Here is a 144,179-nt window from a genome sequence, read left to right as displayed (position 1 = left end):
AATCTGCTACCTGGGCGACTGCCCCAAATACAGACCAGTATTGATTGATTGATTGATTGATTGATTGATTGATTGATTGATCGATCGCACGGTATTGCAGAATTTCCTCGCAGGTACACATTTACCAGAAATATTGTTTGTTGTGGGTATCCACAGGGTATCTACATGGGAGACGGGCTATAAAAAACACACGCATTGACATAACAATGATTTTATCACTACACGTTTAGTACCTCACTGGCTGCAGACTTCTTTGCAGAGGGCATCAGAAAGCTGGAGTCACGATACGAAAATTGCCTAAATCGTTTTGGTGATTATGTCGAAAAATGAGTATGAAACTACTAAATTTAGTGACAAAATCAGTTTGTAATGTCAATGTGACTTTTTTATAGTCCATCGGAGGTTGAATAAACAGCTCTCGTATTTAAAATGATGATAAAATATTACATTCCTGGAACAATCATGAACTCAATTTTTGCTTCTCAGAGACTATACATCTGTTTTCGTACCTTTGTTCGATCTTCTATTTAGTTTAGGGCTAGATACGTTGGTAAATATAAAACATTTATATTACACAATCTTTCAGTGTTGGATGGGAAGATTTCACCTTGGAGGAGTGGAAGGTAAAGGCTTCCACTACCCATTTCTTCAGTCCTGATTGGGATCGGGTGGTCAGCTCCATGTCCAGCCTCTTTTTATGCCCCCAGAAATTATCCTCGTACACAATGGTTGTAGGCTGAGCGAATCTCATGGCCATGTGCCACTCCAGAATTGGAAATTTCGTTTCTTAAAATTTTCGACCTGTTAGCATCAAAGCTATTTTAAATATTATAGATTCCGATTCAGCGGCGGCTCGTGTGCAAGAGCACAAGTGCATGTGAACACACATAATCTGGAACTGGGACCCCTGTTACCCTTTAATTACTTGGCATTTAACAGATAAATTAGAATTTTAATCTGCCGCATTTTAGATTTGCCACGTGCTACGCTTAAACTTCCAGCATTGCATGTATGTAAACAGTCTTGTGCTCCTTTTGTGGCAGGTGCCGCGCATGCGTGAGTGATGGTTACATCATGCCTTACGGAGCTGTTACTGTATGGTAAGTGCACACTTCCAAATGCGTTACTGTACCCAAACCTTACTGGATGGTGCTGCCATATCTACGGATTTTGTTAAAACAGATACTTCTTTATTTTGGACTTTGGTAACCCGGGAAGTATTATCTTCCGATGTTTAAAACGGTTTCCGAAAATACGAAATTATGAGGAAATCTTCCGAATTAAGCTATCCTCCGTCTTCATTTTATAGACAGAAATAACCAGGTAGATACATCATCCATTGCAATTTAATTCTACACATAAATTTAATTTTCCTTCAGCTGCTATCGATTTTAAGAGAAGCTGGGATCCAGATAACATATTGCATGAAAAGAGGTTTTAATGTGCCAGTGGTACGAGTCCCTCACATGTTGGGAGTCGTAAGCAGTGTTGCCAACTTAGCGGATTTTGCGCTAAATTTGGCGGAATTAGAAGACTGTCGGCGGAGAAATATATCATTTAGCAGACAGCGGATTTTTTGGCGGAATTCTAGATTTATTATAGCGGAATTTAGCGTTTTATCTATTTTACGTTTAAAAAAAATTGTACTCCAGTCTGTCTCCGTGGTATTCCGTATTTCTTGTCAGGAGCTAGCAATCACATGAGGAAAACATGTTATATGGATTTGATGTTATGAGATCATGGTATTATAAATTTGTAATGCGTGGGGAAAGGGTATTATCTCTTAGTTGACGAATGACGACAGATAATGAAACTGTGAGAGAGTAGCATTTATATTTATGCTATGAAGGAAGACCGTTTAATGAACTGGCCTGTTCTGTATGTGGCCCCTGAGGTAGAGGCTTCACCTAGTTTGCACCCAGCAGTAAAACGCCTACAAGTTTTATCTCGCCGGCTCGCAGGCCGAGGGTTAATCCCTGTGAAACACACAGATCGGATGAGTGCAGACATTTACTATTATTATTATTATTATTATTATTATTATTATTATTATTATTATTATTATTATTATTATTATTTCCGGCTCCATGCCTAAATGGTTAGCGTGCTGGCCTTTGGTCACAGTGGTCCTGGGTTCAATTCCCGGTATGGTCGGGAATTTTAACCATCATTGGTTAATTTCGCTGACACGGGGGCTGGGTGTATGTGTCGTCTTCATCATCATTTCAGGTCGCCTACGGGGTCAAATCAAAAAACCTGCCCCTGGCTAGCCGAACATTTCCTGGAACGCTCCCGGCATTAAACGCCATACGCCATTTCATTATTATTATTATTATTATTATTATTATTATTATTATTATTATTATTATTATTATTATTATTATTATTATGATTATTATTATTATTATTATTATTATTATTATTTGAGATCGGATTTCTTGGCGGAATTTTAGCGGATTTTTTGTAGTATTTAGCGGATCTTGAAAATATAAGTTGGCAACACTGGTCGTAAATGCCAGCTTTTAATCACGTCATTCCAAACTTGGGAGCAGAATTTCATCTTCTGATAATGACATCTATAAAGGCGGGGAGGAAAAGAAGGAAGCATAGATAAAGACCGAAAATTATGAAAGTCTGTCTTTTAATGTTGATTGTAGGTCTATTTAATTTTAAAATTAACCTTTATATTTCTAGTATATAGAACGCAAATAAAATATAATAAACCACTCAAATTTAGATTTTGGAATTACGAAGAAATTTGTGATTTCTTTTGTATGGAGTGTGCTATTTTATGGCTGTGAATCCTGGAAAATCAGAGATCAGGATTGCAAACGACTGGAAGCGTTTGAGATGTGGATCTGGAGATGAATGATAAGGATTAAATGGATTGATAAGAGAACGAACAAAAGCTTTCTGCAAGAAATACAAGGGAAGAGAAAACTGATGTTAACTATCCAGAGAAATGAAAACCTACAACCTATTTTCCAGTCGATCAACGGGTCAGGGATGGAATAAATGAAGCCCCCATTTTGCGGCGAGGATAGGAATTGTGCCGGCTACCGAAGCCTGTCGCACTCCTCTGGGGCAATGATTAATGACTGACAGATGAAATGAAATGATAGTGGTGAGTGTCGCTGGAATGAAAGGTGACAGGAAAAACCGGAGTACCCGGAGAGAAAACTGTCCCGCCTCCGCTTTGTCCAACACAAATCTCACATGGAGTAACCGGGATTTGAACCACAGAACCTAGCGGTGAGAGGCCGAAACGCAGCCGCCTGAGCCACGGAGACTGTTAACGATCCAGAGAAGAAGATCTAAATTCACTGGCCACATCTTGGGACATAATATCTTTCTTACCAATCTGCTGGAAGGGAAAATCACGGGGAGGAATGGCCTAGGACCACCGAAGAAGAAATTCCTTCAAGACTTAGCACAGAGTCTTCATTATTGTTCGTATTATGAAATTAAACGAAGACCTGAGGACAGAAAAGATTGGGTTCATAGACAAGGCATTGTCTTTAGACACTGATGAATACACCACTACAGTACAGAAGAAACATTTTTTTTTGCTAGTTGCTTTACGTCGCACCGACACAGATAGGTCTTATGGCGACGATGGGACAGGAAAGGGCTAGCACTCGGAAGGAATCGGCCGTGGCCTTAATTAAGGTACAGCCCCAGCATTTGCCTGGTGAGAAAATGGGAAACCACGGAAAAGCATTTTCAGGGCTGCCGACAGTGGGGTTCGAACCTACTATCTCCCGAATACTGGATACTGGCCGCACTTAAGCGACTGCAGCTATCGAGCTCGGTACAGAAGAAACAGTCAGATATATTTTATGTCTTGCTTCTCACGGATTGAAAAACTTGAAGTTTATATTATGTCGATACTAAAAATCATGGTTTCCGTGCTAACAAATTTAATTTTAAGTAACCTGGCATACCGTATTTATAAACATCATCCAAAATTTTCGATACCTACCTTCTAAAATATTATTCATGGATCTGGAAACACTGATTCCGCGTGCTTTGAGCGGGTGAAGACTAGTTTGAGTTGCTGTTAATGTGTAGTGTCGGTGTGTCAATTGTCTATGTACGGGCTAAGAAAATGTACAGATTAATCATGTCCGTCAGTTAAGTTTTCATACAGATTTCTTTATGTTGATATGGCAAAGCAATCATGAACTCGGTAGATTCAGTATTACATACCAACAGAGCAATTGGTTGAGTGACAAGTGGCGAAGTTAGGATACGCAGCCCTTTCGAACTCCTCACCACGTAAATTTAAACTGTTACCAATAATCATCAGTTCTGAAAAAAACAGATTTTTAATATCGTTATTATTAATATTATTGGTAAATTTCGTGAACAACGAATTTTCTATTTGACGATCCGCCACTGACGTGATTACTATCTGACAGCACACCACTTTCGTTGCGCACTAAATGAGTTTGTATGCGGACGAGTCCATGTGCTGCAGCGTGAATGAGGTGGGGGGGGGGGGGACTTTCATTTCACTAGTTGCTATCGAAGTGTCCCACATCGGCTCATGGCGACTACGTTGGTGTGACAAGGCTTCATTACACTCCCAGTAGCACAGCAGTTGAAGTTACCCCATCCACTACCATCCTTTCCCTTCTCTCCCCTCCAATCTGGTGGTTTTGCACATTATTGTGCCATAAGATAGTAACTGCACTCTACATTTATGAATAGTCCGCTTTAAAATACCATGGACGGTCAATATACAGTAAATGTAGACCTTCTGAGGTGCTTCCTTGTTTGGATCTTTGGTTGAATGGTCATTCAACCAGTCTTTCGATTCTTTGCAGGGGCGGGTATTTTAGCCACGTTTGGTTCATTCCTGTAGCTTGGGGGCTGGCTGTTTGTGATTGTCTCAATATACACCTTTATCTCCATACCACACATCACACTACGTAATAGTGAATACATCCATCCACGTAGGGTTGGTGTCAGGAATGGCATCCAGTCATAAAACTGGACTTAATCCACATTAGTGCTGACCCTGAGTAATTGAGGAAATGTCAGGAAAGAACAATGAACTTCATAGATCATTTAAAGACCAGAGAGATTTTAAATATGCCCCGTATAGCGTTGTATACACTTTTTGTATGAAGAAGTATTCTTGAGGTTTGTGACCAGAATCTACCGCCGAAATAAGGCGACTCTCTTCAGTTGGCACATATCTGTACCTAGATCCTTGCTTCGAAATACACAGTTCAAAAAAATTAGGGGAACAAGTTTTGTAACGTCTGGTATGTGAACGTTAATTTGGTAGATGGGGTTCCAATGTTCGTGCATCATACCTTGAGACCTCAGCACTTCAGGGTATGTCAAATCGAAGTTAAACTCCATCTCTAGGCGTATCCATGCATTAAACTGTCAGGTGACCCCTCAAAACAAAGTGAATTGCGGTGCGCCCCTGTGTCGTTGTGAGTTACACGGACTACTGCGGTCATTTGAGCACGTTTGACATCAACCAGCACATCCCGTGAGACATGTTAAGGAGGTTCAATTCACAAAGGCCGTCACCTTCGTCGTATTGCTATGGATCTCAGTGTCTCTCCGTCAGTTATTCACCGCTTGTGGAATCGCCACAATGAGACAGGCCAGTTCAATAGGAGTGTTGGACAAGGTCGTGGACGCATGAAAACCCCACAGGATGACCGATATCTGACCATCTGTGCGTTTCGGCTTCGTTCAGCAATTGCCAGAGAACTGCATCAAGACCTCAGGAGGATCACTGGAGCCACGGTGTCTGACCAGACAGTAAGGAACAGGTTAAGAGAAGTGTCCTTACGACCCGGACGTCCTGTTCGCTTGCCCCACTTAACGTAGCAACATCGCACATGTCGCCTTTTCTTTGCCCGTACCCACGTCAACTGGCAACTTTGCCAATGGAGACCTGTGTTGTTCACAGACGACTCCAGATTTTCCCTGACACAGCGTGATGGACGTCAAAGTGTATGGAGACGCCGTGGTGAGTAGTACATGCCAAATGTTGTCCAGAAAATCAACCGATTCGGACAAGGTTCTGTGATGGTGTGGGGTGGCATCACTATTAATTACCGTACGAATCTTGTCGTCGTCCGTGGTAATCATTCCGCTGCGGGGTACATCGAGCAGATACTGCTACAGCATGTGTTGGTTGCTGCATAAGGTGTTGGCCCTGAATTCGTACTCATGCATGACAATGCCAGGGCTCATGTAGCGCACATCACCAGAGCTGTCTTGCGAGAACTGAACATTTAAGAGATGGAATAGCCAGTAGTGAGTCCCGACCTTAATCCCATCGAGCATGTGTGGTATAGGCTTGACAGAAGTGATGGTGGGCGTCCTGTTCCACTACAGACTCTCCAAGACCTCGAACAAGCTCTCACTGAAAATGGAACCTGATACCGCAACGTGACCTCAGTCGACTTATACGGAGCATGCCATTTAGGTGCCAAGCTGTGATTAATGCTCGTGGAGGACATACACCATACTGAAGCTCTCCAACTGTGATAAAAAGAACCACCCTGGAGGACTGTTATCACTTTTTCTTGCCCCCATTGTACATTTCCGTTTGTGTTCTGAAAATGAACGCGAATCCATCGATGTTCTTTTGTAGACTTCAACGCCAAAGAATAAAGGCTTAGTTGGCAATATACTAGGGTGTGAGGTATTGTTTTGTGGAACATGGTATGCGTTCAAAAACATGTTCCCCTAATTTTTTGAACTGTGTGTAAAAACCAAAAACCGTTGTTCTTACAGCCCATTAATGTCTTGGCCTGGCAAGGAGACACTTACCCAGTCAAATGGCTTGCAGATGATCGGCTGAAGATGTTACCCCAAAGGAAAGAGCAGCGAGAGAATTGCCTACGCGGTTTGAGTCACGAAGCTGTCAGTTTTCATTTAGAAGTTGGTGGATTCGAAACCTGATGTCGGCAGCCTTGAAGAAGGTTTGCCGTTGTTTTTCATTGTCTGCGTCGGTGCAATGAAAAGCGAGTAACAAAGAAAAGAAATAAGGAAGGAGCACATTGTCATACAGGTTTTCTACTTACTTAACACACATTGCTAAGAAAAGGATGCACTTCTATCATTTTAGAAAGAGTTTACATTATAATTTTCGCTAAAAAATTGTTGTGAATGCTGTTTGCCACTTTTATAGCGTAACTGAACTATTTATTTAAGAAGGAAGCCACACTTTCCAGTGTGCACTCAGTTAAATGTACTGTAACATAACAGCTTCCCAGTCAGTCGAATACACAAGTTAAATTTAACTTGCAATACAAGTAATTGAACTACGCAAGTTTATTAGACGAAGGTTCATTTATGTAAAGGACAAGAAATATTTTATTGCGTAAGATGTTAGCTTAAGGGGTGCCTTGTCGAGGCTCGGTTCATCTGGAAGGATGTGGGTTCGATTCTCCTTCATTAAGTGCTAGTGTATCACCTGATTAGCATTACAACATCCTCAACTGAATTTATCGGCTTTCTTGACCGGATCGAAAGCCTCTCATATCAGACATCTCTTCACTTGAGCTCCCGTGGCTGAGTCAATCCCGTTTCCTCTCTCATTCCATAATAAGAGATAGGAACGCTACCACTACAGTACGGAACTCGTCAATCTGGGGTTCGGATATCTCTTAAAAGTCTATGCTAAATGAAAGGGGTTTAAGTAAGCCAGCACTATCAATCAAGCACCACTGATGTTATTTGATATGCATGCAGAAAAATCAATGAATTGATATCGTAAAGTACGGGTGCAGGGAGGTGAAAACTTCCCATCCAAAACTGAAAAAATGTGTAATATAAATTTCTTATATTTACTAACATGTCTATCCCTAAACCAAATATAAGATCGAAAAAAGCTATGAGAACAAATGCATAGCCTCAGAAAAGAAAAGATTGAGCGCATGGTTGATCCTGGAATGTAACATTTCATCATACCCAATTTTAAATATTATCAACAACAACACCTATTTAGATACGCTGTGGAGACCCACAACACAAAACAAAGGCTTATAACTGAAAACTTGAATCCAGAATTCGACAGTAAATGGTCGTAGAAAAGAGAAGAACGCTGGAGACACAATTTCTTTGAAATTCCATTTACACTCGAAACATATTCAAAAGGTCCATCAGTTGTACAGTAAAATGTAGCCCCTTTCAGAGCTGAGGAATCGATAGCTAAATGGTATCGTCAAGGCCTACTGGTTTCTCACCAGAGCGACAGAGCTTAGAAATCCGGCCTCGGCCCTGTGATTCTGATTCCTTATAAAGTGGGACGGCGCATGGCTATGATCACGATCACGTTTAACCATAAGTTTGATTTTGCCCTCTTTTAAATGTGCATTCAGTGATTCAGTGCGTTATAAGGGTAACGACCATGTGTCTGAACAGGATAAGACGGCCAGTCACAGAGACCTCACGACAAGGAAGTAATCCAAGGATTCATTCATGGGGAGAATATCGGGAAAGGATCCCTGAAATGTCCTGAATTTGCAATTCGGCGTCCCATCTCTAATGTCCTGAGAAGTTTTGCTTTTTTTTCCTAGTTGCTTTACGTCCCACTGACACAGATAGGTATTATGGCCACGACGGGATAGGAAAGGCCTAGAAATTGGAAGGAAGCGGTCGAGGCCTTAATTAAGGTACAGCCCCAGCATTTGCCTGGTGTAAAAATGGGAAACCACGGAAAACCATCTTCAGGGCTGCCGACAGTTTGATTCGAACCCACTATCTCCCGGATACAAGCTCACAGCCGCGTGCCCCTGACCGCACGGCCAACTCGACAGGTCCTTTATCCACTCCTAGTATAACCTTATAAATAAAATTCTAGGGGTCTGCTGACTGTAATGATATTTATTTCGCCAAATTTTGATATATTTATTCGTTTTAGTTCAATCCGAGATCATATCAGTAGTTTTTAGCTTTCGTGTCTGTCTGTTTGTCTGTTCATTCCATCATCACGTGTAAACGGCTGAATAGGTCTCAAGCAAACATATTTAGTCTACTCATCCAGCAACAGGTTTCAACATGCATACCATTCAAAAACCACTGAATAGACTGGGGGTTTATAGGATGATTCGAAGAGTCTTTTCAGTTTTCTCTTACACTATTGATTACATGTCGACCAAACTTCATAATTAGAGTCTACTCGTTCACAAGCATATTCCGACATGTATATCTGTTAAAAAACATTGAACGGACTGCGGGTTTATTGAAAGAACAGAAGATATTTCTTCCATTGTCTTTTATACTATTGATTATATCTCAACCGAACTTCATATTTAGAGTCTATTAATTCAGGACCAGGATTTTGATATGCATATAATTTAAAAATCACCGAACAGACTGGGGATTTACAGGAAGACCAGAAGACGTTTTTCCAATTTTCTCTAACACTATTGATTATATTTCGACCAAACGTCATATTTAGAGTCTACTTATCCAGGAGCAGGTTCCGATATGCATATTAGTTAAAAATCACTGAACAAACTGGGGGTTTATAGAAAGACCACAAGAGGTTTTTTTCAATTTCATCTTACAGTATTGATTATATTTCGACAAAACTTCATGTTTAGAGTATACTCATCCAGGAGCAGGATCTAATACATATATTGTTTCCACATCACTGAACTGCCTGCGGGTATCTCTTACACTATTGACTATACCTCTACCAAACGTCATATTTAGAGTCAAATCATCCAGGAGCAGGTTTCGATATGCATATCATTTAAAATCACGGAATAGTCTGGGGGTTTGTAGAATAAAAGTGGAATTTTTAAAATTTCTTTCACTATTGATTATATCTCGACCAAACTTTCATATTTACAGTCTTATCGTCCTGGAGCACGTTTTGATATGTAGCCTATAACATGTAAAAATCACTGAATAGACTGGGGTTTTATAGGAAGACAGGAAGAGATTTGTTTTCCATTTCCTGTTACGCTATTGATTATATGTAAAATCTGTGGACTATATGTGAAACGCCCCTTCATTTTAAGTAAGTTTTGTTACGTACATACTTTAGCTTACTCTTCGAATTACGTAGAAAAATACTATTTTTACGGGATAAATGCTGTGCAGTCAGTGATGGACACCCTCGCAAATCTACAGTGATTTGAAGGATCTATAACAGGAGAAAATCAGTGGATGCATAATATTTCTCTCACCGAGGAAACATGAGGTAGAACCTATCCTTTTGTGTCTGTCTGTTTGTATATTTCTAAAAGTGGAAAATTGGTGAACTTATTTCAAGCAAATTATTAATTTGGAAGCTTCTCACTCAGAATTGTGTTATCAGGTTCATATGATGTCATGGTAATCACATGGAGTTGGTATTTATAGGAAGATTTTTCTCAAATATTTTCGTTGACATTAGGTCTATCAAAAGACTGTATACAACAAACGTTGTGTGTTATTTCCGTTCCTTCTGCCATGTAAGTATCGTACGACGGATAATAACGCAGGTGGTTATGAAAAATTGGATTTTTAGTCCAAGGCCCGTGGGACATGTTGCGGATTTCACTCCTTGGTGGGAAACGGGAGAATTTAAGAGCCATTTTAGTCTTTTCGGTGCCGGGCTGTGTGGCTCAGACGGTTGAGGCGCTCGCCTTCTGACCCCAACTTAGCAGGTTCGATCCTGGCTCAGTCCAGTGGTATTTGAAGGTGCTCAAATACGTCAGCCTCGTGTCGGTAGATTTACGGGAACGTAAAAGAACTCCTGCGGGACTAAATTCTGGCACCTCGGCGTCTCCGAAAACCGTAAAAGAGTAGTTAGTGGGGTGTGAACAAATAACATTAATTAATCAATTAGTCTTTTTGGTAGGGCAGATATTAAGAGAGGTATCATCAAAGTCAGAGTGCAACGCAAGTGGTCATAGGTACAATATGCAACCTTGAGAACCACGGAGAATTTCGCACAATTTCGGACCAGGAACTTTACCGTACAATAAATTCGAAAATCGTCCTTATTCTCTCTCGAATTCGTTCAGCTTCCTATCATATTTTAACATGTCGCATTGGATGTGTAAATAGAGCCATGTTACTTCGCATAAAGGGCAGATGACCTTAGATGTTAGGCCCCTTTAAACAACAAACATCATCATCACTTCGCATATATTCCTGAATGAAACATGTAATCCACTAAAATTCCCGTGAGAAGAATGGGTAAAATGCTAGTAAAATATAAGCTTGAGAAGCAGATTATACGACAGGAAAAATCAGAGTTGAGTGAAAGGGCATCCGAGAAGCGATCCATTATGGCTGCTGACCGCAGGCATCTAAGATGTCTGCCGCTAGAGGGAGGCCGGTATAATGCGTTAATGGAGTCACTTTGCTGATGGCGCAAGCTGAACATCACTAGGGGCGTGGGCGTAACGTAATATTTATTTATTGCTACAAGCCGCGCTCCCTTTTTCCACCGATTGCGTCATTAATCACTACGTAGGGTGTATTAGAGTGACGTCATGAGTAAATCGTGCCGGGTGCTAATGTACCTGTAATAATAATTAAGGGTTTTATTGTGTAGCATTACAGGGTGATTTCTACAAGATTTATGATGCACGGAGAGAACAGCATGGCAGATTGCCTGTTCTCCTTGTACAAATCACCGAGAGATCTCGTGCACTCGTGAGCCTCCGCTATCCTCAACAAGAGATGAGGAAAGTTGCAAATTTGTTTAGTTGAAATTGAATGATTTGTCATTATGGACCCTGTCAGATGAGCAGTCAACAGTCACTACAACACTTTACTGAAACAGCTCAAAGTAGCACCAATAGGTCACAAATGTGATCAATTTGGGTGGTAAAATAGGTATTGGTATCCATTCATTTATGCCTTTGCTGGTCAGACCTAGTGTTTACAGTGCACTATGTCGTCTGGTATGAGCTAGAGCAATTTTGTTACTTTCATTGATCTGTCTCAGTCTTATCCTTGGCTTTGATAATATGAAAGTGACTGAGGCATGAGCGATGGCATTCCTTATACAACCAGTCCGTGCTATGCATGGTGTCGGCTGGTGCATGCATTTCAATGGGCTTGGCAGACTGATAAGTAGTAGCAAATTCTGAATCAGTGAACAAAGCAACGGGAAACTACCTCACTCCTCACTTCCTTAGTACGCCTCTTCAGTGATGCCTAGGCCATCTGTGACAGCTAATGGCGGAGCTGTTGAGGATTCAACAAGCATTTAGGCCAAGGGCTGAACAAACATACATACATATCGTCGTTGCCGGAACAAAACCTCCTATGTGATAATAATTTTGGAGGTATACTGACCCGCAGCACATACATTATGAAGAGCGAGAAGGCCTTGACAATATTCACACAATATTGCACCTTAGATGACAGAACCTTACCGGCCAAAGTTCTAAGCTGAAATATTTCACACAGGAGGTTTTGTCCCGGTAGCGACGAGATATCCATTCATTAGAAAAAGAAACGTGAGTTATTCCTTGGATTTAGCAGTAAGAAAACTCACCTTCTCAAAATTCTGCGAACGGAACTTTGTTCTACAAACTTAGCTACTCCAGTAATCACACTTCCTATAATAGCTGTCATTATGTTAACATTTTTGTTTGGAGCATCTTGTACGATTGTAAAAGGTGAACTCTTCTAGAGCAAGACAAAGAAGGTTTTGAAGAAATGGAAACGTGGATGTGGAGAAGATTAACAATTTAGATTTAAGAAAGCATAAACAAGCAAGGTAAATAGGCAGCCATGACATTCACAGAAGGAAAACAAAGTTTTTTGGGCACATTTTTATTGCTAGTGGCTTTACGTCGCACCGACACAGATAGGTCTTATGGCGACGATGGGATAGGAAAGGAGTTGGAAGGAAGCGGCCGTGGCCTTAATTAAGGTACAGCCCCAGCATTTGGCCGGTGCGAAAATGGGAAAACAAGGGAAACCATCTTCAGGTTTGCCGGCAGGGGGATTCGAACCCACTATCACCCGGATGCAAGCTTAAAGCCGCGCACCTCTAACCACAGGGCCATCTCGCCCGGTATATTACACTGACTGACAGAGCAAATGCAACACCAAGAAGGAGTGGTCAGAACTTTATGCCAATTGCAGGGTAGACTGACGTCACTGAGGTATGCTCATGATGTGAAATGCGCCGCTGTGCTGCGCACGTAGCGAACGATAAATGGGACACGGCGTTGGCGAATGGCCCACTTCGTACCGTGATTTCTGATTTCTCAGCCGACAGTCATTGTAGAACGTGTTGTCGTGTGCCACAGGACACGTGTATAGCTAAGAATGCCAGGCCGCCGTCAACAGAGGCATTTCCAGCAGACAGACGACTTTACGAGGGGTATGGTGATCGGGCTGAGAAGGGCAGGTTGGTCGCTTCGTCAAATCGCAGCCGATACCCATAGGGATGTGTCCACGGTGCAGCGCCTGTGGCGAAGATGGTTGGCGCAGGGACATGTGGCACGTGCGAGGAGTCCAGGCGCAGCCCGAGTGACGTCAGCACGCGAGGATCGGCGCATCCGCCGCCAAGCGGTGGCAGCCCCACACGCCACGTCAACCGCCATTCTTCAGCATGTGCAAGACACCCTGGCTGTTCCAATATCGACCAGAACAATTCCCCGTCGATTGGTTGAAGGAGGCCTGCACTCCCGGCGTCCGCTCAGAAGACTACCATTGACTCCACAGCATAGACGTGCACGCCTGGCATGGTGCCGGGCTAGAGCGACTTGGATGAGGGAATGGCGGAACGTCGTGTTCTTCGATAAGTCACGCTTCTGTTCTGTCAGTGATAGTCACCGCAGACGAGTGTGGCGTCGGCGTGGAGAAAGGTCAAATCCGGCAGTAACTGTGGCATCATGGTTTGGGGCGCTATTGCGTATGATTCCACGTCACCTCTAGTGCGTATTCAAGGCACGTTAAATGCCCACCGCTACGTGCAGCATGTGCTGCGGCCGGTGGCACTCCCGTACCTTCAGGGGCTGCCCAATGCTCTGTTTTAGCAGGATAATGCCCGCCCACACACTGCTCGCATCTCCCAACAGGCTCTACGAGGTGTACAGATGCTTCCGTGGCCAGCGTACTCTCCGGATCTCTCACCAATCGAACACGTGTGGGATCTCATTGGACGCCGTTTGCAAACTCTGCCCCAGCCTCGTACGGACGACCAACTGTGGCAAATGGTTGACAGAGAATGGAGAACCATCCCTCAGGACACCATCCGCACTCTTATTGACTCTGTACCTAGACGTGTTTCTGCGTGCATCGCCGCTCGCCGTGGTCCTACATCCTACTGAGTCGATGCCGTGCGCATTGTGTAACCTGCATATCGGTTTGAAATAAACATCAATTATTCGTCCGTGCCGTCTCTGTTTTTTCCCCAACTTTCATCCCTTTCGAACCACTCCTCCTTGGTGTTGCATTTGCTCTGTCAGTCAGTGTATATAGTGTGTTGATGTATTTACAGATGATTGCCTCATTCTTACATGTGTATATATTTATGTGTTATATCAGTGTATGGTGATTTACAGGATACCAACGTCGTGTGTCCGCTTTGTAAAATATAAACATGAGGTATTGCCCCGGAGGGATGTGTATAGGCGATAGTGTGATGTATAATTAATGTGAAAGAGTAGATTTTATTAGCGACAAGCGACGACATGATTTTCATGATTGGGTAAGTATGCGTAACTGTGTGTCATAAAATGTCCTAATACTACGACATTGCAGGACAATATTGCTTTTCTCACGAGAATGCCATCCTTTTCATATAATTTTTGTATTTGTATACCTGCGGGTACCGAAAGTTAGATAAAGGGACAGATTCCTATTGGTTAAGAAGTGTAATGTATATGTATGCAGTGTTATTAAGTTGCTTTGGGAATGCCAGGATGAGATTCAGAAGTGATAAAAACTGACGAGAGACTTTTGTGGCATTTCCCATGTAATTGAATTTTGTGTTTAAAAATTGCCACGCAGGCAACAATATGGCATTTCTCGTGAGTCATTTCATATGACAATCAGTTATTAAAGTTATGTTTTGAATTGGGAACAATCCATCCTTATTTAGTAATATAGCGTATTCCTCCCACCATAGCACCCTCTTTCAATATATTTAGATTAAGTACCCACTTTTCTTACGAACAGTACCTTTGGCCCGTATGCTCTTGAACGTAGCCGTTGTGCCAGGTGAAAGTAGGGATGATAGGACTTCGACGCCCGGTTTTGATCTCCGAAGTTCCTCATCCAAATGATTACTATCTAAATATCTATTAGTGAAATTGCATTTTATATTCAGCACTCTGCCGACCCCGGGACAGGTGCATTACATACCGTGTGAGTTGGCCGCACGGTTATCGGTGCGCAGTTCAGAGCTTGCATTCGGAAGATATTGGGTTCTAATCCCACCGTCGGCAGACCTGAAGATGGTTTTCCGTGTTTTACTATTTTTCACACCAGGCAAATGCTTCAGCTGTAACTTATTTAAGCCGATGTCCTCTGCCTTCCCAATCCTTTCCCATCCTTCCGCCACCAATAACATTCGATGTGTTTTAGAGCGGCGTTAAACAATAAGAAAAAGAGGTCTCTTATGTTCCTCAAAATAAGAAAAAATAAGAGAAACGCATTGTTGATCTTCAGAATGCAGTTGATGAAGAGACTGGGATCCAGAAGAAGCCTAAAATGATAGCCTATTACAACGAACATGCAGGATTAGTTGACATATTACACAAAATGCTGTCTTCTTACAACGTTCAGAGAGGCACAAGAAGGTGGCCTATAGCTGTATTCTTCTCTCTACTTAACACTGCTAGAATCAATTTTCAAATTATTAATCTGGGAAGCGTAAAAACTGAAATAACATCTCGACTGTCCCTTTGACAATTGGGGTGAGAACTGATCAAAGCCCAATCGTTGAAGTGACTGCTATTCCCTCGCCTACCCTGGACGATGTCGGAAATGATTCGAGAAATGTGTTCGAGAATAAACTACCTGAGTTTTCTGGTGGCAACACTTCAAGAAACTGAGGTGAAAAAAGAAAACGTTTCAGTCCGTGCCGGAAAACCAAGAAATATAGATTGACCTGCCAATTAGCGGCCAGTATTAGTGTCTCCAACGCTGCGATTTGATTTTTACTGATGGTTGGAATTCGAGAATCTCTGAAAATGAAAGTGAAGGACAAACATGAAATCACTAAGCGAGTTCGGTGTGTGAATGAAGGAGTGAGCGAGCTATCTACTGTATATAGTATTCATTCATTCATTCATTCATTCATTCATTCGTTTCTATGGTTGCAAAGTATGCGCGTTAAAGGAAGAGCAAAGGGTTAGTCTATTATAAACGTACTCGTTTTAGCTTAGAAGTCAGGCGCCTAAGCACAATGGCTCTAGACTGATGAATGTTATGTTTTCGATGCTAACAAAATAAGTGGAAGTTAGTTAGTTATCTACAAGTAGCTTGTCTTTAGTGTCATAATCCTTGTGAGCATTGCCTCTTATCATGAGGTAGTTGTATGGAATGTTTGTTTCTCTTTCTTTCTTTCTTTCTTTCTTTCTTTCTTAATCTGTTTACCCTCCAGGGTTAGCTTTTCCCTCAGACTCAGTGAGGGACCACACCTCTACCGCCTAAAGGGCAGTGTCTTGGAGCGTGAGACACTGGGTCGGGGGATACAACTGGGGAGGATGACAGTGCCTCGTCCAGGTGGCCTCACCTGCTATGCTGGACGGGGCCTTGGAGGGGGATGGGAAGATTGGAAGGGATAGACAAGGAAGAGGGAAGGCCATAAGTTATGTACCATCCCGGCATTTGCCTGGAGAAGTGGAAAACCATAGGAAACCACTTCCAGGATGACTGAGGTGGGAATCGAACCCACCTCTACTCCTTTGACCTCCCGAGGCTGAGTGGAACCCGTTCCAGCCCTCGTACCACTTTTCAAATTTCGTGGCAGAGCCTGGAATCGAACCCGGGCCTCCGGGGGGTGGCAGCTAATCACACTAACCACTACACCACAGAGGCGGACATGTTTTTTCTCTGCTGTTATGAATAGTTCATTTGAGTGTTCAAATGTTCAAATGTTTGGGAGTATTTATTAAGTGCATAGGTGTATTCTGCCCGATGGCAGGTCCGAACCTCCACAGAGGTGTGCCTGAGCCGGAGTTTAGGTACGGTAGGGCAGCCAGTTTTTTTCCCGCTCCTCCATTCCCTTACCCCCATCAACAGCGCGTGGCAACCCATCCAAACATTGACCACGCCCAATGTTGGTTCATTTCGGAGATCTCACGGGATCCGCTGTTTCAACACGGCTACGGCCGTTGGTGTATTAAGTGTAATCTTTTAAACATGCATTTGATTTTGTTTACTACACACTTCAAAACTGACTATGTACGTGAACAGTATTCGAGATTGAATACGTATGTCTTACAGTTATGACGCGAGTAGTGGTATTATTCTAAGGGCGCGGTCAACGGAGTGTTTGCTCATGTAATACAGATTATAGGTGCATAGCTTTAAAGCCTTGTGGAGGGCATCTCATTTGGTCGCAAGGTATTTTAATTACTTTTAACTGGTTTGTTTTACAGGCAAAAGAGCAAAGCAATGTCATCTCCGTACAGGCCATAAGATGCAGGCTTCCATTTTCCGTAGACTTGGCACTGACTAGGATAGAGCGGTTAGCTCTATGCTTTTGCATCCTTCCCCAGGGAATTAACCTGGAACTCATTTTTGAAGTTGAGTGAATCTCACGACTATGTGCCTGTCCAGAAGTGGAAATTTTGTTTTTTTAAATTTTCCAATTTCCTGGAGGGGAATCAAATCCCATTCCTTCCAGATGAATCGAACACGCCTTTACCACCTTGCCTAGGCAGCCTCTGCCGAGAATATAGAGAAGTCTAATATAAAATGGAGGACACTAGGTTCTGAGAATGGCCTTTGTCGTCGTTTGAAACGTTATGAGAAACAGCAATAGTTTCCTCCCTTCTGCTGAGTGAAGGTGCTGGAGTATTTCTAGCCAATCGTTATCTCTCAGTGGGATCCACTCCCTTACGTTCGCTGGAATGTCTCCACTCAATCAATGCAAGGATTTACAGTATTTGATACTTAAAATACTCCTGGAGTAATGATTTAAAACGTGCAGGACTGCCACTAGATTGAGCCCTTCAAATACCTCTTAGCCACATCATCTTCAAAGATAACTTTTTTTAAACCGTTCCCTAATGACTTTATAATGTTTGAAGATATTGAAACGACATTTTTCATGTACGTGCATCTTGCAGATTAGAAAACGTTCTAGAATTATTCTTTATCCCTTTTTATTTAATTCTTATAAATATTTTATGCATGAAAATCCAAACAAACATTGCATTCTTGAAAGTAGCTTGTAAGAAAATGTTTACAGTATATTTCGCAGATTTAGTTATTCTAAAACAGCTTGTATCCACAGCGCCTACTGAGTACAGCGAAGTCAGGATAACTGAAAAATGTTGATATTTGTGTAAATAATCCGGGAAACGGCTAAACAACGCACATTACACAGCTGCTGTTTTGAACACCATAACTGTGGTATAAACTTAATCTTATAATTTATTATAAGATTTTGCAGCACTCTACATTGGAACATTCACGAGTGCTTCTACAGAAACTCAAGGAAAATTGTTGAAATGGAAAATGTATATTCCTGTAAATTTGTGTGTTTTTCATAATTATAAGTCAAATATTCATAAAACATATTTTAATCACAACTATTTAGCGACACTTTCGTTTACTTTTATCAGGTCACTTCTTATTAATTTTCTCTTACACTAGCACAAGATAGTTGAGGTGTGCTTGTTAGTTAAGTGACCTACTTATTCTATCATCATTGGTAAGACTTCAATTATATTTCTTTCTTTCTTAATCTGTTTACCCTCCAAGGTTGATTTTCCCTCGAACTCAGCGAGAGATCTCACCTCTACCACCCCACCTCAAGGTCAGTGTCCTGGAGCGTAGGGCATTGGGTCGGGGGATACAACTGGGGAGAATGACCAGTACCTCGCCCAGGCGGCGTCACCTGCTATGCTGAACAGGGGCCTTGTGGGGGGATAGGAAGATTGGACGGGACAGACAAGGAAGAGGGAAGGAAGTGGCCGTGGCCTTAATTTAGGTACAATCCCGGCATCCCGGCATTTGCCTGGAGGAGAAGTGGGAAACCACGGAAAACCACTTCGAGGAAGGCTGGGGTTGGAATCGAACCCACCTCTACTCAGTCGACCTCCCGAGGCTAAGTGGGCCCCGTTCCAGCCCTCGTATAACTTTTCAAATTTCGTGGTAGAGCCGGGAATCGAAAGGGCCTCTGAGGGTGGCAGATAATCACACTAATCACTAGACCACAGAGGCGGACAAGACTTAAATTATGAGTGTCGTAAACCTACTGTCAGGATTGAATTCCTGAATAATTGGACATGCCTAGAAATTTGTAAGGTTGGTAGTACTTCAACATTCAATTTCAATTTTCAGCCTCTATATTCAATAATATTCACTTCATGACGCAATTTTTACATCTTATCCGGTCTCATTAACTCAATGATGAGGAACGGTAGGTCAAAAAATATTGAAAGATTTACAGGCACAAATACCATCGTACTACTGTATTTCGTAGCTCTCTATATCATGAGGTAGAACTACCAAATTAACTAACAGCGTAATTTGCTCATAAGGATCGTCGGACTATTGAACTTATGAAAATAAACTAGTAAGTTTTGTGCAAATCTTACGTTGATATTTTATTCATGTTCAAAATTATTACATTAAACAAGTTTGAACATTTCAGTGCACATTCGTATTTTTGAAAATTACGAATCATCTCATGTGCATATAGTACAGGACGATTTTTATTGGACAATTTGTGAGATGATAAGTTCGAGCCCCAGCATTAGCACTCCTGATTTTAGTTTTGCTTGGTTTCTCACTTTTTCACCAGGTAAGTGTCCGTGTAGCGTAACGGTGAGTGATATTAGCTGCCGTCCTCGGGGGGCCGGGTCGATTCCCGGTACTGCCAGAAATTTGAGAATGGTAGGAGTACTGGTATGTGGTTGAAATGATACATGCAGCTCACCTCCATTGAGAGTGTGCCAGAAAATAGCTCATCACCTCGGGATGAGGACACGAGTTTCCTGTACTCTACGAGGTAAAAGTGTTCGGCCACAGACGCTTCCTTTCCTCTTCGACGTTTCTCATCGTCGCCAATTTCTTACATTCATAGGGCCATTAACATTAATGCAACCTCTCCAGTTCTTCCCAAATTCTTTTCATGTCTTCCTCCGTACAGTGAAGCAAATATGAAACTTCTAACACACGGGCGTGAAAATGTTTTGGTGTGCTGACGCCCGATTAGATTACCATGAGGCAGATCCTCCGTGTCATATACCAAGGGCCTTGCTGTTGCTGCTGACACTATTACAGGCTAGAGTATTGCACATTTTCAACAAGTCGACTTCGGAAAACTGTGTATGGTTCAGACCTGCGATTTACACAATCTATTCAGGTTAAAGGTCACCCTAAAGTTGTATGCTACTATACTACATCCACTAAAACACACTGATGCGACAGAGTGGGCATAAAGATAATATTTTTTCCAGTTTATGTAATATGTTTTACGCCTGGTTCATTGTCTGAATGGTCAGCGTCGAATTCTTCGCTTCAGCGGATCCCCAGTTCGATTTCCAGTGGTTATGGAGATTTTATCCACGTCTGGTTAGTTCCTCTGACTCGGGGATTGGGTGTTTGTGTTCGTCATAATATACACCTCTTCATACACACACCACATTACCAACCAAACAGAAACACGTGTTGTGAATATATATTTCTCCAGAAAGGGTTGACAACAGGCAGGACATTCGGCCATAATACAGGGTTGAGTTCACATGTGCGACAGATTTTGCACCCGTGATCCCATCAAGGTGTGGGAAAAGTGTTGGAAGAAGAAGTAAACATAATATATATCACGTTTATGTCATCTAAAAGATTTGCATATAGCTTTTTCTCGCACTAACCCTTCGAAGGTTTTCGGCAACGAAAGGATGGGAAAGTGCTGGGACTGGGGCTTAATTAAGGTACAGCCCCAGCATTTATCTGGTGTGAAAATGGGAAAACACTGAGAACCATATTCAGGGCTGCCGACAGTGAGGTACGAACCCATTATCTACCGAATGCAAGCTCAGAGCTGTGCGCCTTTAACCGCACGGCCAACTCGTTCGGTAAAATGTAACTCTGTTTATCGCTGAATTATTGTTTTTCAAGTGCATTCCGATGTGAAATGTTTTCTCTTCCAGGTATCTTCTAATTTTTATTTATCTTGAATTAGTTTTGACAGACTGAATAACCTCACAATCATAGATAACTAAATCGAAACTGAAAGGAGATTACGTCTTCCACTATAAAAAAATAAAATAAAAATAAAACCTCGTGATTTCAGAAATTATTTCTGGTTTGGGGAACGAAAGAGACGTAAAAGTAAGCCTACGCCTCTTTATTTAATAATGACTACTGAACTGTAATTCCTAGATTACCTCATACAGCAGATAGTCTCTATTGAAGTAAACCTATAACGTTCACTAAATACAAATGAGGAGTGGGACCGTTATGTTGATAAACGGGGTTAAAAGTCAGGTTGTGAGTTTCACAAATAGAAAAAGTCCTCTCAGTTTTAATTACTGCTTTGATGGGGTGAAAGTTCCTGTTGGGGATCATTGTAAGTATCTAGGTGTTAATATAAGAAAGACCTTCATTGGGGTAATCACATAAATGGGATTGTAAATAAAGGGTACAGATCTCTGCACATGGTTATGAGGGTGTTTAGGGGTTGTAGTAACGATGTAAAGGAGAGGGCATATAAGTCTCTGGTAAGACCCCAACTAGAGTATGGTTCCAGTGTATGGGACCCTCACCAGGATTACCTGATTCAAGAATTGGAAAAAATCCAAAGAAAAGCAGCTCGATTTGTTGTGGGCGATTTCCGACAAAAGAGTAGCGTTACAAAAATGTTGCAAAGTTTGGGTTGGGAAGAAATGAGAGAAAGAAGAAGAGCTGCTCGACTAAGTGGTATGTTCCGAGCTGTCAGCGGAGAGATGGCGTGGAATGACATTAGTAGACGAATAAGTTTGAGTGGCATTTATAAAAGTAGGAAAGATCACAATATGAAGATAAAGTTGGAATTCAAGAGGACAAACTGGGGCAAATATTCATTTATAGGAAGGGGAGTTAGGGATTGGAATAACTTTTTACAAGAGAGACGTTTAACAAATTTCCAATTTCTTTGAAATCATTTAGGAAAAGGCTAGGAAAACAACAGATAGGGAATCTGCCACCTGGGCGACTGCCCTAAATGCAGATCAGTATTGATTGATTGATTGATTGATTGATTGATTTGTTCTAGGGACAAAATAGAAGGCAATAAGTTGGACATTCTCACGATAAATCAAGAAGCTTCCGTGTGTTACGGTAGAGCTTGAATGTCTTCAAGAGGTGTACGTAATCATTTTATAGACGGGTAATCACAACGCTTTACTCGCGTTCGTATCGAAATTACGTTAGAAGTCGTAATTTGTGGTTCCAGGTCCTGGGTGTTGATGCCGGGTCCGCTTTAAGAGCATACGTGTCTATGTGTCTACATGTCGTATTGATCGCCGGTACACCTCCTCCCGAGACTCCACCACGTCAAGTCGCCAACAAGACGGCCGCAATTAGCTTGGGCTAGCATCACAATCATCTCCTGACAAAGAACATAACAGAGCTCTCCTAATTATAGCGTGTAGCATCGTATATCATAGGCCTACGATCCATATTAAAAGTAGAATTTTTTTTACTAGTTATAAGCCGTTTATAGTAACTAAATGAACAATTTAAACAGAATCTGCTCAAGATAAAACGGCTTCTACCTGTATGTAATTTACTTGCATTGAAAATCATGCTTTTTTCGGGTGCACTTTGTATCATTTTCCACTTTAATATAGACTGTTTGTTAAGGTACGCTAAGCTAAATTGAGCTGCGGGTCGGAGATGTAGACTGGAGATGATATGGGGTGGAGTGAGATCGTAAGCCGGCCCTGTGGTGTAGGGGTAGCGTGCCTGCCTCTTACCCGGAGGCCCCGGGTTCAATTCCCGGCCAGGTCAGGGATTTTTACCTGTACCTGAGGGCTGGTTCGAGGTCCACTCCGCCTACGTGATTAGAATTGAGGAGCTATCTGACGGTGAGATGGTGGCCCCGGTCTAGAAAGCCAAGAATAACGGCCGAGAGGATTCGTCATGCTGACTACACGACACCTCGTAATCTGCAGGCCTTCGGGCTGAGCAGCGGTCGCTTGGAAGGCCAAGGCCCTTCAAGGGCTGTAGTGCCATGGGGTTTGGTTTTTTTGGTTTGGCTAATTTGGGAATGAACTCGATGGATGAAGCTGTACGCATAAACCGGCTTCGGTGGTGGGGTCATGTGAGGCGAATGGAGGAGGATAGGTTACCTAGGAGAATAATGAACTCTGCTATGGAGGGTAAAATAGGTAGAGGTAGGCCAAGACGACGATGGTTAGACTCGGTTTCTAACGATTTAAAGATAAGAGGTATAGAACTAAATGAGGCCACAGCACTAGTTGCAAATCGAGGATTGTGGCGACGTTTATTAAATTCACAGAGGCTTGCAGACTGAACGCTGAAAGGCATAACAGTCCATAATGATAATGTATGTATGCATGTATGTATGTATGTATGTATGTATGTATGTATGTATGTATGTATGGTGAGATAGTAACTCATCCTAAAGAAGTAACAATCTTCGATTTTGAAACTAAAGCTTTTGAACAGCTACGAAGAAAATATACGAGTAAATTTCACGAAAATATGTAAATACAACCAGATTTCAAATACAGTATTATGGTAACATAGCTTTTGATAACCACGATGGATGAACCCAGCTTTTTAAAAAGTATCAAGAGTGCCGCGTTTGTTCAGGAAACGTGCGATAAAGGCTTTTTATTTATCGTATAACTTTTGTAATAAGAAGTATATTCTCCCGAAGCATTTAAGCCATTATTGTCTAATAAACAGTCATGTGGAACACTAACGACTGCTGTCCAGTCAGCTGGTCTTCGAATTTTGGGGTGCCACTTCTTCAGCATAACGTGACATCTTCAGTCGTACTGCTTGGCTTTTGTGACCGAGTCATCTGTCTCTCATATTACAGCAGATAGAATCTCAATTGGTATAATGAGGCTGAGTGAATCCCGTTTCAATGAGGAATAAAATCCTTAGACCGGGCGAGTTGGCCGTGCGCGTAGAGGCGCGCGGCTGTGAGCTTGCATCCGGGAGATAGTAGGTTCGAATCCCACTATCGGCAGCCCTGAAGATGGTTTTCCGTGGTTTCCCATTTTCACACCAGGCAAATGCTGGGGCTGTACCTTAATTAAGGCCACGGCCGCTTCCTTCCAACTCCTAGGCCTTTCCCATCCCATCGTCGCCATAAGACCTATCTGTGTCGGTGTGACGTAAAGCCCCTAGCAAAAAAAGAATCCTTAGAAGAACCAGGAATCGAACACGGTGCCTCTGGCTAGGAGGCAGGTACGTAGCCCTAGAACTCGAGGCTGCCTGTCATGTTGTTCTCGCAGAACTATTTTTTCACAGGCTACGTACCCTATAGGTACTGAACCCATTGTTGGGTACGGTACATAGACCTGGACATCACTTTTGGTCATCTGGACAATGCTTTTTATTGCTCGTCAATACACGGGCACAGACTCTGTTAGATACGCTATACGGGTCGTGTAGTGTAAGTTTTTAATCAGGAGATGGTGGGTTTGAACTTCTATGTTATTAGCCCTGAAAGTGGTTTCTCGTAGCACACCAAGGAAGTGCCGATCTCTGCTTCTATTATTACCATAGCCGCTACATTTCCCATCACGGCGTCAGTGAAAACTTGCGTGAAGTTATGCCGCTTGCAAAAAGATTATGCTGCTTTGTTGGTCCAGCAATTTATTGCTAAACACAAAGTGACAGGTATTTCGCGGCCTGCACGTTCTCGTGATATGACACCGCAGGATTTCTTCCTCTTTTATCGTCTGAAAGGTCCGACTCGTTGGCTTAATGATCAGCGTACTGGCCTTCGGTTCAGAGGGTCCCGGGTTCGATTCCCGGCCGGGTCGGGGATTTTAACCTTCATTGGTTAATTCCAGTTGTTCGGGGGCTGGGTGTTTGTCCTGTTCCCAACATCCCTGCAATTCACACACCACACATAACACTATCCTCCAACACAATAAAACGCAGTTACCTACACATAACAGATGCCGCCCACCCTCATCGGAGGGTCTGCCGTACAAGGGCTGCACTCGGCTAGAAATAGCCACATGAAATTATTATTATTATCGTCTGAAAGAACACTGAAAGTGAAAACGGCGTAGAAATACGACAACTGAATGGCCGAGACAGATTAGCTGAAAATCACTCGGTAATAACATAATTAGGATGTAATAACCCTAATCCACGCAACACAGTTTTCAACTAAAGCATGGATGACAAACATACGGAAATGACTACCCCAGGTTATACCCAATCCACCGTCACTTTCAGTGACGTTCTTGGGCCGTCGGATTCTAGGGAGCCCATACCGACATGCTACAAGGATAAATTGGAGCATCCAGAAACATCTTGGAACAAGACAGGGCATAAACAGCCCAACTACTTTGTCAAGTTGAAAGTCAACTCTCTAATCAAGATAGGTAAACAGAAACATCTAACGGACACTTTGACACATCACCAGATTCTGCTCACGGCAGTTCAAGAAAACAGATATTCCGATGAATATGCATTCGAATCTCAAATATACCGGATCTTCAAGGGAAAGTAAGGCGTCGGCAGGTAAAGAATATCCCTCGTTAGGGGACTGGCTTCATTGTCAGCCACAAAATTTAGGATTCAGTTATCGACTTCCATTCGCCCAATAGCAGAGTATTTCTACTAAAATTTCGGCGCACCAATAAGGTCTATATAGTTGTGAATGTACATGCACCCATTAACCAGGACAATAAGTGGAATCGCCGAGCTGAGTGGCTCAGACGGTTAAGGCGCTGGCCTTCTAACTCCAACTTGGCAGGTTCGATCCTGGTTCAGTTCGGTGGTATTTGAAGGTGCTCAAATACGACAGCCTCGTGTCGGTAGATTTACTGGCACATAAAAGAACTCCTGCAGGACTAAATTCCGGCACCTCGGCGTCTACGTAGACCGTAAATGTAGTTAGTGGGATGTAAAGCAAATGACATTATTATTATTATTATTATTATTATTATTATTATTATTATTATTATTATTATTATTATTATTATTATTATTAATAATAATAAGTAAAAATCCTGAAGACACAGACCAGTTCTGGGAAGAACTCCAAGATACAATTAACAAGATTCTAGAACGCCATACAATCATATTGGGTGATTTTAACGCTCAGCTAGGAAAGGAGAGGAAGTATGAACACATATGGGGGAATACCCTCCTCACACGCGGACCAACTGAAATTGAAACGACTTGTTGGACTCTGTAAGACCTTTAATCCAGTAATGGAATCAACGGCTTTCAAAAGTCTGCCAAGAAAATGGAAGACATGGATTTCACCAAACAAACTCCTTGGAGAATTTCAGATAGACCATGTGGCCATTTCACGGAAGTCTGTAGAGGAATACAAAACGTCAGGGTACTAAGAGGGGCGAATCTGGACTCCGACCACTACCTCTCCAAAATAAAATTTCGGTTCTTACCCAGAAACATAAGAAGAGCGCGAACACCCAAACACACTAAGTTTGACCTGGAGAAACTGAAATTAAGCGACATGATTGCAGAGAAAATGCAGGCGCTTGAATACGAGAGTTACAACTGGGACTATCTACTGGAAAACTTATTCAAATTTGCCACAAAAGTCGCCCCGTTAATTAACCAGAAGAAACACACCTGGTGGACCAGTATCTGTGACCAAACGATCGCACACGGACAGGTAGCTTGGCTACGATGGAACTCACAAAAGTCTGAAGCAAATAGGGATAATTTCATAGAGCAGCGTCGACTAACAGCCAAAATCATCAGACAGGTTAAGCGTCAATACACCCAGGACCAACTAACGCAAACGGATGAAGAATTTCAGAAGAACAACTCCAGAAACTTCTACAAGATCTTCAAACGAAACCTCAGGCACTTTACCCCACCCAGCCTACACTTCAGGGGACCAGATGGGAACTTAGCCTATAATGACAAAGGCAGCTATCACCTATTGGCCAGATACTTTGTGAATCTCCTCAACTGCGAGTCCCCTAAGACTTCCTTTGCCTATCAAGACAAACCCAGACAACCAAACTCTCTTCCTCCAATAGAAGAAGAAGAAGTGACAAACATCATCCAATCTCTGAAAAATAACAAAGCACCGGGAGAAGACGCAATAGATTCCGAACTATGGAAGCAGACTGGGGACGAAGCAATCAGCAAGTTGACAGATATCCTAGGGAACATCTGAGAAACTGGAAGGCAACCAGATGACTGGATATCTGCTCTGATCCACCCCTTACACAAGACGTGTGACTTGACTGACATGAACAATTATAGAAAGATCTCATTGATACCAGTTACCTGCAAGATATTATCTAAGGTCTTATTGAACAGAGCCGAACTTCAGTTGGATCCACAATTGGGGGAACCCAAGGTTGTTTTAGAAAAGGACGTTCTTGCGCTGAATAGATCATCAACTCGAAGTCGGTATTAATGCAAGTTAAACTAGCGGGCAAGAAGTATGTAGTCACCTTTGTTGACTTTACGAAAGCATACGACTCAGTAGACAGAACCACCCTCAGGTGAATTCTGCAGAAAATGGGCCTGTAACAGAAGACCTACAGCCTTGTCCAAAAGACCCTGAGTAATACGCGATCGCGAGTGAAGTTCAGAGGAACACTTTCGGAATGTTTTGAAACGGGAGATAGACAGGGAGACAGACTTCCCCGGACCCCCGCCTCTTCTCTTCAACTGTTCATTGGACAAGGTCATCAGAGAGTGGCGGAAAGAACTGGAAGAACAAAAGATACCAAGTGGTATTTACCTGGGGCACAAACGGAAGGAGCTACTAGTTGACTGTTTGGCGTTCGCAGATGACCTGGCACTTCTGGCGAACTTTGTAGACGTAGCAGTGAAACAGGTATCTCTAGAAAAGATAAAATACTTCACCAATATCAGTGATACTTCCAACAAACTGCAGTTGGAATAGGGCCAGATTGAGAAAGTCAACAGATTAAAGTACCTGGGAGAATGGCTTGAACCAAATATGTCAGATGGGGTAGAACTAACAACCCGGATTAACAAACTAGAGTTAGCATATCGACTGACCAAGAACATTTATTTTTCACACCAGGCAAATGCTGGGGCTGTACCTTAATTAAGGCCACGGCCGCTTCCTTCCAACTCCTAGGCCTTACCTATCCCATCGTCGCCATAAGACCTATCTGTGTCGGTGCGACGTAAAGCAAATAGCAAAAAAAAAAAAGAGAACATTTATAACAAGAAGTGTATCTCTCTTAACATCAAATTGAGGCACTGCCAGACAGTTATCAGCCCAGAAGCCCTATACGCCACAGAATGTTTGATGATGAACAGGAAAGGATTGTTGGATAAACTGAAGGTCCAGGAGAGGAAGATCTTGGGAAAGATACTAGGACTGATCAAAGTAGATGGCGAGTACAGGAGGCGACCAAACCAGGAGCTATACAGTTATACTAAAAATCACCATAGCCAGGAAGAGGCGTCTGACCTATGGACATGTCACGAGGATGAACCCAACTAGGATGATCTACCGGCTTCTCAACTACTGGCCAAACAGAAAGATAGGGACACCATGGCTAACAGAAGTGAAGAAACACATGCTGGAACTGGGAGTAACTGCAAAACATATCAGTAAGCGAGCACCTCACAGAAGAATAATAATCAAACATAAGAGGTTTCAGGACAGATCATCATTGTAAAGAAAGAGACGCCCTTTGGACAAAGGAAAGAAGGGAAAAGCATAGTCAGAGAATGCACGAGTATTGGGCATATATCAAGTCCATATCCAAGCAGAAAAGTTGAGCATCGTGGTCCTTAGTTGGCCCATTGGAAGAAAAAAGAAAATAATAATAATATGTAACGTCTCATTATGCTATATATTTTAAATGATATCGCGGTGCCAGAATTTCGCCCTAAAATAATTTTTTCTACATGTCAGCATATCTACTGACACGAGTCTCTCCTATTTTAGTATAATATTAACGAAATATACGTTTTAAAAAAGCTAACCTAATATCCAGGCTTAACAGAGTCTGTGTAACCGATACACTTAGTTCATTTAACCTACCTGACGCAGCAGCACACAATACTGAAGCTTTCGATGAGGATTTCACTGGCTCTGTTAAGGTGCTATTATGTAGATCAGAGATGTTCACAAAGGCACCTCTTCTTGTACGCTCGGAGCAACCGTGAGGGCGGAGCAATGGACGGGGCTGCCTTATCCACAATACTGGCTGGTTGAGCATTGTCAAGGCCACTGTAGTACAAAGGGTCGTAGCAGCGCGCGGCGTTCGTAATGGATAGATATTGTGCTCATGTATTAAAACAGTCCAAAAGTTTTGATTTTTTTGCTATTTGCTTTACGTCGCACCGATGCAGATAGGTCTTATGGCGACGATTGGTCAGGAAAGGCCTAGGAATGGGAAGGAAGCGGCCGTGGCCTTAATTAAGTTACAGCCCCAGCATTTGCCTTGTGTAAAATGGGAAACCACGGAAAACCATCTTCAGGGCTGCCGACAGTGGAATTCGAACCCACTATCTCCCGGATGCGAGCTCACGGCTGTGCGCCTCTAACCGCACGGCCAACTCGCCCGGTCGATATTTGCATGTTCATGTAAATGATATTTCAATGCTTAACTTGAAAATAAAATAAAGAAGGTCTGGCGTGCAGATACCTTTTATGGGCTGATGCCTTAACACAAAATAATACACCGTTACTACTAAAGAAATGAAAATAAAAAAGCAGTAATGACAGAGCTAATGATCACACTGTGAATATTGATACGCCAGCTAGAGGCAATATTGCACTAATATGTCTATATCTGGTGTGAGGGAGTATGAGTACAGTATACGAACCAAACCCTTAAGTTTTTTTTTTTTTTTGCTAGGGGCTTTACGTCGCACCGACACAGATAGGTCTTATGGCGACGATGGGATAGGAAAGGCCTAGGAGTTGGAAGGAAGCGGCCGTGGCCTTAATTAAGGTACAGCCCCAGCATTTGCCTGGTGTGAAAATGGGAAACCACGGAAAACCATTTTCAGGGCTGCCGATAGTGGGATTCGAACCTACTATCTCCCGGATGCAGGCTCACAGCCGCGCGCCTCTACACGCACGGCCAACTCGCCCGGTAAACCCTTAAGTTTGTGACAAGAAAGGTTTGTCCTCAATCGAGGATTCGTAAGTTTCATTAGGTGAAAACGCACAATTTCGTGCGAGTGTTACAGCTACAAACAAGCACCAAAGCGACTATAATAGTCTGTGAGTGAATAGAGAGTAAACACCTACGAGCCACACGAGTGCTTGGTATGTGAGCTCGGAGTGGCCGACAGGGGACTCAACACACGCTCTTGCTGCCAGAGCCACGTCGTGTGCATCTGTGACCTAGGTGATAGTGGATAAAGAGCTTAGGTTCACATCAAAAAGTCACCAGATTGTACTCACATTATACGTCACTAAGTTACATTCAGCTCAATTGATGTTAAAATGTACGGCGACACGGCTAAATTGTTACCCTGCTGGTCTTTTTCCTGAGGGTCCCAAGTTCGATTCCCTGCCGGATCGATGATTCTAACCATCATTTTTTAATTCCTATGGCTAGGGGGATGGGTGCGTGTGCCGTCTTCCGCATCAGAATTCATCATAGGTAGGGCCCCATCCTCACATATGCGCAGGTCACCTATACGGCGTCCACTCGAAAGACCTGCACCAGGCCTCTCCGGAGAGCCCACACACCATTATTATGTTGACAATCACATTTCATGAGCTATTATAATATCAGTTAATGTCACTGTGAGAATAAAACTAGAAAATAAAATTGAAAACTTCTCGGTACAAGCGGACAAATAAACAACAAAGTGTATCGTGTGCTACGGGTTATCCCTGTTCTCTCCCCTGCAGTAGACGGTTTATTAAGCAAGAAACTCGCCAGGTAGCATGACCGAAGTCATTCCTTGCACTTGTTCAGTGCTTCCACTGCCTTTAACTAGCCGACCCCATGCGGTCTAGACTCGGCCGGATGTATACTGAGATCGTATTGCGCGGTCTCGTCAAACAAGAACAACATTTGTTTAACAAGGCGAAGGTTAAAGCAAACAAGATGTTTGCAAACCCTTTCTTTGCTCGGCCTCGCCTTGCAGCCACAAAGCTAGTAGCAACAAGGCTTGTCGGCTGTACTTCGCAGGGGAACATTTCCGACGTGCTCTTGGCTTATCGTCAATCACGTCATGCCGAACTGTTGCACGCTTCACTCACAAAAGCCGATAAAGTTTCTCTTTCTTTCTCATATGAAAGTAATTCAACATGATGGATTCCATCAATTTTGTTATTCATGAAGACTCATCGACTTTTCGGAGCTGCTAACATGCTTTCGGTACAATGCGGTAAACGCCCAGCATCAAAATATATGTGTGTTACGTTGTAGCCTATATACTGTAGTAGGAGAGCTCTGATGTCAAAGGTGCGTGGCTCGAGTCATGCCTTTGTGACTTACAAGCAGAGTTCTTCCCGCTTCCATCGCATACACTTCACGGAACAGAATACAACACTTAACCAAGCACAGAGATAAACAGGAACTTTTATGGGGCAAATAAACGGTGCTACACAATAGAAAGAATATGAGTTCAAGTTATTCCCACGTTAGTCTAGAAGAATACAATGATTAATTACCAAGCGAGTTGGCCATGCGGTTAGGAGCGCGCAGATGTGAGCTTGCATTCGGGAGATAGTGGGTTCGACCCCACTGTCGGCAGCCCTGAAGATTGTTTTCCAAGGCTTTCCATTTACACTCCAGGCAAATGCTGGAAGTGTACCTTAATAAACGCCACGGCCGCTTCCTTCCCACTCTTAGCCACTTCCTGTCCCATCGTCACCGCAAGACCTATCTGTGTCGGTGGGACGTAAAACTAATTGTAAAAAGAAAAGGATAAATATGAAACAACTTATGGTAGGAAGATGCAATATGCAATGTTGTAATGTGATAACAACCAGATATCGCACTTTTATTACAGAACCATATGCATTAAATGAAAACTATTTTGAGCTATATTTCATTTACTTGCAATTGCGTGAAGTAGACAACATTGCTTTATTGAAATGTTGGATTTTCATTAAGTCATCCGTGGCTCAATTCCTGGCCAATGCAAATAAAATTTTCTAAATGCCTACTTCATAGCAGTCATTAGCATGTGCAAGATATATGTACACTGACTGACAGAGCAAATGCAACACCAAGGAGGAGTGGTTCGAAAGGGATGAAAGTTGGGGAAAAAACAGAGTCGGCACGGAAGAATAATTGATGTTTATTTCAAACCGATATGCAGGTTACACAATGCGCACGGCATCGACTCAGTAGGATGTAGGACCACCGCGAGCGGCGATGCACGCAGAAACACGTCGAGGTACAGAGTCAATAAGAGTGCGGATGGTGTCCTGAGGGATGGTTCTCCATTCTCTGTCAACCATTTGCCACAGTTGGTCGTCCGTACGAGGCTGGGGCAGAGTTTGCAAACGGCGTCCAATGAGATCCCACACGTGTTCGATTGGTGAGAGATCCGGAGAGTACGCTGGCCACGGAAGCATCTGTACACCTCGTAGAGCCTGTTGGGGGATGCGAGCAGTGTGTGGGCGGGCATTATCCTGCTGAAACAGAGCATTGGGCAGCCCCTGAAGGTACGGGAGTGCCACCGGCCGCAGCACATGCTGCACGTAGCGGTGGGCATTTAACGTGCCTTGAATACGCACTAGAGGTGACGTGGAATCATACGCAATAGCGCCCCAAACCATGATGCCGCGTTGTCTAGCGGTAGGGCGCTCCACAGTTACTGCCGGATTTGACCTTTCTCCACGCCGACGCCACACTCGTCTGCGGTGACTATCACTGACAGAACAGAAGCGTGACTCATCGGAGAACACGACGTTCCGCCATTCCCTCATCCAAGTCGCTCTAGCCCGGCACCATGCCAGGCGTGCACGTCTATGCTGTGGAGTCAATGGTAGTCTTCTGAGCGGACGCCGGGAGTGCAGGCCTCCTTCAACCAATCGGCGGGAAATTGTTCTGGTCGATATTGGAACAGCCAGGGTGTCTTGCACATGCTGAAGAATGGCGGTTGACGTGGCGTGCGGGGCTGCCACCGCTTGGCGGCGGATGCGCCGATCCTCGCGTGCTGACGTCACTCGGGCTGCGCCTGGACCCCTCGCACGTGCCACATGTCCCTGCGCCAACCATCTTCGCCACAGGCGCTGCACCGTGGACACATCCCTATGGGTATCGGCTGCGATTTGACGAAGCGACCAACCTGCCCTTCTCAGCCCGATCACCATACCCCTCGTAAAGTCGTCTGTCTGCTGGAAATGCCTCCGTTGACGGCGGCCTGGCATTCTTAGCTATACACGTGTCCTGTGGCACACGGCAACACGTTCTACAATGACTGTCGGCTGAGAAATCAGAAATCACGGTACGAAGTGGGCCATTCGCCAACGCCGAGTCCCATTTATCGTTCGCTACGTGCGCAGCACAGCGGCGCATTTCACATCATGAGCATACCTCAGTGACGTCAGTCTACCCTGCAATTGGCATAAAGTTCTGACCACTCCTTCTTGGTGTTGCATTTGCTCTGTCAGTCAGTGTATATATCTGTACGTCGTAAGTTGGTAATGTTCAGTAGTCTGGAATGCCACAAACTATAGAATGAAGTAAGCCAAAAGTGACTCCTGTTTGTTAGCCATGTCCTGCTACAAATAATATCAGAGAAAGGAGGTAATGTAGGACGAGAGTCTGGGTGAATGGAGTCTTTCTCTGAACAAAATCAATGTGTATCCTGAAGAAAACTTGGCGTGGTGGATAAAGTCACTTCGAAATAGGACTTAAAAGGGTGTTAAATAATTAATGTTGTGTAATGAACTACTATTAGTGCACTTATTCTATTTGAGAAAATTCGTCGTTCCACCGCAAGGATAAATATGAAGATTTCCTTCATCGTGTAGGTTATAAAATCCTGTTCCGTAACTTGCACCCTTTCATTCCAGGAAGAGTCGCATTACCTGTATCAATAGTTAAGAATTTCCTACCGACGGTGTTGACGAAATAGGCAATAAAGCCGAAAGACCACTGATCACGCATTTTGAAACAAACGTGATATGCGATGAATGTGTAAAAATCATTTTTTGAAATTCAATAGGTTTTTCTTTTAAAATTTGCTTTACATTACCGGCACAAATAGGTCTTATGACGACGATGTTATAGGAAGGAGTGGGGAGGAAGCGGAAGTGGCCTTACTTAATTTACAGCCCCAGTATTTGCCTGATGTGAAAATGGGAAGCCATGGACAACCATCGTCACGGCTGTCGACAGTGGAGTTCGAACCCATTATCTCCCGAATGCAAGCTCACAGCTGAGAGACCCTAACAGCACGGACAACTTTCCCGGTATAATATTTTAAAAGTAACTCTAGGTAAATTATTGAGAGAACTGACTTTAGTACGAAATACAGAGACGGCCATTAAAATTGTAACTCCAGGAATGACACATCTGATCGAGCCGATATAAACTTAACTTATATATTATCGTCGCTCCTATGCCAAAACCGCAATTTTGATAATACTCTTCCTATCCATTATTTCCCTACACAGGGCACACCTACCAGCCACTAATTGATATGCAGTCCATCAGAACAAATTAATTCGAGTTCATTTTCCTATGCTAAAGTGTAAAGGGAAATGAACTTTACTGTGCCGTACTGTAGGAATGCATGGCATATTTACCTACTCCTAGAGCATGATGTATCGAAGGTTCATTTTCCTTTACACTTCCGCGTAAGAAAGTGAACTCAACAACAATTGTTCTGATGGACTATATATCAACAAGTGCCTGGGAGGCGTGACCAATCTTAAGGGAAATAATGAGTAGGAAGAGCATTGTCACATTCGCGGTTTTGGAATAGGAGCGACGATATCAGTAATTTTACTCCACGATTTTGGTATACAATAAGCTATTCGATCACTAGTAATTTAAATATTTAATTATATTTTCATTTTGTTAATGTTAGGTTCAAGCAATGAATCAAGTCACATGCTTGTAGAACATTTGAGTACAGTAACATAGTTGATCTGTTGTTCGTATGAGCCGCTTAAGTATGGAACAATCATACTGCCGGGTTACTGGCTGTCATCGCCTATAAATTGTGACATGTTGACACTCTGCCATGCCATGATCCGGATTCACGTGGAATTGTTGAAATTAAAAGTCACGAATCTGTGCTTTGGATTCGACGTAAAACTAGAGGTTCCGTGTCTATAGTACCGAAATTATGTTACGTAAACCTACAAGCTTGTTTGTTTTTAACTTGGACGAAGTATCTGACGATGTGTAGTATTTACTAATTTAATCATATGTTTAACATATTATCGCATGTATGTAGTTATTACAGAATGGATAAGCAGCAGTGTTTTAGAAAGTAACAGGCAGTTCAGAAGAGTACTGGGCTGTTTCTTATCGCCATAAACCCGGAGACAACTATGTTGTTACACAATTGATATATTAAATTGTTTCAATTTTATAGATGTGAAAATATTTTGTCGTCGATCCGTTCTATACGAACCTGTTTAGGAAATTGTTTGATTATGGAGTCTGCAGTAGGGTATATAACTCAATTAATTTGGTTCAGGACTGGAACATGAACGAGGTATAACTATCATCTTCTCGAAGGGCATACGATAGCAAGAACGTAAGTAAATAGGGATAACTCTCAGCAACAGTATTTGAACTTCATATCTAAAATCTTGCAGTTTTCGGACACTTTGTGAAATGGACAAAAGCGCGTAGGCCTATTTCATTTTTGAGGCGCAAGTGAGGTAAAGAGTGCCATACATAGATGTGTTGTCCATCCTCCTTACTAATTTTACTGATTTGATTAGATTTTTATTTTGTATATGCTAGGTTCAGGTTATGAATCAAGTCACAGGCTCGTAGAACACAGGCCTATGTAGGCCTATTACCAAGTTTCGACCGATGCAAACCTGTATTCAGGAGATTATGGGTTATAACAACACCGTCAGAACACTTGAGAATGACTTTTTGTGTTTTTCAACACTCACATCAGATTATTATCGAGGCTACAGCTTAATTAAGGCCATGGACGTTATCTTCCCTTCCCTAACCCAGCGTCGCAAAGCAACAAAACCTCTTTGCTCACAGTTCTAAGTAGGAATATATGAGACTTCTATCAGAATGAAATCGTCTTCCTCATTTCACCTCGGCATGGAATACAGGGGCACAGTATACCTACTCTCTGTAATATACTTCGTTTTCTACTTTTACGAAGCTTATATGCTCCTTAGATTGTTTCATCTAGTTGTATCGTGCAGCAGGTTTACCAAGGGTATCCGTGCTTCTCGATCAAACACATTCACAATATTTTTTCTCTTATTACTTCTGAAATTTCAATGTACCAACTTCGTTAAGACATGCGAATGAAAATATCGAATATGAGTTTTCAGTATAGACAGATGTCCCTCTTAAACACGCTTAATTTGGGTGATCGTGGGTTCGAGCCCACTGTCGGCAGCCCTGAATATGGTTTTCCGTGTTTTCCTATTTTCACACTATGTCCTTGCTGGGGGTGTACATTAATTAAGGCTACGGTCGCTTCCTTTCTACTCAGAGTCCTTCCCTATCCCATCGTCGCCAAAAACCTGTCTGTGTCAGTTAGAAGTAAAGCAAATTACACAAAATAAAAACATAAAACGTAAAATAAAGAAACATGCTTACTGAAAACGCCTTTTCAAATGTATTTCTCACGGGCTTTCAGCGAGACGAAGAATACGGAATAAGAACATTACAGAAGTGCCACGGTGGTATCTCACGATTTAGACTGATATTCCGTTATACAGTCGTATTCACAGTTGCAGAAGCACTCAATTTTAAACCTTTGTGTAATTCTGTTGACCATCTACTGTAGCCATGAATGATGCTTATAGAGTACTGATAGGCCTATTGTACGATTTCCTATATTTCAACCGGTCATTAGCGTTAATTTATGTGTAATTGAGACTGCAAAGACGGTTTCATTATTAATATGTGTTTGTTATTTTATCCATATTATTATTATTATTATTATTATTATTAGAAGGTATTCAACGAAGGTATTAATCTGGGAGATAGTGGGTTCGAATACCACTGTCGGTAGCCCTGAAAATGGTTTTCCGTGGTTTCCCATTTTCTCACCAGGCAAATAATGCGGCTGTACTTTAATTAAGGCCTCGGTCGCATCCTTCCCATTCCTAGGTCTTTCCTGTCCCATCGTCGCCATAAGGCCTATCTCTGTCGGTGCGACGTAAAGCAAACGAAGGTATTACAGTACGTAGAGTACATCGTAAGTAATCTCAAATACAGTTTTCATGGAATGGAACTTTAATGACGAATAGCTTTCTGATTGTGAGACTGGTAAAGGAAAATGATTACACTATGCGGTAGAATGTTTGAAGAAGTTTTTTTCAAATATTTTTCAGAATAAAAAGTATCGACAAGTATCAGTACTAATAACATTAACCGGCTGCAATTTGGGAACACCCCTTCATCTGCAGTAGATTTTGAGAGATTCCCTTTGTTCCTCAGGAGTTCTTTAAATTTCCGCAGATAAGTGATACAGGCAAGTGAAACATCTTCAAGTGCTACAGGCTTCAATTGGAAACGAACTTACTATCTTACGATCACAAGAAAAATGACTTACTGACTGTGGCAGTGACTCGGCAATCATCAGTAATAACTCAATGACCAGTGTAGTATTTATATACAGCTTGTTTCTCCCACAACGTGCTGTATCCCTTCTTCTCTTTGCAAGCCTTTTTCGAGTCATTAACATTAACAACGTTGTATTTTCATTCACTTCGCTAGCACCTGTAGATGCGTTTCTTTCATTTCTAATTTAAGTGCCATTTCATTGAATTTCCTTCGGACAAAAAAAAGGAAAGGAACACAATAGACTTCATTAATGACCACAATGTAGAATAAAATAACCGTCTATGTTTCTTAACGAGAGCAAAACAAAGCCCTTTTTGTAGCCCCCACCGGCTAAACGCGATTTGTTTTGTACATTCTCTGGCAGTCATCAGAGCAGTCGCGTGATCAAGCACTGCAGCACGCGGCCTGAAACAATGGAAGGCTGAAGAACGTCACGTGGCCTTCATTATTGGTGTCAACACGATATTTGGGAAGTAATTAGAATTCGCTGATAAAAGAAGGGGAATTGGTAGGGTGATGTATTAATAGCAGTGAATAAACTATACTTTTTATACAAACCGTCTGTTCACGGACACTTACAACAGTCTCACAAGATCTGTTTTGTCGCATTGCGAATTTTAAGCGTGTGAAAGTTGAACTGTCTTGGTCTGTAAAGATACTGAGTATTATGTAAATATTTAGTCTGTGCATACGTTGTAGCTAATGGCTGTGGCGTAGGGATGGGACGAATGATTACTTTCCGGTATGATGTTTCTGCGTATCCTTTACACTGTTGTATTAGGTTGGAGTAATAGGATATAAAAGTAACATAAATCTAGTTTCAGGTCAACATTTGGGAAGAACGTTCACTGCATATGTTGCCTCGTGCAGCCCCTAACCGCAAGTTAATAAGTACGTAGGCTACCAATAGCAGTACCATATCTTGAGCTCGCTTTCTTCTTTCCCATTGTCCCTTTTTCTAGCTCGTCACGAACAGTATTAGCTATTCCTATAAATTGTTTGCAACGCCCCACGTACACTCCGAGAACCAATACATCGAAACCTTCATTTATAAAAAAAACGCTGTTATTGCTAGGTAGCTTTGTGTACTCCTGTGTATCCGATATCCAAAGATCCGTAGTTAAACAGACACCAATACTAGTACGTAAGCCTGTCTTGGATAATCAACATTACTAACTATAGAGTAATTGGAAATTCTAATTGGACTATTAATATATCTTATGAATATAAGTTACACTTTACAGGTTTTATACCGAAATTGTATTGAATCAAAACAGGTATTATAGTAAGCCTTGCAAAATGTATTGAATGCAGGTGTAGCTTGGAGTTGTATTTTGACGTCTATGGATCTGCGTAATCTTGAGAAAGGTACATACATCTGTCCAAAGCACTGGAGTGGGGAGATTCATCCCAATTTTAACGTTTGTCCTAGTGACTTATTCGTTGTGACAGAGAAGGCTAAATTTAAAGTAAATTGCCTCCATTTAAGAACGAATGGTATACCCTGATTCACAGGTGCTAAACCTGTTCTTGGAATAAAATACCTTCTTTCCGAAGCTGAGCCCGTCTGAATTTATGCATGAGAGGTATTTTTGTCAAGCTTCCGTACATTCGATTTCGTTCTATTGCACAAACCACCTTTACTTACTTCATTAACATCATCACACACTATGTCCGGCTCCATGGCTAAATGGTTAGCGTACTGGCTTTTGGCCATAGGGGTCTCGGGTTCGATTCCAGGCAGGGTCGGGAATTTTAACTATAATTGGTTCATTTCGCTGGCACGGGGGCTGGGTGTATGTGTCGTCTTCATCATCATTTCATCCTCATCACGACACGCAGGTCGCCTACGGGCATCAATTCAAAAGACCTACACCTGGCAAGCCGAATTTGTCCTCGGACACTCCCGGCACTAAAAGCCATACGCCATTTCATTTCATTTCATTTATCAAACACTATGGAGTCAATGCTAATGTGCGTTATTTGGACGCCTATCGAACTATCCAGAGCGTAATGATTGATGATGTTAACTTGTTCGTTTCTTCGGCAAAAGGAATTGCTACTATGGAAAACATTCGTTGAAAGGAAGAACCTAGTGAACCTCGTAGAACTTTTTGGAAACACGTTCATTCACGATGAAAAGAACTTTGGCCTTGTTCTCCGTTTCCGAATTTTACAAGCCATTCGCTGAAATTGAATCTTAATTTTTTGTCATAAAGTAGAAAGTTTAAAATTTCACTGGATAACAGCTGTTCTGTAACAGTGAGGAATTACTGCCGGGCACTGCCGGAAGTCTGCACCAAGCAAGATCACATTTCTAGCGAAAGGTGATTCGTTGATCACTATAAGTAGATGATCTATTGCTGAAAGAGAGTAATGGAGAGCCATGGCTGCCCGGTTCCATATGATTAACTTAGCCGGCCTTATCCAATCCGCGTCTTCTGACATTCTTATGTTAGACATAGAGGTCTGTGAACTTATTGTCATCACCCACTATTTCCTGTTACTTAAACTTTACTCAATTTATCGTTATTCAAACATATAGTTTAGCTTCAGTTGTTTTTTTCTTTGCCGTTTTTGCCTTTGTTTTCTCTTTTTTTGTCTTCCTCGTGGAGTTTTATTACGTTGGATGGTCGCCTTATTTGAAATTAGTTGACTTAACATTTAAAAAATTCGTACAACATTTGATGATCGAAATTTCTCTTCAGGTGAACCTGCTGCCTTCAAGGACGTCATGTTCTCCCGAGGGATTTCTGTCAATGTTTTCGACAGTTCATCTAATTATTATCTGCATGTGTGGACGTACAGATGACTGAACTAAGTCCAAAGCTACAAGCTCCAATGGAAAGAAAATGCCTTTTGAGGCCTAAAATATATTTCTCCGGGGAAAATATCATGAAACCGGTAATTAACATAATATCCCGGTAAGTAATCACCAGATTCTACTTCACTCATTAAATTTGCCATTACGGTGGGACCAAATGGAGACTATGTCTACTACCCAGACACTTAAATGTACAGAACACAAATAAGCTATTTTGGATACTTAATTATTGTCATTTGCTAATATCGCTCTCTGTAATGCGAACACATCAATGCAGACATGAGGACTTGGTTCATTCTAATGCCATTAGATGATGTAAACGTTGCTACTTGCTCCAAAATGACAAACTCACTTCACTGAATGAGAAGCATTAACGAATGAATGTCTCCTGTCTGTTGTCACATTGAATACGCGAAAAAAATTAAACCAGAGAGTAGAACTTGGTACACTCTTCTGCCGATAGATATGTGCAACAAAATGACAATCTCACCTCGTTGAATGAGAGGTATTTTGTGGAGAAAGAACCAAGCATACGAAATTCCATCCCATGCGAATCATATCATAGAAACACAACGTCGCATCCAAGATTAACAGTTCTTAAGATGTCATTCCTCAAACTCAGCGGAAGGCTTGTATATTCAACCCTGTTCCGTTTCTCTAGGGGTCGAGTATGAAGTGAGATTATTTTTCGAATCGAGCTCTTTAACCGACACATATTGGTCCCAGCTGGTCTGAGTGACTCACATAGATGAGGCGCTGGCCTTCTGATAACAACTTGGCAGGTTCGATCCTGGCTCAGTCCGGTGGTAATTGAATGTGCTCAAATACATCAGATTCGAGTCTCTAGATTTACTGGCACGTAAAAGAATAATACATTCCGGCACCTCGGTATCTCCTAGAAGTAAAAAAGTAGTTAGTGGGACGTAAAGCCTACAAGATTATTATTATTAGATAGGTCTTGCGGCGCCGATAGGATAGAAAAGGGCTAGGAGTGGTAGGATTGGGAAGGAAGTGGCCGTGGCCTTAATTAAGGTACAGCTCCAGCATTTATCTGGTGTGGAAGTGGGAAACGACGGAAAACCATCTTCAGGGCTGCCAACAGTGGGGTTCGAACTCACCATCTCCCGAATGCAAGCTCGTAGCTGCGTGCCCCTAACCACATGGCCAACTCGTTCAGTAGCGAGTTATTACAACCGGATGCTCTTCCTGATGTCAGCCTCATCCAAGGAGTTAATGAGATGAGGTAAATGATGTGTTTTATGATAAAAAGGTAAATGATGTGTTTTATGATAACAAGAAAGGAGAGCGTGAATCCCTAATGTTATGACTGAGGATGACTGTGGCACTGAGGGGTTTATTTATCACAAATATCCTTAATTCTTTTCACATTTGATGATTCACATAGAGGTGACTTATGCCAGGCATTTTATCTATAATTAATTATATTGATTTTTACGTCCCACTAACCACTTTTAAGATTTAGAAGGTGCCGGAATTTAGTCCCGGAGGATTTATTTTCGTGCCAGTAAATCTACCGGACTCATTCAAGATCGAACCTGCCAAGTTGGGTCAGAAGGCCAGCACCTTAACCGTCTGAGCCACTCAGCCCGGCACACTTTATCTCAGGCAGTTCCTGTCGTCAAATACATTTCAGTTTACAGACTTCTATTGCAATGAAAACAACCAAAGTATTCCTGAAATGATTACGAACATCGCTGCAAGATATCAACATTCCACTGAGTAATGAAGCCCATAGCTGATCTTGGAATTGAAAAAGTAAGACTTAGTTTATTCTTCTGATCTGTTTCCTGCAAATTTCAGTCCGACGAGTATTTACTTCTCGGCCTGCAAAAAATCTTATTCCAATTCATTCTACAATAAGTAACTGTCACATTCACTGTGATCTGAATTTGATGAACCATTTAGGTATATTTTTCATCAAGTTTCAAAATGACACATATTTCAATAAACGCGTTTTTCTTCGAAGTTTACGATCACTGTAGTGGAAGTATTTTCCAAAATGCTTTACGGAACATGGGATTCTGAACTGAACAAACGACGTGTAGGAACAATATTAAGTACCACAAATGCAACTTAATTGTCTCCATTATATATCGTCGCTGCTCTGCCAAGACAGCGAATGTGAACTTTACTGCACCGTACTGTAAGAATTTATGTTGCCACCACATATTTACCCACTCCTACAGTATGATGAATTTAAGGTTTATTTTCCTTTACAGTTGCGCGTAGGAAAATGGACTTAACGAAAATTGTTCTAAAGAACTGTAGTTTTATATCAATAGGCCTACGTGGCCGTGAGGCGTGACTGCTCTTAAGGGAAACAGTGGATAGGAAGAGCATTGTCACATTCGCGGTTTTGGTATAGCTGCGACGATGTTAGCTATTATACATTAGTTTAAATTATCTGAGAACTGTAGGTCAATATTATTATTATTATTATTATTATTATTATTATTATTATTATTATTATTATTATTATTATTATTATTATATAATAATAGCATTTTTATAATATTTCATATTAATATTTACTATTATTGATTTAATTGATATAGATTTCACTATAATCTTGATGATGAGAATAAGTATTATGTGAGGCGGTCTGATGCATAACCAATAATGAGTTAACTCCACGGTGGCTTGATTTATATTTCCCAGCGTTTATTTCTATTTCCAAATAAACAATTACAAATAAATAATTTAGAAACCGGATATTTATTTTATTTTATTTTATTATGTGGTATTTATAATCTACAAATATAGTAGGACCTACAAGTTAAATATATAAATAGGCCTACATATAAACAAAATGTTGCATTTGAACATCTAGAACATTCATCCACGGCAAGGCAAGAGGTGAAGCCCTGACTAGGTCGTTCAAGTCACCCTCTACCCGTCGATTTGAGCACTCTTGGCCGACGTGAGTAATCATCTGTTCTTGAGCTCCAAAGTCGCATTTTGGGGAATCGAGTAAGCCGCACTTGTGGAGTGACGCATTACATATCCCATTCGTGAACTTCAGTCGACACCATGTGATTCTTGGCAATCAAGTTCCTGGAAGAGACTTGGCGGGGTCTTCTAATTGGACATTTCGTATCTGGGATCGGCTATCCACACCTCCTTCCACATTTTCTTGATCTGGAACGGCTCCGGTTGTTTAATAACATAATCAGTCCAAAATGGCATCCTGGATTTTAGACGCGATTTAGGTGGGTCACAATATACAATAAATCGGCAGCTACCTGAAGCCGACGGAATTGTCTTTCTTCATTCAGGTTCAACTGCTTGAATGTCATGGAAATAAATTTCCACTATGAACTTCAGTAATAAGATTAGCTGCAGCATAATCTTTTCCAAAACACGTATTCTTGAATAAATATTTTGTGGAGGATAATATTAAATTTGTGTTTACATCATAGGACTATGTACTACGTACATCAAAGGATATTTTAGGTACTCAGTTTAATTTGTCGTCAGCCTTAATGAGAAAATACGTGATTCAGCAATAAACCAAAATAGGCATGTCACATTTGTTCTGAACTCTACCCGTAAATGTCACTACCGTTAAATAGCACTATCTGTAGTATTATCAGTAATAATATTTTCAGTCAGTTAATTATGTACACATGTACACCCTTTCTGTATAGTTCTCGCTGTGTCCTTGTTAACGATCGGAGAATCAAATGTTAAGCTGTACCACTGTCCGACATTAGCTACATACACAGCTGCCGGGGGTCGGCTCGACTGTCGACCAATAGCACATGGCTCTTGAGCAATAGTGCGCTTGCCTTATAAATGACAGACTTTCCGTGGACATCAGTGCGAACCCAGGCGTGCCGGTTGCTAACGAGAAAATTGCGAGAACTATAATTTGAGCCGTAACGCGTTGGAACAATATTTAAATACTAAACACAACATGAAAACATGATCGCAATGTATGGTGTGAGACTTAAAATATAATTTTGCACCGTTGTCCTGAATATTTCAATTAAGCGTGATCTCTCAATGTCCCCTTATTCGTAAGTAGTTTCCAATATTTTTAAAGTTTTATTCAGCATTTTGATAGCCTGATCATCTCTACCTCTAAACCAAATTTATGAGCTTCTACAAATAAATTTTTAAAAATATATTAATTACTACGATAAAAAATAGTTTTCCAGTAAATCTATCCGTGAAGAAATTTAATATATACAGAAACGATTTCGCTTTCAGTATAATGTTCTAAGAAAGCAAGCTGCACCATATTTACTGTTCAAAACTGCCATACCTCAAGGTGCATTGCGAAAATTTTCCTACAGTATTTCGCTAATTGCCTCATGTTAATCAACATATTAGCAATCGCTTCCAGATAAGAATGCAATATACTCTTCTGTTACTGATAACAATAATTTTTTAATAATATTTTACTGATTGTCTTATTTAATGAACTTAAATTCTTCAGGTGTTCACCATTTGATAAATGAAAATTGACAATCGTCGTCCTCCTATATTAATAAGAGGGTTATTCCACTCAATATGCATTTCTCCAAATACACGTGCATCGGTACTTGTGTTTGTAGTTCACTGATAAGAAGAAAATAGAGCTTACCTGTTTTGGTGGTAACACGTAAGGACTCGGTGATGGTAGTGGAGTGATAGCTCTTAGCTGAAATTAAACCTGAAATGCAAGACAGAACTTGCTTCAGTATTTCCAGTGAAATACGTGTGAATAAACCTCATGATTATTAACAGCATACGCACAAACAGGTTCTCTGTAAAGTACTATTTAAATTATAATATTCTTGAGAAAGGCCAAAATCCTAGCGTTATGAGATATCTTCAGATTTCCTCTGTTCAGTGAAAAATATATATTTTATGGTAAAATGAATTCTTGTTCTCACATTCCTCGAGGGGTGCAAGTCTTTCCAGGTACGCATTCAATGCAGTTGAAGTGCATGTGCCTTTTTAGCCACAGCCAACTTTAAATCTCTGACAAGGCCGGGAATCGAACCCGAGTCTCCGAAGATGTCAGCTAATAGCGATAACCGTTCCTCTTACGGGGATGGACATGTTTTGTGGTTGCATAGCAATAGCAATTGGAATTGCTTTAGAATGTCCCAGCCCCACGGTCTAGTGGTAGAGCATTTGCCTATTACCCGGAGGCCCCGGGATCTATTGCCGGCCATGTCAGAAATTCTCACCTGAATCTGAGAGCTGGTTCGAGGTTCAATCAGCGTACGTATGAACAATTGAGGAGCTAGAGACCCCGGTCTAGATAGCTAAGATTTTCAGCCGAGAGAATTCATAGCGCTGACCACGAGTCATCTCATGATCTGTGGGAATTTGGGTTGAACCGCGTTCAGATTAATTTTTGTTATTTCTTATTTTCACACCAGGAAAATGCTGGGACTGTACCTTAATTAATGCCACGCTGCTATCTTCACAGTCCTAGCCATTTATTGCCTTCAGCTGCTTGTGTCACTCAAACTTCCCTTCATACACCTTACTAATTTATTCTGGTGCATAATAGCTTATTGTTCTAAAACACTCAAAGAGATATTGCACACCTTTTGTGAAGTGAGGAAGCCCAAGACATACAGGTTAATCTTTATTAATGTTCTTAAAATGATGGATAAATATCATATTACTTGGAAAACTGTGGAGAAAATCTAAAAATAGTCCGGCCCCATGCCTAAACGGTTAACGTGCTGACTTTTGTTCACAGGGATCCCGGATTCGATTTCTTGCAGGGTCGGGAATTTTAACCATCATTGTTTAATTAGTTGGCAGGTGGCTGGATGTATGTGTCTTCATCATAATTTCATCCTCATCACGACGCGCAGGTCACCTACGGGAGTCAAATCATAAGACCTGCACCTGGCAAGCCGAACATGTCCTCGGACACTCCCGGCACTAAAAGCCAACCGCCACTTCATTTTATCTCAAAATAAATGAGTATCATGATTTTCAGCGTAGACGGAACACAAGAAGGAGCTCCTGTACTAACAGTAAGACAACATCGACTAGCATTAAGCAAATGGAAGTTACAGTACATTTTTGATCATCCGACGTCACTCAACCAGAATATGACCGCAAGAGTTATGTTTCTAGACTGGTAATTAGCAAATGATGGCCTACCTAAAGCCGTATAAAATAGTTTACCTGAAGTGTTCGCATTTCTGTTAGGTTCTGTTCTGTTTATGCCATAAATATGCATACCGTTTTCTGTTTTCTTCGGGAAATAAAAACGTTCTCAGCTATTATACATTAGTGTATTGGTGTAAATTATGTCAAAAATGTACGTCAATAATAATAAAAATAATAATAATAATAATAATAAAAATCGCATTCATAGTAATAATATTTAGGCTAATACTATTCATGTAGGGGCTGCCTGGCCGAGGCGGTAAAGGCGTGCTCTGTTCGCCCGGAAGGACGTGGGTTCGAATACCCGTCAGGAAGTCGTAAAATTCAAGAAACGAGATTTCCACTTCCGAAGGTGCATATGGCCCTGAGGTTCACTCAGCCTACACCAAAAATGAGTACAGGTTAATTCATGGAGGCTAACCACTCTACCTCATCACGTGTCGAGGTTAACAATGGTGGAAGCCTTTACCTTCCACTCCTCCAAGGGCCTTCATGGCCTGTACGGAGGTGACCTTGGTTTGCTTACTATTGGTGTAATTGACGTACATTTCACTATAATCTTGATATCGAGAATAAGTATTATGAGAGGCGGTCTGGTGTATAACCAATAATGAGTTTACTCCAAGGTAGCTTGATTTATATTTCTCTGCGTTTATTTCTATCTACAATGTATCATAATCCATGTTAATTGCACACCTATAGAATGGATTTTGTGAGTATGGAAACATTCTTCACAAAATTATGAGGACTTGGGCCATAAATGACAAAATTTACCGGTAGAATAAATACAGTACTGTATATTGCTCGAATTGCTACTTGGTCTCAGGTGTAGCACATAGTAGTTAAGACGTAAAGATGGCAGTTACATATCGTCGCTCGACCGGTGAAAGGTTGTAGTCCACAAAGCTCTTCCTATTAATTATTCTCCTTAAGACTGGTCACGCCTCCCAGCCTCATATGGTTATGCAGTCCATCAGAACAAATTTTGTTGTGTTCATTTTCCTATGCCCTTGTGTAAAGGAAAATGAACCTTACAGTACCGTACTGTCGGAATGTACGTTTGCATTACGTATTTACGCACTCTTAGTGTGCAATGCATGTAAGGTTCATTTTCGTTTAATCGTCGACATAGGAAAACGAACACAACGGACATTGTTCTGATGGACTGCGTATCCATGTGTGGCTGGGAGGCGTGACCAGTCTTAAGGAGAATAATGGATAGGAAGAGTATTGTGGGATACAACGTTTTACCGGTGAAGCGACGATATCGTAACATGATACTGTATCCTAATCCATAACAGTAAGGTGTTCCAGAAATATTATGTTCCTCCGGAGACCCTAATACAAAAGTAACTGTCTCAGGGAAACCAAGCGAAGGAAAGGGAGTTTGATTGGCTAACGGGTATTAGGAAGTATAGCAGCTCGCTTTAAGCGTGCACTCCTGCGCAGGCGCGAGCGATAACTTTGTAACCGTTTAGTGGCAGTACTGATATTCCTAACCTGGTACTTGCTGGTCGGTTACAGATATTCTTTAGTTATCCGAAGTGCTTTGTATTAGGCTTACTTGTGGTAACACATACAGTAGCGTAGTTCCTCGGAACAGTTACGCATTGTCTTCCCACCTTGCATCTCGAGTTTCACTCCGTGTTCTGGACAATGAGTGAGTGGATGTTTTAGTCCGATACGATTTATGTGGACAAAACTCAATTACAGGAAAACGGTTTCTTAGAAACGCGTTGAAAAATGATACCCATTAATAATAATAATAATAATAATAATAATAATAATAATAATTTTTTTAAATTAAAAAGCTCTACCGATTCGCATAGTTCTGATAATGTACATGGTCCTCAAATATCATGTCCTGCAAAGCTATCGAAAGTCTCATCACGTGAATCTGTGCGTCCTGAAATGTCATCAACTGCAACCTGCGAGGCAGTGCAGCAAAAGCTGCTATCATAATATTTACCAGTAAAAGAGAAGGAGTGATATACAGAAAAAAAAAAAAAGAAAAAAGAAAGACGCCGGACAAGCCACTTACACTGTTGTTTACCACATATCCACAATCTTCTGTAAATGACGAAAGACGATTTTGGAGCCCTTTATACTGGATTTACAGAGCGAGTTGGCTACACGGTTTGTGTTACGTAGCCGTTAGTTTATATTCGGGAGATGGTGGATTCGAACCGTACTGCCAGCAGTTCTCCAGATGGTTTTCGGTGGTTTCCCATTTTCACATTAAGCAAATGATGGGACTGTTCCTCAGCTAAGGCCACGGTTGCTTCCGTCTTAGTCCTGTCCTATCCTATCCCATCGTCACCGTAAGATCAGTCTGTGTCGGTGCAACGTAAAAAAAAACAAATAACAAAAATGTACTGGATTAAACTCTGCTTACGTCTTGCCTGGTAGGGCTATTTCCTCATGACCCATTCCGGCGGCATCTGAGGTGTATATGACACTCGTTCAGCAACATATTTTATAATTTCTGGTCCTAATGTGTGTTTAACTTCAGATCCTTGGACATCTACGAATGCACATAGCAGCCATGGCACTTTTTAAACATGATGGCTTCGAAATATTGGTTCTCGGAATGTAAATGGGTCATTGCGAACATTTCCCAGGAATACAGTAGTTAAGAATGTGAGTGACGAGCTGGCGACAGGGACACTGGGAGAGAAGAAAGCGAGATGAAGATATGGTATTGCTACTTATAAGTACTTGCTAAGGTGCGGTTGGGGGCTACAAGAGACAACAGGTATAAGGAACGTTTCTCCTCTTATTCTTTATCTTTCCCCTTCTGGTAATCTTCCTATCTTATGTGGGGGTCTGCCGTCTTTCATTTCGCCTTCCATTTTGCCGGGACTTCAGCGTCCGCAGGATGAACAACTGCTGCTCTCATGTCCTCCCTCAGACAGTCCATCCAGCTCTTTACAGGTTGGCTTCGAGACCGTTCTCCATCTAGGCTGAGTGTAGGTGCTCGCTACCCGATAGTTCCCGCGTCAGTTCTAGCCACATGACCATACCACTACAATTTTGTAGGGATTCGGGGAACCTGTAAGTGTGTTCCTGACCTCTTAGTGTGGTGTAGTTGCGTGACTCGCAGCGTCCATCTAAACATGTGCATCTGCGATAAGTGCCGGATCTGCTCGCGCTTCTTCGTCGCCGGCAAACATTCCACCCTTGCAGTATCACCGGGGGAATGACTGTGCGGTAGATCTTCGATTTGAGACACGGCGGGATCTTGCAGTCACAAAGAACGCTGCCCATTACCCGGCGCTGCTTCAATCAGGAGGCGTTAACTCGCGCTCGAGCGTCTACAAGTGTGTCACTGTTAGCTGTCACGTGGGAGCCAAGGTAACGGAACGCAGATGTCTTCGGTAGTGGAATATCTTCGAAAAATATGTTCCCATTTGTCTGGGTGCCGCACTCCAGATATTCTTTTTTACGAGGTTTAGCCGCAATCCAAATGTTTCCAGCCTTGTTTTCCATTGGGTAACAAATTCATTAAGCCTGTTTCGTGAGTTGCTAGCCAGCATAACGTCATCTGCATAAACAAGGGTCAATGGATGGGGTGTTTGCAGGTCCACGGTTATTGCGGTCAATGCACAGGATGAAGAGAATTAGTGATAGGGTTGATCCTCGATGAACGCCCGCTCAAATGCCAAATAGTACTGTGACGCCAGCTGCACAGCCGACAGAGCTTGTAGAGTTGTGGTAGAGGAGCTGAACCCAACGGACATATTTCTCTGGGACACCATGTTTACGGAAATAATACAAGATGAGTTCATGGAGAACCCAGTCAAATGCCTTTTCTATATTAGAATGGTCTTATGGACCGTTCTTCTTTTCTCGCTGTGTCTCTCTGCCAGCATGTATAGCATCTGTTATTCTACGGCCTTCAACGCAGCCACATTGGTTTGGTGAGACAGTATTGATGATTCTAGGTGTGATTCAGTCACCCGCTCAAAGGTCTTCATTATGTGACAGAGGAGACGGATTGGGCGGTAGTTGGCGTAGGTAGTTACTCCACCCTTGCTTTTCCACATTGGCATAGTGATCCTGATTTTGCAGTTGGATGGTATGTCGTTGTCTTCAATGCATTTGTTGAAGTTTGCTAGAAATTCAGTTCCATATTGCCCCATCTTCTTGCAAACTTCAACAGGAATATCATCAGGTCCAGTTGCTTTGCTCTTTCTCATTGCGCGGATTGCAGCTGCAACCTCGGCAGCCGTGATGAGTAGAACGCACTCAGCACTGGATTGGCTATGGGGACAGTTGGCTGTGGTATCTCCTCACTACACGACATGAAATTGTTCACGCCAGTGTCTAAGTATATCTCCTGGGTTTAGAATGGCTACCTACGGAACGCTTTCCTGGTTTAGTCAATCCTATTATTTCTTTCGCACTCGATCGAATTCGTGCAACAATCACACCCCACTTATCCTTCATAAGTCGGTCAGTATTCAGGAGGGGGGAGATGGTGTCCATTAGCAATATCACTTTCTTATGAAGCTTCCACCACTTTTGCGTCCTGTGGTGGTGACAGGTCAGACAGATGAGTGAAAATGAAGCTGAAATTCAAAGACCAGGAGTCTTATGCTGAAGAGCGACATTGTCTGACGGTATCACTCTACAGTACATTACTAAAGGCAGATCCTTCCTCTTCGCTATCCAGTACTCAATTTGCGCCTTGCGATGATCACAGCCGTCTCTTGAAGGACGTATTTACTTTTGCCATGTAGCATTCCAAGGTGTGTTCACCAGCATCATTACGTACGCCAAACATAAATCCAGCATGCACTCATCCGAAACCATGCCTTGAGTAGCCAATATGGCTGTTGACGTCTCCACTGATTATAAGACGTTCACTGGCGTCAATAGAGTGGACGTATGACTCCAGTTCCGTCCAAAACCCATCTTGTTCCTCTACTGGGCATCCTATCTGTGGTATGTAACAGGAGACGATTGTTCAACCGGTGACAACTTGAATGCCAATCAAGCGATCGGATATACGGTCTACGTAGGTAATGTTCTCTCATAATCCTTCGGAGACGGCTATTGCCACGCCATTTCGGCAGGATGTTGGGCCATAGTATAATAACGTGTATATTTCACCAATGTGACAGGATTTCGCTTCATTCCTTGTTGTCTACTGGATACAGGCAATGTCTGTCCGTCGTAGCTTAAGTGATTCAGCCAACTCGAGGCTGCGTCATGTCATTCTCTCATTATTGATCGCCACAAATTAGGTTATTTGGCTTCGTTACTTTAACCTGCTCCTGCCTTGGGTAGGTAGCCTTCGCACATTTCTGAAACCGATCGGGCAGCATTGGATTCCTCAAGGCTACGAAAAGAATTAATCCTCGGCATTCCATGTCGTACGGTGTCGGCATGTTAAAGATCTCTGGTGGCACATTTGGTGTCCACCCAAAGAAATGCATTAGAACTCAGCCACAGGTCACCCAATAGAGTTTTGGTGGAGTAACACGGAACATCAACATTGACACGCAGGAAACCTAGATGGTATCACCTCAATATGCCGGCACCTGGTGGCTGAGGTCGTGAAATTATTATTTTACTTGAACTTTGCTACTTGGGCTAATGCATCTACGAGTACTTACATAATTATAAAGCATTTTGATTGACTAAATAATTGATTTATTTCCTGGTGTCCGGAAGAACTTTGAAACTGTGAGATTAATTATATTTTAGGATTCTCCCTCACCATTCCCCCTGCCAAATGTTCATACCCACCAGCACTGAGGTTGCGCCCTCCTCCCCTCCTCAACCAAAATTGATCTCTGGATCCGCCATTGGTACCGGAGCCCTTATTTATTGAAAAATATATCTCACCAGTATACATTCCTACCGGATCACTAAGCAATTATAGTCATTCACCAAATCGCAACACTCTCGCAAAATATATCAATGAAAGAAACTATTAATCCTATTTATACGGTTAAAACTGAACTTTCAAATCACGAGCACATGTTGGCACGTGTGAACTCCAATAGTAAAGGCAAGCGGTACTACATAATAAATATTTGGCACGGTTTTATGCAGTCTGTGGGTGCCAACTTCAGACCAAGTCACCAAAAAGAATTACACAAGCATTAATCTAACAATTTGCAACTAATTGGAATAGTTTATATTCATATCGTACAAAAGACTATATTTTTATGAAATCGGGTAGCGTAATTTCTTTTTAAATTATTGAATTCACTAACAATAGTTCCAATGTGATATTTGGTGGAGAACTGCAATGGTTAGGAGTAGAACCAGGCATTATAGGGAATGTCAAACTTATATTAACTTATCCAATGCAGATTTAAAAAAAAATCCTTGTATACAAGGGTAGTAACACAAACGTGATTGCTAAATAAATTTAGTGTGGCTATTTCTATCCGAGTGCGGCCCCTGTACGGTAGACCCTCCGATGAGGGTGGGTGACATCTGCCATATGTAGGTAACTGCGTGTTATTGTGTTGGAGGATAGTATTATGTGTGGTGTTTGAGTTGCAGGGATGTTGAGGACAGCACAAACACCCAGCCCCCGGGCCACTGGAATTAACCAATGAAGGTTAAAATCCCCGACACGGCCAGGAATCGAACCCGGGACCCTATGAACCGAGGGCCAGGATGCTGACCATTCAGCCAACGAGTTGAACGACGTGGTTGCTGAGAAAAACGGTATAAGAAAAATAACGTGCCAGATCCTACAACGAACGATTTTTTTTTGCTAGCTGCTTTACGTCGCACCGGCACAGATAGGTCTTATGGCGACAATGGGACAGGGAAGGGCTGGGAATGGGGAGGAAGCGGCCGTGGCCTTAATTAAGGTACAGCCCCAGCATTTGCCCGGTGTGAAAATGGGAAACCACGGAAAACCATCTTCAGGGCTGCCGACAGTGGGGTTCGAACCCACTATCTCCCGAATACTGGATACTGGCCGCACTTAAGCGACTGCAGCTATCGAGCTCGGTACGAACGATTTAAAATATCCCTAAATCTACTGCAACTACCAATAAGTGCTCATAGCTTCGCTAGATGCACGCTCCTAGCGTTAGTGGTTTATGACAATTTGTACCTCTGCAGGATCACACAATGTCTGTGATCTAAATTCCCTTAAGTCATACACAGCATTTCGGCATTTGCCCCTACATATCCCAGTTATGCAAACTGCCAAACTTTGTAGACGACTCGCTTATGATCGTCTGGTAGGAATGCTACAATTGAATGGTCGCACAGTGGAAACGAACATTGAAAACAAACAAGTGGATCACCGAAACGATACTTAACAGTTTTTGAAAAATAATTATTAAATATAAAGTCACCTGAAGAATTGGGGTGTTCACGTGGTCCTGTGATCTTATACACGAGGAGCCACTGTTGTAGCTTTAGTTACATTGAACTAAGAACTCATTCTACCATCAGTTCTCACCTCTGCACGACTTTCAACACACATGCCTTTCATTGCCGTTAATAACCTATTTTTAATCTTATAATCTTCCAGTACGGCCAATATCTTCTCCTTTGGTACTCGGTCATTTGCCTTTTTTAGATCTAGGAAACATAAACACAACTGTCTGTTCCTCTCATAGCATTTTTCAATGAGGCTATTCGGCGCATCCTGAAAATCTGAGCCTCACTAGCACCTCGGTGGTCTGCACCTTGATTCAATCTCACTTACTGGTCTACCATCCTGGGAAAATGCACATAAAAATACCGAAAATTATCTACCTGCTCAAGATTTGTATTCCCAACCTGACACTCAGTTCTTTTCGTTTTCCTATCTGCTGACACAACTTGAGGTTTGGAAAGGCTAATTTTCATATTATTCAAATTGCGCCAATGTTCAGGTTCTAAGATATTTGATTTCAGGCTTTCAGAACAATCTGCCATTTAGACTAAGTCGTCGGCATCGGCCATACTGCATTCCCACCCAACGAAATTCCTACCTGCCGCTTTGCACGTTTCAGTAGACGATCTATGAAATTTGTGAATAACAAATGTGAAATATTACAACCTTGCCTAATCCCTGTAAGTAACTTGAAAGCAAGAAATCCTTCTGCCATAAATTCTCATTGCAACCCCACCGTAAACATAAATGCCTTTGATTGCTTTTAATAATCTACCCTTAATCTCATAGTCCACCAATAAGGCGAACATCTTTTCCCTAGATGTGCTATATAGGACTTATCTAAATCTACGAATTACAATCATGTCTGTCTATTCCTTTCGTAGCACTTTCCAACTACCTGGCGCATACTGAAATCTGAACTTGATAGTCCCTCTGTGGTCTGAAACGGAACTATTTTTCATCAAACTTACCCTCAACCACTGATCGCACCCTCCCTTCTAAAATGCCAGTGTACACCTTGCCTTGTATACTGATGAATGAAATACCTCAACACTTGTTGCAATTCTTTCTGTTCTCTTACTTATACACAGCAGATAGGTGCCTTTACTGCTTTCGTCCATTCAGGAGGTACCTGATATTCCATCCTAATCTTATTGCTCTATGAAGCCATTTCATTCCTGCTTTCCCAATATATTTCAACACTTAAGGTGTAATTTCATCCATTCCTGATGCTTTATGACAATAGACTTTATGCACCATCCTTCCCACTTCCTCAAGCTTAATTTGACCATCATTACACTATTAATTTCCTTTTCCCCTCTCTTTAAGATTATTACTCTCCACAAAGGTTTCCCTGTCGCATGATCTATGGTTCCCAAGTTATTATCGAAATCTTCCCAAAGTTTCTTCTTGGATTCAGCGAAATTTATTTCACTCTCTTTCTTTCATCTGCGTATAGTTCTCTATATGTATCAGTCCTCGTTTGGAGTCATTTCTGATACGCCTTAATTTTACGTTTACAAGCTGTTCTCACTTCATCATTCCACCAAGATGTTCGCCTTTTCCTATATTTACACACAGTTGTTCCTAGGTATTCCGCTGCTGTTTCTACTACAGCATCCCGGTATGTCACCCATTAGCTTTTTTTTATCTTAAGCCTTCTTACTGTCTATAGTCTGGAACTTTTCACTAATTATCGGTGGCGTCCATTCATACGACGCTCGTACGCTGGGCGTCCCCATTGTTTTTTTATAGTTTAATTGTTTTATAGTAGCCTTAATGGAGGACAGTTATTTTCGATAGCAAATTACTAGTATTTCTTCATAGATCGAGGTGCTGGCCAGAAAAATGTTACTTAAACTAGCAACACAAGTTTTATAAACCTGGCCTTACGTTCAAAAACACTGCCTTAGACTGAGGAGAGCCAGTGTTTCGCTGCCTACATGTGGTATGGCTAGTATGACTTCCCCGCTCGCTACCGCGAAATCCTCACTTACGACCTGCCTGCCCCTCGCACACCTGCAAACCCCTGAAATACCCCTCACACTATACGCTAGCGTACGCGAGTAGTCTCGGTGGGTTTCTGACTTTGTCCTGCTGTAATTCTGTTGTGCTAGTATTTTCGATCGTCATATTTCCTTTGTGTAGTGCAGTAAATTGTTATTTATTTCATAACAACGCGTGACATACCTGAAGCATTAGATTTGTTGAACATCGTTCGGTCGAACTCTCAATCTAATTACACTTATGAAGAACGATGAGAGTTGAAGACGAAGCGGCCTATTCCAAAATTAAGTATTAAGGAGCTTAAAAAATCAAACACGTCACTTTCATTCTTCCTGGCCTGAGAGGTTCTCCTGGCTTACGGGTAGTTGTGAAATAAACAAAATGTATTGCAACGTTTGCTTCATGTTTGCTGAAACATATTTAGAGTGGTGTACACAAGGCATATCTGATTTAAGTAACGTTACTAAAATAACTACCAAACATCAAGAATCAAAGATGGATTTGTTAAATAAATAGAAATTTCAGCTTTTAGAAACACACCAGATTGAGCATGTCTTTTTCAGAACTTGCATATTTCAGACAATAAAACATAGTGAACAGGTAACATCAAATAGACAGGTTCTTGGACGTATAATTCAAATAATCATATTTGTTCAAACAAGAAGTACCTTTGCGGGACCATCGAGAAGAGGGTGGATTAAATAACAGGGGAAATTATTTAGAAAATTTAAGTTTACTTGCTCAGAATAAATCCGTTATACGAGACCATTTACAGCGTGCGTCAACAAAGGGACTTCAGCAGAGATTCATGAGGTAACACCTTCTGTTATTAAGGACAAAATTAAGAAATTCAAGAGTGTTCGTTTGGTTGTCCAAGCCAACAAGACCATATTGTGCCTTGCAGCAGCCAACTAAGCATAATTTTCCAGTATTATGTTCAAAATAGGATTGAAAAATGTTTTTGTAGGTTTCTACGATGTCTCAAGTGTTAAAGCAGTGCCGTATGATTTTTAAAAAGTGTAATATAGATAAAAATATGGTTATAAGCCAAACCTACGATGGTTGCTGTGTAATGACAGGCCAACAAACGGGTTACAAAATATTGTAAAGCAGTTTTGCCCTCACGCGATTGTTATTCACTGCTTCGCACACCAGTTGTATTTAGTGACTTTATATGGTTCCAAAACAATAAACCAAGTACGTATGTTTATTTCTGATTTAACGGAACTTCAGATTTATTTTCAACAAGTCGTCCAAGCGCACAGTATATATTACTGAAAAGGAATTTCAGTTGTCGCAGGACTGCACTACAAGACGGAACTTTCACTCGAGGGCCGTCACAACAACTATTAAGTATTTCAATTAGTTGTACCAAGATTTTAACGAAATAATCGACGACGAACATTCTCACTGTGACTACGACACTACAAATCGTGCTATAGGACTGATTAAGTACGCAAATGTTGAGTAACTTACCTGTTGTACGTTTACGAGGCATGCTTTATTCACATCGATGCTTAGTTTAAATTTCTGCAGTCATTAGTAAATATAAATGTTTTCCATAATGAAATAAAACTCGCAATTCTTTCTTTCTTCCATAAGCCTCCTTAATATTGTTAGCTCCCCATGGAATTGCATTTCGTTCATCAAGTTGTTTCCAAAGAGTCCCTCGCTTGACAAATGGAAGTGGGACTTCTTTAATCCCATTGGTCAGAGGAATGCTTAAACCGTTCTGAGCGTGCTCGGTAAAAATTCTGTAAATCAGGATGCTACCCTAACTACACATAGTCCCAGTGAGAACCTTTTCCTCTAACGCGTTAGGGACCAGCGATGGATTACATAGCCCTAGCCGCCTGAGCACAAGGAGGGTCATGACTCTGAATATGTCCGTGATGCCACTCCCTCTCCATAGCAACTGGACCGAGCTCGATAGCTTCAGTCGCTTAAGTGCGGCCAGTATCCAGTATTCAGGAGATAGTAGGTTCGAACCCCACTGTCGCCAGCCCTGAAGATGGTTTTCCATTTTCACACAAGGCAAATGCTGGGGCTGTACCTTAATGAAGGCCACGGCTGCTTCCTTCCCACTCCTAGCCCTTTCCTGTCCCATCGTCGCCATAAGACCTATCTGAGTCGGTGCGACATAAAGCAACTAGCAAAAAAAAGCATAGCAACTGGTGTCCCGACTCTGACGATCACTTACTAAGCTGCTAAGACGTTGTCCATGTTTCACGAACTAGGGAGTGACTACTGTACAGTAAGCCACACCATGAACCATTTATTTATTTATTTATTTATTTATTTATTTATTTATTTATTTATTTATTTATTTATTTACCTTTTCATTAACTTATTCATTCATATATTTTGTCACTTTGGGAATCTCTAGCAATCCCTTCACTCAGAAAGAGTATATATCTCGTGTCTCAATTTTAAGATTGAATGATATATCTGAACACAATTTGATTCAGTAAACGTTACAAATGTAAAATTTCCAATTCCTACTGGTACTAGTTTCCCACTTCGTTCTATTTCATTTAATTTACCTTCTCTATTTTGATATTCTTGAAAGAGCAGAAACGATATATACGTCCATGTTGATGATTAAACAGTTCAATCACATTCCAATTTCAGAATATATCCCGAAGTTACGCAAAGCTGTCTGTGGTCATCAATTAAGGAGGTAATCATGCATTTGCAACAGATATAAAGGAGATAGAATAACTACTATATTGCATAATGTCGACGGCAAATGTTTTTTTTATGTGACCCTTCTTGCTGATCACTAAACATGTTCATGCTTTACACTTCAAATTTTCTGACTATTTTTTTCGAACAACAATGTTACTTGTTTAAACTTCTTCGAGACTCTAAACTGTTCTAGGACATTGAGGAACTGTTCGATATGCAGGCTTCAAATCGAGAAGCCAAAGTTTACAACCACATTCTACTACGCACGTTCTTCATCCGTGTAACACCATCATGGGAGAGTTTCATTCAAGTCGTACTGACAGTGAGTCCTGTAATGGGCATCCACGGTTTCCTCTTGCTGGAAATGTGTCCTGTAGGACGTCCACTTATTTTCCAATTTGCTGCCTAAGGCAGCCTACATGCCAAAAGACACAAACCTGGATCGGTTTGTAATTACATTATATTCAATAATAATAATAATGTTATTGGCTTCACGTCCCACTAACTACTTTTAGTCAAGCAGGAGTTCTTTTACGCTCCAGTAAATCTACCGACAAGAGGTTGACGTTTTTGAGCACCTTCAAATACCACCGGACAGATCCAGAATAGAACCTGCTAAGTTATGGTCAGAAGGCCACTGCCTCCACCGCCTGAGCCACTCAGTCTGCTCAGTACAATCAGGCATGGTTTAAACATACTACGTTCTGTACCTATTGACTAGGACTGGAAATACAGTAGTATCAACATACTGTTCCATATGAGAGTTCTCAATCCACCTTAATTCTCCATTCTCGCTGCTATGAGACTAGAATAAGTGCCCCCGGGCGAGTTGGCCGTGCGGTTAGGAGCGCGCAGCTGTGGGCTTGCATCCGGGAGACAGTGTGTTCGAATCCCACTGTCGGCAGCCCTGAAAATGTTTTTCCGTCGTTTCCCATTTTCACACCAGGCAAATGCTGGGGCTGTACCTTAATGAAGGCCACGGCTGCTTCCTTCCCATTCCTAGGCCTTTCCTATCCCATCGTCGCCGTAAGACCTACTGTATCTGTGTCGGTGCGACGTAAAGCAAAATAGCAACAAAAAAGAAGTGCCAACCGATAGGGAGCAAAGACGATAACAGGTAATCTATATATATAAAGTAGCTTGTCCTGACTGACTGACTGACTGACTGACTGATTCATCATCGCCGAGCCAAAACTACTGGACATAAAGAAATGAAATTTTGGGGATATATTCATATTAAGATGTAGGTGCTCGCTAAGAGAGGATTTTCGGATATTCCGTCGCTAAGGGGGTGAAAAGGGGGGTGAAATTTTAAAATGAGTGTGTTTATATCTCAAAACTTTAAAAGTTTACAGATGTAAAAATTGGTATTTAGAATCTTCTTTAAAAATAAGGAAACAGGTATTTTTTTGTTTTCAGACAATCCCAATAGGAGGGGTGAAAAAAGGGTGAAAAAGGGGTTGAATGCCTAATCAGGATACCGGTGCTTATATCTCAGAAACTGAAGATATTACAGACCTGAAAATTGGTACTTTTGATCTCTTTTAAAAATAAAGAAACACGTATTTTTTTTTTTTAGAAAATCCAATTAATGGGAGGGTGAAAAGGGGGTGAATTTTAAAAATGAGTGAATCTATATCTCCAAACTTTTAAAGTTTGCAGATGTAAAAATTGGTATTTAGAATCTTCATTAAAAATAAAGAAACACGCATTTTTTTGTTTTCGGAAAATCGCAATAGGAATCGTGAAACGGGTGAAATAGGGGTTGAATGCCTTTAATGAGGCTACTTATATCTCAGAACCTGAAGATATTACAGACCTGAAAATTGGTGTTTGGGATCTCTTTTAAAAATAAAGAAACACGTATTTTTTGTTTTTGGAAAATCCAATTAACGGGGGGGGGGAAGGGGGTGATTTTTTAAAAATGAGTGTATCTATATATCAAAACTTTTAAAGTGTATTGATATAAAAATTGGTATTTAGAATCTCCTTTAAATACAAAGAAACACGTCTTCTTTTGTTTTCAGAAAATCCCAATAGGAAGGGTGTAAAAGGGTGAATAATGGGTTGAATGCCTTTAATGAGGCTACTTATATTTCAGAAGCTGAAGATATTACAGACCTGAAAATTGGTATTTGGGATCTACTTTAAAAGTAAAGAAACACGTATTTTTTCGTTTTAGGAAAATTCAAATATTGGGGGGTGAAAAGGGGGGTGACTTTTTAAAAATGAGAGTGTCTATATCTTAAAACTTTAAAATTTACAGATGTAAAATTTGGTAGTTAGAATCTCCTCTAACAATAAAGGAACACGTATTCTTTTGTTTCCTGTAAATCCCAATAGGATGAATGATGGGTTGAATGTCTTTAATGAGGATACTTATATTTCAGAACCTTAAGATAATACAGAACTGAAAATTTGTATATGTGACCTCCTTTAAAAATAAAGAAACACGTATTTTTTAGTTTTTGGAAAATCCAATTAATGGCGGTTAAACAGGAGTGACAAATTGGGGTGAATTTTTTGAAAGGCTATATCTACAGAATACCTTGGAAGCGTAAAATGTTACAGACGTAAAAAGTGGGTGTTTGGAATCTCCTGTAAATGTAAAGAAACATAGGTGATTTGTTTTTGGAAACTCCTCTTAAGGGGAACTCGAAAGAGGTGAAATTTTAAAATGAGAATTTTTACAGTATATCTAAAAAAACTTAACATGTTACAGAAGTGAAAGTGGTATTTTTATCTCTATTATACATAACGAATCGTGTATTTTTAGTTTTCGGAAATACCACTTGGGTGGTGGGGGGTGGGTAAAAGTGACTGAAAATGGTGTTGAATTCTTTTAATTAGGCTTCTGATATCTCAAGAATGAAGATGTTACAGACGTGAAATTTGATATTTGCAATCTGCTTTAAAAGTAAAGAAAGACGTATTCTCGGAAAATCCAATGAAAGGGGGGGGGGGGGTGAAAGAATTGAAAATTTAATTGACTTAATTGTATGAGAATGCATACATCTAATAAAAACTAAAGTTGTTACTGACGTGAAAATTCGTATTTAGATCTCCTTTAAAAACAAAGATAAACGCGTTTCGGTGTGGAAACCATCTTGGAGGGTGGGAGTGTAAAGGAATTGAATTTCTTTCATGGGGACACATAAATCAAAAACTGAAGAACTTAGAGTCGTGATAATTGGTATTTAGAAGATCTTTTACTATTAAAGAAACAAGTATTTCTTGCGGGAAAATTCACTTGGGGGGGGGGGGAAGAGTAGTGTGAAATGAAGTGAAAAAAATAAATTATTTTTATGGGGATACTTATATCTCAAAACTGAAGGTAATAGACGTGAACATTGGTGTTTGGAATCTCCTTTAAACATAAAGAAACAAGCCTTCTTTTAATTTTTTTTTTTGGGGGGGGGGGGCGGGGTGGCGGTAAATAAACTTAACGGCGGTGGGGTGTAGAAGGAGGTGAGACCAATTGATTTTACTGTTCTTAATGTACTTATAAGTATCCTCCGTTGCTCAGGCGGCAGCGCGCCGGCCTCTCACAGCTGGGTTCCGTGGTTTAAATCCCGGTCACTCCATGTGACATTCGTGCTGGAAAAAACGGAGGCGGGACAGGTTTTTCTCCGGATACTCCGGTTTTCCCTGTCACCAGCCATTCCAGCAACACATAATAATAATAATAATAATAATAATAATAATAATAATAATGTTCCGGACCGTCGTCAAATGTGCGGACCGCGCTGGAAAAGGCTCCTGGACCGGTAATGACAAAGAATGCAGTCCGGCTGCGGGTTCAGTGCCGCCAAAGCACCCAATATGACACCACGCCGGATCTCCTGAAGGAATTTATACATATTAAAATGATTATAGGAAAAAATGGCAAAGATTTACGGACCCAACTGACCGGGAGGAATACCTGAGACTAGACCGGGAAGTACGAAATCGATTGCTGGAAAGGAAGATTGAAAAATGGGAGGAAACGTGCCGTAATCTAATCGAAAACGAGTCAGATCGGGAATTTTGGTGGATTCTCGCAGAAAACGAGTCAGATCGCGAATTTCGGCGGATTATATATCTAAAACAATAAGCATTCAATTATAAATTTCAGTATAATACCGTAGCGAAGCACGTGTATCTTGCTAGTCTATATATATAAAAGAGCTTGTCCTGACTGACTGACTGACTGACTGACTGATTCATCATCGCCGAGCCAAAACTACTGGACATAAAGAAATGAAATTTTGGAGATATATTCATATTAAGATGTAGGTGCTCGCTAAGAGAGGATTTTTGGATATTCCTTCGCTAAGGGGGTGAAAATGGGGGTGAAATTTTAAAATGAATGTATCTATATCTCAAAACTCTAAAAGTTTATGGATGTAAAAATTGGTATTTAGAATCTTCTTTAAAAATAAGGAAACACGTATTTTTTTGTTTTCAGAAAATCCCAATATGAGGGATGAAAAAGGGTGAAAATGCGGGAAAATGGATTGAATGCCTTTAATCAGGATACCGGTACTTATATCTCAGAAACTGAAGATATTACAGACCTCAAAATTGGTACTTTTGATCGCTGTGAAAAATAAAGAAACACAAATTTTTATTTTTTGAATTTTTAAAATGAGTGCATCTATATCTCAAAAGTTTTAAAGTTTAGAGATGTAAAGATTAGTATTTAGAATCTTCATTAAAAATAAAGGAACACGTATTTTTTTGTTTTCGGAAAATCCCAATAGGAGGGGTGAAAAGGGGTGAAAAATGGGTTGAATGCCTTTAAAGAGAATACATATATCTCTGAAACTGAAGATATTACAGACCTCAAAATTGGTACTTTTGATCGCTTTCAAAAATAAAGAAACACATATATTTTTTTGTTTTTGGAAAATCCAATTTATGCGAGGGTGAAAAGGGGGGTGAATTTTTAAAATGAGTGCATCTATATCTCAAAAGTTTTAAAGTTTAGAGATGTAAAAATTGGTATTTAGAATCTTCATTAAAAATAAAGGAACACGTATTATTTGTTTTCGGAAAATCCCAATAGGAGGGGTGAAAAGGGGTGAAAAATGGGTTGAATGCCTTTAAAGAGAATACATATATCTCAGAAACTGAAGATATTACAGACCTGAAAATTGGTACCTTTGATCTCTTTTAAAAATAAAGAAACACGTATTTTTTTGTTTTTGGAAAATCCAAATAATGGGGGTGAAAAGGGGGTGAATTTTTAAAATTAGTGTATCTATATCTCAAAACGTTTAAAGTTTATAGATGTAAAATATGGTATTTAGAATCTCCTTTAAAAATAAAGAAACACGTTTTTTTTGTTTTCGGAAAATCCCGATAGGAAGGGTGGAAAAGGGTGAAAAAGAGGTTGAATGCCTTTAACGAGGCTACTTATATTTCAGAACCTGAAGATATTACAGACATGAAAATTGGTATTGGGGATCCACTTTAAAAATAAGGAAACACGTATATTTTCGTTTTTGAAAAATCCGGATAATGGGGGGTGAAAAGGGGGGTGAATTTTTAAAATGAATGTGTCTATATCTTAAAACTTTAAAAGTTTACAGATGTAAAAATTGGTATTTAGAATCTCCTTTAAAAGTAAAGGAATACGTATTTTTTCGTTTTCTGTAAATCCCAATAGGAGGGGTGTAAAAGGGTGAATAGTGGGTTGAATGCCTTTAATGAGGATACATATATCTCAGAAACTGAATATATTATAGAACTAAAAATTTGTATATGGGATCTCCTTTAAAAATAAAGAAACGCGTATTCTCGGAAAATCCAATGAAAGGGGTTGGGGGGAAAGAATTCTAAAATTAATTGACTTAATTGTATGAGAATACATACATCTAATAAAAACTAAAGTTGTTACGGACGTGAAAATTGGTATTTTGATCTCCTTTAAAAACAAAGAAATACGCGTTTTATGGGGGAAACCATCTTGGGGGGCGGGAGTGGAAAGGAGTTGAATTCCTTTCATGAAGACATGTAAATCAAAAACTGAAGAAGTTAGAGTCGTGATAATTGCTGTTTAAAAGATCCTTTACTATTAAAGAAACAAGTATTTTTTGCCGGAAAATTCACTTAAGGGGGGGGGGGGGGGGGAGAAGTGTGAAAGGAAGTAAAAAAAGCGAATTATTTTTATGGGGATACTTATATCTCAAAACTCAAGGTAACAGACGTGAACATTGGGGTTTGGAATCTCCTTTAAACATAAAGAAACACTCCTTCTTTTAATTTTTTTGGGGTGGGGGTAAATAAACTTAACGGCGGTGGGGTGTAAAAGGAGGTGAGACCAATTGATTTTGCTGTTCATAATGTACTTATCAGGAGCCTCCGTTGCTCAGGCGGCAGCGCGCCGGCCTCTCACAGCTGGGTTCCGTGGTTCAAATCCCGGTCACTCCATGTGACATTTGCGCTGGACAAAACGGAGGCGGGACAGGTTTTTCTCGGGATACTTCGCTTTTCCCTGTCATCATTCATTCCAGCAACACTGTCCAATATTTCATTTCATTTGTCATTCATCGATCATTGCCCCAGAGGAGTGCTTCGGCAGCCGGCACAATTCCTACTGTCGCCGCTAGATCGTGCTTTATTCATTCCATTCCTGACCCTGTCGAATGACTGGAAACAGGCTGTATATTTTCGATGTATTTATTCTGATCATAAACCGATCTTTTTAATCTTTCCTGGGTTCGTTTTCAACAGCCAACTTTTCCTTCGGAGAACGTTCTTATGTTACAGTAGATTCTCCTGGCATATGAATAAAAATTTGAACCCATTTGAAATAAACGATAGGAATGAGATTGACCGTCCAATTGTTCACCTCTATAATAAGGTCAATAATGCACGGAAGTATGTCATTCGTATCGCCAGAAATCCCGCACACTTGCCTACGCGCGACATTGGTGCTGGTCACATTCTCAACAATAACAATGGCAGCAGATGTAATTTACCGCCAAGTAGCGGTCTTGCATCTTGCTGTGGGGTCCAGAACATCTATAATAATTGTACCGGGCGGTACACCTCCACTCCGCTAATTTAAAATGTGCGCCAGTTGAAACTCCTCTGCTGGAGGAAGTCTGAACTTTATCTACGCTATTAATTCTCTACTTTCTCAGAAGATGTCACCACGTGGAAAATTTTGAGTTTTTGAACTGTGTCATTTTTGATGTGGTTTTGTTTCGCTTGAAGTAAGAAGTGTGAACTTTCTCTTCTAGAGGACACTACTGAAGATCAACAATAGTGCAACCTAGTGCGGAGTCAAAGAACTATTTTGTTGGAGAAAATTTTATTTCAAATGTTTGTTCTTTGCTAAATTTTTTTCAGTCTTTGGTTAAGTTGGCAATATTAACCCCTTCTTTCCCCTTGTTTTAAATCTAGCCTATCCCGAATTTCTTGAATTAATTTTCCACCAATTATGTGTTTCTTCTTAGTATTGTGTAGGGGGTTTATTGATCTACCAATAAAATCATCGCGGGAGGGTGTTTTCATTCCCCTAACGCCTAGAACCTTCTGCGAGAGTATTTAAACTGCTGATTTTAGGGTCTCCGGGCCACTTCTGTTCCATCTTTCAGTGTATAAAGTACATAGCAGGAGGCGGGAAGCGCCTCTTTCCTCGGCAGCGGTCATCAATAAGGTAATGGCCGATTAATAAATTCTTTCTTTGCTAGCTCAGCAGTTTAACTGTCGGGGCGGGTGCGAAGCGTTCCTCCATGTAACCTTTTCTTAAAATGTAACGATCTTTTCTTCTATTCTCTTTTAAGCTGCATATTGGGATAGAGAGTGCTAACCCTCTCGAGCTCCCACTCACATTGTCTTGAGGTGAACTTATTTTCTCAACCTATTCTTCGTTAATGTAAAACAAATTGCTCTTTTCTAAAGTCACCTCGGTAGTATGGGATTAGCCCTTGCATTAGTGGCCTAGAGCCAGATTAGGTTTTTAAAAACAAATGTATTAGGAGTGCAAGATCGCCTCCTCTCAAATTGTTATTTTAGAGGTCATGTAATTGCCCATTTTTTTTAGACCTCAGTAGGTTGGGTATTTTACCCCTGTGTCTATGTCCAGTGAGGACAACTTGAAGGTGGAGTTTGGTGTGGCCTGGGAGAGGCTTAAATTTTGAGAGCGAGTGGCTCTTTTGAAAATTGAGTGTTGTATGCCTCGTGGAGGCTTTTCTGTGTAATTTGGAGCAAGGGCTCCCAGGTATGAATGGGGTTTACTGCCCCTCTGTTAAAACTCGTGTTTGGGGTAAAACTGAGCTGATTGCCCAAGCAGTGTAAAATCAGGGCGCGAAGCCCAATTCCTGTAAATATTGTAACTACACTTTTTGATTTGCTACTTTGTACCTGCCATGCTTGTTATTTCTTTGTTTTTGAAAAGAAAATATAACCTTGTTAAATTTTAAATTAATTGGGCTTTCATAGCTGGAGACCTATTCACACCCGCACCTTCTTTCACCTCTACCTACCACGGAAAAACTCCGTAACAATAATAATAATAATAATAATAATAATAATAATAATAATAATAATAATAATAATAATGTTCTGGACCGTCGTCAAATGTGCGGACCGCGGTGGAAACGGGTACTGGACGGGTAATGACTAAGAATGCAGTCGGGCCGCGGGTTCAGTACCGCCAAGGCACCCAAGACGACACCACGCCGGATCTCCTGAAGGATTTGTTCCATATTAAAAATGCTTATAAGAAAAGATGGCAAAGATTTAGGGACCCAACTGACAGGGTGGAATACCTGGACCTAGCCTGGGAAGTACGAAATCGATTGCTGGAAATAAAGATTGAAAAATGGGAGGAAACTTGCCATAATCTATTAGAAAACGAGTCAGATCGCGAATTTTGGCGGATTCTCGCAGAAAACGATTCAGATCGCGAATTTCGGCTGATTATATATCTAAAACAACGTTCAATTATAAATTTCAGTATAATACCGTAGCGAAGCACGGAAATACAGTAGTATCAACATACTGTTCCATATGAGAGTTCTCAATCCACCTTAATTCTCCATTCTCGCTGCTATGAGACTAGAATAAGTGCCCCCGGGCGAGTTGGCCGTGCGGTTAGGAGCGCGCAGCTGTGGGCTTGCATCCGGGAGACAGTGTGTTCGAATCCCACTGTCGGCAGCCCTGAAAATGTTTTTCCGTCGTTTCCCATTTTCACACCAGGCAAATGCTGGGGCTGTACCTTAATGAAGGCCACGGCTGCTTCCTTCCCATTCCTAGGCCTTTCCTATCCCATCGTCGCCGTAAGACCTACTGTATCTGTGTCGGTGCGACGTAAAGCAAAATAGCAACAAAAAAGAAGTGCCAACCGATAGGGAGCAAAGACGATAACAGGTAATCTATATATATAAAAGAGCTTGTCCTGACTGACTGACTGACTGACTGACTGATTCATCATCGCCGAGCCAAAACTACTGGACATAAAGAAATGAAATTTTGGAGATATATTCATATTAAGATGTAGGTGCTCGCTAAGAGAGGATTTTTGGATATTCCTTCGCTAAGGGGGTGAAAATGGGGGTGAAATTTTAAAATGAATGTATCTATATCTCAAAACTCTAAAAGTTTACGGATTTAAAAATTGGTATTTAGAATCTTCTTTAAAAATAAGGAAACACGTATTTTTTTGTTTTCAGAAAATCCCAATATGAGGGATGAAAAAGGGTGAAAATGCGGGAAAATGGATTGAATGCCTTTAATCAGGATACCGGTACTTATATCTCAGAAACTGAAGATATAACAGACCTGAAAATTGGTACTTTTGATCTCTTTTAAAAATAAAGAAGCACGTATTTTTTTGTTTCTGTAAAATCCAATTAATGGGAGGGTGAAAAGGGGGTGAATTTTTAAAATGAGTGAATCTATATCTCCAAACTTTTAAAGGTTATAGATGTAAAAATTGGTATTTAGAATCTCCATTAAAAATAAAGAAACACGTATATTTTGTTTTCGGAAAATCATAATAGGAAGGGTGGTAAAGGTTGAAAAAGGGGTCGAATGCATTTCATGAGTCTACTTATATTTCAGAACCTGAAGATATTACAGACCTGAAAATTGGTGTTTGGGATCTCCTTTAAAAATAAGGAAACACGTATTTTTCTTTTTGTGGAAAATCCAATTAATGGGGGGGGGGGGGTGAAAATGGGGTGATTTTTTAAAATGAGTGTATCTATATCTCAAAACTTTTTAAGTTTATAGATGTAAAAATTGGTATTTAGAATCTCCTTTAAAAATAAAGAAACACGTATTCTTTTGTTTTCGGAAAATCCCAATAGGAAGGATTTAAAAGGTTGAATAATGGGTTGAATGCCTTTCATGAGGCTACTTATATTTCAGAACCTGAAGATATTACAGACCTGAAAAATGGTATTTTGGATCTACTTTAAAAGTAAAGAAACACGTATTTTTTCGTTTTTAGAAAATCCAAATATTGGGGGTGAAAAGGGGGGGTGAATTTTTTAAAATGAGTGTGTCTACATCTTAAAACTTTAAAATTTACAGATGTAAAAATTGGTAGTTAGAATCTCCTCTAAAAGTAAAGGAAAATTTGTATATGGGAGCTCCTTTAAAAATAAAGAAACACGGATTTTTTTGTTTTTGGAAAATCCATTTAATGGCGGTTAAACAGGAGTGACAAACTGGGGTGAATTTTTTGAAAGAATATATCTACAGAATATCTGAGAAACGTAAAATGTTGCAGACGTAAAAACTGGGTATTTGGAATCTGTAAATGTAAAGAAAGATAGGTGATTTGTTTTTGGAAACTCCACTTAAGGGGAACTAAAAAGGGGTGAAATTTTAAAAAGAGAATTTCTACAGTATGTCTCAAAAACTTAACATGTTATAAAAGTGCCAAATTGTATTTTTTATCTCTATTTAAAATAAAGAAACGTGTATTTTTAGCGTTCGGAAATACCACTTGGGTGGAAGGGTGGGGGGGTAAAAGTGACTGAAAATGGTGTTGAATTCTTTTAATTAGGCTACTGATATCTCAAAAATGAAGATATTACAGACGTGAAATTAGACATTTGGAATCTGCTTTAAAAGTATAGAAACACGTATTATCGGAAAATACAATGAAGGTGGGGGACGGGGATGAAAGAATTGAAAAATTAATTGACTTAATTGTATGAGAATACATACATCTAATAAAACCTAAAGTTGTTACGGACGTGAAAATTGGTATTTGAATCTCCTTAAACAAAGAAAAACGCGTTTGGGGGGGGGGGGACCATCTTGGGGAGCGAGAGTGAAAAGGAGTTGAATTCCTTTCATGAAGACATGTAAATCAAAAACTGAAGAAGCTAGAGTCGGGATAATTCCTATTTAGAAGATCCTTTACTATTAAAGAAACAAGTATTTTTTGCCGGAAAATTCACTTACGAGTTGGGGGGGAGTGTGAAAAGAAGTGAAAGAAAGTGAATTATTTTTATGGGAATACTTACATCTCAAAACTGAAGGTAACAGACGTGAACAATGGTGTTTGGAATCTCCTTTCAACATAAAGAAACACTCCTTCTATTATTTATTTTTTAGTGGGGGGTAAATTAAGTTAACGGCGGTGGGGTGTAAAATGAGGTGAGACCAATTGATTTTACTGTTCATAATGTACTTATAAGGAGCCTCCGTTGCTCAGGCGGCAGCGCGCCGGCCTTTCGCAGCTGGGTTCCGTGGTTCAAATCCCGGTCACTCCATGTGATATTCGTGCTGGACAAAACGGAGGCGGGACAGGTTTTTCTCCGGATACTCCGATTTTCCCTGTCATCATTCATTCCAGCAACACTGTCCAAATTTCATTTCATTTGTCATTCATCGATCATTGCCCCAGAGGTGTGCTTCGGCAGCCGGCACAATTCCTATTGTCGCCGTTAGATGGGGCTTTATTCATTCCATTTCTTACCCTGTCGAATGACTGGAAACAGGCTATATAGTTTCGATGTACTTATTCTGATCATAAACCGATCATTTTTTAATCTTTCCTGGGTTCGTTTTCAACAGCCATCTTTTCATTCGGAGAACGTTCTTAGATTACAGTAGATTCTCCTGGCATATAAATAAAAATTTAAACACATTTGAAATAAACGATAGGAATGAGATGGACCGTCAAATTGTTCACCTCTATAATAAGGTCAATAATGCACGGAAGTATGTCATTGGTGTCGGCAGAAATCCCGCACACTTGCCTACGCGCGACAATGGTGCTGGTCACATTGTAACAATGGCACTGGCAGCAGATGTAATTTACCGCCACGTAGCGGTCTTGCATCTTTCTCTGGGGTCGAGAACATATTTTAATAATAATAATAATAATAATAATAATAATAATAATAATAATAATAATAATGTTCTGGACCGTTGTCAAATGTGCGGACCACCCTGGAAACGGGTCCTGGACGTGTAATGACTAAGAATGCAGTCCGGCCGCGGGTTCAGTACCGCCAAGGCACCTAAGACGACACCAAGCCGGATCTCCTGAAGGATTTGATTCATATTAAAAACGCTTATAGGAAAAGATGGCAAAGATTTAGGGACCCAACTGAACGGGTGGAATATCTGGACCTAGCCCGGGAAGTACGAAATCGATTGCTGGAAGGAAAGATTGAAAAATGTGAGGAAACATACCGTAATCTATTAGAAAACGAGTCAGATCGCGAATTTTGGCGGATTCTCGCAGAAAACGAGTCAGATCGCGAACTTCGGCGGATTATATATCTAAAACAATAAACATTCAATTGTAAATTTCAGTATAATACCGTAGCGAAGCACGGGTATCTTGCTAGTACTGCATATAAAAGCTGAAATCCACAGTATTTCTTACATTTTGATATGCAAGTAGAGAAGAAAATTGGGCTATGTTTAACAGCCCAGAATTAAGGATTATTAATTATTTAACAAGTCGTCTTTGTTAGTCGGGAATTCCCCGAGAGGTTATGCTCTAAGTTCCACCACTTTTCTAAGCAACGCCGGTATTGGCGGGAAAATGCATAAATATTGCCCTGGAAATCTAATAAATAAATTCAGTGTCCCTGGTGGAGATATAAACAATCCAAACGTTTGCGTCTGCCATTCAACGGGGAATGTTCATGTGATGAAGAATAGCCACAGTCAATAAGTATAAATTTAGATACGCTTTATTTGAAATCGTCAGATTTAGCACCACATAGGACAACGCTCGGACAGGATTTGTACCACTGCGCAGTGCGCCGAAGTCGAACGCCTAAACAGTCCATTTGCCCTGATGATTTTTTTTCATTCAGTTAGGCTGAACAAGACCTCCTCCTCCATGTCACTTTAAACCGCAATGTCGTAAAATGGACTTAGAATATTTTCCAGTCAACGAAAATAGGACTGAGAAAGTTTTGTGCCCGGTCAAAGTAGGAAAATGACGCGTGAGTTATGGAGGGTCTTGTATTTTTCAGGCATCCAACTACATGTTAGCTTGAAGAACAGATAGTAGTCACTTTCAGTTGTATGAATGAAAGCATTTTGTGTATCAGGTATTGAAAAGTCGTGTATTGGGTCGAACATACACGTTTTATCATCAACTGGGATGGAACCAGACACTCCAAAAATTAAGATAGGATATTCTAGCGTGCTAACTGTGTCGTTTAATCTGGTAACAGTATTTTCCATTTGTACATTGAAATTTTGTTGTTGTTATTGTTGTTGTTGTCAACTTAACCAACGTGGTGACCATTCATTGGCCAGCAATTTGGAGTGAGTCGTGATGTAATGGTTTGTTTTCGAGTGTTTGTGCAACAAAGCAATTTTACGGATTGCTAAAGTATGGAGCAACGCTGTCTGTTTGTTATCGTGAGAGGGATGACTCTTTCTACCAGACAAGTCCCTAAAGAAAATAACACGTTAACTTACCCACATATTCTAGTGGTGATAAACGGCTTTTCTTTATTTTGCTAATCAATATATCTTTTCTGCAATATGTCAGGCAATTTAATTTTTTTCATGCATGTGGATTGACCTAATAAGCTCTCAATAGGGTTCTTGTTCGTTTGATATCATCTGTAGTATAGTTGCATTGCTATACTGTCCGGCTCCATGGCTAAATGGTTAGCGTGCTGGCCTTTGGTCACAGGGGTCACGAGTTCGATTCCCGGGGGTCGGGAATTGTAACCATCATTGGTTAATTTCGCTGGTACGGGGGCTGGGTGTATGTGTCGTTTTCATCATCATTTTAAACCCATCACGACGCGCAGGTCGCCTACGGGAATCAAATCAAAAGACCTGCACCTGGAGAGCCGAACATGTGCTCGGATAATCCCAGCACTAAAAGCCATTCGCCACTTCATTTCATTGCTCTACTAGGTTAGTATCTGTTCATGGTAGTAATATTAATTCCATTTCGATCTACAGTGATGTTATACGCTATCATTCTTGAGATACAGTACTGTAGTTTTTACTCCCGTATGAATGCTGTAAAGGAAAGTGTCCTGTTGGTTTCATGAAGGAAGGTCTTGTTATTTTACTTTAAAAAGCTCTTCGGAGGAGTTCCCATATCTTAATACCATTTTGTGGTATAAAGATATTTTTCAGATACCATCTTCTCCGCAGCATAAAATAGGGTAGCATTAGAAGTAAGCGAATACTTAAAAGCAGGCCCACTGTCCATGAAATAATGAGAATGATAATAAAGATGAGAAGTACTTGGAGTAGGGTACTTTCTCGACTACAACCCTGTTATAGGCTAAGATTGCGTACACGTATGACTTGGTGATAATGTCAACAAGAAGTACATGGAATAGGATCATCTTCCCTCTGTTGATAAACGTGCGTGGCAAATTAGGGCCGTTGTCTTCAATGTGAAGTGAGCTCCAATGGAATATTGAGTATTATTTGATGTATTTTGAGACACTAATTTGTGACTAATCGTTTGACAGCTTTTTATTCAGTGCAGTGCTGTATAGTCCATATTTAAAGATTGAAACCTAGTGTTAAAGTCATCTGATAAGTTACATGCATAGACCCAAAGAGCTGTTATAAACAGTGTGAATATTTGAACTGGGACCTGTACCACAATGAAGTATGTGACCATCTAGTGAGGTTATGGCAGGATATTCTTAAGCAAACCGAGCGAGTTGACCGTACGGTTAGGGTTATTTAACTGTGAGCTTGCATTCCGGACATGGTGGATTCGAATCCCACTGTTGACAGCCCTGGAGATATTTTTCCGTCGTATCCTAGGCAAATGCCGGAGATGTACCTTAATTAACGCCATGGGCGGTACCTTCCCATTCGTTTCTCTTTATCATCTTTGCGATGACGAAAACGCTCCATGTATTAGTGCGTCGTTAAACTACTAGCATAACTTATATACTGCATATACAGGTAAAATGAAATAGCGTATGGCTTTTAGTGCCAGGAGTGTCCGAGGACATGTTCGGCTCGCCAGGTGCAGGTCTTTCGATTTGACTACCGTAGGCGACCTGCGTGTCGTGATGAGGATGAAATGAAGATGAAGACAACACATACACCCAGCCCCCGTGCCAGCGAAATTAACCAATGATGGTTAAAATATCAGGCCCAGCCGGCAATCGAACCCGGGACCCCTGCGACCAAAGGCCAGCACGCTAACCATTTAGCCATGGAGCCGGACTATGTACAGGTGTTCGGAAACAACGTGAAATTGGTATATGAGCGTTAAATGATTGTCATGCTGATAAATAATTTGAAAGAAATAATTCGATACCTCGCACCGCTGCTGGATTTAGCCAATCAGATCACTTTGGGCTTTGCGTGGCATTGTGCACGTGACGTAAGGCAGGCTTGAGAGCCATGCCGTTAAATGAGCGTCAATCACAAGCACACCGTGTCACCGTAACGTACTTGTCAGCACAGAGGTCCGTATTCAAACCCCTCCCCTGGCGAAGTTTTATTCTTCGATTGGTGCTGTGATGCCGGTCCTAAGCCACGTACAGATTTAACAACATCGCCTCGCAAAGCCCATTTGAATTCGCCCGCGAAGCAATCTGATTAGCTAATTTTAGCAGCTGATAAAATGCCAAGGACGCTTGATATCGATATTTTCCATTTATTTATCAGCATATACCCGGTTTAATGTTGTTTATGACCACTCTGTATATAGGCCTTCTTTATATTCTTAAGCAACCAGGCCAAGAGTAAATTTTTCTCTGTTAAATAATGTTATTAAGGACTTTTTACGAGAAATTTTCAGGGCAGATACTTCTTCCGTGTGTGTAGTAGATCCTAAGCCACAAGATCTTTCATGCCTGGGAAGCTATTAGGCCTATGCGGAAGTTCTAATGAAACCACCCAATGTTAATGTCACTGATTTATACAGTCCATTGTTTCGTGGTGCAGATATTTCAAATCTAAAGTCCATGAAGATGAATGATGATTTTCTTCAGATTTAGAAGGTGTTATTTCACATCCCGTCACTTATAGTGTGGATGAGTGCCAAATATTGTGTGTCAATGACTGCAGATAAGTTGATATGTGCAGTGATTTGGTTAGGTTCTTTTGCCCATTGTGTTTGCTAAGACTGGAGCAGACATGTGTAATTAGTTGATTCTGATGGATTGATAGACTAGTAGATTGATACCTAATGTATAATAATAATAATAATAATAATAATAATAATAATAATAATAATAATAATAATAATAATAATAATAATAATAATAATAATACTAATAATAATAATAATAATAATAATAATAATAATAATAATAATAATAATAATAATAATTTCGGAATATCAAGCTCCATATTGATGTAGATCTCCAACAAATTTTTAACAAACGTTTAATGAAATAGTTTCCAAATAAATGTTTTATTAGGCTATCTGTTATTCAGCCAAGAAGTCAGAAAAAAAATTGTTTTTGTTTAATACATTCATGCAGTAGCCTACGGAACACCACATCTTTTACTTCAATTCCCTCTAAATTTATCTCTCTCATTTCTCCCCGACCACGTTGAAGAACCGTATACCCTTGAGATCATAGAAGAGGCAATTATCTTGCTCGTCAAACGACACCCAAAATTGCCGGGAGTGGTGCAGAATAAATGTTAAGTCTACTTTTCTAATTCAAGAAAGAATCAAATGCAACAACTAGAAGTAATCACGAATTTCATTATTCTTCAGTGTCCAGATGATTTCTTTCTTTCTTTCTTTCTTTCTTACTTTGCCAGGCTGAGTGGCTCAGACGATTGAGGCGCTGGCCTTCTGACTCCCAACTTGGCAGGTTCGATCCTGGCTCAGTTCGGCGGTAAGTTATTTGAAGGTGCTCAAATACTTCTTGTCGATAGATTTAATGACACGTAAAAACTCCTGTGGGACTAAATTCCGGCACCTCGGCGTCTCCGAAAACCGTAAAAGTAGTTAGTGGGACGTGAAACCAATAACATTATTATTATTATTATTATTATTATTATTATTATTATTATTATAATTATTATTATTATTATAATTATTATTATTATTATTCCTTTAGTCACGTTTGGAATCGCTAGCTATTCCCTTTACTCAGAAAGATTGTTTAACTCGTGTATCAATTTTAAAAGTTGCGTGATATATCTGAGCGCAATTTGATTCAGTTAAAGTTAAAAATGTAAAAAGTTTAGAGAGTTATTTAGATACAGCGAGATAACAGTTATTGTGCAATTAAGATAAAGCTATTTGTACTAATGACTTGGCGAGCAGTGTTCTAACCAATCCGGATTGGCGTAGTGATGACAGTACGCTGTAAGCGTGCATGCGAGTATGTGTCTTTTACATCTGATATACACAGCTCGCCAACCCCATTTATATTTTTATCTCCGTACATGGCTGGGGCACTTCCTATGTGCGGGAATTATGTGCCAATATATTACCACATGACATCGCAGAATGAATTCATGGGAAAAATTTACAATGCGAATCGCCGGTAATACAGCTATTCGTTTATTTCTTTTCTAAAAAAGTTGTTGAACGTATCCAGTGCGAATTTTTTCTAGAGTAACCCAACACACACCGCCACGCGCCACTAGAAAGTGAGGAAAGAATGCCCGCCAGTGTTAGTCCGTAAAAGTTGTATAAGTCAGGTAGCACAAAGACCATTGTGTTTATTCATTATGTGTAAACGTGCATTATTCCTTGAAATTATTCCACACAGTCACTTTACCTTGCATAAATATCTAGGTATCATCACAAACACTCGAAACAACAACAACAACAACAACAACAACGGCCACAATAACAACTACTACGGAAGATTTGTTAGTTTAATTTATAACGAATCCTTTTATTAAGCGCACCACTTTAAAGAGCCTTCATTATGAACTACATGGCTTTGTTTCACGATCCCCAAATGTGAAGAATTAGCAGAGGTGTGGTGAATATTCCGTTTCACCAAGGTTAATGGTAGAATTGTCATTACGATTATTAAATAATCTTCTCTCCATTTTCTTCAAATATAGAAAGTTAAAAATGTCAAGCAGCAACAGAATTCTCTTCAAACTTCATTAAATTAATATCAACTTATAGTCTAATGACTCACTAGGAATTGAACATTTGAGCACAGAGGAAGAATTTAATCTGATGAATAGCATTTGATAAAGAAGATGCAGATTATTCGCTACTGTGATGTCGAAGAGGGCTTAAAATGAATTTCTTCTAATAATTTTGACATCAATTATTGCAAATTAAGGATTACAATGTACCGAGATCGATAGCTGCAGTCGCTTAAGTGCGGCCGGTGTCCAGTATTCGGGAGATAGTAGGTTCGAACCCCCACTGTCGGCAGTCCTGAAGATGGTTTTCCGTGGTTTCCCATTTTCACACCAGGCAAATGCTGGAGCTGTACCTTAATTAGGGCCACGGCCGCTTCCTAACCACTCCTAGCCCTTTCGTGCCCTATCGTCGCCATAAGACCTATCTGTGCGACGTAAAGCAACTTGCAAAAAAAAAAATTACAATGTTGCTTTACGTCGCACCGACACAGACAGGTCTTACGGCGGCGATGGCATAGGAAAGGGCTAGGAGTGGGAACGAAGCGGCCGTGGCCTGCATTAAGCTACATCCTCAGCATTTGTCTGGTGTGAAAATGGGAAACCACGGGAAACTACCTTCAAGGCTAACGAGAGTGAGGTTCGAACCCACTACCTCCCGAATGCAAGCTCACAGTTGTGCGACCCTAACCGCACGGACACTTGCTTGGTGTAATTCAAGATTATTCCTATTCTTTCCTTTCATTCGATTACTAACTAAATGATGCGAGCAAATTGGCAATCTCTCCCCTAAATAGGTGGAAAAGGTTGCTTTGATAAGAAAGTGGCTATCACCTCGACATTCTAAGAGACACACTCTACATATTTTATGTCAATACAAGGTTTCGTTATCAGATTTTTCGTCAAGTAATACGGAACCTTTTAATTGAATAATTTATTATTAACTTTGAATTTAGCTCCGAAGAAATATTCACTGCTCAGTGTTCTTTGATATTAATACAAATTAATATATAAAAATTAGGAATAAAGCTGTGGGCTGTCCAGCAACCGCTACAGAAGTGGTAGTTTTAGTACCCAGCCATAGACTAGTAGGATTTCTGTAGGTCTAGTTCTTGTCACGCAGAGACTTATTGCACATTAGCTTTATGAAATACCATTTGTATCAAGCTGAGTGGTTTGTTTCATATCAATACAAGGTCTCTGAGCTATGGATGCTAGCTAGTCAAAAAATTACGGAACAGGTAACTTTCGTTAGGATGTCCAGTTTCTGATCCGTTCCTTTCCCATATATACATCATCCGGCAATCATCCCCCACCTCCATCCCCAAAGTAACATTACTTCGAATATTTCACAAGATCTGGTGGCTGAATATGGCTTGGAATTTGGACATAATTTATGATAAGTAATTTAACGGTCATTCATAGAGCAATAACGGAATAAAGTTCGTATTTCTAATCGTAAATGACCGCAGAATAAGATCGCTTGATAGAGAAAGGTAGTTACTGCATATGAATGAATAACATGTTTTACAACACCCTTGCTCTCCAGGGTATCGACTTGTAGCAATTGTACCCATGACCTGAATGTTGTCAACGTGAAGAGCTTCAAGCTGTTTGAGGAGAGATGCATGTGTGACGCGTAGTGCGATTGATTTCTCCTCCGTTATGTATACACAGTAATTAATCTGGAGGACAGGACAGAACGCAGTGTAAGAATTGCTCGTGTGCAGCTCTATAGAACCCGAACTGAAATATAATGCCCTACAGAACAAGGAAATATTACTGGATGCGAAGTTATCGATCGTTTTATTTGGTTGTAGATCCACCGCACTAAATAATGTCGTAGTTCAGGGATAACTGTTAATGAGAAATGCTGTGTATGAATCAATTCAGTAAATTGTCATGTGTATCATGGTATGTTTAATATTAAAATACCTTGAAAGAGACGAAGATTTCCACTTAATATCAATACTATTGAATGCTACATTTTCGTGCGTAAATTTTCACCAAATGGTAATTAATTCCTATAAAATGTTCCTAAGGTTTACAGAGCTAAGTGGACGTATGCCCAGAAACGTACCACACCTTTCCTTAATCAGCACACACCGTGTGATGCCAGTAGTCCCGTCCTGTATCGCACATGTTGTTTATCGAATGGGAAACTTGAAACACCTCTTTTGTTATAATTTATTGTGACCGTGAGGCCACAAATGAGTGAACAGGTGTTGGTGCGGCTTGTGTCTACTTGTCGGCGAGATGGGGTGCGCGCGACCTTGGACGGGGGCGAGAACGAGTTTTTTTTGTGCAGAGAGCGGCCGACTGGCTAACGGAATAAAAATAAAAAAAATGAAGGTTGGTGACTGGAAGAAGGAGGCCAGCGCGTGTCACCGGTAATTGCGAGGGATGATATGAATGAAATATTTGTAATATCTTTGGTGGCGACGTGCATAATTACGGAAGGCTCAAGGACTAAAGTAAAATAAACTGGATAAAAGAATAGCACATTTGGAGGATATAAATTAAAAACTGAAATTTTGGAATAATTTGCACGACCTTGTGGCTAAGATGGTGATGAAGTTGTGGATTCGTACAGGAGAAGAATTTAGCCCCTCAATTGACTTTACTTCCGTGTATGTGCACCAGACATGACATTTAAGTCATGTGATACGAATACTCGTTCTCACACACCCTCTGGCGTGTCTTGGACTATCACCTTCAGTCGCTCAGCGTGGAACGTCGCTTCACTCCTGTGCTCTACACGTCTGAAAATTGGATATAATTTAGAACAGTGCTGTGATCAGACGTCGAATGTGCAGACATTAATCCCTTAAAGTACGTGTCACTTCTAAAATACTGTTACGTGTGTGCTTGGAGCCTACTCTTAAATATTTTGTGTAAGTTTCAGCTTTCTTACGAGTGGACGCGGAAGACGTGGACGTGAATAAATTCCAGAAGAGGACGGAATCTCACATCATGGATTATCAGTGCTTCACCATGAGGTTCTAAACCTTTGACCATCGTTGGCGGCGCCGGGATGCAGATTCTTTCTTCCTGGCATGGCTGATTGAGAACCCAGACTTCCAGACATGAAGATTCATCTATAAGTTAAGTCGATTACGTCTCATTTATATCTGTTCTATGTAGTTTTGTTCTATTCTTTCTTTTTCTTAGTAAGCTATTTTGACACTTTTTTATGGCAGTTTATTTGCTCGAATACGTCATAAAACTGACACATGTGATTATTTAATGACCATGTGGCCATGAATTTGACAGTGAGGGTTCTGATAGAGTTATCCATGTGTTATCGACACCATCTTTGCTTATTGAGTAAATTTCGTCACGAATATGAATTAGTCTATGTTTGATGGATTTAATGGTAGGATATTTCGTCCGTATTTTCTATATTTTCCTTGTATTTTGAACTTCTACTTGTACCTCGTGTCTGAGACAACGTGTCATCGGGATATTGAGTCCGAATTCTATGTGAGAATTTAATGTGGACATGTGCATTGGAAGCATGTGATAATTAATTGGATGTAATTAATCATCGAGACACTTTTAAGTGGATATTATGTATTTGTAGGACGATGGTAGGTCCTGATATTTCACGGCTATATATTTGAGATTAAGATGCGACACGCTAAAGTCGTCATTGTGGTATATTGTACGTATAGAGTTTATGGAATAATTGGTATGAATCTTCGCGAAACTGAGCTTTTCACATGTTTATGGATTATTCGCGATAAATGCAGTGTAGCCTAATATTAGTGTCTTCAGATGAAGAAAATGAAAGTCCATGTTTATCGATGTACTTTTAATTCGTGGGAATATCCCAAAGTTTCTCAAGTAATCCAGTAATTTCAATCTCAAGGTACAGATGAATGTTCGAGAAGGCCTTAGGTCTAAAGAACAAGTCTTCGACGAAATATCTAAATAATGTCTGATTCGTGATTATACCAGCTCATTCGTTGATGTTATTTTTACTCTCATGTGATAACTCAATCTTGCTGTAACTCAATAAATCCGTTAATAGGAGAGTAAAACGGTTGATCGACACTCGTCGACATGTACATAGTGTAGATATTTTCTTCTTAGTACTCACAGTCTTCTTACCAATTTCCGTAGTTAGCTGTAGAAGTAGTAATTTATTAGTATTTAGAGGGTTATTTTTTTTTATGTGTTCTATTCTGAAACATGTGACACTGATATTATTGATTGATAGTGGACAGGATATCCACATGGATGGTATTATCCCCATTTATTTACGTTTGCAAGCCCGAGAGGCGTTTTATTTAGTTTAATCATTGGTCAAATACTTAATGTTCAATACAAATTCTCACGAAAGGAGATGTGAGACGACGTGAACAGGTATATCCGACGTCTCGGATTAACTTAGAGAAAACCAAGGCAAATTCAACTTTTCATTTTATCGTTAAGATAACGACTGTAAATTTTATTATTTTGTCATAAGTGTTAATTTTTTAAATCTTGGTTATTTCTTTATTAAATTCGTTCTTACAATTACTGCATTTTTTCCAGATTATCGATGAAGGCTTGGCCCAGACCTCATTTTTCTGAATGAAAATTTTCAATTCAACTTTAAACAAATAACTTAATAACTTTGAAGAAGAAAAAAAAGTTTTTACAATGTAAATACTCTGTTAGAATGTCAGGGAAACAACTGCCGTGTACCACCCCATTTGTGTGTGTGCCTAGGTTTGTTACCTCAAGAGCCAGATTAAATTCCTTAACGTAACGATCATAATCATAATCATAGATTTCAGGATGGCCAATACTGCATTAAATTGAATAAAAGTGTCATATTTGTTTTCTACTTGGAACGCACTCATTTGATGAACCCTATGATAAATCCTGCCACATTCATTTATTTTATAAGCCTACAGCCACCGAACTGAGCACCCCTGGGGTGTCTCGTGTTCGATGACTGACTAGGACGGGCACATCTTAGTGGCTTTTCCCATCCGTGGGGCTCGATTTGTGGCTTAAAAATGTGGCTTAATCCATCGTGGAACTTGATTAATTGCTTCTCCACGTGGTTTACATTGACTTGCTCAAATTATTAATTATTCACGGTTCGGCAGGTTCATTTCAGATTTAATGCCATCCCAGTTAGGTAGAATTCTAACAGAGTACGCGGAATTTTCAGAGTATTTCACTTAAGATTATGTGTTTCACATGGAAAAATGAGGGTTAGGAATTTTCTTCGTGAAACTTGAATTTGCCTTATCACAATCAACATGTCTGGGGGGAAAGTTTCTGCATTTCGGCGTTTGCTGACACAGGTCACTTTATGAATAATAGAATGGATCTCGAGGAGATTAGGAAGTTATTAGAGACTCTGACAGTAGAGAGTAGGGGAGCACAGGAAGAGAGTAGGAGAGCACAGGAGGAGAATAAAGAGGAATTTAGGAAGATGCTGGAAGAGAGTAGGAGAGCACAAGACGAGAATAAGGAGGAATTCAGAAAAATACAGGAAGAGAATAGGAAAATACAGGAAGAATATACAGAGGAATTTAGGAAAATTCAGGAAGATAGTAATGAACGATTGAGTCAAAAAATGAACATTATGGGTGCTGCGATACAGGAAGAGGCGAAAAAAGGTCGTGACGAACTATATGCAAAACTGGAGGAAACTAGTTGTCGGATTGACAATATCGTGTTAGAGTGCAGGGAAAATCAGAAAAAAACCCTGGAACAAGTTGTTACTTTGACGAGCCAGATTAAAGAGGATAATAAGGTTATCACCGGGAAGGTCACCGCTCTTCAGAGTGACGTAGTCCTAGTCAGAAATAACATTGAATCAGTGAGGAAGGAGATAGATGTTATAAGGGTAGAGATTTCTACGGCACAAGAAGAGATGTCAGAACAAGTGAAAAATCTTAGAGGAGAGGTCACAGAAGACTTGAAGAAAATAAAAGAGAAGGTCGACGATGATCTCCGTTCCGTAAAGGACAGTATCTCAGTCAACCAAATGGAGATACAAGATATTTCACTCCAGTTCGATGATATCAAGAGTATGATTGACAAAGACAAGTCGGAAATACTCGAGCAAATTATTAATCTTGCCGGAGATGTCAAGTCCGGGAAACAGAAGATGGAGGAAAATATGGACGCCCTCCAAAAATTAGAAAAAGAAGTAGGATTCTTGAAGTTGCAGGATAGGAGCACTAGGGTCTTAGTGACATCATTAATGGACCGACAGAGTAATGTCGAAGAGGTCGTACAGGCTAAATCTACTGTAACAGAAGGAATATCGCCCATAACTGAATCGTCTCAGAATATTACCCACGTTGAACAACCCACAGTAAATCTCAGTACTACACCGGCACAAAGCGTACCTCAAATCATTAATTTTATCCGAATGAGCGAGGACAGGCCTAGAAAATTCAACAACTTAAACGGGGTCACGCCTAAAAATTTCATTAGGGACCTTGATGAATATATTCGTGAACAGAAGATCCCTACTGAAAAACATCTGCGAACAGCGGAGAAATTTTTAGAGGGAGACGTGCTCAACTGGTACCATGCTTTCCGTTATACGTTTGAAGACTATGAAAGTTTCAAGCGCTTATTCCTACAGAGATACTGGGGAGCGGATCTGCAACAAGCACTACGGTTGGATTTGTATTCACGAAAATATTCCACAGATGGGCAGACGCAGTACGCTAATTACTTCTGTAATCAAGTACGACGAATGAAAGACCTCGACACTCCACCATCTGAAAATGAGTTGGTCCAGGCGATAACAAAGCAGTTTCCTGTGGAAGTACAGCGCTTACTCATTGCTGCTAATGTTCAGACCGCCGTGCAGGCTGAGACTATTCTCAGACAGCTCGACCACACCATGAATGTCTCAACAGTACCGAAAACTCAAAGGAGCAATACTTATCAGGTCAACGTAATAGACTCTCCGAAAAACCGGAATTCGCCTCCAATGCCTGAAAACGGAAATCAGAGTGGACCTAAAGAGTACAAAAACTATCCCAGAGCGTACGATCGTCGATGGGAAGAGAGAAGAATGAGACCCAGAGAGGACAGGATGGAAGATCCGAAGAATGTCCGAAGAAGGGGAAATTACAGGACACGGGATCGACCACAGGACTATAGACGGAATAGGCCCTATGATAGACCTAGATATTATTCAGATAGTAACTACCGGAATTTCAGAGATGAAATGGAGAACCGTCATCGAGAAAGCATGAGGTACATTGAAGAATTACGGAAGGAAACTGAAAAAGGCTTAAAATGGAAGGACGCCATTCATAATCAAGACACCGATCCAGATGTGATGGGAGCCGAGAGCCCACAGTTCCAGCGACACCGGAATTCACCCCATGATGATAGATTAAATCCCTCAGCACCACAATATCAACCTGAAAATCAGGGCGCCAGAAGAAAGACTCCAATGTGAAGATATCAAACCATTACTCTCCTATGAACAGTTATATTCAATGCCTCGAACCTAAGACTCTACCGGAAAGCAGAAGAGTGAAGAAAGAAAAAAGAAAAGACCCAGGTCGGCTATCGAAGAAATACCAGTTTGTGCCGTGCAGAATGATTACCGTTCAGAAAACTGACAGATGCCTGAAATTATAAATAACATGGAAAATTAAACAGTGAAGTGGACAGCATACGGACCACATTTTAAAGAATGAACACGATTTTAAAAAATTTTTAACCTTGCTTAAAAATTTTTGTCCCAGTAAGAGGTGGATGTGACCGTGAGGCCACAAATGAGTGAACAGGTGTTGGTGCGGCTTGTGTCTACTTGTCGGCGAGATGGGGTGCGCGCGACCTTGGACGGGGGCGAGAACGAGTTTTTTTTGTGCAGAGAGCGGCCGACTGGCTAACGGAATAAAAATAAAAAAAATGAAGGTTGGTGACTGGAAGAAGGAGGCCAGCGCGTGTCACCGGTAATTGCGAGGGATGATATGAATGAAATATTTGTAATATCTTTGGTGGCGACGTGCATAATTACGGAAGGCTCAAGGACTAAAGTAAAATAAACTGGATAAAAGAATAGCACATTTGGAGGATATAAATTAAAAACTGAAATTTTGGAATAATTTGCACGACCTTGTGGCTAAGATGGTGATGAAGTTGTGGATTCGTACAGGAGAAGAATTTAGCCCCTCAATTGACTTTACTTCCGTGTATGTGCACCAGACATGACATTTAAGTCATGTGATACGAATACTCGTTCTCACACACCCTCTGGCGTGTCTTGGACTATCACCTTCAGTCGCTCAGCGTGGAACGTCGCTTCACTCCTGTGCTCTACACGTCTGAAAATTGGATATAATTTAGAACAGTGCTGTGATCAGACGTCGAATGTGCAGACATTAATCCCTTAAAGTACGTGTCACTTCTAAAATACTGTTACGTGTGTGCTTGGAGCCTACTCTTAAATATTTTGTGTAAGTTTCAGCTTTCTTACGAGTGGACGCGGAAGACGTGGACGTGAATAAATTCCAGAAGAGGACGGAATCTCACATCATGGATTATCAGTGCTTCACCATGAGGTTCTAAACCTTTGACCATCGTTGGCGGCGCCGGGATGCAGATTCTTTCTTCCTGGCATGGCTGATTGAGAACCCAGACTTCCAGACATGAAGATTCATCTATAAGTTAAGTCGATTACGTCTCATTTATATCTGTTCTATGTAGTTTTGTTCTATTCTTTCTTTTTCTTAGTAAGCTATTTTGACACTTTTTTATGGCAGTTTATTTGCTCGAATACGTCATAAAACTGACACATGTGATTATTTAATGACCATGTGGCCATGAATTTGACAGTGAGGGTTCTGATAGAGTTATCCATGTGTTATCGACACCATCTTTGCTTATTGAGTAAATTTCGTCACGAATATGAATTAGTCTATGTTTGATGGATTTAATGGTAGGATATTTCGTCCGTATTTTCTATATTTTCCTTGTATTTTGAACTTCTACTTGTACCTCGTGTCTGAGACAACGTGTCATCGGGATATTGAGTCCGAATTCTATGTGAGAATTTAATGTGGACATGTGCATTGGAAGCATGTGATAATTAATTGGATGTAATTAATCATCGAGACACTTTTAAGTGGATATTATGTATTTGTAGGACGATGGTAGGTCCTGATATTTCACGGCTATATATTTGAGATTAAGATGCGACACGCTAAAGTCGTCATTGTGGTATATTGTACGTATAGAGTTTATGGAATAATTGGTATGAATCTTCGCGAAACTGAGCTTTTCACATGTTTATGGATTATTCGCGATAAATGCAGTGTAGCCTAATATTAGTGTCTTCAGATGAAGAAAATGAAAGTCCATGTTTATCGATGTACTTTTAATTCGTGGGAATATCCCAAAGTTTCTCAAGTAATCCAGTAATTTCAATCTCAAGGTACAGATGAATGTTCGAGAAGGCCTTAGGTCTAAAGAACAAGTCTTCGACGAAATATCTAAATAATGTCTGATTCGTGATTATACCAGCTCATTCGTTGATGTTATTTTTACTCTCATGTGATAACTCAATCTTGCTGTAACTCAATAAATCCGTTAATAGGAGAGTAAAACGGTTGATCGACACTCGTCGACATGTACATAGTGTAGATATTTTCTTCTTAGTACTCACAGTCTTCTTACCAATTTCCGTAGTTAGCTGTAGAAGTAGTAATTTATTAGTATTTAGAGGGTTATTTTTTTTTATGTGTTCTATTCTGAAACATGTGACACTGATATTATTGATTGATAGTGGACAGGATATCCACATGGATGGTATTATCCCCATTTATTTACGTTTGCAAGCCCGAGAGGCGTTTTATTTAGTTTAATCATTGGTCAAATACTTAATGTTCAATACAAATTCTCACGAAAGGAGATGTGAGACGACGTGAACAGGTATATCCGACGTCTCGGATTAACTTAGAGAAAACCAAGGCAAATTCAACTTTTCATTTTATCGTTAAGATAACGACTGTAAATTTTATTATTTTGTCATAAGTGTTAATTTTTTAAATCTTGGTTATTTCTTTATTAAATTCGTTCTTACAATTACTGCATTTTTTCCAGATTATCGATGAAGGCTTGGCCCAGACCTCATTTTTCTGAATGAAAATTTTCAATTCAACTTTAAACAAATAACTTAATAACTTTGAAGAAGAAAAAAAAGTTTTTACAATGTAAATACTCTGTTAGAATGTCAGGGAAACAACTGCCGTGTACCACCCCATTTGTGTGTGTGCCTAGGTTTGTTACCTCAAGAGCCAGATTAAATTCCTTAACGTAACGATCATAATCATAATCATAGATTTCAGGATGGCCAATACTGCATTAAATTGAATAAAAGTGTCATATTTGTTTTCTACTTGGAACGCACTCATTTGATGAACCCTATGATAAATCCTGCCACATTCATTTATTTTATAAGCCTACAGCCACCGAACTGAGCACCCCTGGGGTGTCTCGTGTTCGATGACTGACTAGGACGGGCACATCTTAATGCACGTTGCGCAGATTAGGTGGGAAGGGGTTTGAGGGGGGGGGGGCAGTGGAGAATAAAATGAAAATTTGACTCTATTTTAGCCACCTAAAACTAGGAATTATTTTAAAAAATGCAAGTTATAAAACCCTGTTGTCTACTACCTAATGCTTTTTTTAATTCTTTAAATATTAAAAAATATTTTTGTCATGTCTCCCGATCCAGCTAACCGTTTCAGCGCCATATCAAGTAGGCTCGTGAAGACTAGTGTAGCAGGGTGCAGAAGCGCGATTGGTATCTGATGACACAAAACCTTCTTTGCGCACATGTGCAGTTGTTCCTTCGATGAAAGTTTCATTGTACAGTGTCGAAAATAAAATGGAAAACTATTTTTACCATAGGTAAGTTGGTAAACTGTCATCCTTCACTTCTCTTTCAAAATTTGCTCAGGAAGCAGCTAAAACCACTTTGTAGCTATCTTGTTTCAAATTTGTTGTTGTCTATTTCCACTATATTCCCCAGGCCACCGGTAATTTTTTGTTTCCTATACATGTTCGTGACCTCCCCCCACACACTTTTTACTCCCAATCGCCGCTACTGACATCCAAGAAATAATGTTATCGTTCTTAATGATGTTTCTTGTAAAGGTATTTTAAAATGTATTTTTCATAAACCCTTTACACTTACAAGGAACTGTTTGAGTTGGATCAGACTGACTGCAATGAAACTCTGTAGGATGATCAATTAAGATATCACAAACTTACTAGTCATATTCATTCTGCTGTTAAATAATATTTACGTAGTTGAAAATAGATATTTGTTGCAGCTGTTTACTAGAATGTAGTGTATCGATGGCATCGATTGCAATGACACTTGGTAGAGTGTTCAATTACTGTAAGACATCAGAACATCGCTGCACGCCTGCAGTTGTTACATAGAGTGTTCACAGCATGACAAAATGACCTATTCTAAACAGCAAACCAGCAGTTTCCTTGTTTGTTCTAATGAATGGTTATATGAAAAACGAAAAACCTGCAACCTGTTTTCCAGTCAGTGAACGGGTGAGGAATTGAATGAATGAAGCCCACATCTAGCGGCGAGGATAGGAATTGTGCCGGCCGCCGAAGCCTGTCACATCCTCTGGGGCAATAATTAATGACTGAGAGATGAAATGATAATGGAGAGTGTTGCTGGAATGAAAGATGACAGAGAAAACCGGAGTACCCGGAGAAACACCTGTCCCACCTCGCTTTGTACAGCACAAATCTCACATGGAGTGACCGCGATTTGAACGACGGTATCCAACGGTGAGAGGCCGGCGCGCTGCCGCCTGAGCCACAGAGGCTCCCAATGAAAGGTTACATATCTCTTAATAATATGCAATATTTTATAGGCTTATTTTTCTTTCTTTTTTCTTTCTTAATCCGTTTACCGTCCAGGGTTATCTTTTCCCACCTCTACCACCTTAAAAGGCAGTTTCCTGGAGCGTAAAACTGTGGGACAAGGATACAACTGGAGAGGAGGACCAGTACCTCGCCCAGGTGGCCTCACCTGCTATGCTGAACAGAGGCCTTGTGGGGGATGGTATGATTGGAAGCAATAGACAATGAAGAGGGAAGGAAGCGGTTGTGGCCGTAAGTTAGGTACCATCCTGGCATTTGCCTGGAGGAGAAGTGGGAAACCACTTCGAGGATGGCTGAGGTGGGAATCGAACCCCCTTCTACTCAGTTAATATCTTGCCTCTAACCTTTACACCACAGAGGCCGACACCAAGATTTCATAGGCCTACTACATAATACTTTAGCTTCCATTATAAACGATACAGAAGTAATAAAACCATAATATCGTCGTTGCCGGGACAAAACCTCCTATGTGGTATAATTTTTGGAGATATACTGACCCGCAGCACATACATTATGAGAGCGAGAATGCCTTGACAATATTCACACAATATTGCACCTTAGATGACAGAACCTTACCGGCCAAAGTGCTAAGCTAAAATATTTCACATAGGAGGTTTTGTCTCGGCAGCGACGATATTTTGATATATTCATACTGTAGCCTGCGCGTTAGGGGCATTGATTAGCTTAGTGACTTAGTTACTGACCTGAAGGAAACCTGAGGTTCGAATCCTGATGGAACCTTGCTTGAAATTTTCACTTAGGCTAATAACCGTGTGGTGTCAGGAAAGGTATCCGGCCTTAAATCCCCGGAATGGGCCTGGGTAACTTCCTGTTAAGAGCCTCCCAGCTGTTATTCTGCAATTATTGATAGAACTAAAGTCGATTTTACGGCAAAATTCACCCATGATTCATAGCAATCTGTCTGGTCCATCCCACATCGTTCCCTTTTTAGTGTGTTTTAGTCTACATATGTCCGATAACTTGCGTCAACTTGCCTAGGGCTGTGAAGTGACCTAGGCCTAGCCTAGAAATTATCCACACGTTCACTGAAGCTGAAGCCCTCCTATGATGGGTCTGAGTGGGATCTAACTCATTTATCGTAGCAGTTTTGTTAGTTCAGGTTGAATAGGTCCCATTCTGGATGCTCAAATCAGATCTAAATTGAAGGGCATGGTAGCCGAGTGGTATAGTCGCTGGATTTTCATCAAAGAGGTCGTGGTTTGAAACCCGGCCTATTCATGTGGGATTTTGAAAAAGTCACATCTAAGTTGTTCGGAGGCCCCTGCTGTGTAAAGTGCTGTGATGTAGACCTATAGGCCTAATATGGAAGAAGGCGAATCTTAGGCATGTAGAGGATATGTAATATGTTGCAGGAAGTTATATCAATAATACTTTATACATTCAATGTTCTATTTATCGTTCATTATCATTGGAAGAGATGTGGTACGAGCAATTTCAGTAAAGTCCATGCCTCACTTGTGACACACCATTTCGCTATACGGTCGCCACACTCCAATGTACGATACTTTTAGTCACTTTTTTCGGAAGGGAACAAATCTCCTTTTGTTGACCTTTAATACACCTGATGGCTATTTCGTGCAATTTAACTTCACAACACTTTTCAGTACGTCCAATTAATGAGCACTGTACCGACTATCCAGTTGTGAGCCTGTAGTGTGGCCGGGAAAGAGAAAGACCCGCCATTGCGAACTGCACCATTGGCATTAGATCGCTTCCCTGTCTTGGAATCCTTCTCTCTCTCCTCCGCACAAAGAGAACAGAGATGGAGAGAGTAGTTCCCCGCACAGCACACGGCGTTAGCGTTGCCCCAGCAACCGGAGGCAGTAGGGAGTGGGAGAGAGAGGGGCGGGATGTAGACCGGAGCCGAGTTGCCAACACGTGCTTGGAGCGAGAGACAGAGAGAGAGAAAAGAACACAGTGAGCAAGGGACTCGAAAGAGAGATTTCCCTCTCGTTAACGCTTATCATGCTACTCCTGTCGACATGATAATGCTCCCTTAGTATCAATTTTCCGAGCCCGCCTCCTACCTCTCTGTATCAGGAGTCTGAAGGGAACTAGTGTATACGCACGCCATATTGAAACCCCCACATCACTGATTGGCTCTCCGAATGAAGCTTGTTAGTTTGGTTGGTTAGGTTTGACGAGATTAGCATGTCTCGCTGACTGCAAGCGAACTATGAGAAGAAAGGCGAGCTGAGGACTTAATTAGCGAAGCTTAAGGCTTATTGTTCTCCACTCTTTGTTTAATATACCATTTGAAATAGAATGATGGAACTTTCGTTACAGAATCCCTTGAGTGAAGTTGAATATATTCAAAGAAGGGGAGTAACTGACACAACTTCTATGGATATTTATTTGAGAATATGGTTCAACTTACGAATATTACAGTGACATTGTGATTCTGAGCTAAAACTACTCAGTTTATTACATTTCCAGAATATCATTGAGAACATTTCAATTACACCTCTGGGATAAATATTTGGGTAGAGAGGGATAATTATAAAGGGGCTTGGGATACCGTTTTCACCAACTCTGTGTATATTTACAACATACTCACACAGTATGATTTCGCAGAATATTAATTTGACCAAGCGAGTTCCCCTTTTCACATCAGACAAATGTTGCGGCTGTACATTAATTCAGGGCACAGCCACTTCTTTCCCACTCCTAGCCCTTTCCTATCCTATCGTCGCCATAATACCCAACTGTGTCGGTGCTACGTAAAGCAACTTGTAAAACAAATATTAATGTGATGTGTGCTCTTTGCAAATGTGTAGTAATATTGTGACCTATCAGAAAATTCACTCGAGAAGGAAACTGAGAATTATGAAAACACATTCAACAGTGGGATCTAAATCCACCTATCTCCTGAACAGGGGAATGTGTCTACTCAAATCATCTTACAGGGTTACCCAGGCGAGTGAGAGGGATATATAAATTATGTAATGCGGTTCTGAATAGGAATATACACTATAAATACACGAATACGATGCTTATGAAGTTTCTAGTTTGGAAGGCGATTCAAGGACAACAGTCATAAAAAACATGTGTTATGATGCTGCAGGATAAATTTTAAAATTTTGCACTTTGTATGTGTGAAAGTACTGCATGGTTGAAGCGACTTAGTCAGTGAACTCTGAAATAAAATCCGAAAAGTTACATACCGAACCGCAGTCACTATTGGTATCAGTTCAGAGCATATTTCAACCCGTAGGCTATTTTCACACAATTGACAGGTTAAAGAACTGTACATCATTTGCAGTCTCAGAATGTCCTTTTATCCAACTCAGCAGTTAATATTCAGTATTATTTACTAGCGGATATAAACAGGCAAGTAATATCGAGAAAGATCACGTATAATGAAAATATATAAAAGTTATGGTGGTGTGGCCATCTGAGACGAATGGAAGAAGATGGTTTATTCCGGAGAACAACGAATCCGGCCATGGAAAGTAAGAAAAGCAAAGAGAAACCTATGAGACGATAGTTATTGTTTTGATGATTTCAATGTAAAACGCGTAGAAGCCAAGGAGACCACAGTGCTATAGGGAAATGGAGGATTACTGAGACGTTCAGATAGTTCACAGAGGCTTACAGAATGAACGCAGAAGAACAGAACAGTCAACAATTAAGATGTATGTAACACATGTATGAATGTATTTATCAATGTACTAGCAAGATACCCGTGCTTCGCTACGGTATTATAGTGAAATTTATAATTGAATGCTTAACATTTTATGTATAATCCGCCGATATTCACGATCTGACTCGTTTTCTGAGAGATTCCGCCAAAATTCGCGATCACACTCGTATTCTGAGAGGTTACGGCAAAGTTCCTTCCATTTATCAATCTTTTTCCACCAATCGATTTCGTTCTTCCCGGGCTAGGTCCAGGTATTCCACCCGGTCAGTTGGGTCCCTAAATCTTTGCCATCTTTTCCTATAAGCATTTTTAATATGGATCAAATCCTTCAGGAGAACCGGCGCGGTGTCGTCTTGGGTGCCCTGGCGGTACTGAACCCGCGGCCGGACTGCATTCTTAGTCATTACCCGTCCAGGACCCGCTTACAGCGCATTCCGCACATTTTGGCGACGGTCCAGAACATTATTATTATTATTATTATTATTATTATTATTATTATTATTATTATTATTATTATTATTATTATTATTATAGATGTTCTGGAACCCACAGCAAGATGGAAGACCGCTACTTGGCGGTAAATTACATCTGCTGCCACTGTCATTGTTGACAATGTGACCAGCACCATTGTCGCGCGTAGGCAAGTGTGCGGGATTTCTGGCGATACGAATGACATACTTCCATGCATTATTGACCTAATTATAGAGGTGAAGTCCGACTCGTTGCCTGAACGGTCAGCGTACTGGCCTTCGGTTCAGAGGGTCCAGGGTTCGATGCCCGGCCGAGTCGGGGATTTTAACCTTAATTGGTTAATTCCAATGGCTTGGCGGCTGGTGTATGTGTTGTCTTCATAATCATTTCATCCTCATCACGACGCGCAGGTCGCCTACGGGCGTCATGTAGAAAGACCTGCACCTAGCGAGGCGAACCCGTCCTGGGATATCCCGGCACTAAAAGCCATACGACATTTAATTTCATTTATAGAGGTGAACAATTGGACGGTCAATCTAATTCCTATCGTTTATTTCAAATGTGTTTAAATTTTTATTTATATGCCAGGAGAATCTACTGAAATTTAAGAACGTTCTCCGAAGGAAAAGATGGCTGTTGAAAACGAACTCAGGAAAGATTAAAAATGGTCCGTTTATGGTCAGGATAAGTACGTCGAAAATATAAAGCCTGTTTCCAGTCATTCGGCAGGGTCAGGAATGGAATGAATAAAGCTCCATCTAGCGGCTACAATAGGAATTGTGCCGGCTGCCGAAGCACACCTCTGGAGAAATGATCGATAAATGAAAAATGAAATGAAATATTGCAAAGTGTTGCTGGAATGAATGATGACAGGGAAAACCGGAGTATCCGGGGAAAAACCTGTCCCGCCTCCGTTTTGTCCAGCACGAATGTCACATGGAGTGACCAGGATTTGAACCACGGAACCCAGCTGTGAGAGGCCGGCGCGCTTCCGCCTGAGCAACGGAGGCTCATTATAAGTATATTATGAACAGTAAAATCAATTGGCCTCACCTCCTTTTACACCCCAGCGACGTTAAATTTATATACCCCCTCCCCCCCCCAAAAAAAATTAAAAGAAGGCGTGTTTCTTCATGTTTAAAGGAGATTCCAAGCACCAATGTTCACGTCTATTACCTTCAGTTCTGAGATATAAGAATCCCCATAAAAATTATTCACTTTTTCACTTCCTTTCACACTCCTTCCCAACCCCCTAAGTGAATTTTCCGGCAAAAAATACTTGTTTCTTTAATAGTAAAGGATCTTCTAAATACGAATTATCAAGACTCTAACTTCTTCAGTTTTTGATTTATGTGTCCTCATGAAAGGAATTCAACTCCTTTTCACTCCCGCCCCCCAAGATGGTTTCCGCCCACCAAAACGCGTTTTCCTTTGTTTTTAAAGGAGATCCAAATAACAATTTTCACACCTGTAACAACTTTAGTTTTTATTATATGTATATATTCTCATACAATTAGTCAATTCATATTTCAATTCTTCCCCTCCCCCCCCCTCATTGGATTTTCCGGGAATACGTGTCCCTTTACTTATAAAACAGACCCCAAATATCAAATTTCACGTCTGTAACCTTCATTTTTGAGATATCAGTAGCCTAATTAAAAGAATTCAACACCATTTTCAGTCACTTTTGCACCCCCCCCCTACACCCAAGTGGTATTTCCGAAAAATAAAAATTCACGTTTCTTTATTTTTAATAGAGATAAAAAATACTATTTTTCACTTCTCTAACATGTTAAGTTTATTGAGATATACTGTAGAAATTGTCATTTTAAAATTTCACCCCTTTCCCTTAAGTGGAGTTTCCAAAAACAAATCACCTATGTTTCTTTACATTTCAAGGAGATTCCAAATGCCCAATTTTTACGTCTAGAACATTTTACGTTTCTCAGATATTCTGTAGATATAGTCTTTCAAAAAATTCACCTCCATTTGTCACTCCTGTTAAACCGCCATTAATTGGATTTTCCAAAAACAAAAACAATACCTGTTTCTTTATTTTTAAATTAGGCACCATATACAAATTTTCAGTTCTGTAATATCATCAGTTTCTGAGATATATGTATCCTCACTACAGGCATTCAACCCGTTATTCACCCGTTATTCACCCTTTTACACCCCTCCTATTGGGATTTACAGAAAACAAAAAAATTCATGTTCCTTTATTTTTAAAGGAGATTATAAATACCAATTTTTACATCTGTAAAGTTTTAAGATATAGAAACACTCATTTAAAAAATTCACCCCCCTTTTCATCCCCCATTATTTGGATTTTCCAAAAACGAAAAGTTACCTGTTTCTTTATTTTCAAAGTAGATCCCAAATACCAATTTCCAGGTCTGTAATATCTTCAGGCTCTGAAATATAAGTAGCCTCATTAAAGGCATTCAACAAATTTTCACCCTTTTCCACCCTTCCCATTGGGATTTTCCGAAAACAAAAAATACGCGTTTCTTTATTTTTAGAGGAGATTCTAAATACCAATTTTTACATCTATAAACTTTAACAGTTTTGAGATATAGATACACTCATTTTATAAATTCACCCGCTTTTCACCCCCCCCCATTAATTGGATTTTCCAAAAACAAAAAATGCATGTTTCTTTATTAAAAAAGGAGATCCCAAACACCAATTTTCAGGTCTGTAATATCTTCAGGTTCTGAAATATAAGTATCCTCATTAAAGGCATTCAACCCATTTTTCACCCTTTTCCATCCTTCCTATTTTGATTTTCTGAAAACAAAAAAGTACATGTTCCTTTATTTTTAAAATAGATTCTAAATACCAATTTTTACATCTATAAACTTTAAAAGTTTTGAGATATAGATACACTCATTTTAAAAATTCGCCCCCTTTTCACCCCCCCCTATTAATTGGATTTTCCAAAAACAAATATGTGTTTCATTATTTTTAAAGGAGATCCCAAACACTAATTTTCATGTCTGAAATATCTTCAGTTTCCGAGATACAGTAGTCTATAAGTATCCTCATTAAAGTCATTCAACCCCTTTTTCACTCCTTTTCACCCCTCCTATTGGGATTTTCTGAAAACAAAGAATACGTGTCTCCTTATTTTTAATGAAGATTCTAAATACCAATTTTTACATCTGTAAACTTTTAATATTTTGAGATATATAGGTGCACTCATTTTAAAAATACGTGTTTTTTTTACTTTTAATAGAGATAAAAAATACCAATTTTCAGGTCTGTAATATCTTCAGTTTCTGAGATATAAGTACCGGTATCCTGATTAAAGGCATTCAACCACTTTTTCACCGCTTTTCACCCCTCCTATTGGGATTTTCTTAAAACAAAATAATACGTGTTTCCTCATTTTCAAAGAAGATTCTAGATACCAATTTTTACATCTGTAAACTTTTAAAGTTTGAGATATAGATACACTCAATTTTAAATTTCACCCCCCTTTTCACCCCCTTAGCGACGGAATATCAAAAAATCCTCTCTTACCGAGCTCGATAGCTGCAGTCGCTTAATTGCGGCCAGTATCCAGTATTCGGGAGATAGTAGGTTCGAACCCCACTGTCGGCAGCCCTGAAAATGGTTTTCCGTGGTTTCCCATTTTCACACCAGGCAAATGCTGGGGCTGTACCTTAATTAAGGCCACGGCCGTTTCCTTCCCACTCCTAGTCCTTTCCTGTCCCATTGTCGCCATAAGACCTATCTGTGTCGGCGCGACGTAAAGCAAATATTAAAAAAATAAAAAAAAAATCCTCTCTTAGCGAGCACCTCCATCTTAATATGAATATATCCCCAAAATTTCATTTCTTTATGTCCAGTGGTTTTGGCTCGGCGATGATGAATCCCTCACTCAGTCAGTCAGTCAGTCAGTCAGTCAGTCAGTCAGTCAGTCAGTCAGTCAGTCAGTCAGTCAGTCAGTCAGACAGTCAGTCAGTCAGTTAGTCAGTCAGTCAGTCAGTCAGTCAGGACAAGTTATTATATATAGTATGTATATGGATGTAAACCTATGTATGTACGCATAGAGGATATTCGAAATATAAATAATTTTACGGAAGCTAGGGATGAATGTCCGCAGCTGATAAATAATTATTTTATTTAATATAGCAAATGATTTGTCCGAGGGAGGAGCTTGAATTAGAGTGCATTGTTGTGAGGTAGGTAGTAGCTTTGTTTGTCCCATGGCTTATACAACCAACTTCATGTAGCCTAGTATGCATGCGTTATGTGTAAGGAGCTAATTCGAAGTAACATCGCGGCACTGCAGCGGTACATATCACCTTACTACGTTTTAGGACGTATGCATGTGTAATGTGCAAAGAACAATTGATTAAAGTACATCTCTACACTGTAGCTTCAGACAATATGCACGCGTAAGTTGCATGAAAACGTTCTACGTACAAGAAACGAACGTTTTTCCTCTGAAAAATAGTTAAATGTAGGTATATCAACAAAGCCCTGAGTCGTTCGTCTATAACCATCAAATGTTCCGATTAATTGTTATTTGAAAAAGGACATTATTTTGAAACATTATACGTATCAGGGCCCTATTAAAATCCAGGAGATATTGAACCCTGGAACTTACCGTTCCATCGTTGGTCGTCTGCCTCGAATGCTTCAGTAAAGCAATATCGTACTCCAGGTTCTTGGGTCGTTACGAGTTTTTTTTCTGTCACAACATCGACCAAACGACAGCTTTCAGAGGAGGGCATAACTACTTCCAATGAGGAGCAAAACTGTGCTTACTAAAATATTTATCAATGCAAATCACGATAATGTATTAGATTGGCAAGGAAAGTCACTAAAAATTTTCACAATGTTTTTTATGCAGTCACAATGCATAACGTAAGTGATAAAGTTTTATTGAAATCGTTCATGATTGACTTCCAAAGAATGAAAACGCAATGTAAAATTCGTGGACAACAAAAACATGAAAACGAGAATAATACGGTACCTGAAAATCGGGCACCATTGGTCCAAACGATAACTGAGAGTTAATCAACAAGTCCCGTGGAAAATCTGATTTCAACAAGTAGAATTCCAGATTTAGATTTAATTAAGGTTATCCACCAGTCGACTATCCTATCGGATATTGGAACACCCCCGAATGGATGCTTAATCAAACCAAATCGACTAACAGTTGCTTTGGATATGTTGGGAAATGTTACTTGAATGCATGGTGTTCATTACAAGTTAACAGCAATTGTTACAATCAAAAATAAAATTCCACCATGTGTTGTCATCTCGTGACACCCTTAAGTTACAGAGGAATATTTTTTCTTTTGCTAGTAGTTTTACGTCGCACCGACACAGATAGGTCTTATGGCGACGATGGGATAGGAAAGGCCTAGGAGTTGGAAGGAAGCGGCCGTGGCCTTAATTAAGGTACAGCCCCAGAATTTGCCCGGTATGAAAATGGGAAACCACGGAAAACCATCTTCAGGGCTGCCGACAGTCGGATTCGAACTCACTATCTCCCGGATGCAAGCTTACAGCCGCGCGCCTCTAACCACACGGCCAACTCGCCCGGTACGCAGAGGAATCCCGATGATAAAACATGCATTACACCAAACGGAAGTTCGGAAGGAACCAACAACACTTGATCAGATGGGAGCTTACGTTACATCGTTCTGAAGGAACAAAACTGCGAAATGCAGGAAAACGTTAATTCATTATACATTGAGAAGGAATGCCAAACACTGAAGTTAAAGAAAAGTGATAAATCACTTGAAAATATTCTTATTAAACCAACTTTCAGTTTATGAAACAGTTACGTCCTTAAATTTGTTAAATTACAAGTCCACACTATATAACAATCCAAAAGGAAATCATTCCAATTTTCTATAACTACGACTACAATTAAAAATCTGTCTACCTACACGTGTCCCTTTAAACCAAACTACAAGTGGTCGGTAGATCAACGTCTCACATAAATAATGTGAATAACCAAAAAAGAAAAGAAAATATATTAACAGCTGACGAATCTAAACCCCATTCGTAGTGTAAATCCTACATAAATCAACTAAGTGTAAACACGCGGCACTATCATAATATACCAGACACCCGAACAATAAATCTTAAAGGAAAGAAAAAGTAAATAAGTATGAAAGTTCATCGAACTTGAAAACGCGCGGCTAAGCAGTAATGATCAATCCCCACTAGCCAGTTTTCCACGTTGGACAACCCTTACAGTCAGGCCTTTTCTGATCCAACGTTATTATGGGAGCACCTTCTGGCTAGTAAAAATTATGCCGAAACATGTCCTAAATAGTACCTGCTAATACCTTTCTCATTCGTATCCACTACTTCTAACTCTAACATCATTCAAGTCGATTCGAGAAATGCCTAAATTATGACTTGAATATGTATATACGACACCCTAATCCTGTCGTTGAGCCAACGTTATGGTATCTACACATCATTCATACTGCCAGGCGAAATCGAAACTTTTAACACAATATCCGGATATTTAAATCTTATCCCCGTTGCAACTCTAACACATGAAGTGAAATTCGCTACAAAAAAATGAACTCTAACCTGGAAATACAACTGTCTATTTCCAACAATAAGCAATGAAATCGAAATTAAACGACATGTCCGAACAGTTTAATCTATTCCTCTATACAATCTCAACACATGCACTGAAGTTCGCTAACTAAAAATAAAGTCACCTCTCGTTTGATATTACGTAATATCACTGAAACAGTAATCACTACCATCACGATAATAACGGCATATTTCGAATGTGAGGCTCCAGACTGACCTTCCATGTTAACACTCCAAACGTGTATCACCGTGAACTGTCCAGTGAAGAAAATGCCCGTTGATCTACGCAAGGTAAACTATATCTCAAAACTTTAAAAGTTTACAGATGTAAAAATTGGTATTTAGAATCGTCTTTAAAAATAAGGAAACACGTATTTTTTTGTTTTCAGAAAATCCCAATAGGAGGGGTGAAAAAGGGTGAAAATGGGGAAAATGGGTTGAATGCCTTTAATCAGGATACCGGTACCTATATCTCAGAAACTGAAGATATTACAGACCTGAAAATTGGTACGTTTGATCTCTTTTAAAAATAAAGAAACACGTATTTTTTTGTTTTTGGAAAATCCAATTAATGGGAGGGTGAAAAGGGGGTGAAATTTTAAAATGAGTGAATCTATATCTCCAAACTTTTAAAGTTTGCAGCTGTAAAAATTGGTATTTAGAACCTTCCTTAAAAATAAAGGAACACGTATTTTTTTGTTTTCAGAAAATCGCAATAGGAGGGATGAAAAAGGGTGAAAATGTGGGGAAATGGGTTGAATGCCTTTAATCAGGATACCGGTACTTATATCTCAGAAACTGAAGATGTTACAGACCTGAAACTTGGTACTTTTGATCTCTATTAAAAATAAAGAAACACGTATTTTTTTGTTTTTGGAAAATCCAATTAATGGGAGGGTGAAAAGGGGGCGAATTTTTAAAATGAGTGAATTTATATCTCCAAACTTTTAAAGTTTGCAGATGTAAAAATTGATATTTAGAATCTTCATTAAGAATAAAGAAACACGTATTTTTTGGTTTTTTGAAAATCGCAATAGGAATCGTAAAAATGGGTGAAAAAGGGTTTGAATGCCTTTAATGAGGCTACTTATATCTCAGAACCTGAAGATATTACAGACCTGAAAATTGATGTTTGGGATCTCTTTAAAAAATAAAGAATCACGTATTTTTTTGTTTTTCGAAAATACAATTAATGGGGGGGGGTGAAAAGGGGGTGATTTTTTAAAATGAGTGTATCTATATCTCAAAACTTTTAAAGTGTATGGATGTAAAAATTGGTATTTAGAATCTCCTTTAAAAATAAAGAAACGCGTAATCTTTTGTTCTCGGAAAATCCCAATAGGAAGGGTGTAAAAGGGTGAATAATGGGTTGAATGCCTTTAATGAGGCTTCTTATATTTCAGAACCTGAAGATATTACAGACCTGAAAATTGGTATGTGGTATCTACTTTAAAAGTAAAGAAACACGTATTTTTTCGTTTTTTGAAGATATAAATATTGGGGGTTGAAAGTGGGGGGTGAATTTTTAGAAATGAGTGTGTTTACATCTTAAAACTTAAAAATTTACAGATGTAAAAATTGGTAGTTAGAATCTCCTCTAAAAATAAAGGAACACATATTTTTTTGTTTCCTGTAAATCCCAATAGGAGGGGTGTAAAAGGGTGAAAAATGGGTTGAATGCCTTTAATGAGGATACTTATATTTCAGAACCTGAAGATATTACAGAACCGAAAATTTGTATATGGGACCTCCTTTAAAAATAAAGAAACACGTATTTTTTAGTTTTTGGAAATCCAATTAATGGCGGTTAAACAGGAGTGACAAATTGGGTGAATTTTTTGAAAGACTATATCTACAGAATATCTTGGAAACGTAAAATGTTACAGACGTAAAAAGTGGGTGTTTGGAATCTCCTGTAAATGTAAAGAAACATAGGTGATTTGTTTTTGGAAATCCACCTAAGGGGAACTCAAAAGTGGTGAAATTTTAAAATGAGAATTTTTACAGTATATCTAAAAAAACTTAACATGTTACAGAAGTGAAAAATGGTATTTTTTATCTCTATTAAACATAACGAACCGTGTATTTTTATTTTTCGGAAATACCACTTGGGTGGTGGGGGGTGGGTAAGAGTGACTGAAAATGGTGTTGAATTCTTTTAATTAGGCTACTGATATCTCAAAAATGAAGATGTTACAGACGTGAAATTCGATATTTGCAATCTGCTTTAAAAGTAAAGAAACACGTATTCTCGGAAAATCCAATGAGGGGGGGGGGGGGGGTGAAAGTATTGAAAATTTAATTGACTTAATTGTATGAGAATGCAAACATCTAATAAAAACTAAAGTTGTTACAGACGTGAAAATTCGTATTTAGATCTCCTTTAAAAACAAAGAAAAACGCGTTTCGGTGGGGAAACCATCTTGGAGGGTGGGAGTGTAAAGGAGTTGAATTCCTTTCATGACGACACATAAATCAAAAGCTGAAGAAGTTAGAGTCGTGATAATTGGTATTTAGAAGATCTTTTACTATTAAAGAAGCAAGTATTTTTTGCGGGAAAATTCACTTACGGGTGGGGGGGAGTAGTGTGAGATGAAGTGAAAAAAATAAATTATTTTTATGGGGATACTTATATCTCAAAACTGACGGCAATAGACGTGAACATTGGTGTTTGGAATCTCCTTTAAACATAAAGAAACAAGCCTTCTTTTAATTTTTTTTTGGGGGGGGGGGGTTTGCCGGTAAATAAACTTAACGGCGGTGGGGTGTAGAAGGAGGTGAACCCATTGATTTTACTGTTCTTAATGTACTTATAAGTATCCTCCTTTGCTAAGGCGGCAGCGCGCGGGCCTCTCTCACAGCTGGGTTCCGTGGTTCAAATCCCGGTCACTCCATGTGACATTCGTGCTGGAAAAAACGGAGGTGGGACAGGTTTTTCTCCGGATACTCCGGTTTTCCCTGTCATCAGCCTTTCCAGCAACACATAATAGTAATAATAATAATAATAATAATAATAATAATAATAATAATAATAATAATAATAATAATAATAATGTTCCGGACCGTCGTCAAATGTGCGGATCGCGCTGGAAACGGCTCCTGGACGGGTAATGACTAAGAATGCAGTCCGGCCGCGGGTTCAGTGCCGCCAAAGCACCCAATATGACACCACGCCGGATCTCCTGAAGGATTTTATACATATTAAAATGATTATAGGAAAAGATGGCAAAGATTTACGGAGCCAACTGACCGGGAGGAATACCTGAGCCTAGCCCGGGAAGTACGAAATCGATTGCTGGAAAGGAAGATTGAAAAATGGGAGGAAACGTGCCGTAATCTAATAGAAAACGAGTCAGATCGGGAATTTTGGTGGATTCTCACAGAAAACGAGTCAGATCGCGAATTTCGGCGGATTATATATCTAAAACAATAAGCATTCAATTATAAATTTCAGTACAATACCGTAGCGAAGCACGGGTATCTTGCTAGTCTATATATATAAAGTAACTTGTCCTGACTGACTGACTGACTGACTGACTGACTGACTGATTCATCATCGCCGAGCCAAAACAACTGGACATAAAGAAATGAAATTTTGAGCATACATTCATAATAAGATGTAGGTGCTCACTAAGAGAGGATTCTTGGATATTCCGTCTCTAAGGGGGTGCAAAGGGGGGTGAAATTTTAAAATGAGTGCATCTATATCTCAAAATTTTAAAGGTTTACAGATATAAAAAGTGGTACTTAGAATCATCTTTAAAAATAAGGAAACACGTATTTTTTTGTTTTCGGAAAATCCCAATGGGAGGGGTGAAAAAGGGTGAATTATTGGTTGCATGCCTTTAATGAGGATACCGGTACTTATATCTCAGAAACTGAGCACATTACAGACCTGAAAATTGGTACTTTTGATCTCTTTTAAAAATAAAGAAACACGTATTTCTTTGTTTTTGGAAAATCCAATTAATGGGAGGGTGAAAAGGGGTGTGAATTTTTAAAATTAGTGTATCTATATCTCAAAACTTTTAAAGTTTATAGATGTAAAAATTGGTATTTAGAATCTCCTTTAAAAGCAAACAAACACGTATTATTTTGTTTTCCGAAAATCCCAGTAGGAAGGGTGGAAAAGGGTGAAAAAGGGTTGAATGCCTTAAATGAGGCTACTTATATTTCAGAACATGAAAATATTACAGACCTGAATGTTGGTGTTTGAGATCACCTTTAAAAATAAAGAAACACGTATTTTTTTGGTTTTTGGAAAATCCAATTAATGGGGGTGAAAAGGGGGTAAATTTTTAAAATGAATGTATCTATATCTCAAACTTCTAAAGTTTATAGATCTAATAATGTGTATTTAGAATCTCCTTTAAAAATAAAGAAACATGTATTTTTTTTCGGAAAATCCCAATAGGAAGGGTGGAAAAGGGGTTGAATGCCTTTAATGAGGTTACTTATATTTCCGACCCTGAAGATATTACAGACCTGAAATTGGTATGTGGGATCTACTTTACAAATAAAGAAACAGGTATTTTTTCGTTTTTGGAAAATCCAAATAATGGGGGATGGAAAGGGGGGTGAATTTTTAAAATGATTGTGTCTACATATTAAAACTTTAAAATTTACAGATAAAAAATTGGTATTTAGAGTCTCCCTTAAAAATAACGGAACACGTATTTTTTGTTTTTCGTACATCCCAATATTAGGGGTGTAATGGGGTTAATAATGGGTTGATTGCCTTTAATGATGATACATTTATCTCAGAAACTGAAGATATTACAGAAATGAAAATTTGTATACGGGATCTCATTTTAAAATAAAGAAACACATATTTTTTGCTTTTGGAAAATCCAATTAATGGCGGTTAAACAGGATTGACAAATTGGGGTGAATTTTTTGAAAAATTATATCTAAGGAATATATGAGAAACGTAAAATGTAACAGACGTGAAAAGTGGGTATTTGGAATCTCCTGTAAATGTAAAGAAACATATGTGAAATGTTTATGGAAACTCCACTTAAGGGGAACTAAAAAGGGGTGAAATTATAAAATGAGAATTTCTATAGGATATCTCAAAAAACTTAACATGTTACAGAAGTGAAAAATGGTGTTTTTACCTCTATTAAAAATAAAGAAACGTGTACTTTTAGTTTCCGGAAATACCACTTGGGTGGAAGGGGTAGTTAATAATGACTAAAAATGGTGTTGAATTCTTTTAATTAGGCTACTGATATCTCAAAAATAAAGATGTTACAGACGTGATATTTGATATTTGGAATCTGCTTTAAAAGTAAAGAAACACGCATTCTCGGAAAATCCAATGAAGGGGGGGGGGGGGGGTAAATAATTGAAAAGTTAATTGACTTATTTGTATGAGAATACATAAGCTAATAAAAACTTAAGTTGTTACAGACGTGAAAATTGGTATTTGGATCTCCTTTAAAAACAAAGAAAAACGCGTTTTTTTTTGGGGGGGGGGGCCATCTTGGGGTGTGGGAGGAGCGGGAGTGAAAAGGAATTGAAGTCCTTTCGTGAGGACACATAAATCAAAAACTGAAGAAGTTACAGTCGTGATATATGGTATTTAGAAGATCCTTTACTATTAAAGAAACAAGTATTTTTTGCCGGAAAATTCACATAGGGGTAGGGAAAGGTGTTCGAAAGGAAGTGAAAAAAGTGAATTATTTTTATGGGTATCCTTATATCTCAAAACTGAAGGTAATAGACGTGGCCATATTGGTGTTTGGAATCTCCTTTAAACATAAAGAAGCACGCAATCTTTTCATTCTTTTTTTTTGGGGGGGGGGGTAAATAAACTAAACGGCGGTGGGGTGTAAAAGGAGGGGAGACCAATTGATTTTACTATTCGCAATGTACTTACAAGGAGCCTCCGTTGCTCAGGCGGCAGCGCGCCGGCCTCTCACAGCTTAGTTCGGTGGTTCAAATCCCGGTCACTCCATGTGACATTCGTGCTGGACAAAACGGAGGCGGGACAGGTTTTCCTCCGGATACTCCGGTTTTCCCTGTCATCATTCATTCCAGCAACACTGTCCAGTACCAATTCATTTCATTTGTCATTTATTAACCATTGCTCCAGAGAAGTGCGACAGGCTTCGGCAGCCGGAACAATTCCTATTGTCGCCGCTAGACGGGGGCTTTATTCATTCCATTCCTGACCCTGTCGAATGACTGGAAACAGGCTGTAGATTTTCGATGTACTTATTCTGATCATAAACCGATCATTTTTAATCTTTCCTGGGTTCGTTTTCAAGAACCATCTCTTCCTTCGGAGAACGTTTTTAGATTACAGTAGAGTCTTCTAGCATATAAATAAAAATTTAAACACATTTGAAATAAACGATAGGAAAGAGATTGGCCGTCCAATTGTTCACCTCTATACTAAGGTCAATAATGCACGGGAGTATGTAATTCGTATCGCCAGAAATCCCGCACACTTGCATACGCGCGACAATGGTGCTGGTCACATTGTCAACAATGACAATGGCAGCAGATGTAACTTACCGCCAAGTAACGGTCTTGCATCTTACTGTGGAGTCCAGAACATCGATAATAATAATAATAATAATAATAATAATAATAATAATAATAATAATAATAATAATAATAATGTTCTGGACCGTCGTCAAATGTGCGGATCCCGCTGGAAACGGGTCCTGGATGGGTAATGACTAAGAACGCAGTTCGCCCGCGGGTTCAGTACCGCCATGGCACCCAAGAAGACACCACGCCGGCTCTCCTGAAGGATTTGATCCATATTAAAAATGCTTATAGGAAAAGATGGCAAAGATTTAGGGACCCAACTGACCGGGTGGAATACCTGGACCTAGCCCGGGAAGTACGAAATCGATTGCTGGAAGGAAGGATTGAAAAATGGGAGAAAACATGCCGTAATCTATTATCACGAATTTTGGCGGATTCTCGCAGTAAACGAGTCAGATCGCGAATTTCGGCGGATTATATATCTACAACAATAAGCATTCAATTATAAATTTCAGTATAATAACGTAGCGAAGCACGGGCATCTTGCTATTTTCTAATAAAATTCATTTTCACACCCGCAATGTTCCTAATCAGCGATATTTTCATCTCGTAAAGATACAAAATATAACTCAATTTACAATAATTAAGTATTATCTTGACCGTGTGTCAGAATGTATTTTGTTCATTCGGTCGGCAATCACAAAATGCACTTTGCTGGTATCAAATAGAACCGTCACTTAGACTTAATGCCATTATCTACGGTCTTACATAAAATAGTAATGATGGGAGAACATCAACTTGTACTTAAAATAGGCGTTACAACGCGCTCACTTGGATTTGACAATCTTTACATTCATTAATCGTTCTGGATTGCTACAGGACATCGTACATCTGATACAGCCTGTCTCAGAAATATTATATCTCAACCTATACACCATGTCACAAAAATTACTCTCCGTCGAAATACAGGGCCCCTTATCCTCGGCATTCTGCTTATTCTACATCACTCATAAAATACAGGCTCACTCTGCCTTTAACATCTTCATAACTATTCTCATAATATTTCATTTTCATTTCAATCCATTTCTTCTTCCTTGAAACCTTTCAAATACAAGCGATCCCATGACCAAACAACTTTATAATGATCTCACAATTAACTTCTCGAAATTTTTCCTGACCTCAGGAGAAAAATAGCATACCGCGATTTTCTGTATCACAAAGGCACGGTGTCACAAAATTTAAGTTTTCCAAAAATGCCGACTTATGATTTTGTTCGCTGGATTTCGATATAAACCGCAAATCTCGCTTGACATTACTGCTGAACACACAATATATCATCTCTCAAATTTTATCCTGACGTGATTATTATTATTATTATTATTATTATTATTATTATTATTATTATTATTTTTGGATAATTTGATATTTGACTTTATCACACTCATAACGCTTATTTTATAGTTACCATTATTGTAACTTTTGCCGGCCCAAACCTAATTTTTTTGATTTTCATTGCAATATTTAACTTCACTTTTATTCTTAAAGACATTTAAACTTGGTTTAAAGACTTTCGCGCTGACATAAGTACCAGACCATACGCATCTACAATGGAATAACGACAAAACACTTCCTCAGTATCGCAATATACTTGATTACATACGCCACATATACAACGCGATGTTATGATGAATAAATGAATTAATTAATTAATTTAAAGGGACATGCATTTACATCTCTAACTATAGAACTTAATATTTAAATTAAACAGGCCTGTAATTGTAGTCGTTTGGCGTGTAATTATCTCGGTTTCAACTTGCGCCAGCCCACCTCCGACTCAGCACCTCATAATTGCAGTGTACATTCTTTGCTTAAATATTATAAATAGTGCTACACAGATTCTGCACTAGTCTTGAAGCAATGCACATTGATTTTATGTAACTTAAATAATACATTTTATTCTATCCACATATAACAGTTAAACCGCCCCGCTTCGTATCGAGAATTCAACTGACGCAGTTTGCGGAAATCTCCAACTCCTTCTCCAGATGTTTCACAGGTGTGACTGACCATGAGACACAAGCTTATATCGGCCAGCCCACAACAGTTCTCCCTTACCGATTAGCAATATCACATCGACCGCAATAATTCACAACATCTATCTATGAATCTGCTGTCTCCTTACGCAGAAGTTTAGGAATCCTACAATTATTCAACTTATGATTTTCTTCCCCAACCGTGATAGATGTAGTAACTACAATGTTTCAATAGCTAATTTTGCCTTCGTTCACCATTTACCACTTGGTAAAATATTCATATCTCAAGCCAACTGGCTTTAGCGATTTTACAAGTCTATTTAGCCCATTTTAAGTCTTCTTAATGTTGCCTGACGTAGGTTCACCTTCTGGGAGCAAAGAATGACGACTGACGCTCTTGGTTGAGGAGGGGGATATTTAAGTCTATTTCAGGGACCCTCTGCTTGGCGTTATGTGCTGTTGTGCAATCATTTCATCTGATGACCACTGGACCGATTTCTTCGAGACTCTCCCCAGAGACTTTCACCTATTTTTCCAGTCATGATGGTATTGTTTGCTGATTTTTCCTGTTTATAGCGGGCGTAATTAATTAATTTCATGCAGTAGGGTTCCCGCGCCTTTTGACTGCATATCCCTGACACGTATGGAATATTCTTCCAGTATGGATGCCAACATTTCTCCGAGCCTACTTAAATACATTTCCACCTTGTGGACTTTAGCTTCATCAAACATTTCCCAAAATTCTTAAATACGTATTTCTTTCTTAATGACGGGGCGGAAATCTCTCGCAATGAGGGTTATTATCCAGAATTTCACTATTAATTACTCGAGGTCTTCCGAAATGTTCCGACCTCGTTCGAATTGGTGGGCCGTTTCCCGCTGTGAGTTGGCATACCACGGAGCGCGAAATGAGCTTGCAATAAAGATATTGATGCCCTCCATTTTGTAGTTGAAATTTCAGCAAGGTAGAATATAGTCTATTTGTATTCATTTCCCAAACACCCAGTGTATACCGGGTGGTCCACCAGCCCCTTGCGATTTAGTTCTGTGCATCCCGCCGCTTTTATAAAAATTCTGAAATACATCGGTTCCTCTCCTTTAACCGGGTTGATATAACGAGATGTGTGTTCAGGAGCTAAAAGATAGCAGGAATCGTGAGCGCCACTATTAATTCATTATGGGTACCTCGAATGAACCCGTAAAACGAGCACAGATACGAAGAAAGCGTACTTTATAACATGAGTTGCGTACACAGAACTGGAGCAGGTATTGTAGAGGCTGGGAACTGCACGCTGCATGTCAAGCCTCGCAGTAGCTCACAAGGCTAGAGAGCGCTGGGATTTGTGATAGTGCACAATGCGTGAGGGTCAGAAGGTTCGAATCCCGCGCAAATAAGTATTTTCCTTTTTTTAACAACCATTTGCCTGGGATGTGACACGGTTGCATACTGAATAGTTTTCACAGGCTGATCAGTTTATTTGGCCGTGAAAACGACCGTTGGTTTGGTCGCATATGGTATGGAGCTGCGATGGAGGGGGGTACGAAACATGTGACAGGATTTCAGTTATCTTCGACGTTTAACGTAGTATCTGCTCGAACTGACGACATCTATCGTCGTCACAGAGCTGCGTGCGATGTTGTAGGCCTAAGGATTGCCTGGTGCGTTGCAACACATCCGGCGAAACGGATCGGCATGCCACGGTAATAAGCTCTCCAAGGTGACCAGGACTGGCCGGCTCCTGCACATACACCAGTTATTTTACATCGCCCAACAGAAAGAAATCGAGGGGCGTAAGGTAGCGCGATTTGTCGGGCCAGGGAACAGGTCAACCCCTTCCTATCCATTTATCACGATATGCCTACGTCGCATTGAGATGGTTCGAGACGACCACCGGTTGAGCTCCGTCATGCTGAAACCACATACTGCAGCGGTCAAGGAGTGGCACTTGTTCCAAGAACGGTGGTAGTTCATCTTGGATGAACTTTCTCCCGTCAGATGGCCTCAAAGGATTGTGTACTGATGAGGTGGGGGTTCGAAACCCACTATCGGCAACCCTGAAGATGGTTTTCCGTTGTTTCCCATTTTCACCTTCTGCCAAATGCCGGGACAGTTCCTATTCACAGGCATAGTCGATTCCTTCCACCTACATGCCTAATTTCATTCATGATCATTCATTTCAACTTCACTTACTCCTCAACTGTGGTTGGCGTCAGGAAGGGCATCCGGCCGTAAAACATGCCAAATTCATATTTCTTGATCTTCGACCCCGTATCAGGAAATGGGATTAAGGGGTATACATACATAGATGCATACATACTTACATACATACTTGTATTTTTATTATTATTATTATTATTATTATTATTATTATTATTATTATTATTATTATTGGGCCTATTGCAAACTGCGTGCAAGCTTAGATGAATTTAAGCTATATTCACCGGAGTTCGTTGTCTAGCTGACGGCAGAGTCGACTGGTCCTCCAGATTGCGTAATCACTTACCTATAGGATTAAGCAGACATTAACATGTACTAGTTGACTGTATTGAATTAGATATTGCCTAGCGAGATCCTTTAGGAAGCTGTTGGATAAGTATTGCCATATCTTCCCACGAAGTCAGTATTAATTACAACGACCCAATATTTGATATATTCTAATAAATAGGCCTCTTGAATAGTGAGCCTCCGTGGCTCAGGCGGCAGCACGCCGGTCTCTCACCACTGGGTACCGTGGTTCTAATCTCGGTCGCTCCATGCGAGTTTTGTACTGGACCAGGCGGCGGTGCAACAGGACTTTCTCCGGGTACTCCGGTTTTCCATGTCATTTTCCATTCCAGCAACACTCTCCAATATCGTCCGGCTCCATGGCTAAATGGTTAGCGTGACCTTTGCTCACAGGGATCCCAGGTTCGATTCCCGGTAGGGTCGGGTATTTTAACAATCATTGGTTAATTTCGCTGGCACGTGGGCTGGGTGTATGTGTCGTCTTCATCGTCATTTCATCATCACGACGCGCAGGTCGCCTACGGGAGTCAGATCAAAAGACCTGCACCTGGGGTGCCAAACATGTCCTCGGACACTCCCGGCGCTAAAAGACATAAAATGGCCGGAAGGAAATGAGTTGGATGGGGTATGTCGATGATTTATTCTAAATGGTAGACTGTGCTGAAAGCCTGCAGTCGAAAATATCCGAATTTGATAATCCCAGGAAGAAGAAGTTCAGTTGCAATAGTACCCACAATTAATTACTTTAATGGCAATGTTTGACTTTTGACGTTTTAAATATAATATTTACCGGGTGAGCTGGCCGTGCGGTTAGTGGGCTCGAGCCCCACTGTCTGCAGTCCTAAATATGGTTTTCAGTGGTTTCCCATTTTCAAACCAGACAAATGCTGGGGCCGTACTTTAATTAAGGGCTCGGCCGCTTCCTTCCCACTCCTAGGCCTTTCCTATCCCATCATCGCCATAAGACCTATCTGTGTCGGTGCGGCGTACAGCCAAATCTAATACAATATTTAGGCTACATATTTTTAAAGGCTTTAAAGCAACAGAAGGGGACCACTGAACCAAAATCGTACCAAAGATTTTCTCACACTCTGAATTAGACGTCCTTACGTAATATCTGATTCTCCTGAAAACTGCTTTAATTAAAAGCAAATCATATACTGTGTTATAATCAAATCAGAAAGGTCACCTCATTAAAGTTTATTGAACTTCAAAAACAGGTCTAAATATCTTAAAATTACAGCTGAGTAGTTTTTAGAGGCCCAGGGACATATATTTACCGATTTCAACAACGTTATTTGAGACTGGGCGTTCTTACTCCCCATGACCAGAACGTCTTTTCGATTCCCACTTTATTCTTTCATTCACCTCACTGTTAAAAACCGCACTTTTCACTGGTCGATTTGTTAAAAATGTGAATGCAAAAATCTTTCCAATCGATCGAACAGAGCTTATAATACAAAATAATGAACACTTTCACTCTTTCAAGGGCCGATGGCCTTTATGTTAGGCCCCTTTAAACATCAAGCATCATCACTCTTTCATACATTGTTTTTATGCCTCTTTTACCCTTATTCACCAATAGGTTCAAAAAATCGCAGCGCTGTTCTAGCACAAAAATACTTCACACTTTTCAAAGAGAATGTCGGTTAACATCAAGACATTGGCAGAAGTTTAAAAATGTTCCACCAAAGGCTACTCTCGAACAAATCGCACTTGGGCTTCCTCTAACTTTTGGTGTATAATTAAGTAGGCTATATGACAGATAATGAGGTGGGTGAATCAGGGGACCTTTTTCACTCACCCCCGTCTGAAATCAGACATGCCTAATGACCTCATGAATGTAAGGCCCTATATGTAAGATATGTAAATATGTAAATGTTACTAGATATAGTTTAATAATGTCCATTATTTAAGGAGATTGAGTTTTATTTATTTATTTAATTTATCTAAGGTTTTGTAAATATGCATATAAAAATCGTCTCTAGATATAGTTTGAATCTGGTTATTATTTTAGGAAATTAGTGTTATTTACTTAAGGTGTATTTGTTGTATATTATGTTTTATTGAATCATCTTTAATTGGGAAAATAACCTGTTGATGATAAATAAATCTATTCTATTCTATTCTATTCTATTCTATTCTATTCTATAATAACTTACTTTCTTACAGTTCAATAATTTTCTCTGTTGAACCTTTTGAACTATGTACGCCTATGTATGTATGTATGTATGTATGTATGTATGTATGTATGTATGTATTGTACCAGGAAAGCCTAGGTCCTGGTCCATATTAGTCGAAGGAAACGCTATTCCAGCATAAAAGATCCGACCGACGTACGAACATCTATGTAAAGAATGTTCCAGTATGTGCCAGACCCTACGAGTGCACTAGGCGGAGTCAAGTGACGTCACCTGTCGCTTGAAGCTCACCTCCCCTAGAGATATTTCTCGAAAGAATTTTTCTTTTACCAGCTTTTTAACACCTTAACCAATTTCAACGGGACAAACGCTGAATTATAGCGGACGTCATAAAAGTTAATCCCTGTGAATTTCGAATTAATTCATCCCATGGTTGTTGAGTTATAATAATTTAAAGTTTCAACGAAATTACGTAATCACGGTCACATGGCCGAGAGAGATGCTACCCCTCCCAGCGCTGGTATCTATATATGCCAAGGCCAGCCAGCCAGCAAGCCAGTACAAGGACGAGTAGACAGCTGTGTGATTGAGACAGAGGAGAGACCGGACCGCGTACAGTATGTTCGCGCAGTCACGGTGAAAGTACTTTCCGTCGTATTTCCGGAACGCGAAATTATATCGCCGACAGAATTATAAAAGACGTCGCACTATATTTAGTATATCGCGTCGCGACTACAGTCTAATCCTAAAGACATTTAAGAATGTAATACGAGTGAACTTATTGAAGTGCAAACATTAACTATTTTACGTTCACAGAATATGTCATTACGTGTAGACTTATGATTTTGAACTTCTGCAGAAACTAATGTGTAGAATCACCAGAACTCGTTTCTTTCCGAGTATTGAACTGTATTCCTTTATTCATGCCACGTCAGTATACGACTTACAGTAATTTGAGTGAAAATTAAGAACTTTTCTGAGGTAATATAACATTATAATAACAGGATAAGCAGAAAATAATTCTTAGTGACTTAATGACTGTGTTCAAAGACTGTGATTATCGACTTGCCTTTTCAAGTGTGAACCGTGCATTTATGAACGTTTCAATAACGACTGTAAATAGTAATTCATACAGGAAGGACTGTGATTCTTTCAATTACGCCATAAATAGTGTTCAACAGTCAATGACAGTGTCAGTGTTAACTACTCGCACTAAGTGAATTTTTCGTGTGCGAAAAATCACCCTAACGAGCTGCAATTCTACATGATCCAGTTCCAGCCGTCATCACCTCATCGGGAACGTCAACATGGTGTGTCAAGGGAACATCGCCGATCCTGATTCTCCACGGAACATTCCAGATGTCCATCCTTCGACATTTTGTAGCAACATTTCTTTCATTAAGTGAGTAGTAACAAACTGACTAAATTTTTTTTTCATTAATTTGTGAACAGTGGAAACTTCAGTGCCGCGTGTGAACAAATATTTCAGAGTTCTCATAATTTCTCAGAAGTGATTAATTTAATTTCAAATTTCAGTTTCATATCTCGTAGAAAGACTTTAGGCTTTTCAAGTGTGCTATATATCAAGGGTGACGAACTGAGAACTGAAAATTATTAACCAAAATTTAATTTCTCATATCAACTTACAATTATAAGTGTGCTTAGGTTTAGAAAGACTTTAGGTGGAAATTCAATACCTCATATTCTCACATATGAAAGACTTTGAAATCAGTAGTATTTATGCCATTTTCATGAACAGAATTCAGGAAGATTACTTTCAAACTTTTAATTTCAATGCCAGATTTGAATCAAAAATCATATCGCAGGGTGAAGAATTAATAAATTGTTTTGAAAAAGATTTTTTAACCATCTATTATTCGCTCTGCGAGTCTATCCTACTCTGTATCAGCTCCAAAACCAAGTTCCACTCCCTGAGGTCCTACTCATGCCCTTTGCCCACAACTTTTCCTGGTACAGTATGTATGTATGTATGTATATATGTATGTATGTATGTATGTATGTATGCATGTATGTATGTATGTATATATGCTTATAAGTAAAGTATTTTGAAATAATTTCAGCGTTATTTTAGCACAGGAATACTTCACATTTTCCATAGTTAATTTCGGCTGACCTCAAGACATTAGCAGAAGTTTAAAAATGTTCCACCTGAGGCTGTTCATGATTCTGTGACAAGTGGCACTTGGGCTAGGTTTACCTCTAACGTAATATAATGTGTGACAAATATAACAAGCTTATTAATCCTGTCTCTACCACTGATAGCCTAATTTGTTCTGCAATACTTTGCATTATATAATAAACTCGTTGCTGTTCGGACAAAAGGTCATATATCTTTTTTTTTGCTATTTGTTTTACGTCGCACCGTCACTGATAGGTCTTATGGTGACGGTGGGATAGGAAAGGCCTAGGAGTGGGAAGGAAGCGGACGTGGCCTTAATTAAGGCTGGTGTGAAAATGGGGAACCACGGAAAACCATCTTCAGGGCTGCCGACAGTGGGGTTCGAACCCACCATTTCCCGAACACAAGCTTACAGCTGCGCGCCCATAACCGCATGGCCAACTCGCCGGGTAAAGGTCATATATCACAATGCACTTCGTATCCATTATTTTCCTTAAGACTGGTCATACCTCCCAGCCACATATGGATATGCAGTTCATCAGAACAATGTTCGTTGTGTTCATTTTCCTATGCTACAATGTAAAGGCAAAGAACCTTAAATACATTACACTGTAGGAGTGCGTTATTAAGTCATGCAAGCATGCATTCGTAGAGTGTGGTACGGTAAGGTTCATTTTCCTTTACACGTAAGCATAGGAAAATGAACACAACGAAAATTGTTCTGACGGACTAAATACCCATATGTGGCTAGGAGGCGTGACCATTCTTAAGGAAAATAATGGATAGGAAGAGGATTGGGATATATGACCTTTTGCCCGAACAGCAACGAACGAACTAACTCCAGGTGCACTGACAATATACAGTTCCATTGTCTAACTTCAAATAAATTCATTCCGTAAGGAAGAGATATGAATGCGAGTTTAATGAACCAATTCTTTTCACACTCCAAATGTTAACAAATGTAACGAAAAAATTCTGTTATCTTCATCTACCAGAATGCCAATATTTATGGAATGGTATATGACTGTTATTCCAAACAATTCCATGGCACATGCATCATCAGCGATTATCGGTCGATGTAAACAAAGCAAAGTTGCTCTTCCCAATACGCGAGTTCGAAATGTAGCCAGGTGCATGGATGTTCTTTTCGTTGAAGCTTCAAGCGCATTGGTGGGCAAATTATTGAAAGGGATTTTTTTTTTTAAATTAGCTTTCTCATCAAAGACTCAACACTTATACTCCATTTTGAACAATACAGAATACATTAAGATCTATATCCTTCTATACTTTTGTGGTTTTAAATGAATTTGATAATCCATAAACTGAATGGAAGTAATTTCGTTTCAGGGACTTCAACCTTTAAAATGGAAATGAATTTATCACGTAATAAAAATTTGATTTTTGCCCAAAAATTTCCACAACTTATTTTGAAGCAGAGAAAATTGAATTTTAAATGTTGCGTTTGGTGTGTAGGTGTTTATATGACTTAGAAATTATATAATCAAGTAATAAATAAGTTTATTTAAACTGCTTGTAAAGGAAAATAGAACAATTCATTATATCTCTATACAAATTTCCTCCAGTTTGCGTGTGGGATTTGTTCTGGAGGTAAGTGCGTGTATCATATACCAACAATTCGACCCTTGTTGACTTGCGAAAGCACCGCGGTCATGATAGTTATGGAATGACTCGTACACCAATGAACGAGGAAGTGAAACGCTCTGTTCCTAGTAAACCCGCTCTTGCAGCAGTCAAGTGACACTGCATTTGTTTACACAATCGTTCAGCGTCTTCAGCTTGTTTCATATTCAATATCAACTTTGCATAAGGATGAATATAATATCATATGTTGCTCAATAACGTTCTGAAGTTAAAAATTCTATAAAAAATGTGACGGAGATCATGTTCCCCCTCTTCCATTTCCTGGACATGTAGCATACATACAGTCGGACACTAAAGTCTACATACGTCCTAAATATAACACTTCAAGACAGAAGCAATCAAGAAAATATTATGTATTCACTTTCTGCGTCATAAACAGACATGTCACAAACTGAAAAACTATATATATATTGCTTAATTAATAATGGTTCCATATACTGACATCTTGAGCATACAAATGAAACACCGGTTAGGAATAAAAGTCAACATACACTGTGATGTTCTTCACATTCACGCACGATTTAATATTTTGTATGGCCACCTTTTGCTTCGATCACAGATTCCAAACGTCGAGACATAGATTCCACCAACTTTTGTGTGTGCGAAGATGTAAATGTAACTCACTCTTTCACTAACGCCCCTTTCAGATCATCTTTTTCCTTTTGCTGTTGCATTTCTTTTCCGTCGGTTTAGTTCTCCACAAAGTTGTTCAATTGGGTTGATGTCTGGTGACTGGGGAGGCGAATGCAACTGTTTTGGTAAATTGTACAGTAGCCATTCATTTACAACAATGGTCGTATGCTTGGGGCATTGTCTTTCTGAAACACCCAGTCTGTTCCTAGTCCCAGTTTCTCCTCAGATTGTTTCAAATTCTCCTTTAAGGTGGTGAGATACTTCCATTTATCCATAATGTCCTCAGTAACTACTAAATTCCCAATCCCAGCTCCAGACATGCAACCCCACACAAGAATATTTCCACCACAGTGCTTCACGGATGGGACAAGATGTTTCGTCTCTGAACTTTCATTCCTTTTTCACCCCACCTTTTGCTTTCCAGCACACTGGAAGATGTCGAGCTTACTCTCATCCGTGAAAAGCACTGTATTCCGAAATATGAATTTTTACTTCGATGCAGAGTTCCAAACTCTAGACTCTTCTGTTAATTTACACTGCTTATGAATGGTTTCTTCTTTGCTGTTCTACTGTCAAACTCATGATTGTGCAGAAGTCTTCGTACTGTGCTGGGATGAACAATATTGCCACTAGTATTTGCTACATCTACCGCCAACTCCGTAAGTGTAATTCTGGGATCGGCATTCACTTTTCTAATGATGTGTCGGTGCTCCCTGTTAGTTAATTTTGGTGGTGGTCCACATCTAGCTTTGTTCTCTACACGTCCTCGATCATTGTAGTTTTTTATTACGGTTTGGACAATTGCGTGGGTCTTTTTAACAATTTCCCCCATTTTTGCAGTGGAAAGGCCTTTTTACTGAGCTCAATTATATTTTTCCTCGTCTACACTGGTATTTCAGTTCTTTTTGGGTCCATGTTACGCGATCGATTTCTGTATTTCAGTACACGTCTTCTGTATCAACACATCGCACAACTTTCACTGTGTTCACTGCAACAACTCTCCTACAACTGACTCAAAGTGTATGTTGTACCGCAGTAAACACACACTGTTGCATCTATTGTCGTGCACGATATTGGTCTGACGACCTTGGTTTTTGTTGCTGTGGACGTGGACGCAGACAGCATACACGTCTGTGCATCCAGGGTTGTACACAACATGCTACAAAATGGGGGTGTATGTGGACTTTATTGTCCCACTGTACACCTGCTGCTAAAGAGTGAAAGCGATGCGAGCAACCCCTCATCAAGACTTGATAATAATAATAATTGCGTGTGGCTATTTCTAGCCGGGTGCAGCCCTTGAAAGCCAGACCCCCCAATGAGGGTGGGCAGCATCTGCCATGTGTAGGTAACTGCGTGTTATTGTGGTGGAGGGTAGTATTATGCGTGGTATGTGAGTTGCAGGGATGTTGGGGACAGCACAAACACCCAGCCCCAGAGCCACTGGAATTAACCAATGGAGGTTAAAATCCCCGACCAGGCCGGGAATCGAACCCGGGACCCACTGAACCGAAGGCCAGTACGCTGAGCATTCAGCCAACGAGTCGGGCATTAAGACTTGATATACACACTGCTGCACATGAACACTAAGTTATAACCTAACTAATTACCGAGGTGTAATCTAACACAGTTACCCACGCAAAGATCTGTGAGTCAGTAGCGTACGTTAAATGTTAACTTCATTGTAGTAATTCAGTAACACAAGTCTTTCCTTGTTGAGTGCTGTTCTGTACATACGTACATATATACAGTATGCACATGAATTAGCAAGTTTGGACGGACCAATACTTACTTGGTGAAGTTAGGTGGCCATGGGAGGACGCCTTGTCTCCACGGCTCTGGGAATGGGGCTCTAGCCCTGAAACAATGGAGAGAAACACATTACAGAAGTTACTTGGCTGCGTGCGAGTGTGTTCAACTATTGTATAACTTAAAGTCCCATTCTCTCTGTTAGTTTCGAAGCTGTGATGATAAGGCGACTTGGACTTTCCTGCTCTGAGGCCCTCCATGATTAGAGCGACTCTGGATTGCACTTTTGTTTTTAAAATTGAAATGATCGAAGAAACTGTGTTAGTTTAATAATAATAATAATAATAATAATAATAATAATAATAATAATAATAATCGTAGTGGAGTGGAGTGGCCACGTGTGTCAACGTGTTACGGCTGAGAAGCCATGCTCTACATTCGAGAGATGCAAGGATTCGAACCCCACCGACGGCTATTCTGAGAATTGGTTTCTGTGGTTTCCAATTTTCACTTCCAGGTAAATGTCGGGACAGTTCCTATTCATAGGCCACGTCCGATTTCCTCCACAATTTAATTCACCACAATTCATTTTATATTCATTAGATCCTCAACTGAGGTTGATTCAGGAAGGGCATCCGGCCATAAAACATGCCATATAAACTCATATCATCTCCTTACCGACCCCGTATCAATAAACGGGACTAAGACATAGCCCACCTATTAACCGCGTTACCTACCTCCTACGTGCGTATAGAGTGCTATCATTTGGAGTTCTGTTCATGGCGTAATACTTTCTCCATGTTTTCTTCCATATCATGTGTTTACTGTTTGGAAAACCAAGAGAACCCAAGTCACTAATATCACAGGTAAGAACATTTGCTTCGCGAAAGCTGTCTGCAAAGTGACGGAAGTACACCTAATCTGTGATGTTTGTGGTATTGAACTATTTCCGGCCAAATCTTATGATTTCTTTTTACAGTTTGTTTTACGTCGCACCGCCACAGATAGTTCTTATGGCGGCAATGGAACAGGAAATAGTGCTAAGGAAGCAGCCGTAGCCTTAATTAAGGTTCAGCCCCAGCATCCCTGGTGTGAACATGGGAAACCACGGAAAATCACCTTTAGGGCTGCCGGCAGTGTGGTTCGAATCCACTATCTCCCAACTACTGGATACTGGCCGTACTTAAGCGATTACAGCTACCGAGCTCGGTAATTTGAAGAAATTAGAGAATGAAACATAACCTGTGAGCCTCCGGATCAAGAAATAGATCTACCCACGCGCAGGAGATTTGACCTAACACCTACGAAGGAAATATGGTGCGATGGCCTGAGTTTTTGAAGTATGAATAGCTAATTTCAAGTAAGAAATCGTACAAGTTCAGAAAAGGAACCTGATCGCCACAAAACTACGCTAGAACTTTGGCGCCAAAACAGTAGGTTACTTAGGCTTGCGAGTGTGGAAACCAAGGATTGCTTCTGCCGCTGTCTCGTGGGCACGGTCCACGACGGTCTGTGTCAGAGTTCGGACTTAGATATTTTGAGAACTACTTTAAAGTGCGAATTTGCAATGTTAGTAAGAACAATAATAACAATTATTATTATTATTATTATTATTATTATTATTACTATTATTATTATTATTATTGTAACTATTATTATTGTTTGATTCATTGCTATAATCTGATTTCGCTATGTATAATAATAATTTCGTGTGGCTATTTCTAGCCGAGTGCAGCCCTTGTAAGGTAGACCCTCCAATGAGGGCGGGCGGCATCTGCCATGTGTAGGTAACTGCGTGTTATTGTGGTGGAGGATAGTGTTATGTGTGGTGTGTGAGTTGCAGGGATGTTGGAGTCAGCACAAACACCCAGCCCCCGGGCCATTGGAATTGACCAATTAAGGTTAAAATCCCCGACCCGGTCGGGAATCGAACCCGGGTGCCTCTGAACCGAAGGCCAGTACGCTGACCATTCAGCCAACGAGTCGGACATTTCACTATGTATTAATTAATTATAGCTTGCTTTATTGTATTTAATTTATTGTGTATGCATGTGTGTGTATGCTAGCATTAAAATCATGCAGAGTGAGAAGATATAGATATGTTTTGTGAAACCTTCTGACATAGCAACATATGATGTAATACCGCTACAGTAAATGTCAATTCATCGCTCTGGCATTGTATGCATTTAGCGATGAGATCACATTTAGGGAACTCGTAGTGTGCCTTAGGCTATTTCAACATGATACGTAACATTTGTAACTGGGTGGGAGTGACATAATAGTTACTTTGAGAGATGACGTGTGCGTGGTAACTTATGTATTGTACCAGTAAAAGTTCGGGGCGTAAGGCATGAGAAGGATCTCAGGTAGTGGAAGTTGGTTTTTGGAGCCGGTACAGAGCAGGATAGATTCGCAGGGCGAATAACAGATGGTTATACCTTTTTCAAACAATTTATTAATAATGTTAATTAATTCACCACACTGCAATGTTGATATAGGATTCAAATAATATGTCGAAATAAAAAGGGTTAACGTAAATCTTCTTGAGTGCAATTTGTGAAAATAAATAAATCTCACAGATCCTATAGTCTTTTGCAAAAACACGAAGTGTCAGTTTTTCACCTAAAGTCTTTCTAAGTATTATGACATGACATGAACACATTTATAATTGAAAATAAGAATTTGAACTTCTGTTGAGAGTTTCTCAGTTTGTTAGCCTTGAAACATAGAACACTTGAAACTCCTAAAGCCTTTCTTATGTGAAATAGATTTTGAAAATAGATTTATCATTAAAAGATGAATTTTGAGTAATGATGGAAAACTACGAAGTATTGTCACACGCAGCACTGGGTAAACCACTGTTCAAGATTGGTAAGAAAAAGAAAAGAAAAGTCAGTCAGTTTGTGACTACTCACTTATTAAAGAAAATTTGGCTTACAAATACTGATGAGAATCTGGAACATTCCGCGGGTGCGGATGATGACTCGAACTTGAAGTCCCACGAAGAAACCACGTTGACGTCATAGATGAAATGATGTTGAAGGTAGCTGGATCTTGTAGAATTTTCTCAAGATTTCTGCTGCTCGTGGACATGATTTTAACACACGGAACATGCAAGTAGTATTGACGGATGCTATCGTTCACTGTTAAACACAGTCCAATTCGTATGTTAATTTTAGGACGTCAATTGAATGATCACAGTCCTTGTTGCAAAAAAAACACTATTTTAAATCGTCACTGAGAACGTCCAACACAGTGCAAATACGTAATATTTCTCATTACCGTCTCTGACCACAGTCTTTGACTCGTTATCCTGACAGATAACACTGATTCTCTAATGTTGATAGAACTATATTATTTTAGAAAAAGTTCTTAACTTTCACTAAGTTTATCACTGTAACACGTCATGTCCTAATATGGCACATAAATAAAGAGACACAGTCCAAGGATGTGCTATGTTAGAAAATAAGTTCTAGAGTAGTTAGAGTTACTGTACACGACAGTTTCTGTTGGTAATTTAATATTGTGTGAAATTAATTAAGTCCACCCGTCATGTTCTAGTTTGTGAATGTCCAATATATAACTTCGAACTTCACTGATGTTGTACGTGTTATACCTCGAAATGTCTGTAAATTATATCGTAGTCGCGGCACAATAGACTACCTACGGTGCGACGTCCTTTTTCAAGTACGATGGCGATTTACTATCCCGTAATTTCGTCTCCGCGAAACACGACGGAAAGTACTGTCTTCGAGACTGCACGAACATACTATGCGAGGGCCAGTCTCCCCTCTATCTTACTCATACACATACTGCACTGCTAGACTGGACTGCTTGCAATGAACTGAACTCAACTCAACACACAACTACCTGTTAGCCTTGACCCAGTGGCATATATAGCTGGCGCTGGGAGGGGTAGTTTCTCTCGGCCATGTGACCGTGAGTACGTAATTGCTGTTAGATTTTAAATCGTTATAACTCAGCAACCATGGTATGGATTAATTTGAAATTCACAGGGATTAATTTTTATGGCGTCCGCTACAATTTAGCGTTTGTTCCATTAAAATTGGTACAGGCGTTGAAAACTTGCGAAAAGAAAGATATTTTCGAGAAATATCTCTAGGGGAGGTGAGCTTTGAACGATAGGTGACGTCGCTTGACTCCGCCTAGCGCACTCGTGGAGTCTGGTACATACTGGAACATTCTTTTACTTAGATGTTCATACGTCGGACGGATATTATATGCTGGAACAACATTTCTTTTGATAACTATGGACCAGGACCTAGGCTTTCCTGGTACAGTATATATATATATATGGGCTGTATCTTATAGCGGCAGTCAGTTGGATAGTTCAGTTGGTTGGAAGGAGATGAATGGAGAGACTTACCATGAAGTCAACTGGAGTTAACTGGAAGGAGACGAATGGGGAACAGTGATATGGATACGTAATCGACAGTGACCAAATGGATTATATGTTCGGAGTGTGTTTCGTGCACCTGTTCACTCGAGTTCTTCAATCAGTTAGGTGACAGCCGAATATTGAGTCGTCGTAATGCATACTAACAGTTATCAGTGAATTACTTGTAAAGTAGATTGTGAATGTGAATATAATTTCAAGCCATACTAAATCTTATTTGTGAAACTAAAAGGATACATCACCAAATTAGGTTTGGGATACCTACAGCTGATACCAACTCAAAGGAATACGTCGTAATAACACTCAATGTGTAGAAGGTACAATTACGTGAACCAGTGAGAGATAAATTTCTTATATAACTTTTAAATGTCAGGCCAATTGGATTTCAAATTTAATTCCTACAGTTTCCTTCAGTTGTAATGTCAGAGTTTTATATTATCTTTTGAATTACCGCAGTAAATCTCACTCGTTAAAATCAATACTTAAAGAATATATTTTGTTTAGTATCAAATAAACCGAGCTCGATAGCTGCAGTCGCTTAAGTGCGGCCAGTATCCAGTACTCGGGAGATAGTAGGTTCGAACCCCACTGTCGGCAGCCCTGAAAATGGTTTTCCGTGGTTTCCCATTTTCACACCAGGGAAATGCTGGGGCTGTACCGTAATTAAGGCCGCGGCCGCTTCCTTCCCACTCCTAGCCCTCTCCTGTCCCATTGTCGCCATAAGACCTATCTGTGTCGGTGCGACGTAAAGCAACTAGAAAAAAAGTATCAAATAAATTAACTCTTTCATTTCAATAAGTAGATCCGATAGCCTCACATTTTTTTTGGTCTTGGCTTTACGTCGCACCGCACAGATAGGTCTTATGGCGACGATGGGACAGGAAAGGCCTAGGAGTTGGAAGGAAGCGGCCGTGGCCTTAATTAATGTACAGCCCCAGTATTTGCCAGGTATGAAAATGGGAAACCACGGAAAATCATCTTCAGGACTGCCGACAGTGGGATTCGAAACCACTCTCTCCCGGATGCAAGCTCAGAGCCGCGCGCCCCTAACCGCACGGCCGACTCGCCCGGTACCTCACATTTTAATGGGGTAACCGAACGCCAATCTCCTTTTCTCTGAACCTATATGTTATCAGGGCTACGTGAATTTTGTAACGTGTATCCAGGTACATTTTATCTCATCGCTAAATGCATGCAAGTTCGGAAAACGAACCTAGTCGCCACAAAACTACGTGATAACTTTGGCGCCAAGACAGTAGGTTACTTAGGCTTGCGAGTGTGGAAACCAAGGATTGCTTCTGCCGCTGTCTCGTGGGCTTATTACCCTACACCCTAGAGATATTCAAGATTCTCATTCTGTTATCGTTACATCTACTTGTAACTAGCGCCCATCAACAATACGTATGTGTAAGTAATCAGGTAAGTACTAAGTGTGAGTACATAGTCCGACGATTAAAAATTTTATTTCATAAATATTTTAATTGTATTTAATTTTAATTCAGTTTCATAGTTTTAAATCAGAGAGTAAACGCTTCCCATATCATTAAATCCTAACGCATCCAGATTCGGCCAGTTCTACTTTCTTTCTTCCATAAGCCACATTAATACCGATGGCTGCCCATCAAACTTCATTTCGTTTCCTAGGAGTCCCTCGCCTGTCAAGCGGAAGTGGGACTCCGTTCCTCCTATAGGTCCGAGACTTGCTTAAAATATTCTGAGCTCGGTAGATTCTATGAAGCAAGATACTTTCCCACTTACGCATAGTTCCAGTGAGAATATCCTCTAACGTGTTAGGGACAACCGGTTGATTATATTGTCATAGCCGTCTGAGCACAACGTCCATTCATTGTCCATTCATTGCGAACTAGGACTTGATTACAGTAAACGACACCAAAATAATTGTATTTTAACTATATTAAATATTAATAATGGAATTTCGAGGAATGCCGAAGTTTAAATGGCAATATTTAAATGCAATACTTGATTATATTTTTGCAGTCTTGGTGCTGGGGTGGGGAGACGTGATAACTGACTCATCATTTCAGTGATTTTTACCGAAGTAGTTGTGATTCGAATCACGACCAATGATTTTTGAAATGAAATTTAGTCTAAAATCTTCGTGGTGATTCAGAATCCACTATTAACGGGAGTCCCGTGGCTAAGTCACGATATTAACAATAATTTAAACTTATAAAATGACCTATTTTTGTTTACCACTTCATAATCTTGTTACGAATAAAACACACTATTGCCATTAATGCTTTCACGGCCGGTACTTATAGGCATGATATAGGCTTTTGGGCATATGCCGTGTCAAGAAAATAAGGTGAAATTCTTTAAATTTCTCAGAGAACTTTGATCTGCGTCTTCAGAAGAAATTCTCGGCTGTTCACGAGAAAGGCTTCTCAAGGAATGAGGTTTGTATTTGGACGTTATAATGGAAGTGGATGTGGTACGTTCATACGTCACCAGACTGCTCACCGTACGCGGTACTACAGCGCTAGCGTTCGAAGCGCAACCTGACGGGACCATCAGAATCAGTGTAGAGGGAGTCACATAACATAATAAAAGTACACACATATGAAAGTATGACGTAGATGCAAGGCTGGAATGAAACATCTGGTGATGAGGAACGTACGAATTTGGGATACACCGAAACGAAATGACAATAGTGAAGGGACAGGGAAGGAACTACCTACGTAAATCCTTAATGGCTGGCAATCACGTATTACATAACTGATAGCCAGTGTCCCTGTTGAAATTTTTAGGATTTCTACGTATTTCCGCAGCTTCTCATATAATCCTGGGCCCATTGTCTAGTGTCGAAATATATCTCGATGATGGTTTAATATAATATTCAAAGCTCGACTAGGGACCGGACATCCTTGTTTCTTGTTCCCGAAGGTGCAGGGTAAAACGAGACGAAGAGAACAATACAGGGAAAGACTGGCCATGCCCTCAAGTCCGGCTGGGAGTTCCCCGGTCTGACTCACTAGTCCCTCTCCGGAAGTACCAAAGGTGGGTTCGACAGAGCTGGCACGTAATAATATTCAATAACAGAAATGCATATTTTATATTTTCGTAATTTTACAATTTTTAGGACTCGGACTACAATCCTATTCAGCAGCGTGAGAGTCTGGCACGTAGCTCACTAAGGCACGCGTTTCCATGGTGATACGTGAGCTGCGTTTGGTATTTTACTCCTAGTAATCTCGGGAACCAAAGCTCTTCGTGCAAAATCCTTAGAATTTCGCCTTTCGGGACAGTACTTCAACAAGATATCACTGCACTTGAAATTTCTCATTGCACAGAGTTGTAAATGTGGGAATCATTCAGTATTTGTGTCCAGAAATTAACTGGACAGTGGGATTCGATTTTACAGTTTCCCGAATGCAATCTCACAGCTAAGTGAAGTGAACCACGTAACCAACTCGCTCAGTGGTGTCTGGATCTCCATTTCTTCCTTTTCTCTTGTGATGGCATCTTAAGACTGCATCCAGGATATCATTGCTATGATATGGAGTGTATGTTTATGCTTTTTTATTTCAGGAAGTGTTTTAGTGCTTTGTATTTGTTTTGTGTGTGTATTTCATGTTTGTCTTGTTCTCACATTTGTGTGCGCAACGTCGTTCAAGAGTGTGCTTACAGCGCGTGCTGTATTTATTTTTGGGTTGCAGGTTCTTACCTGTTCAATTACATTCGGGCGGATCCCGAGATTGTAGAATCAGTGCATTTTGGGGGATATTGTGCCAGTCCCAAGACTGTGTACTATTCTTGTATGTGTTACCGACCATTTCAGGTATTACTAGTAAATATTTGGGCGAGACGCGAGACTTATTATTATATGTCAATGCAGTGTGGAGATAACTCATGGGTTCATGTCACTCATAGATTAATTCCGCGAAATACGTAATCACCTCCGTTACTCACCACTTACGACACTTATTTTTGACGTGGGTTCGTGACCCTTCTTACGACTCACACTTGTGACGTCGATATGTATATTAATGGTAAATTTATAAACTTGTGTTATAGTTTGTATGTCATCGTATTTTCTCATGCGTTTTATTCATTAAACTTTTGTTCCACCTCTTTAAATCTGTGACTTCACATTTATTAAAATATGTAGTGTGTCCTATTTGATTTAAGTAACTTTTAGATAGATCTTTAACCCATGTTTTATATCGGACGATGCACGTAGCTTCTCCGCTGAGGTAGGACAAGGTTTAAGGACAGGGTAAGGTACAGTAGGTAGAGCGCTGGCTTTCGGATTCCATGTTGGCAGTTTGGGTAGCGGCTCAGTCCAGTACTGTAGTCGGAGGTGCTCATAACTTGTAAGTCAGACTCGTATCAGTAGATTTGCCAGCACGTTATGAAACTCCTGCGGGACGAAATTTCGGCTTCTCGGCGCCTCCGAAATTCATTACAAAGTAGTTAGTGGGACACAAAACTAACAATATATGTATAGAAAACTTTTACCATCGTACACTGCCTTTAGCATATTGAAAGGCACATAATACATTTCTCCAAAACACTGGCAAAATTTCTTGTTCCTAGTGTTGTGTGATTAGCATAACGGATTCTTCTGTTCATATTTAATTACGAACAGTATGCCTTATGTCAAACTATTATGGATTATTAACCATTCCCCCTCAAGTGGCTCAGGAACGATTCCCGACACTGCGACGAATCCAGGACTGCTCTGAGTTGTTGGAACAGGTTGGACTCAGCCTTAGGTAACAAAATTGAGTTGAAGAGTGGTTTCAAGTTCCACCCTCCGCCATCCTAAGAGTATTTGCCTGTGGTTTCCTCCTTCAATACCAGGTGAATTGAACAACGATACAGAGCGCGTTGGTCGTGCGGTTAGGGCCGTGCAGCTGTGAGCTTGCATTTGGGAGATAGTGGGTTCGAACCCTACTCCTGTCGGCACCGTTGAAGATGGTTTTCCGTGGTTTCCCATTTGTACGTCAGGCAAATGCTTGGGATGTACCTTAATTAAGGCAACGGCCACTTTCTTCCCTCTCTTTTTCCATCGTCGTGATAAAATCTTTTTCGGTCGGTGCGACGTAACCAAATATTGTGAAAAAAATGATGCATATTAATAGAGGCCACTGCCACTTCTCTGCTCGTCATAGCCCAAATTAATTACAAATACACAAACCAGTAGGCCTATAGACATCAGACATTTCACACCTGCCGAGAGCATTAGACTGATGGTCAAGATACTATAGAACAGTATCTAATTCTGTACAGGAGAAAAAAGAACATTTAGATTGAAAAATCGGAAATTGCTTGCAAACAATTGACTGCCCTCACGGAACTGAATATGGAGCTGAGCTATCGAAACAAAAGCGATTCTTGTTATCTCAAGACGCAGAAGAAAGAAAGCAGTTTTCCTAAACAAGAGGGCACCTATTTTCCCCTTAGGATCACACATATTTTTAAGGATATACATGAATTCATTGTTCACATTTTTTATCAACCTGGAGGCTCAAAAATCACCATTGAAGGTTATGTAGTTATGAAAGAACGCAAAAATCCATTACAATTCTATGAAGGGATTTCAAAACAAGGAGAGCAATGTTGTTTGCTTTCCTCACGGTATCATTGCAATTCCACCAACATTATGAGAAAGACATTTCACTGAATCCAAAGGCACCGGTCGAGCTCTGAAGTAATTTTTAGCATCAAACATACCTCACTTTTAGCCTGCACCAAGAGGTAGGCGGCACATGGCAGCAGACATAAATTCACATGCGGGGTGCTAATGCTTGAGTGCGTTTGTCAACTTGTCCAAATGATTTTATACGCAGCAGATAGCAGTTAAAATTTGTGAATGAAAATATTTCAAGTTTCTGTCGTGAACATCCGTTCCATCAGTTGCAGGTGCAACGACAAGCCAGATTTTACGTTAGGTAAATTCTTGATAGATTTTCAACTGGTATGTCGACAATTACGGCCGAGAGGATTCGTCGTGCTGACCACAAGACACCTCGTAATCTGCAGGCCTTCGGGCTGAGCAGCGGTTGCTTGGTAGGCCAAGGACCTTCAAGGGCTGTAGTACCATGGGGTTTGGTTTTGGTTTGGTTTATGTCGACAATTACTGATAACTGCAGAAACTAAAATGGACGAAAATAAAGGACCTCTTCCATCACATCAATTCAGTATACACGATATACATGTCCTCCTCGTATCAAAATATATTGTGTTCTTAACAGGTGCGGTTCAGTCTGCGTTGCACGATTAAAATTTCAGGATCACGTAAAGTTGGGGCCACGAATGATTTCAGTATTAAGGGTATATAGTCTTGGTATCTGATCCTGATCACCTTCAGGAACTCAAATAGCTTGGTCCCATCAACATTATCGAATACCTTTTGTAGATCTATGAAAGCCATGTACGTGGTCTCGTCCTTCTAAACTCGGTCCTCTTAGATCAGGCCAGGATTGCTTCAAGTGTTCCTGCATTTCTTATGAAGCCAAATTAATCTTCTCTCAACTCAGTTTCAAGTAGTCTTTCCATTCTTCTGTAAATAATTCACATACAAATTTTGCAGGCTTGAGATACTAAACTAATGGTGCGGTAGTTTTCACTCTTGTCAGCACCGGCTTTCTTAGTAGCCACACGAAGTTGATGATGATTATTATGCTTGTTGTTTGAAGCGGTCTATCATCTAGCTCATAAGCACCCGCACCAAATTATTATTATTATTATTATTATTATTATTATTATTATTATTATTATTATTATTATTATTATTATTATTATGGCGAGTGGACTCTTTCACCGCAAACCAACTGGGTTAGTCGCATTGTAGACTACGTACCTGTCTTAGTAGACTTGGCAGCGAGCTTGGCGGCTGGTGGCCGCCCCCACCTCACCCCACCTCGCGCCAGCACGCCACAACGGGAGAAAGGTACTTAGCAGACACTGCCGCACAAGGAGGGAACAGAGATAACGTAATATAAATCAAATGCTAACAAAAGGAGAGAAAATTCTCGTTCCCCCTTTGCAAACGCATCATTTCCCTTCCAACTGTTATCGCTTCCCCAGAATACTACTGCTAACTCTTAGCTCTAGGACCCGTTAAGGTTTTGATGTATAATTATACAAAGCTGGAATATTTGCATAGAAACTCGCACAGATCGCACGAATGGCCAATGTGTGCTTGTTTCGCTCACTATGCTCAGATGAAGGACGGTCAGTCCTCTCTAATACAGCGTACAATGTTGAAAGGTAGAGCAGTCGTGTGTAAAATGTGGTAATCCTCTCGGCAGTAGCCTAAATTAGCTGAACTTCTGACTGAAACGTGACTTGTTATCACAGCAAAAAGCGTTCAGTCCTGATTTCACGGAGTGTAATCGCTAAATTGTACTCAACGAATTGCTTTCTTTCTTTCTTTCTTTCTTTCTTTCATTATTCATTCATTTCTCTTTCATTGTTCACGAAGCTAAAATACGCACCTTCACAGATCGAGGCGCTATGCATAAGGTCATTAATCATTATAGTTATTTCGTAGGTATTTCTATCTCAATGCTTAGTTTTCAAACAAACAGGAAGATCAATAATATCAAAGAATACATTCAGGAAAATTTCTACTGGCAGAACTGATTGCCCAGAACTGTTCATTCTTTTCCATTTTCATGTACCGCGTGCAAGTTCACGCCAGCAAACATTATTTCACGTTAATTTATTTTCTAGTCTTCACACATTCAATAATAGCTCAAGGAGTTATAAATAATTAATTTATCTATACGTATAAAATAACACGGCCTGACTGACTGACTGACTAACTGACTGACTGACTGACTGACTGACTGACTGATGCATCATCGCCGAACCAAAACTACTGGACATAAAGAAAGGATATTTGGAGATACGTTTATATTAGGGTGTCCGTGCTCACTAAGGGAGGAATTTTGGATATTCCGTGGCTAACGGGGTGAAAAGGGGGGTGAATTTTTAAAATGAGGATATCTATGCTTCAAAACTTAAAATTTTACAGACGTAAAAGTTGGTAGTTTGAATCTCCTTTAAAAATAAAGAAATGCCAATTGTTTGTTTTTTTGAAAATCCCATTATGGGGGTGAAAAAACGGGGAAAAGGGATTGAACACCTTTTATAAGGAGACATATACCTCAAAAACTGAAGATGTTACAGACATGAAAATTGGTATTTGGAATCTCCTTTGAAAATGAAAAAACATGTATTTTTTTGTCTTTGGATAATCCGATGAACAGGGAGTGAACAGGAGTGACAAACGGGGTGAATTTTTAAAAAGACTATATCTGCAAATTATCTCAGACTTATAACATATTACAGATTTGAAAACTGGTATTTGGAATTTCCTGTAAAAGTAAAGAAACATAAATTCCTTTTTTTCAGAAAATCCACTTAAGGGGAACTGAGAAAGGGGGTGAATGTATACAATTAGCATATCTACAGTATATCTCAAAAACGTAACATGTTGTAGACGTGAAAAATTGGCATTTGGAATCTATTTTAAAATAAAGAAAAACCTATTCTTTGGTTTTCGGAAAAAAAGCCTTAACGGGGGTTGAGGGGGATGACAGACTTGAAAAATTAGTTGAATTATTTGTATAATAATGTATATACCAAAAGAATCTAAAGATAATACAAACGTGAAAACTGGTCTTTGGAATCTCCTTTAAAAATAAACACGCAATTGGGGGAGGAATCAATTTGGTAGGGGAGATGAAAACGGAGATGAATTCCTTTTAAGAGGATACATATATCTCAAAAACTGAAGATGTTACAGTCGTGATAATTGATATTTGGAAGCTCTTTTAGAGAAACGGGTACTGTTTGTTTTTGGAAAATTCACTTGAGTGCGGAGTGTGAAAGAAAGTAAAACAAAATGAATTCTTTTTCTGGAGAGACTTATACCTCAAAACTGAAGGTTACAGACATGGAAACAGGTATTTGATCTCCTTTAAAAATAAACAAACACGCATTTTTCTGGGTGGGGGAACCAACTTAACGGGCGGGGTTGGAGAGGGAAAGGAATTGAATTTTTTTCATGAGGATACTTATATCTCAAAAACTGAAGATGTTACAGATATGAAAATTTGTATTTGGAATTGTCCTTCAAAGTAAAGGAACACGTTAACTTTTGTCTTTGGAAAATCCACTGAAGGGTGGTGAATTAATTGAAAAATAAGTTGAATTTTTGTATGGGTATATTTATATCTCAAAAACTAAAGATGTTACAGACGTGAAAATTAGTATTTGGAACCGCCTTTAAAAATGAAGAAAGGCGCATTTTTGGGAGGAAAACAACTTGGGGGCGGGGGCGGGGGCGGTGAAAACGGTGTATAATTCTTTCTTTAAGAGAATACAATTGTCTCAAAACTGAAGATCTTGCAGTCGTGATAGTTGGCATTTGGAAGCTCCTTTATAACTAAAGAAACAAGTAATTTTGTTTTTCAGAAAATTCACTTAAGGGGCGAGATTGAAAGGTAGTGAAGAAATTTCATTCTTTTTATGGAGAAACTTATATCTAAAAAACTTAAGGTTACACACGTGAAATTTGTATTTGGAATCTCCCTTAGTAATAAATAAACAGGCATTTTTGGAGGTGGGAATCAACTTAACGGGCTGGGGTGAAAAAAGAGTTTGAATTCTTTTCATGAGGATACTTATATATAAATGAGTGAAGATGTTAGAGGCATGAACATTTGTATGTGGAATATTCTTTCAAAGTAAAGAAATACGTGTTCTTTTGTTTTCGGAAAATCCACTTAAGGAGGGGTCAATGAATTTAAAAATTAGTTGAAATCTTTGTACGAGGATAATTATATCTCAAAAACGAAAGATGCTAAAGACGTGAAAATTGATATTTGGAGTCTCCTTTAAAAATAAAGAAACACGCACTTTTGGGGACGGTGGAATTAACTTAAAGGGTAGGAACGGTGTGGGGGGGGGGGGGGTGAAAAAGGAATTGAATTACTTTTATGACGATACTTATATCTCAAAAACTGAAGATGTTGCAGACGTGAAAATTAGTATTTGGATCTTCTTTAAAAATAAAGAAATACGCATTTGTTATTTTCAGAAAATCGACGTAAGGAGTGTGGGGTTGAAAATATGTAAGTAATGAGTTAAAATACGTGTATAAGGTTACTTTATCTTAAAAACTTGTGCTTTTACTGACGTAAAAGTAGGTATTTTGAATTTCCTTTCAAAATAATGAAACACGTAATTTTGTTTGCGGAAAGCCCACTTAAGGCGGGAGAGGGGTGGAAAGAAGTGAAGATGAAGATGAATTATTCTTATGAGAATACATTTATCTCAAAAACTGAAGGTGTTACAGACATACAGACATGAAAAACTGATATTTTGAATCTCCTTTAAAAATAATGAAACACGTATTCTTGTTTTCGGAAAATCCAGCTAAGGGGTTGAAAAGAAGTGGGAATGTGGATGAATTATTAAAATGAGTACCGGTCAAAAACTTAACATGTTAGAGACAAGAAACTTGGTATTTGGAAAGTCCTTTAAAAATACAGCAACATGTACCTTTTTGTTTTAGGAGAAGGAAATTAACGTGGGGTGGAAAGAAGTGAAATTTAGTTGAATTATTTGTTTGAGAATACTTATATCTTAAAAACTGAAGATGTTACAGACGTGAAAGTTGGTATTTGGAATCTCCTTAAAAAATAAAAAAACATGTATTTTTTTTCGGGAAATACACTTAGATGGGGGTGGGGATGGCGGTGGAGGTGGGGGTGAGGGTGGGGAAAGGACTGATCAAGGTGTTGAATTCCTTTTATGGGGACACTTATGTATATCTCAAAAACGTAAGATGTTACAGATGTAGGAATAGGTATTTGGAATCTCCTTTAAAAATAAAGGAATGTGAATTTATTTTTTTTCGACTTGAGAGAAGACTGCTTTTCACATGTACAATTCTATGTCGCATGGTCGTCTTAGCCCCTAAAATTAATACCACAAACATGGTTTACAAGGATTTCCTGGGGTAAATGAAACTAATTTTTGGGCGAGTTTTTATTCTTGAGGAATTTTCAGATAATATCATAGTACAATGCCGAGGAACGATTATTGTGATCAAATTACGAAATCCACGCGAGCGAAGCCGCGAGTAATTGCTAGTATTGAAAATAAAACATTTAACAACATATTATAGTTGAAAAAGTTACCATGAATTAGTTTCGACAGACTGAAGAAACTCATAGTTATGGAATAACGAAGTCAAAACTCTCAATAAATGGCTTCCATTATAACAACATAAGTCGTGACTTATATCAGTTAGATACCACCACGTTTAATAGTTATGAACCCTGCGGGATAAAGAAGCGGATCATAACTTCGATAAATTTATATTAACCTCTTCTTTGTTTTTGCTATTTGCTTTACGTCGTACCGACACAGATAGGTCTTATTGCGACGATGGGACAGGAAGGGCCTAGGGATGGTTAGGAAGCGGCCGTGGCCTTAATTAAGGTACAACCCCAGCATTTGCTTGATGTGAAAATAGAAAACCACGGAAAACCTTCTTCAGGGCTGCCAACAGTACGGTTCGAACCCACTATCACCCGGATGCGAGCTCACAGCTGCGCGCCCCTAACCGCACGGCCAACTCGCCCGGTTGTAACTTCTTATACAATAAAATTATTTCTTTTTATTACATACAACCTGAAATGTAACATGTCTGTTGAAGAACCCTGAATTCGGTGTTACTAGTTATTACATTGAATATTTTAGTGATAGAATGATTCTTGTTAATGTTTCATAAATGGAATATTCCTGTCTACCATCTTACATTTCACGGAAATTCAATCAGTGAAGAAAGGTTCTTCATGCTGGAGGCTTGGAATAGCTTGGTCGAAATGCAAAATATTGAACATTAAGTAATGAAATCCTTTTTAACTACAACTAGTGATATACTACTGCTTTACGAGGCATTTTAACAGTAGTCTTGTACGATTAAAGGGGCGTGATAAGTGAGTTACATCGTCCCCGGCTGTGATTCGATCACGAAACTGAAAGACATATAAAACTACAAGGTGGATTAAATAATAATAATAATTGTAACATCTGTACGGCCTCTTCCTATTGGTAGAGAACACCTTACACTCCTGAGGGCGATGAAGTCGCGCGGAGACAGACTGAACTTAATGAAAACCACATAGTTTTCAAGTTGCTTGCCAGAAGTCACTACGTGGGGTTTGGAGTGTCACCTGGGGGTTTAGAATGAACTTTTTTTAGTATAGAATTGCATAGTATAGTATAGAATTGTAACTGTTAGGGAGTCGGCACCCGATAGCTTATTTCATCCGTTTCTAAGTTGCCACTACTGTGGTTTCAAATTAAACCAACCTATCATCACCCAGCTCGGCCGTATAAATAAAAGCAATCTTGGACCTTATGTATCTATCTCGATCAGTGATTCGGAGAGTGAGATTCTCCTCACACGAGGCTACTGGTGTGCTGGGGCAGCTTCTGAGGTAGACGGCTAAACAATTTACTCTATCATGTGAACTTAATTGCGTGTTGTGACGGGAAGATACTAGCGTTCCCCTCTAGAATGTAACGCTTAGGTTCGAGTCACGTTCACAGAAAATTAATGTAGGTTTCGTATTACTTTAACTTAATCTGTAAAGTGTATGTTTCTTGGCTTTCTTGCTACGAAGTATAAACACCCAAGTGGGTATCTAGTAAAGTATTAAGGATTTACGAGTCTGGACCCTCGTTTCTAAAGCCGTCTACATTTACAAGCCGGAACCATGTAAGTTTGGCAACGTGCAGCGGACGCCAAGGCGAAAGCGCCGTAGCTATCTGTGTATGTTGATGTGTAGTGAATATCGTATTGTGTTTCGTTATGTTTTTCATGGATATGTTCGAGTATACAGTATATAACAAGGTAAGTGATTCAATAAGCAAACGTAGAACCTATTATCAAAATATGTGAAGGCGCAGCCGGCTGACTGTGAGTAGCTCGGACGGTAGGACGCTGGCCTCCTGAGCCTACTTTGGAACATTCGATCCTGACTCTGTCCGGTGGTATTTGAAGGTGCTCAAATACATCAGCCTCGTCGGACCCGACAGTATACTCCGGCTTGTAAATGTAGACAGCTTTAGAATCGAGGGTCCACGTCGGCGTTTCCGATAACCGTAAAAGTAGGCCTAGTTAGTAGGGCGTAAAATAAATAAAATTATTATTTTTGAAGGTGCAGACTGAATTTGGGTTATTGATAAAACGTTTCGTGTATTTTCAGGTGCCCAGGAAATGTGTTCCCATGTGCCATAGGAAATATAATATCAAAAATATTTGGAATGTTACTTGATTTACGTTTTCTTCAGATGAGGAATAAAAACAAAATGGATTCGCCACGTTAAGCGGAATAATTGGGGATCTGGAAGGGATTTAGTCGTGTGTATAAACCATTTCACAGACGAGAGGCTTTCAACGGGGGAGAATGTTTGTGATAGTAAAGGCAATGTAACTATAAAAAACCAAACCCCACGGCACTTAACGCCCTTGAAAGGGCCTTGGTCTGCCCAGCGACCGCTGCTCAGCCCGAAGGCCTGCAGATTACGAGGGGCCGTGTGGTTAGCACAACGCATCCTCTCGGCCGTTATTCTGGGCTTTCGAGACCGGGGCTGCCATCTCACCTTCAGATAGCTCCTCAATTCTAATCACATAGGTGGAGTGGACTCCGAACCAGCCCTCAGGTCAAGAGAAAAATCCCTGACGTGGCCGGGAATCGTACTCGGGGCCTCCGGGTGAGAGGCAGGCACGCTACCCCTACACCACGGGGGCCGGCGAATGTAACAATACTACCGCCTAAACTTAATGAGCTTCTTCCTGATATATTTATATTTATTTTCTCAAACATTTCCAAATATTTCCCAACAAAAAGCGTTGAAAGAAAAGATCTTGAAGGTAGGAGACTGGAAAACAAGAAGAAAACAGAGCTGGAGGAATGGAAGCTTGAAGATGACTAAATAGCTGACTTAAATAATTTAAAATCCCTTCTTCATCCAAAATTGACATATCAGTATCGCAGATCAGTATCCGTAATTAATTAATTTGCATATACAGATTCAGTCTTGATGATTTGTCAAATGAATGCAATTTACTCGAAAGTCACCAAGATGTGAATGTCACTATATAATGTACATGTTAATAGTTATCAGGTGTAACGGTTCAAATCCCGTTACAAGGTGATATCTGTATTTTTATTATTATTATTATTATTATTATTATTATTATTATTATTATTGTATCATTAAGATTATTAATATTATTATATCCATACTATTATTATTTTATCTGTGAGATTACTATTATTGTATTATAAGTATTATTCAATTCCATTCTGCAATGCCTGTCGCTTGCGTGATTGTAGTTAAATGTATGCATATATACGTGTGTGTAGATTAACACTAAATACATGTACAGTGGGAGTTGCTGTATATCAGATGTGGATATGACATTGCTACATTGTGCAATACTGCTGGAGTAAATGCAGAGTCATCTCTACGTCATGGCTACGCCATCGTGCTTATTTAGCGATGCGCTCACGGTCTTGGAGTTACCTAGGGAGCCCCGGGCGATTTCGCCATAGTGTGTAATATTTGTCGCGAGGTGGGAGTAGTTCATAGTTATTTCTGGAGATTACGTACGTGTGTCAACCTATGTCTATAAAAGGTGGCTGTATCTAGTAGCGTCAGTCATTATTCTACTGGAAGGAGAGGCCACAGTTGGCCATTAACTGAACGAGATGGAGAAGACTCAGTCATTGAGAGAGTGAGGCCACGGTTGGTCGGTCACTTAGTTGAAGATACGGACGGGAAGGCTTACCATGGAGCCATAGAAGGATACACTTGCAATGAAGTCATACCATACAGATTTACCAAGAAGTCATATGATATGGAGAAGAAGCAGTCACATGGATACATCACCAAATTAGGCGTGACACATCTACAGTAGACACCAGATCTGAGGAATACGTCGTAATTACACTCAAACTGTTGAAGGTACAGTCAAGTGAACCAGTGAGGGATATATTTCGTATGAATTGTTAAATGTCCGGTCAAGAAGAATTCAAATTCAGGCCTAGTTTCTTTCAGTTGCAATGTCATAATTTCATATTCTCATCTGTTTTATCGCAACAAGACTTACTATTTTTTATATACAATTCCAAGAATATATTTTGTTCTATCAAATTAATCTTTCGTTTTATTTATACAGTAAAATTTCTTAACCTCAAATTTAATGGGGAAACCGAACGCCAATCTCCTTTTCTCAGAACTTATATGGTACGTTGTCAAAAGTAAGCTTATTACCCCACACCCTAGAGAGAGTCAAGATTCTCATTCTATTATTGCTGCACTGAGTTATAGCTGGCGCCCTTCAAATAACGTATGTGTATGTAAGCAGGTAAGAACCATGTGTGAGTACGAGGTCCAACGATTGTGTATTTTATTTAATGAGTATTTATTTTCAGATTTTTATGTGTTTTTAAAGTAAAGGAGTTAGGAACCTTTTACACAGGTGTTGGTCGGTAAAATAAATTAAATGTCTAGCCGATAGTAAAATATTCAAGTGGTCTCAACTAAATGAATATTTATTAAATTATGCAGGAGCCACTGCTCGTACTGTTAGTGTTGAATGTGTAGAAACAATTTTATGAAAATGCTTGATAAGCTCATGGTGTTTCGTGAGGCAAACAGTGAAACACATGCTCTTTTTCCAACCTTATATTTTTAAGGGAACAATTTGAACTTCCAATAAAGGAAGAAGAGTTACAAAACAAATTTCAATATAAATTTATTGTGAAACTAAATTATTTCCTGTTAGGGAAGTTTCAAAATATTAAGCTATAAAGTAGGTTTGTTCAGTACCGAGAGCTTGGTGATTGTAACTACAATTTTATTGCACTTCAAGTGCTAGAAAGTGAGAAGAAAATTAGGATTAAGGGTATTCTAGGCTTGCACTCAGCTAGGTATGGAGAACCGTGGTTGTACTTTAACCAGTTAGGAATGTCTCATTCCATAGAGATATGAGATATTAGGTCCTATTTGGCAGTAATAAACAAGTTAGGCTCACTTTCATCCTGTGACTTTTTTGGTGGGCATTTTAAGATGTCAGGGGTGGTATACATTTCTGAGTATGCAGTAAGAACAATATCGGAAGGATAAGCTGTGACACATGTTTAGGTCTCCTGCAGAGTATTGAAACAGATGAACACTATTTCGAAGAATTTCAGAGAGGGTGGGTTAGTGGTGGCATCTGATTGTGTTGTGTGTGCCTGTGAGAACGTGGTCATAGTGAGCATGATAATAATGGTCTGATAGATTGTTTATTGTCTAAATTTCGAATGTCATTTTAATAATTATATAAAGCAGATGAAGAATAAGAGTTTTGCCAGCAGTGGGGATAGAAACATTAAGCGGAGGAATTGTGAACACTCCACATAAATTGAGCTTGTGAGGACTGTTCTTTAAGTCTTCTGCATTTATTCATGTAAAATTTGTATTTCTAACCTCAGTGCATGCACTTACTGATGTGTGTGTTTCTTAGCATCATTTTCCGAAGAGTGTGCATTTATCATAATCATCGTGTTGGTCTAAATGTACTAAATATGGGTGAAGTCTTTCAAAGTCGGACACGTCCCCTTTTCTCTTGGCCTGTGCTTGACAGATAGGTACAGAGGTGCCCAGCGTACCTTCCGCATTTTACCGTAGATTGCTTTGCTCGTTTCCCTTATTCACTTTGCATTCTTGGCGACTAAGCTTTTCCAAATTTCTAATGTTCTTCTTGCTTCTTGGTCAGTAAATTTATTTTTCCGTCTTAGTCACAAATGTAGTATGGTTTATCCTCTGTGCCATCGGGCATTCTGACCCGTTAGGTTTTATTGAAAGTCATGTCACGGAATTGCTTGAGTGGTTTCAGCATCCTGGTCCATTTCTGTTTTCATTCTTTTCTATTAACATTTAATTAAGTTATCCGTGGGCGTGTGGTAGGAGCTTCTGTTCCTCTCTCTGCTGGATCCCTCTGATCCCTACGTTGTGTTGTTGCTTCACTCTGAAGTAAGGACAGCGAGTGTCAAAGAGGTGTAAAGCTGATAAAATTTTTAGTGTAGGTCTATTAAAAAAGAACCTTGACTTGAAGTCTAGACCCGATCGGCCACTGATGGTGAAGTTTGGGCGTTCCATCTAACTTTGTTCTGCATAACTTAACTATGGGAAGCTACAGCTTCTTGTGCTACGTACCAAAGATTGTTGTACCATGGTAAAGGCTAATAATTCATGTGAAATGGGAACTAATTCTCCCCTGTTATTTATTATAATTTGAAACTTATTATTGTAATATCCCCTTCTAAATGACTGCTGCTATTATTAATCAATATTGTTGTTGTTGTTGTTACCTTTGAAGGAGAGCAGAGAACAGAAAAGGAAGAACAAAATATTATTTGGGAAATACATCCAAAATTTAAAGATTCTTGTGTGATCATTTGCCCAGTATTGTAGACCCTGACGTTTCATCCCCCCAACTGCCGTTGTGTCCTTAATAATAATAATAATAATAATAATAATAATAATAATAATAATAATAATAATAATAATAATAATAATAATAATCATAATAATAATAATAATAATAATAATAATAATAATAATAATAATAGTGTCTAATAAGAATAATTAGATTGTTACTCCTGCCGTGCTGAGTGGCTCGGACGGTTGAGGCGCTGGCCTTCTGACCCCATCTTGGCAGGTTCGATCCTGGCTCAGTCCGGTGGTATTTGAAGGTGCTCAAATACGTCAGCCTCGTGTCGGTAGATTTACTGGCACGTAAAAGAACTTCTGCGGAACTAAATTTCGGCACCTCGGCGTCCCTGAAGACCTAAAAAGTAGTTAGTGGGACGTAAAGCAAACAGCATTACTATTATTATTAGATTGTTACTGCGTCATATTATCTACTCTTATGGATATCGGAGACGACAAGGAGTCAGAATTTAGTCTCACAGAAGTCTTTCTTACGTTTCCGTAAGTGTACTGATACCAGGCTGGCGTATCTCAGCAATTTTAAATACCATCAGACTGAGCCGGGATCTATCCCTCTAATATGGACTCAGAAGGCCAGCACTCCAGCGTATGAGCGACTCATTCCGGTACATCAAAGTCTTCTGTAGATAAGATTAATCTCATATTCGTTTTCAGCATCATTTTTGTTTAACTGTAACGTTCCAGACGTTACAGTGTAATTATGTTAATTTTATTATGTGTAATTAATTCAAGAATTTAACGTCATGATATTTATTTTGGTATGTAATTGTATTATAATTCATGTTTAATCATTTGCTCACTATCATTTCATTACTTTGTAACTACGACTTGTAAACGAGGGCTGAATATTCTAATATTCACTTAGATTCTTGCGACATTTGTTTAAAATTAACTTGCAGTAGATTTCAGTTATCTTGCCACATCACCGAGGAGGAAGGGAGGACCAATTTAGACACCAAGTTCTGAGAAATGCGAGCACGTGTTCACGCGTCCTAACGTAAGCTACCGTATTTCGACCAGAATTATTCGAACTGATCAACGCCTATATTTCAAAGGAGCGTCATGTTGCCATGGATACTGAGTGAAAGGACGAATAGAAGAACAGTTGATATCATGGTTTTGGCCCGTCAACTCTAAAATCTGGAGTGGGGAGAGAGGTGTCATCTGATTGGACCACGTGTAAGCGACCTGTAATTAGCGCGAGAGAAGGTTATAAAAGGACGTGTTGGAGCTCGTGGCATCACTTCTTCATTCTTATTCGCTCTCTACATTATTCTACGAGTTATTCTACAGCTTCTACTTGATTTTCTACTTGATTCTTCGTCTCGATACTTAAAAATTCTGAATGAGGGGTGTATAGCCACTCTTATCAGGAAGTACGTACAGCACGGCTATAAGACCGGTTTGAACCAGTCTAAGTCAATAGATAGTTTTAATCTAGATAGAAATGAAACTTCAGAGAACATTTTCAGTAAAGTTGGAAGGATTCTTAATTGAGTATCCTCTCCATATAACCCAAGGTGGTTCTTCTAACTATGACTTAGGTCTTATCTCCAATATATGGGATAGAGCATAATAGGGAGTGTTAGTTTTGAAGTCATCTTCCAATTAGTGGTGGGTGCAATTGGCAAGGCAGGAATGGTACTGAGCTGCAGATGAAGAGATCTCAAAGACGAACGGTGATGTTCCCGCTACAAGGAGGGAAGCTTTCCAAGGACCAGCAGAACAAGACGACATGGTGAGCAAGCGAGTTAAAGATATTGCAAGTTTTCGCGAAGTAGAGTCATTCAATTTTTTATTAAATTCATTTTCTATTTTAAATTCAGTTCTCGTTAAACCGTCGTCATTTATATTAAATATAATAAATAGTATTTTTCTAGTTTACTTTAATCAATTTGCCTTAATTAGCCTTTTAATTTCTAATTCTCCTGCTTAATGATTAGTGCACTATCACCTCACCCCTGTGATAAGAGTCTGTCCAAGCTTGATTATAAATTTTATCTTTAAGTCCTCAACTTAAAGATTGGCGCCCTTTGCTTGCTTGGTTGCATTTCTCATTTGATGATTGTTCTCCGAGAGGGGAAGTCACATAAATGCCGCTCCAACGTGTGGCGAGAAAATCATTAAGTACGGAGCAGTTAATGACAGTATCAGAATTCGTATTATGGGCAAAATTTGGATATCCACGTTTCATTAGGAGTGTTTGATTGTGGGAAGGGTCATGGCTGATCAGACGAAAGAGGAGAGGATGTTGCGCAGTGGACGGGCGATAAAAGGCAATAACGTATTGAGTTCAGAGGAAGAGTTGTGTAGTCTAGTAGAGGAAATTGAAGATAGAAGTGTAAGTAGTATGGAGAGTGAAGGCAAGCAGAAAGAAGTCAGTATGGAGTCAGATGATAGTAGGATGGGGGGCGAAGCGGAAGTAAACACTAACAATGAAAGTAATAATAATGATCAGTTAATGGGAATGATGCAGTTAATGTTAAGTAAGATAGAGGACAGTAAAACTGAAATAAAAAGTGAATTGGAACAGATTAAAATAGATGCAGAACAAACTAAATCTGAGCTTAAAGGTGAATTGGAACAAATTAAAACAGATGTAGAACAAACTAACACTAAAATTGAGAATATTAAATATGAACTTAAAGAACAGTTAGAGCAAACTAAAGCTGAATTAAGCAGGGAGATGAGGGAAA

This window comes from Anabrus simplex, chromosome 2 (genome assembly GCF_040414725.1).
Source record: "Anabrus simplex isolate iqAnaSimp1 chromosome 2, ASM4041472v1, whole genome shotgun sequence".
In the NCBI taxonomy this organism is placed as follows: domain Eukaryota; kingdom Metazoa; phylum Arthropoda; class Insecta; order Orthoptera; family Tettigoniidae; genus Anabrus; species Anabrus simplex.
This window is presented reverse-complemented; position numbering follows the sequence as displayed.